The sequence below is a fragment of the Melopsittacus undulatus genome, chromosome 9 (assembly GCF_012275295.1).
Source record: "Melopsittacus undulatus isolate bMelUnd1 chromosome 9, bMelUnd1.mat.Z, whole genome shotgun sequence".
In the NCBI taxonomy this organism is placed as follows: Eukaryota; Metazoa; Chordata; class Aves; order Psittaciformes; family Psittaculidae; genus Melopsittacus; species Melopsittacus undulatus.
In genome coordinates this window covers 29,669,213-29,813,391 of record NC_047535.1, presented here as the reverse complement: position 1 = coordinate 29,813,391, position 144,179 = coordinate 29,669,213, and the positions used below count along the sequence as shown (strand labels likewise).

The following is a 144,179-nucleotide window of genomic DNA, read 5'->3' as shown; positions in this document are numbered from 1 at the left end:
TGCTGTCAGTCTGAAAGCACCATGAAGATGACTTCTTTGATGCTTCAAAAAATTCAAAGCTTCTAAAGAACACCCTGGAGTAGCATTAAAAAAGGGGATGAAAGTTTAGTCCAGTAAGAATGACACAATCCCCTGAACTCATGGGACCTTGTTATCTACATAGTTCGTATCACAATCTGCATGTCTGCAGGCCTCCAATAGTAATGTGTTGCACTGCACATTTTGCCTATAGTGTCAGCAAACCTGCTCCCAAAAAAAACCAAACATGTAATGGCATACTCTTATCTTTACTGTTATTAGCAATGTTTCTGAAATTCCCATCAAAGCCTGTGGGATATTCAAGACAGTTCTCTTCAGAGCAAAAATAAAGGGCAATAATTGGGTCCTGTGACCATCCCTAAGCAGATTTTGCATTACTTCTTGCATTCTTAACCAAAATAGTCACCTGCTTTACGCTGAATCACTTACCAAATTACCTAGTGTTTCTGAATTCCTTCTGAGAGCAGAGGCTGTAGATGGGGATGGATAACTGCTATGCAGAAGTCTAAGCTCACTAGCAAGAAATCTCGCAGTAGAATGATCCCTTTGATCCAATGCTCAAGATCAGTCCCTAATATTACTGATAAGCTTAGATACAGGTTTGAGAGGGACAAAACAAATACTGCAAGAGACAGAGAACCACATAGAAGAGGAGAGCCTTAGGGGTAAGAGTACAACCATCTTTGCTGTGAGCTATTTCCATGTAAAATTGCTGTGTTTTTCTGGGAAATTCTGACCCTTGAGACATTAATAGAAAAATGAATTCCTTCTCTCATTTCTATACACAACATTCTCCTCTTGATCCTTCATAAACCAAGATTTCTTCTTTATAGTAGCTTCCAAATGCAGTCCTCAGTGGTTTCTTTATTATTGGTTTGGTTTGTTTAATATTTGTCTACATTAGAAACAGTTTTAATGTATCCACAGACCTTTGCAAAGATATTGAGTATAATTCAGGTTTGATCATGGTGATTAGAGTTGGCTTTGGTATAGCTGCCTAATTTTCTGTGTCGAAGAACACAGGAGATGGCTGTAACTGAGTACATACATTGTAAATCTAGTCCTGACTCAGACAGAAGAAACTGATGTACAAAGCTGGGTCCCATTTCTTTTTTAGATCACATATAACAAAAGGTTGCATTATTGCTGCATCCCAATTACTCCTGCAGCTGTTCTAGGTACTACTGGCCTGTATGTCTAAGATACATGCAGGACATATTGAGTCACTGCAGCATCACTTTCCTCTGTAAAAGGAGGTATTGTTCAAATGCCAAAGTTAGGGGGCTGGTTTTCCAAAAACGCTTACTATTTTGATAACTTTGTTCCTACTGATACCCCAATGAGCTGTGTTGAAACACCAGCTTGCAGGTCTAGCAAACTGAGCAGGAGGTGACTTCTCAGGGAAGATCTTGCTTTTAAGGTAGCAAAATTCACAGATCCTTTGTAATGCAGTAGAGGTCCAGTCCTTGGACTCCTCCATCCCTGATCCTGCTCTCCTCCCTTTTTCATTGACTACAGATGGAGTGGAGGGCACTGAATCCGTAATTAAACATACTAGCATTAGCTGACCGTGTCTTTGGAGGCAATGGGGCATGTCATAGTCTTGTAAGATGTATATAGCATGCTGCCAAGAAAAATCCTCATCAAGGACAGTATCATATCCTGCTGTTTTTACAGCTGTCAATTTTTTTCTTCCTAAAATGGAAGCAAACCTTTGCAGACAAACTTATCCCTGGTGTAAGTACACTGAAGCCAAGTTCAGTATCAATAAATCAGTCCCTTTGTCAGGAAAGCAATTGCATGGTTGTTCTTATCTGCTATTATCTGTAAGTTTAATTGGAGTACAAAAAGTAAGTAAATTTTTAATGACAGCTGCATTCCTTATCCCAGCCTGTTGTATGACCTTCAGATATTGAAAACAAATGAATAATTGAAAACAAAGCTTCGATCATGCAACTTTGAGGTGGTTTTGAAGCTCGCCTAAGAGACCTCAAAAGACTCCTTGCTCCTACCAGAAAGCAAACGTTTCAATCAATTCTGATTTTAACCATTTCTCTTTAAAAGATAATTAAAATCTATTTCTGTACTTCTCTAATGTGGCAAAAAAAAATCTATATAGAAGCTAAATCCTGCTGGTTTTCATGTGACTTAGGTCAAATAGATTACTGCAGATTTACACTGCACTAAAAATGGGGGATTTCAGCTGATATTTTATGAGTACCAAGTACTCATAAAACCAGTCCAAATTTCATACAGAAACTTCATACAGAAATTTCTTGCAGAAATAGGAGAAATTTCTATTTCCAAAATAAGTTAAACAGGGTTAGGGACTCAGAACCAGCCCCTGGACTATTTTAGCCCGTACTCTCTGTATTTCTGTTCATTTCGCACTGTGACAGAGGACACTTCTAATATTTGTTTCAGATGGGTGCAATTTTACTAGCAATAGTCTCACGTAATTGTTTGTCCCCCTTTATGCCAGCAAGGGCAAATTCACTACTGAGTTAATAATTGTTCTTTTCAAGGGGGTCTGGGTTTTAACTGGGAAAAGAATGAAACTGATAGGGGTTATTTTCCTTTAAAGTTTAGTAGATTTTAAGTTGAATATTGCATGAAATAAACAACTGGTATTCCAGTTATTAGGATGCAGTGTTGTCTCCTTTTTACCTACCTGGAGCTCTTCATGAAAAACATGACTTTTGTATAATTAACTAACTCAAGCAGCATTCATCCAAACAGGAATATGCCACATGTAGGATCTGAGGGATCAACAGCTTTTGAAATGAGTAGGAACTGAGCACTATATCCCTAAGACAACTCTGCAAACCTCAGACTGAAACCAGATTCCTATGCCTCAACCCCAGTCTGAGTGAGGCATCTAGCCCAGATTTCTCCCCTTAACCTGGTTTTCATTTTGAATGTGCAGTTTACCTTTAAGGAATTAATCTTTTAAATATGAATTGCTTTTCTCAGATGCCTGGCTATGATAAAAGGCTCCAGACACAGCCAAGAATGAGATTACAATGAATATTGGTATTTGTCATGATCTGTCTGCCTCTTTGCCATTTCATTTTATATTTCAAACTTGAATAAATGGAGTCTGTACATATTAAGCACCTGTGGTTTGTACATTGATGGGCACACTGGGAGGAAAAAGGCCAAGCTTGATTACAGAAGTGCCCAGGTTGCACACCCAGCCCATAGCTATGGGAGTAGTTGTTTCCATCTGTTGAGTGGGAAATGACTCTCCCCTTTGTCAGATTTTGAGGAAACTTGGAATTCCTGATTTTGAGCTCAGCCAGCCAAAACGCATCCTCCCAGTTTTGAGATTACAGCCTGGTAAGGATAAAGCATTGCAAAAACATGCATTGCAATTAAAGCCTGGGTGATGGGCAGCCATAGCACCACTCTGTGAGGAGTGGGAATTGCAGCCTGGTCCATGCAGCAGCTCCTAGGGTAACTTCACTCAGTCCTTGCACTTTGGGGATGCTGCACGCATCCCTGCTCACAGCTAGAGCCCAAGTAGCAACCCAGTCTGTGAGTTACGGCTGATGAGGCTGAAACTGAGGACTCCTCCTCCCTCACCCCATCCCCAAGCTTCCATCCCCAAACTGCACAACCCATTGCTCACACAGCGGTTCCTGCTACACTCAGGAAAACCCAGGAAAGGGCAAGTCCAAGCAAATTCTTTTGCCTTCGGTGAGGGTTTCTCAGGCCTTGCTGATGAAGATAACATTTGGTTTTTGGAAAGCAGATGTGTAAAACCCTAGCAAATGCTTCTCCTCCCGGCCTGCCTGCTGGCCCTCATCTGAGCTTGGGCAGTCTTGTTTGTACACGTTTGGTCTGCTACGTGTTGGCTGTAATTTCTCTTGATTGAATAAAGCATTAATAAGATAATCAGAACAAATGCCACTCTTTGGCTGTCTCTTAAGCATGTCTGGAGCTACAGAAATTGTTTTATACAACTGCTGGAAAATGGGGATGGTGTAAAACTGTACACATGATGCCATACGGCTTACACGCACTTTCACGATCAGTCAGCATCAAATTAAAAGCAGGAATTATTATTGAAGTTGAAATGAAGTACAGATAGCAAATGGGAGTGCTTACAAGTTCTGGGTCACGCTTGAGCAAGGAAATGATGCTAAGAGCTATAATTGGTTCTTTTTCAAAGGAGCCTTTAATAAGAGCTCAAAATACTTTAAGCTCATGCCCAAAGACCAGCAGAAGCAGCAAGCTGAGGGGCTGTGTGTTGGGATTCGGCTTTCCCCACCAAAGTAATTTATCTGGTGCTGCCTCAGTTTCTTAGATCTGTAAAATGGGCTAATATTCACAGCAGCTTTGAGGCTGGATCAAAGAGAGACACTGGAAGGCACAGACAGACCTTGCATACTGCTGCAGAAAGTAAAGCATGATCCATCCAGCTTTGAGGACTGCAAGGAGCCTGTAGCACATTGAGCCTAACCCTGGCCATATACCTGCTTCTCACCAGACGATCCATACCAGAGTGAGGCCAAAGACGGATGCCACAGCAGCTTCTATATTGCATTCCTCCTCCTAACCAGTCTATTTCAGCAAAGGACGTTGTTCCTATCATAATCCCTGCCTTGCATTGTAATGGTGTGTTGATTGCATTAGATATTTTACAGGAAACCTCCTTTCCAGCAGATTAGCAGGTCTCTCTCCTCACCTTCCCACACGCCCCAGGGCACTGAAATCCTCTGTAGCCTACAAATCCCTTAGCAGGAGTTCAGGGATGGGAGGGATGCAGGGTAAGGGCTGGTGCTGTTGCTGATTCAATCCTCTTTTCCCGTTGCACCAGAGCCCATGATACACCAAGAGCTGCATCAACCCCAGATGCCCACTCTCACATTAGACAATGTATTTAGACATGGTAATTTTTTCTTGTGAAATCGAAATATCCACTGGTGTCTTTGGGCAGTGCCTTAGGAAACCAGGTCTCCTATGTAGAGCCAGCAAAGCAGACAAAGCCAGCTGGTAGACATATGGGGCTCAGTGGACACAAAGTGCAAGCTTTGAGGGTTTGGGTTTTTTTTTTCCAGTATTTCAAATTGGATTAAATAAATCAGGACAAAATAAGGATCAAAATTCTGTCAAGAAAATTACCTTTTTTATACAATTCTTTTAAAGGGTCAATTCTGTCCATAGGAGCAGGACCAGGCTCTTGTCTTAGCCCTCATTGCATGCAAAAGTAGGGAGAAATATATATTGGCATTTCAAGTTGATATGGAGCTTTGGGATTTTATCCTCTCACATTTAAAAACGGTAGCTTTGAGGAAGCTTTACTGGCTTTGCTGGTTTAACCTCATTAGTTTATGTGGCAATAAATGACAACCTCATGTAACCAAGCCCCTCATCAAGAGAGCGCTCAGACCCAATGCCAGCCTTCAGGTGGGGGAATGCAGCCAGTGAACAACCAAAACCTTCCTCACAAGACCAAGTACTTGGCTGACATGGTCCCTGAATAACTGGAGCTGCAGGGGAAAGCAAGCTGCAAATTGCCTTAGGCCACAGTGTTTGCTCGGGTGGTTCTACCACTGTGAGCTGAGGCAGCGAAAGAGCTTGCAATACTAATGACAGTTGGGAAAAACCTGGGACTCAACTGCTGCTCTCACCAGAATATTTGTCTTAAGTATGAAAATAGTCTTATTATTAAATGAGAAACAAGAACCAAGAGCTCCTACCCCCCTGAGCACCTTATATGTCCTTATATCACCGGTTCATACACCACACAGGCATACTCTCCAAAGCATCACAAGCTCCCCTGAAACCCTCCCACCCTCGTAGGTCTCCTTGCCTGCAGCAACCCCAGCAGACCTGATCCTTTGAGGATTACAAAGCTTCTCATTTTCTGCTTGTTTATGGCCATTTGCTCTGCTGCCAGAACTCGTACTGGGGGGGGGTTAACACTATTGTTTTCTAAAGAAACACGATGTTAACTCCAAGCACTGCGTCCCTTCACTTGAGCTGTGTTTTGACAGGAACGCCACAGACCCCTTTGCTCGTCAAGAAAATGCTTGTCTGACTTTTCAAGTCCTATTTCAACAAACCCTTCAATTGTTTCATCACACTGGGGGGAGGAAAAAGAAAGGCAAAGCAAACAAGGCACACTTCTGCTCCCCCTTTTAAAAGAGAAATCCATCCCCACCACCACCACTGCAGCGTTGATTCAGGCAAAGAGCCAGCTTGGGAGTTCAGTGAGTTATCACCTTCTAGCAGAGCTGGAGGAAACCTTTTCCCCCTTGTATGCTGTGGTCCTGCAAGGGCCAAACCTGACCAAATAGCTCCAGAGAGAGTCTCAGGGGAAGGAGCCCCCACACAGCGTGGGGACAAAGCCACCAAGGGACCATGGCTTCTCCTGGCTCCCCATCTCCATCCAAATGTGTCTTGGGACTGGGAGGGAGGGGAGGGAGGGTGTTTTTTAGGTGATAAAAGAATAGATAAAGAATAAACTTTAAACACTGCTAAAGGCCATAAGTCAGGAAAAACCCCCAACAAAGTGAGCTGGAGCATTATGAAACCCAGGCAGAATATGGGAGCGCTTCCTTCACTGTTTGCATTGCAACCAGCACCCAGAAAGTTCACACCTGTGCTGGGAACCCTGCCTAAGAAAAAGCCCAGCCAAGTATTTGAAACAAACACATTTTCAGCCTTTTCTAACCCCAAGGCGCTTTCACAGGGATTGTCAAGGAGTCAAAGCACGGAGAGGAGCACAAACAAAACAACTCTCAGCCAAGCCCGGTCCTCCCACCTCATACAAAGCCACCACAGCAGGGTGACCGCAGCCAGGATAGGGAGCCAGGTTAGGCTGGGGATGGGTTTCCTAAATAAAAGGCTCCTCCAGCACCCCAGTCCCACCTCCTGCCATGGGTGCTGTAGGGAGGAGCGTTATCGGTGCAGCATCTCCAGGAGGAAGGGAAGAGCATCTTGATTGCAACTGTCTCTGAAACTAAGTAGGACTTTGATAAAGACATTGCACAACCTTGCCATAAAATGTAAGAACGGGCTCGATGAAGAGCTGAGAGTTAAGCAAGCGTGCTGTGCTGGGGGGGAATCTGCTCGCCTTCTCAGGGAGGTTTGACAGTAGCTTAGTAACTCTGTGTCACCAAAATACTGCTGGGGTTTCCAACCTGGCAGAGCCTGCGTGCTGCATGGAGACCAACTGTATCAACAAACAAAGCAACCCCTGGGTGCCGCACTCTGTTTAGTTCAGTGTATCTTCCTGAAAGAAAGAGCAAGGTAATTCCTTGGTTATTTATGGAGCCATTTACAGCACAAGTCACCACAAACAGACATGCCCTTGCCATAGCCTGCAGAGTTTATGCAGCCCACCTTGCTCAGCGTGCACGGATGGCTTCTGCCAAGCAGTAGCTGAACACCGAAGCAGACACAGACAATTAGCAGTGTCCCTCATCAGCCAGATGGACTTGCTGTGTGGTCCTGCCCTTCAAAGCATGGAGACTTGAGCCCAGACCCAAGCAGTGCATAGGAAAAGCTCGTAGGTGGTTTGTTGAGAAGACAAACGTCCCCACCGGCCATCCCACAAGGAGCTGGACCTCACTGAAAGCTGCTCTGTACATCTTCTACTTCACTTGAGGGATGGGAGATGGCCCTCCCCACCATCGCTAATCCTGCCAGATGTGGGGTCACACATACAAGTTGCTTCAGCTAAATAGAAACATAGGATCATGGAATGCTTTGGGGTGGAAAGGACCTTAAGCTCATCCAGTTCCAACACCCTGCCATGGGCAGGGACAACTCGCACTAGACCATGTCACCCAAGACTCCATGCAACCTGGTCTTGAACAGTGCTAGGGATGGGGTATTTACCACATTTCTGGGCAACCCATTCCAGTGCCTCACCACCTTTAAAGAACTTCTTCCTTATATCTAGCCTGGATTTCCCATGTTTAAGTTTTTAAAGTTAACAAATGCTCCCTGAAGAGGCGCAAGGAGGTCCCTGTGCCAGGCAAGCTGGCAGCTCTGGCATATAAAGCCAAGGTTTAAAGCCATCCCTGTGATGCATTGATGGATGGCAGAGCTGTCAGTGCTGGATGTGGGCTCCCACACATCTGACACGGAGGCTTTAGATTCAGATCTGTCCTGCTGGGGCATCTCCAAGAGCATGGCCAACCCCTGTGGAGGCTGCTGGCCTCATTGCGGCAGTGCTGCCGAACAGAGGTCTTGGTGGGGATAAATCATTCAGTCAGGTCAGCCCCATTCCCACAGTGGGTGCTAAGGTGAGAAGATTATTGTCATTACTGATTCTGAGTTTCTTTTTAGCACAGAACACCAGGCTGACTGGGTAAAAATGCTTAAATTACAACCTTTGGGTTTAAGGATGGAGCACTGGAAGACCTCTGAATCCAGTCTCTTACCATCACAAAGGAGCTCATAAAATGTCCTTCAAAAGCCAAAAAAGGCTCTTTTTAGAAAACCAGAGGGGTTTAGATGCCATTATTCATCCTAGGCTTGTGAAAGAGGAAGGATTCCAAAGGCAGGGTTCAGCTCACCAGCATCCCCCTTCTCTTGCAGTCCCAATGCTGAGGACAGGCAGAAAGATTCAGGCAGGGTCATGGGGATCCCTGTTGCTGTGCAAACTCTTTCGGGAAATCTGGGAGTTTCACTGCAATGCTTTAGTCAGAGATAAGAGGAAAAGTAAACATTTCAAAAGCTGCAGAAGAAGGTGGGACAGGCAGATCCTGGGCTGGGGTAAGCCAACAAACAGCTCTTGCTCCTGGGTACGCCTTGTGTCAGCCAAAGAGAGCTGCGGCTGAATAGTGGAGAAGTAAACATCCTCACCTCCTGCTGTGTCAGGGGAGAGGCAGCAACACACCGCTGCACCTCCAGCTTCTAGTTATTCTGAGTGAGGATTCAAAGCCTTTGCTCCAATTAGCCAAACCTGCTAGCATCCAGACCCCATCTTCTCCTGTAAGCATCCAAAATCTGAATTCCTTACAGGAAAGGCACTTGGAGACAAGGCAGGGATGAAAGGCTCTTTACAAATGCTCCCTTGCAGGGCAGACTTGCTCCCACATTAGTCCTGCAGTTCTCTAAGGGAGAAGATGTGGTTTGATGCTGAGCTTCACCTCACCAACCTGGCCTGTCCTGCCTGGGTTTGTGAGTGGCTGACACAGTCCTCTCCACTGCTGGTGGCATCTAAAGCAACCCCAGCTGTGGGACAAATGATGCCAATGTAGGTCTGACCGCATCTGTACCCGTGACACCATCCCCAGGGCAGCTCCCTGCACCGGCATCTGCTCTTTTTCCCCTCTCTGCAAAGTGAAATGTGATTGCATGTTTGTGTTTGCTGCACCCTTGCCGCAGTCTCAGCAGCTCTGCTAGTGTCTGGGCTCCTGAGGGAATAAACAGAGAGGAGAGAAAGCCAAAACACCAGGGGAAACGAGAGAAGAGACGGAAAGCTGCCAAAGAAGTCTCCCTCCTGCTTGTTCAGACAAAGCTTGTCTCACAGCCAGAAGTGGCAGAAAAATGCTGCCCTATAAAAGCAGGCAGGGAGCAAGAAAAGCAAGAGATGGCCCTCAGTGCCGACTGGACACTGGGGTTTGCATGCCAGGGAAGTGGAGCTAAACCAGGTGTCGTGCCAGAACCAGCACACCAAGCTCCAGGAATGGGCACATCAGATCCTCTGTGGTGGTTTGCACCCTGTTGTGAATGAATGGTACTTTTTGGTGCCCAGCCTTCTCTGTCTTGTTAAAATGCCCCTCCTGACATTAAAGCAGAGAGGGAGCTTTAATAAACAGTCCTTTCTTAAAAGCTTCTGTCTCCATCTTTTCTGGATTAAGCCGCGCCGTCTGTCTCCAATCTAAATGTTAAACCGAATCGGCTACAACATGTCTGCAGGAGCCCCAAGTGGAGCCTGGGATAGTGTCTGGGGTTGGAAATACAGCGTTTGAAAATCCCACAAGGTTCGAAGCTCTCGAAGCAGAGCCCACCAGAGTTGCTGATAGACATCCCTCTCCTTCCTGTGGGCTTTTGGCTTGCTGCTGGGCTGGGAAACGGCACAGGGTTTGACCATAGTCCAGTGCTTTGGAGAAGACAGGGTGGCCGAGTGAAGGAGGCGTGCAGCTGCAAGTCAGGAGACCCAGCTCCATGACTCGGGATGTGTTGTGTCCTTTCTCCATTTATTGCTGACAGCATGATAAAGCCTTTTGCGACATCAATCATCTTAGAACAATAAAATCCATAAAACGGACCAAACATCTTGCTTCCAAACACATCAGCATTAGTGACTTCAGATCTGTATCGGCTGTAAGTGCGACTTTATTATGATAAAGTAGGCTCTATCAGGCCAATACTCTTAGCAAAGGCTATTTTAATGGGCTGGAGTTTATTTTCCTGGACTACCACACACAGTCACTGCTGAAGAAAACAGAGAGGGCTTAATAGGGCTCCAGAGCACACAGATAATTCTTTGCAACTCCAAAACTGATTTAATGTTTGTACACATGTAACGCTCCTGGATGTTTTCAGTTCTGAGAAATTGCTCAGAGGGTTGTGCTTGGGATGTCCAGCAAGTTTTATGTGGTAATTAAAACACAGAGACAACCCACCCCAACAGCACAGTGATGCTGCTTTGCAAAGACCAAACTAAGTATTACTTGGTCTTGGTGGATATTGCCCTATTTATACTTTGCATCCCAGCATCCAAGCCCATAACAAAATCAACTTCAGCTCTAAGAATTGGAACCCAATTTTCCTGTTATTAAACAATTACCTGAATATTTTCCATTGCATTTTTTCCCTCTTTTTCTTCTGCCTTTTTGTTTTTCTTTGCATGGGGAATGTAAAGCTCAATGTCTACAAATACTCAGACCAATAACATCCTAGTTTCAATACTTGTGTGCTGCTGCCAGTAAAACCTCATGGACTGAGTATCAGTGAAAAGTGGACACAGAGGGTGCAATAACCACTCAGGCAAATTGATATGAAGATCTCAGTGAATATTCATGACATTTGGGTGGCTTTCAGTCATCACCAGCATTTTGGACTTGTCCCATCAGTATTGCAGCCAGTTGTGGGGAAGGGGAAAAGCTTTGCTCTTCACACAGCTGTTATCAACCCTTCACTGATAAATTAGGAGCAGCGCTAATTTACTCCAAATGCTTTGCAACACTTCACACAGCCTGCAGACACCCTAAACACAACCCTCCATCCAAGAAGCACCCTCCAGCCACCCTTGGTATGCTTTACCCATCCAGTCTCAAAACTCAGGCCAAATGCCAGCCTCTCCAAGTCATTTCAGATCCACTGACTCCTCTACTAAAGACCAAATGGCAAGTGGGGCACTGCCTTTCTCTGCAAAACCAGATGGGATTTGGAGAACTCCTGGTACAGGGCAGGGAGCCTGAGCTCCGACAGGTCCTCTGGGTGCTGCTACAGACATGCCACTAATGATATTTTCTCTCATCAGCAAGAGTTTTAACAAAATCTTGGATATTTCTACTTTAATCACAGGAGCCTTGCTAGCTCTGAAAGAGAAAGCCTGTCGTGGGCAAAGAGCAGGTACATTTCTCTCTGTGAGCTTCAGTCACCTGAAATACCATCTCCAAAGAAACGTCTTCACCAATACAGATAGTATGTACCTTCTGCAGTGAACGTGACAATAAAATGTGTCTAAGCACACCATAAAAATGAAATAGCACATTTACTACATCACAGCTACCACACTGCCAGAGCATTCGGTTTGTTGGATCCACAAAGCTATAGCAGGAAAGGCTCTTAAAATCCAATCAGTTTGTGATACTGCAAGACACCAGGTCATGTCTCTAAAATGTGCCATTTCTTCATGAAAATTAGGTTTATAGGAGCTTAGTAAAGCACCTAGTGCTGCCAGAAAGTCTAGACACCAGCACCTCAATGTTCTCCTACATGGATGTGGGGACACTTTTAGGGGTTGGTCCCAAAGATGATGCTTGGTTATAATTATCACAGCTCCTGCTTGGAGCTTGCTGGGGCTCACACAGACCCACAAAAGCTTTATCATGTTATTTCACAGAAACAAAGTCTGGCAGCAACCACAGGGCAGAATTCCCTCTGCTTGAAGAAGAAGCAAAGAGAGGAAAAGCTTGAGAACACAGGTCATCAGCCTGCTTGAAGCTGGGCACACGGAAGAAGCTGGTGACCTCTCTCAGGTACGTGATGCCAGCAGTGCTCTTCTGCACCAGACATTCACAGTGTGGCATAAGGGCAGCAATGCCTCGTGAAGGATGTCAGTAGGAGCCCAAACTCCTGAACACAACTGGGAAGGACTGACACTTTTTCGGGTCATAATCTGAGGTTTTCACCCTGTCATCCATTGCTGATGATGATGATTTACTGATCCCTCCCACTTCATCCAGTGCTGTAGTTGATGTTACACTCAGTCCAAAACCCACTGGAGCCTTTTTTCCAGTCTCCTTTATGGGATGTGACTTGTGCTAATAAAGCTGAACGCAAATGGCTTCAGTCTGACCTGATGTAGTTGTTCTGGGATCAGTCTGACTTGGCCAAAGAAAAGACAAATGTTCACTCTGCACACAAAACAAGACAAAGCTGCAGAAAGTTGCTTGACAGCTTTTTGTCATACAGAGGCACTTTCAGAGTTGTCAGGACATGAAAGAAAGCACTATTAAATAATATTTGACTTGAGCATTATGTCACATGAAGTAAACATCATCTGCTGCCCTGATGGTTTGCTTTGGGTTGGAAAACAACTGCCACTGCTAAAGGCACCCAGGCAAACTTCTAAAATAGGCTCTTGCCCAAAAGCTGGGAGCAGAAGTTTTCCAGCTCCACATTGCAGCCAAGACCCTAGCTGCAGATGGAGAGATGGATGCAGAGCACTCCTGAGTCAGCTGGATGAGCAGACCTACATCTCACTTGTACCCCAACACACAGACCTCCGTAGGCAGCATTTGAGGCTTCCATAGCTCCAGCCATGGGACAAGCCCAACCAGATGCTCAGATGGAGACCATAGACCTACAGCCATGGAAAGTGTGGTGCTGAGCATGCAAAGCCACAGGGAAAGCTAGAGGAGGTGTGCAGAGATTTTGGCTGTGGCAAGGGTCAGTTTATTCAATGTTGTTAGTAATGAAACCAGCACAGAAGCCACTCCAAAAATTCATCCTGGGTACAAAATTTCTTTAAGGAGAAAAAAGATACAAGGAGGGAAGAGTCAAAACAGGAATTTTGCTTGGGAATGAAATACAACCTAATGCATCAAGAAGAAATCAGTCCCGGCCTGGGAAAAAATCCTGTAAAGAGCAGTCTGGGGTGTGCATGTACCAGAAAATGATTTTGTCTCCCACTGACAACATCCCTATCCAGGAGATACCAGAAGGTGCAGAGGGGCAGATACCACCCCCTTGGGCTGGCTCTTTCTCCTCTACAGCAGGAAGATGTGAGCATCAGGATGCAGGAATGGTCTCTACAGTTGCATGATTGAGCCCTTGAACAGAGTGGTTCCTAGGCAGTGCAGTGAGCAGCATGGGCACCCAAGGAACACCCAAAACATTGCATGTAACAATGGTGCCGTCAATTCAGGACATATGAAGAACACCTGGAAAAATCATTTTTCTTGTGAAAATTCCAGCAAAGTGCTGTAGAATGTTGTGTGAATTTTGTGTAGAACTGTGTGACTCCACTGCAGGAAGCCTTTGGACACACAGACTCACTCCTGCATGGAAAAGTCACAGTCCTGGGATATGCAGTTTTCTCCTCAAAGATCTCTGCACCCACGAAACTCTCATTGCTCAGGGAAGCTGTCAAAGAGGCTGAGCAGAGCCCAGAAACAATGGGGTTGGCTTGAGAAGTGCTGTGACTTTTACAGCACTAAATTTGATAGATTACCAAGATTTATTCTGTTTGTTTTTTTAAGGAAAATGTTTTATGGAACCCAAAAATATTTTGCTAATGAAAATAAAAAAGCCACTTACAGAAGGCTTTGTGAGCCACCACATAGACAAATGTTACTAAGCACAGTGCTTAAACTGGGATCAGAAACACAAACATTAAATACCAAGAGGCAACACAACCTTTTGATTGCCATGAATCAAAACGGTGCCAAGGGTGGCATCAGGGAACTCTTGCTTTATCCTTAGACTTTTTCTTTTGGCATCTGCTCCATGGTCCCAAATACAACCCAGGGATCCTAAACTGTGTGCAAACACCCAGCACATACATGACTCTGTTTTGTAGTCCGATTGCAAACATCTCCTGGAGATACCAGAGCTTTTGTCTTTGAATGAAGTATGAAGGCCTGGTAGTGGTTTACAAATAAATGCCTTAAAGATAAATGCATGAAGGTTTTGTAGGAAAAGATGTTCTTGTTCCCTACAAGCCGGGAAGAGAAGGACAAGCAAATGTGAGCTAATCAGGGCAAAGACAGAATAAAGGAGTTCATGGCCAAAAACCCTCTAAATTCATTGCCATAAAAGATAAAAATTGAATGAGAGCACAGCTCTGCCACAGCAGGAGAAAAACTGGATGAAAACACAGAGGTCTTTCCACCAAACAAACCTCTTCTACAGGAGGAAATAGGGGGAAAGTAAGAAATACAATTATCCATTAGCTGCTTGGCCAATTTTCTCTTGGTGTCCTGTATAATAAATGCAATTTAACACTTTGGGAATACAAAGGGAGAATTGTGTGTGGGACCTGACAAACATGTGATGTACATTACTAATGGAAATTCAAGTCTTCCCAGCCAGGCAAACAAGCCCCGGGAAGGGGCTGTGCTGTTACTAACAGGGAGAGGGGAGAGAAGGAAAACAGAAAGACAAGCAGAGGAAGTCATCAGTGAAGTCTGGGAAACAAACATAAAATAGCTCTTAAATTAAGTCTGGCCAAAATTCTTGGTGCCTTTACACTGGTCCAGAGGGGCCTGGGAAGCCTGAGCATCTTTTGTGGGTGTGCTCAAATGGGACAGGCTGGTATCAAACTGCATTCCAAGGGGCTCTCCCAGCTGGGTCAGCTTCTGCTTGTGCCCAGCCTGCCCTTACAGCAGACCGCACACACAAATGACTTCACATCTGTACTCCTGGATGGTTTTATGGGAGATGACATTTTTAAGGGAGATGAGGGGAAGTGAGCAGCAGAGATGGAGCAAATGGGACACTTACCAAGCCAAGGCCAGGACTGTGCATCATTGTAATCTCTGCTAATGCTCTCCTGGACAACAAGAGCATGGCTTTGTTGCAGCTGGGCTGCCCCAGTGGCCCCCAGTTCCACTGGCCAGTGGGAGACTCTGTACAGTCCAAAAGCAAGGAGAAAACCATACACCTGAAGATACCATTCCCCATTCATTCATTTGCACAGCCTTCCCTGCATGCTAAATGGGTTCCACAGGTTTATTTTACATAGTGCTTTTCAGTGGTTACAGTTGTCAGACACTGTCTATAACAAGACCCTGGGTTTTCAGCTGCTGCTGCCAAAATTCAACTATTGGGTCTTAAATTTTCCAAGTGAGCATCTGCTTCAGTCTAGATTTTGGGGGGAAAACATCACTTGAAATGTGTCTCCTGTTTAGTAGAATGAGCTCATGGAAAACATTGTTGTTTTGTCTACGTTGAAGGGAAAAAAGAATCCTCACTGTTTCATCATTAATATTTCCATACAATAGAGTGAAACACTAAAGCTTGCCAGATGAAAGAGGAGTTAGCAAGTTCAAAGCCATAAGATGGAAAGCATCGGTGTTGTAGAGGCGCAGCAGTGGCCAGATTGTTTTTCCCCATAAGACAGACCCACTCATGGGACAAATTCAGCACCCCACCAAGGGCCCAGAGTGTGTCCATTCACTAGACCCTTGCTGGATTAAGCAATTGCCCATGTCCACACGTGCATTTGTGAGACTTTCCCATTGATGTTTGGCCTCAGTATGGGCTTTTTTGCAGGGCAGATGCATTGTGGTGATGACTGGAGAGCACTGCAGAGGCATTTTCAGGCAGGCTAGTTTGAGATGAAGCTGTGATTACATCATTCATTAATTCATGGGAGAGACAAGTATCCCATAACTCAAAACCAAGAGAGATTTCTAGTGCTTTGACACTAGAGATTAAACAGAAATAAACACATGACTATCAGTAAAAGTGACTGCAAAATTCCAGAAAGGATAAGTGGCTAAAAACAGATAAAAATCAGCCTATAACAAAGATTTAACTGGAGGGAGAATACGGTATAGAGACCATGACAAATTGACAAGGTCTTCACTGCTTATGAATAAAGGATGCATTTAAAAGAGTAAAGAGCATTTTGAGAGAGGGGACATGTGGGCATGAGGATTGTTATGTATAGTCCATTAAGCTGCACGTGCTGCATTTCAGACTTGTCTCTCTTGAAAAAAGGCTCCGAGGTACCTCATACCAGCATGTGTTGTTAACCTAACAGATTAGTTAGTACTTTATTGTCCAAGACACTCTTTAAGAGATGATGATATTTCCACTACACCCAATAGCTGCCTCCGAGGCACACATGTATCAGTAATAAAATCCTACTGCTTTCTAAATGTTTTGGAAGAAAGTACACAAAAAAGGCCCATAAGCAAGGACAGAAGCAAGAGATACAATCTTCTGAATTTTTATAGCCTGTTTAGAAATGGTTACATACGGGCTCTGCCATGCACTTCACAAGGGATCAAATCCTACACAAAGCAGTGCCAAAACCTTCATTTGTTCCCTGGGACGCCAGTGTGCAAGCTGTATTCAAGGGACCGACACAACATCCCTTTAGCAGGGTCCCTGTGGCTATAGCACTGCCCTGGTAACAGTGGCCAGCAGGATCTGCCAGCTCCAGCCTGCCCCTGCAGGTTTTGGCTATTTAAGGTCAGGATTTTCAGGTGTATTTGCTAATGACCCCACTGTTGTCTGTTCATGGAGGCATTGCGGGGTACCATGCACTCAGAAATAGCATCTCCATAAGCTAAGTATCAAACCGAGGATTCTACACCACTTTGTTTGTAATGGAGCTAAGAAAATCAAGAGGTTTTGAGTCAATGAGTAACTAATGAAATAACTTAAAAATACCTATTAATCTTAAACTAAAAGGAATGTTTCAGAAAAATAATCACCTCTCCTCCCTACCCTTTGAAAGACTTTGAGTAAAGCCTTCAACACCTAACACACTTTTCCTTGATTCAAAATAAAAGTCTGCTTCACTTTTGGGTTACTCAGACTACTTTTCTGTATTTGAAATTTCCTTTTAAATCTAGCCTAAACCACACTTAAATCTGAAGGATGACAAAAGGAAGCGTGAGGATTTTAAGAAACCTTTAGTAGAAAAATTAAAGATCCAAGAAGTTCAATCTCAATTCACAAGAGCTCCAGACCTTCCAAAGCCTTATTGTAAAAATAAATGTGTCCTCCGCAATGATTCATCTGCCCCTTTGCAGTGTGTTATATGTAACATGATGACAACAAGACCCAGAGAAGATGCTCAGGCACATCACTTTGGGCACTGCTCAGGTCTGTCTCGCACCTCCTTGCTGAAGGACACTGGTGGTATGGAAGCACCTACAGCAGAGCCATGAGTGACTGCCAGCAGTGACATCCTGCAACATGCCCTAACCAAGACATCATTTACTTATAAGAAGAAGAAATGCTTAAGAAAACCTCCAGGATTATGTAAAGACATTATACGTGCAAAGGCCTTGGGAGATTCACTGAACAAATTGGGCACATTCGCATGGATGAACTTCTGGAAGGTTTAATATGAGTGTTACAGAAATGCCAAGAAGTATCTGTTTGACAGGAAGGAGCTCCATTGCTTGCAGTACTGCAGGCTCTTCTTGAAGCACTTGGAAGGAATCAGGGAGGACAGGGACGATTCCCCAGGCTGGTTCTAAAGGATATTTTTAAAATATGGGCAGCACATGGAAAAAAAAACCAACTTGGGAACAGCTTTCATAAAAAAGGTTTTGTTCTATGTGTTCGAGTGAAGATATTTATGGTGTCTGCTGTGTCATTCCAGATTTGTCATGGGCCATTAAATATCCACCTGGATATTGCATCATTTAACTACTGGAATGCGTAAGCATTTCTGCTGCTCATGAAAGGGCAACTATGAGCTGTATAGAGCATAAGTGCTCTGCTGTCCTTTAACAAATAAATCAGAAAGGGGAGCAGATAATACAACTGTGTTCAGTTGTGGCAGCCTGGCAGTTATGTGTATTTATTGTTTTTAACTGATCATGACCAGAATGTGAGCAGGGGCTCTAGATGTTATTTCTGGCCTTCCTTCGAGTTTGTTAATCTTCCCTGGGTGCCAGCAGCAGTTTGGGGATCCATCTGAGGGGGTCCCTTCTCACACAGTCAGAAGGCAACCCCTGCAGCCTCATGCACAAGCAGGGACAAATAAAAGCCCATCTGACTTCAGAAACATGGTCCAAGCTTTGTGCGTCTGGAGGTGGAAACCCATCTCCCAATCAAGGTGGCACCAACCTGTCAAGATCTGAAACATTCCACTTCTGTGCATGAAATGCCCACAGAAAAAAAAAAAAAAAAGCCTTTTCTGACAACCACAATGTCATAAACATGTGTCCAGCCTTAGGTAATGTTTTTCAGGCATGTTCCTTGTGTGGGCTGGTCCAGCTGGTTCACACTTGTGTTCAAGATCCATCCACCTCTTCTAAGTATGGCTGGTGATGCACATTGTTCTCCAAGGGGGAGTTTAGGAGACACGCAACTTTACTACAATCACCAGTGCAGTATTTAAAGTGGAAAATAAGACTCATCTTGGAATGGTTTGTGTTGGAAGGCACTTTAAATATCATCCAGTTCCAACCCCCTGCCATGGGCAGGGACACCTTCCACTAGAGCAGGTTGCTCAAAGCCCCATCCAACCTGGCCTTGTATGGTTACACAAGGCACTGAAATGGATATCTCCTCAAGAGAAAGCAGCTGATGACATATCTCATGATGACAGCCTTCTTTGGTGGTCCTGGTTTATCCAAGATTGAGAAAAACTTTTAATGCCTCATACTGAACTGTTAGAAACAAGGTTATGCTGTACCTGCACTGCAGCTGGATGTTGGCACACGATGCACAAATCCACAGGCAGGGACAGTGCTAGAAAGGGCTGATTCTGCCAAATCTAGGGGGTTTAGAATACACATATCCTCAGTGGGGATGGTGGAACAGAATCTGAGCCCTCTCCAAAATCAAGATGTAGTTGTAGTGTTATTAGAAAAACAAAGTGGTTTCAGTGGGAGGGGTTCATCCAGGAAGGGGGCAGCTGAAATGTGGGGTTCGGGGCTGTCTCTCCCAAGCACCCTGCTCAAGGGCCAGCAGCCCCACGGCCTTTGGCCACAATGCACGTCATCTTACAGAGTACCCAGGGGATGTGGATATGGGGAGCATGTTGGAAAGGTCAGCAAATCTGGCAGGTCTCTGCCCAGATGACATCAGTGTTGGAAGGACTGCCTCGGAATCAAAATCCTGCTGGGGAGAAAGCAAATGTCTGCAGTCCCACAACCGCAGGGGAAGGAGAAACTCATTCTGCAGGAGGGGTTTCACCCAGCATGCCCAGACCCCAGCACACACACTTTTAATGCCTCATGGTAGTCACTGGAGCGGCAGCAGCAGCTGCAGAGGTGCAGGATGGTCCCAATGAACACGTTCCTCCCTCCCAGAGCTGCAGGAGGTTTTCTTTTGTAAGTCCAAAGGATGAGACCCTAAATCTGCCATGTTTCCTCTAATAAGATCCCACAGCAGAGGCTCCCACTCTCCTCCTCTGATACCAGCAGCACAGAGCAGTGAGCAGGTGGAGGAAGGAAACTGAGCAGGATCAAGTTCCTCTTCAGAACAATCCTATCAGCAATTCCAAAGCTGCTTTCCCCTTCCAAAGCCCAGGAGAGGCAGGTGCTCAGTTCACTGTAAACCACAAGAGCAGTGTGAAATGACTTGGACTGTACTGGGCCATATGGATAGAAAATCTTCCTCCAGGACAAACATACATCAACTAAACCCATCCTCAAGATACACTCTAGCTTTAGGAGAAAGAAAGACCTATATAGTAAACTCTGCAGAAAGGTGACTGTTTTCTTTGGCATTTCCCATCCCTTTTTGCTTCAGCTGCAGACAGGAGGAAAGCAAAACACACATGTGGTCCCCAGGACAGCAGTGGGGAGAGGAAAGAGGGAGATTGCAGGCTGGGTTGGTATTAGGATGCTGTGGTGCTTTGGAGAGCTTCTCCAGTGCCACCCAGCACACTGTGATCAACCAGAGCAAGGAGCACCGGGGTCCTCCTTGAGAAATAGATACTGAACACACAGAAAAGGAAAGCCCTTATAAAATGCACAGTGAGTCTGTTGATGCAAAGCAAAGAACAGACAAACAAATAGTGACACCAAATAGAAGAGTGATGTATCCAAAAATCCCATCATAGCAAAACTATTGTCTCCATACTGCTTTGCCCACTTAGACTCTCTCACCAGTCTTTCTTCAACAACCCCTAAAGCCCACAAGGTGCTTGAAATTGCTTATTCCTTTAATCTATATGCAGCAAGACTCCACATGGCCAGTTGTTACAGAAAAAGCAGGAACATTGGAAGTGGAATCCATTGCAGAACAACCTGTCCCGTTAGCTAAACATCAGCAGACAGCAACAGGTAGAAGTCAGGCTGGTGTTTGCTATGCTTCTTTCTCAGACCAAGATCTGACTGGTAACAGCTGCCTACTTTATGGCTGTCTCTTTTTATTACTTTATTCCCTTCCATGCCCCCTAAAAAGAGGGGGGGAAAAAAAGAATGGCTAAAATTTACGGCTAGAAGAAACCGATTACTGTTGGCAAGTGAACTGAAGGGATCAATTGTTCCATACGGCAAAAGCCAAAGAACTCAGGGTTCTATTCACAAGAAAAGACTGATGTGCTAAAGGGCATGGAAATGCCACTTTTATTGTGTGCCGGAGAATTTTCACATTTGAATCCAAATTCCATAGGAAAGCGTGGTATGCAAGAGACCCAGCTACAAGGGCTGGCCAGACGGCATGTGTGAGCAGAGAGCATGTGCACGGGGAAAGCATAATACCCTGAGCACAAAGGTTCTGTGTTCATGTCCTCCCGGCACAATGTTGGGCTTTCACACAAGCAAGGAATTATGTGCAAAATGCCTGGAAGTCAGCACCAAATGTGCTCTGAAACAGGCAAAACCAGAATGCTGCTCTGTTGTTTCCTACCCAAGCACAGACTGTTGGGTCCATTGCTGGTGGTAGTGCAAGAAAACTTGGTCAAACTCATGGGAAACTCTGTTTTAAGTGTGGGAGAATAAAACCCTAATGTTTTTCTGCTTCAGGAGAAGATGCAGCAATTCCCAAGCTGAGCAGGGACTATGTGCCCACAGATGGGAGCGGGAAAGCAGGACAGGGTGAGCACAGGCACCAGTTATGGCATGTTGGGAGAAGTTATCGGAGGTAGGATGTGAAGAAACACGAGACCTTTGGCTCGAGGACAGACATGCAAACTGTTTATGTATTTGTACAGTGGGGCATGCTGACAGAGCAGTTAAGCACGATGGATCCAAAGAAGCCAATTCAAGCCATAGTTTTGGATGTGCGTCAAAGGCAATTCCCAATGGGAAGCAGAGGGTTGGAGGCACAGCTTTGCCTTCTCAGCCCCATATGCCATGGTCACTGGGGTACTGTCCCCAAAGGCTTCTGGTGCTGGGTGTCACACAGAAAGCAGGAACAGATGACTCCTGCTCAGCACCAAGGACATATATTAATGTCACCAAATGATTTGGTGTTTTCCAACAGACAGATGTACAACAGCAGAGAGCCAGATTGGAATTGTGCTTTGCAGTTTTCCAAGCAGGAAATGGGAGTTAGGCCCAAATTTAATATAACCTCCAATGACAGCTAGGTACTTCACTCCCCAAAAGGCCTTGGAAATCACAAACCTTGCTCAATTAGATGGAAAAGTAAAACAGTTTTCAGAACAGCCAACTACGAATTCTTCTATAGTAAATGCCAACACTGAAGTTACCAGGTTTTGTTTTGGGATGCTCCATCGCAGGCGTCTGAAACTCAGGACACACAAATGTGTATGCATTTAGGAGGCTTGTGGCTAAATTTGGGCAGAGGTTTCTGAACAGGAGGAGGAGGAAAAGGCTCTGGGAATGACTTCAGCCCTTAAGATCAGGCGTTAGCAGCACAGCTCCCATGTGCGGCGGGCACAGTGGGAGCACGAGGTATCGATGGCTCTCTGGCCAGCTGACGGCACAGATGTGCTGCAGCTCAGGCTGTGACTAATTGCAACAGGCTGCTCGCACGGTTACAAAAGGCAGATCTGTTGGCATTTTTACTTTCAACCACCTGGCCTTGACAACCGTTTTCTGCAAATAGCACATATGTCATGAAGCTGGGCTCGGGAGATGTGCAAGGGAAGAGTGTAAATCCTGAGGATGGAGGCAGGGGCTGGAAGTGGTCATGGCCAGGATGTCCCACCAAACAGCATGGATCAGCATAACCAGCAGTAGGCAATGGGCTGAAAGAAGGCAATGTTCTTCTTTCATTTAATAAAACAAATGATGCAGTTGGACGGTCTGTTGCTTGTGATGGACTCACTGTCTTCTCCAAGCATGAACCTGAGCAGGAAAACCCACAGTGCATTGACTTTAGCCTTGCACCAATTCCTGCCTGTTCTGGGTCCATCCTAATTAAATGTCAGAATGACACAGCTCAAGGGGGAAAATGTCCAGATGATGTAGGTCTGACCCTTTGAAGGAGAATATATTCAACAGTTTTCATAAGAGATTTCTATTTAAAACAGATCAATCTGTGCTAAACCCAACAAGGGAGGACACAGCTACAGAGATGCTTACAGCTTTCAGGATCAGAACTTGGATGGGTTCATACTCTCAAGCTGGATGCCTTGGGAGCTGCTGGGCTCCCTCCCTCAGACAAGGCTGCTCTTTCTCCATGAGATCTGTGACGGACCTAAACATGCAGCAATGACCTCCACAGTTCTCCTTTTGTCACCCCACAGTAACATCCACTGCCATTTAGGGAGGAAGAACTGGTGTGAATTACTGTCAGAAATGAACACAGTCCAATTCAAGCATCACAACTAAGCACAAAGATAACAAATGAGCTGCTAACGCAGTTTTCATCCCTTGACATCTTCACTGGCAGGCCAGTTTGGAGTAAGAGTTATTGGGCTCACTGGCAGGGTGACTGGGTAGATCCTGTGATTCATGAAATGTAAACTTCCAGTTGTTGATCTTGTGATACTCTCTGCCCTTGAAACTACTCCGGCTGTACACAGGGGTTTATTCTGGTTTCCTGGAGCCTGGCACAGTGAAGTGCGGGAGAACATAAGAGTATAAGGTCAAACCGATGGGGCCATGTCCTGACTAAGGTATAAGGCCTCTTTTTGCAGATGGGAATGGTGAGGGACTGCTGAAAAGCTAGTCTTTGATCAGATGAGAGAAAGGAGGAAGACACCCAGTGGTGCAGAAACTATCACAGTGAAATCACATTTTCTGCCTTTCAGAAGGATGAAGCTTAGTCTTCTCTCTGCATCTACAATTAATTTGCTTTGGGTCGGGGGAGAGGAATGGAGAAGTGGGACAGCCCTGGGAATCTGCAGACCCGTTCTTCTGTTAGAACGTGTCTGGCTCACAAAGCTAAGCTGTTGTTCCAGGTTGGTTTGGGACTATGCTAGACCCATTTCCAAACTTCAGAATAAAACAAAAAGTAAAGGATACAAATAACAATCCAAAAGCTGAAGTGCTGGGTCTCTTCCCCCAGAAAGTGTTTCATACTTTTACCACAGTGTTACCAAATTGGGTCTCCACTGACCTATTACATAAAGCTCATAGTCAAACCCAGACCATTACAAACTTTCTGCACACAGCCTCACCCCCCAAAAGGGTCAATCAGGAGTTTCCATAGTTGGTAAAACACACTTTCAATTGCCCATGCAGCACACAGATTCTTCACAGCTTGCTTTAAATTAGTTGTGGGACAGCAGAGAGGAATGAGAAGGATTTGAAAAGATGGAGATTTAAGCATAATTTATGTCTTCCAGAAAATGCAAGTCAAACCTTGCCTGTTCTGGCCCTTCAGCACTCCTGGTGGGAACAGGATATGTGTTTAGCATATCTCCAAGGTATTCTCATATGAACATGACAACCAGGTGCCTACTGTGAGGACAGCTATAACAAATCACCCACATTCTTTTCAAGCCAACGCTGCAATTGTTCTTCTTGCCAGATCATCTGGCTTCAGTGTGGGCTCCCTTCAATTTCTAACACTGAAAGTATTTCCAATAGTTGACAGATGTCTTTCCTCGCTTTACACTCCTTCCTTACCCTTCTGTGTTAGCCTTACAGGAAATACCGACCTAATTGGAAAGATTAGGAAAGGTCTCCTACAGCTATTGGAGAAAAAAGTGGGAGCAGACAGAAAGCAGCAAAGGGAGAGTAATTCCTTTCGCATTTTACTTTAGTATTAAGCTTCAACTATTAACACCCAGAGAAAAAAGGGCTCTAAAATTCTGTTTATCACTCAGCACAAAGTTCTCTCTCTCATAATAGTTTTAAACTAGTAGTTTAATTCCTTGCCCACATATAGAAGACATTTTCCAAGAAGCAAGCATTTGTAAACAGTTACTAGAAATACCATTTGATCATGCTGTGCAATACTGCAGTGTATGGTCTGGCTCACTGGTTTATACCACACACAGACTTTAGGGGTTTTGCCCATTAATTTCTCTCCTGTGGAAGATGCAATATTCATTCTCAGCAGCAAAAAAATCAGCAAAAGAAATACACAGATGAATTTTTGCAGCATGCAGATAATGAAAATTTCTATAGAAATAGTCTCTTATGAGCTCATTGGATTTGGAAGGAAGCAGGGTTTGATGCCAAGATTTATAAAGGATGAGAAGTCCTCCCAGAGTATCCAGGAGTCTGATCCAGGTTTTCAATTCCACCTCCTCTCCCCTATTTTGCAGACAAAATGAATATCCTCACACCGGTACACTCAGATCTGGAGTTTGATCTGCTCTGATTTACAGGCTATGTTTGAGTGTGAGCAGTTCCAAAGCATTTTCTTCCTGAAAGACCACAGAACACACCCTGTCCTAATTATTTTCCTAAATGCACTGGGGCCATCTAAGCTGTTTGGACAGCAGCAGCCTACAGTCGTAACGGAGATATCTAAGCACCACTGAACTAAATATATTACTCCTTCGGTAGTGCTGCTCTTGCAGTAAGACAAGCACCATCCTCCTCAAAAAGAGATTTGTAATCAGAGGGAGTGGTGGGGAAATGGACACCTCTATCCTGCAGAGACCAGCTGCATGAGGAAAGCATACCAAAGGGAAAAGCTCTGTGTGAGCAATGCTTAACATGCAGCACTTAGCTTATGGCCAGCGCGAGAGGACGCAGAGAACAGACATGGCTGGAGCACGGATGTATGAACAAATAATAGATCAAGACCCAGTTTTGTGCTTAGACCTAGATGAAGAAGCATGAACAATTAGCAAAGACATGGTAATTCAAGGTACAAGTCAATGACAGTAACTGCAGGGCTCTACAACAGGAAATGGTTTCATTAAGGTGCAGGTCTCTGAGCTGTTACCACCATTACGACTGGTGGGGATAATTTGGGCTAATTTTCAGGATCGGTATTATTTGTGTCATGCCAGCCAGCACTTATCTTGCAGGTCAAAACTCAGCACTCATTTAAAAGACATTTCAAAGCATTACCTGCTCAGGCATCTGGAAGTGCTTAAGCACGTGAACCTGTTTGCTATTTATGCTGCTTAACTGTTCCCATGTTAGAGTGTGGTGGAAAGTTGGGTGACAGCAAAGAAAACAATAAAGTACAAGACCAAGCATCTTTCTCAAGGCAATGGGATGTTAAAAGTCCACTGGCAGCTTTGGTCTTTGGTTTCTCCTTATCTTATGCCTTGAGTCCTGGGGAACAAATAACAGGGAAGGAAAATGAAGAGTAGCCATGACTGCAGATAAGGAGCTGCTCTGGTGACATCAGGATGAAGACTACTAAAGTCTGGAGAGCAGGAGCATTCCAGAAGGGAATCTGCAAGGAACAAGACCTTGACAAAAGATGCCTCTGCTGAGGACACTTGAACAAATGGGATCGAGTGAGGAAGGATCTTTTGCCAAGAGCCATAAAGGCTGAAGAAAGCCCATGAGAACTGCGATGAAGGGCTGCAAGAATGTTCCATGAGCATTATTGAACTGCCAAAAAGAAGTCACAGGCCCACAAGTCATAGCAAAACTACCCACAGCACATCCTGAGTAATTCTGACTTAAAGCTCAACTCAGCTTTGTGTTAACAGATCATACCTCCATGTGCCACATGTGGTGGCTGGCAGAAGGAAAGAGATAAATTACAGCAGAAGGCAGGCTGTGATGTGTAAAAGCTCCCAAACAGCCATGGTCCAGAGACAGGACTATTGCCTTATGCAATCAAAGCAATAGCAACCAAAGTTCAGTGCTGATAGAGGCAAAGCTGTACACGCTGGAAGGTGCTCACCTCACTGCATGGGGCAGGAAGGGACCGACAGCATTGAAGCAGTAGGGATGACCTCAGCTGAACACACGCGTGTGGTGAACAACACATGTCAGTGAAACCCCATTGCAGAGAGCAATACGGAGATAAGCAGGGATGTGCTGCTCTGCTACAGGACACTCCATCCCTGGAGGATGCAGGACAAGGAGTTTAGAGAAGCTGAACAAACACTGAGGCAAGAAAAAAGCTTCCTCTAAAAAGCCAGTACAAGATACCTTAAAAGGAGACAAAAAAGAAGACAAAGGAATCTGCTTTCTATTACTTGAAGAAAGCTGATGAGCAATTTCTCTTCTCCTTCTCCAGTTACTCAAGAACTACCAGAGCAAAACCAGTCCAGAGGACAGCAAAAGGCAGTTTCATGCAACCTCATCCTGAATTATCACTCAGGCCCCAGGCTGGGCACATGTACTATGTCTTGGAATTACTACATAGAGCAGATTTAGAGATGCTGTGCACAGATCTGCCTGCTGCAAAACTATAATGCCTTCCCCAGCAGCAGGATGAGTCCCCCATGGCAGAGGCGGCACATCTGGCACAGCAGACAGCAGATGTGGCAGTGCTCAGCACCATGGTCTAATGCTGCCTCAATGACACCCGTGCAGCACAGTGAGGACAGACACCTGCCAGCTCTCAAAGCCAACACATTCCTGAGCCAATGGCAGGCAAACAAACAAATACAGCAATGACTTGCCCCAACAGCAACATGGGGCAGGAGTCCTGGCTTGCCTCAAATATCAATAAGTGGTTCTTCGGAAGGGCATGGGGCTGATCTGCTCCAAGAACACCCACACAAATATTTGGGGGTATGTATTTCTCCTTAGCTTAGGAGTTATTGTAAAGCTTCACCCTATCACCATCCCTAGGCTTGCAGCCCATGGCAGTACTCCCATGGGATCTTCCCGCCGAGGTGCCTATCACAGAATGCCAGGTTGGAAAGGACCTCAAGGACCATCTGGTCCAGCCTTTAAATCTAAGCATGACCTAGACTAGATGTCCATCACCCCACATTAAATAATCTTCCAGCCTGTGAACAGATGCAAGACGCAGCCATGGCCCAGGAAATCTTGCACCAGTACAGCCTCTACATCATGACACCCAGCTAAAAACCCCTTCTATTTTCACCCTTTAATGCACATTTAAAAACAAGTCAAGTATCTAATGTGAAGGCCTCTGTTCTCTCGGTTTTCTCATCTCAAGCACTCCACGGGATACTTGGTCACTATTTTTCTTCACCAAGTCAGTTCTTTTCCTCTTGCTTTGCCAAGGTTTATCCTCAAATCTCAGTTTTCCTCTGAATCCCAACTTGTAATTACCATTGTTATCTAACTCATTTTCAAGAGAAAGGAATGCCCCTTGGTCTTTAAATCAGCTCAGATTTGTGACCTGAGTTTAAATACATTCAGCTGAAAGCCATTAGCAATTACTCGATTGCCTTTGCTGTAAAATAGCTTAAATTACTCAACTTTAGTCCATTATTTGAAGAAAAAATATCAATTAAACCTTCAGGCTTAGAGAACTTACATCTATACATTAGAGGCATTTAGCAGTATTTGGATTTTAAACTTTTTGCACCAGATTCAAGCAGGGGCCTTACTAAGAGCACAACTTTCCCACACCAGAGTGTGTTCCCATCTGAGATGATGCTGGGTGTGCAGCATGCTTGGCCCAATGCTAGATTCTAAGTGTGCCATGGACGTCAGGTGGTGCTGGGTCTAATAGCATGCCTGGAACCATGGATAAGCTGCAGAGAGCATAACCCCAGGTCCATGTGTCCTACCATGGATATGTGTACCTTCCAGCACACAAAACCCTTTCAGCTGAGTGATGCAGCAAAAGCTTTATTCAGTTCCACTGAACACTTTGCCCTGCTGCTGTTGGCAGCATGGTTTGTGCCAGTGAAAGAAGAAGGGTGAAAGAAAGAGTTCAAAATCATAAAGAAGGAATGAGTCAAACAAACGGTTTGGTGGCAGTGCTGACCAGAGCATCGTCTCTGTGTATGCCTGTCCTCCTGCTGCTTCTTGGCAGTGAACAGGGCTTCATTTTCTCCCCTTCTGCTCTGAATTTGACTCTCCTTCACGGCCTGGGATGTTGAAATGCTCAGGTCCTGGCCATTAAAATCATCAGTTGTACACAGAACACCCATCTGGCACCGGCCACAAGAAGGGGTGGCTCTAATTTTAATGCAATCTGTTTGATTTCAGGAATTCGCATTTTATTATCCTTCAGAAACTCTGAGCTGCATTTCCCAGGAACAGATATCGGAATTTGCCAAAAGAGGGAGCATTCCCTAAACACTCGGACACGGTGGAGGGTGTACGGTTCCTGCCACCTCCATCCAGCCCCAAAGCCTGTGGGGTTTTGCAACAGGGGAGCGGACAAAAGCTTACACCCAGACACCATCACAACTACATATTTCAGCCTGTTGCTATGCAGGGCACCAGGTGAACAAACCAAGCAAGGTCTGCCAGCCTAATTCAGTGGGAAGGGGGCACAGATTGAGCTGAGGACCCTCTGCCACCCTGACGGAGACATCCAGGCACTGGTTCACCGTTTAGGGCAGCTTAAGCTAGGTACAACTGTTTGTGGGGAGCAACCAGGAGCAACATGGGGTGCACATAAAGCAGGAGATGACTCCCTGCATGAGGTTTTGGGCCGATAGCACCTTCTTCCAAATAGTTGGTCAGAAACCACTTGCTTAGATAACAACTTTCCCCTGGATCCATCTTCAATGCAATCTGAAGGCAGAAATGGCCAGTAATGTGATACAGGGCTAGCGTTAAATCTCTTTTGAAATGGAAGAAGGAAAGAGCAGGTACGATGCTATTACTGATGCCACAACTGATGCCACTACAGGGAAACACTTGGTTCACAAGTGCCTACTTCAATCACTGGGCCAAATTCAGATGTGGATTCTAAGTGGCACAGATGGAGGGGCATTAAATGTTCAGAGAGAGGGAATGAAGTTTGCGGTGTGCAAACTTCCCCCTTGTACCCTCCTACCAACGCCATCTCGGTTATTTCCTTAACAGCCTTTTCTGGGGCTGACAGGCAGTGCTGCAGAGGAGGCCAGCAGGAACCTCTGCACCGCAGTGCTGCTTTGGCAGCTTTATGATGTTTTACATCACTTTTGCAAAGAGCACCACAGCTATAAAATTTGTAGTTTTCCTAAACCCCCAGAATCCATTTAATCAAAACAGCCCGGCGGCCGCACCAGGGCATTATGCAAGTGCATGGCTGCTTCTCCTTCAGCTGCACGAGGAGGAATTTGCTGACAAGTCAAGATTAAACTCTCAGTCCCTTCTGCTCGGTCATTATGTGCAGTTAAGAAGAAATTTCAAGTTAATTAATTCAATCTCAGGAGAGGGAAACACACGCAGGGTTTCTTTAACTTGGTGCAGCTATGGAAGGGAAAGGCTGAGTGTGTTTACTGCCGAGTGAAAAGCAGTTCATGTCCTTTGACACTCCCTTCTCATCTTCCACTGCACAGGGTGTTGTCATGGGGTAGCCTGGTGGGAAATCAGTTCACTTGAAATGAGTTTTGCAGCCCCCAAATGGACATGTACCACCAAACCCCTTGGTTTCTGAGCCACTTTCTGGCCTGCGTTTTGTCTTCTTCCCAGGAACTGCCTGTATTCACATTCCACAACTTGGCACAAGCGCCAGAAGCTGCACCTTGCCTCCTTCCAAGCCAGAAACTGGTAGGCAGGCAAGAGAGCCCTATAAAACACAATTAACCTTTTCATTAAACAACAGCTCCCCAAGTGAAAACCAGACCATATTGGAAGGAATGAGACTGCTTTATGTTAACGGTGTGTCTCAAACCTTAAAATAAAATATTTGTGCTTGCATAAATAGTTGGAAAGGTAGAAGTGTCATAACACTGGGTGTTTGTTATTGGAGCCGGAGCTTGCCTCCTGCCTGCAACAGAATGTCATAACAAAGCCCACATTGGGCTCACTGCGTTTACTCCTCACTGCAGTGTTTAAAAGACAAAGACAATCCTGAGCTATAAACAGCTTGTGTGATGGCTCACGTAAGGGTTCCTATCACAGGGGGCTTATTTTAGTATGATGTAGACCCAACGTGCCACAGACCTGAGATGATGCTTTGTTCAACCATGACATGGACACTGCAGGCCTGCAAAGCTTTGCAACATCTGAGATGATGCTGGGCCTGCAGCACACTTGGAAACATGGCCCAGCCTGGGACATGGGCCACAACCATCTCAGGTTCACAGCACAGTGGAGACCATGGCCCAACTTGGGACCTGAACCAACATCATCTCAGGCTGATAAACCTTGACCCAACTTAGTCATTCAAAACCTGGATAAGAAGCAAGGAGAGATTTAGTGCTATACAATCAAGGCAGGAAAACCCATTCTGCCACGGTGTGACTGGGCAGAAGACAGGTAAATTAAAAGACATCAACATTATATCCAAGAAGTAGATAGGTATCCTTTTTGTTTCAAAATGGCTTAGGTAACCTACAGCTTATGACCTGCTTTGCTAGCAGATAGGTACTGATCACTTGTCTTGTGTAAGCTGCATTCAAGTGGTCCTGAAGAGCAGCTGGCCTTTGGAATGAACCCCAGAGCAGGGGCAGCCTGTACATCTGTGCCTTATCATGCAGCAGAACCTGTCCTTGGCATTGTCCCTGACCAACAGACCTCTGCAGCTGTGAGCAGCCAAGAACAAACATTCAGCATAAAGCAGCATGATTCCCCAGAGCAGCTGTAGAAATACTTCACCTAAATTAACTAAGCATTACTGTAGCAGCAAGGTGCCTATTCACAAATGAAGAGCTGGAGGCTGCAGCCAGACCTGCTTGCCCCAGTCCCCCCAGAGCCACTGCAGAAGGCTTACAGGTGGTTGCGTGGGGACAGGACTGGATGATGGAGGCTGCACTTGTGCTCTCAGTGTCTCTCTGGGGTCATTCAAGAGGTGGATGATGATCACCAAGTCTCCAAGGGCTGGATCCTGTGGCACAAGCCATGCTGCTGCCCAGAGGCTGATGCTATGAGTGGAGCTGACACTGTTATGCAAGCATCTCCCCACAGAGAGTGAGGTCCTCCCTGAGCTGAAGCATCTCTGTCACCCACCAGAGACCCTCTTGGGTAGGCAAGAAGGTCACCCTTGTACCTGCCCCCAGGACTGTCACCTTTTCAGCCTTACCTTCCCACTCCTTTCCCAACTGCTGCCCTTGGCATTTACTTTCAGAAGCAGATGTCTACCTGGAGGCTTTTAAAGCCCCTTAAATTGCCCGATTTCCAGAATCCTGCCCACTCAGCAATTCACTTGAGTGCCTGGAAAGGCATCAGTCATGGGTAGTGAAGATCCTACAGCTGGAACCCTTTCCTTCAGGAAAGCCACTGCTGGTTTATTTGCCAGTGCAATCTGCAGCTGCACCACATAGACCCTTTGGCTTCCCCCTGACTTGTATGGGGCTGGGGAGCAGCTGTATGCTCATGTCTGGGTGGGGTGCAGGCAGCGAGCAGAGCCATCAGCAGAACAAGCCAAGGTTTCTGTTGCCCTCTCCCAGCCCACAGGAATTCAGGGTCACGCCGTTCCCACCGGGAGAGAACACCACATCTGTCCTCCCGTGGGGCTTCCCTGGGTCCAAGGACCGGACTTGCTGCAGCAGCACTTCAAAGGGCTTCACTCCTCACCACTGAGGAGCTGGGATCCAGCAATCCCAGGCTCCAGGGCTTTAGTAAGTGTCCCCAGGGGATGGAGGGAAACCCAGATGCATGGAACACTGGTGGGTGAAGGACTTTCCCACTCTCAGAGCTCATCTGGGAGCACCCGCACCAGCATCACCTGGTGCCTTGAGGCTTATGGGTGCAAGGCTCTGGCACAGCATGGGGGGAGGGGGCTCTGGAGCCCCAGGGCAAACACAGGCGCAGGTGGGGCCATGGGGTGCCAGCACAGCCGGCTCAGGCAGGCAGGGAGCCATGGCCCTATCACTGCAATCAAACCCTCAGCTCCAGCAGGCTGGCACCCTCCTATGGAAAAATGTGCTTGGAAGCTCTCCAGCCATTGCTGCTCCATGAGTAACTGATAACCCTGCTGCCAGCAGATACCCTGGGATCATCCTTCTTCCTCCCCACTAGAGAAGGATGTTTTAAACCCCATCGCTTCCCGGTCCAGCCTTTCAATGCCTTTCTATTTCTCAAAAAGAAATTCCTGCACAGCCAGAAGACTTTACCACTTTGTTCTCGGAATATCATAATATTTTCTTTTTTAATTAAATCGCATTCTCCATCTGCCTTGCATACATGGTCTGGGTAGTCTATTTTTGCCAAACATAAGGTCAACATCCATGCTACTAACTTTCTATAAAAGAGCAATAATACTAAAACACTGTTTTATCTAAACCTGATGTTCTGCTCACAGTTCTGACCGCACCCAGGCTAGGGCTATGTGACTTCACTGCCCTGGATCCCCATCAAGAGCCTTTTAACATGAGTACACTCATTTAGCGGCATACATTGTCCTGCTTTCTTCAAGAGCAAACTCAAACCTCCCAAGAATGACTTATAACATTTCCATAACAATTATGAACTCGAGGAGAGGGGTTGCTGTATTTGATTTGAGCTGCAAGGAAATGAGCAGGGATCTCCCAGGCTTCAGTTTTAAAGCTCCAGAACTGACTGAAATCAAGGGAATTCAAGAGAGAAAAATGTTAAAGCAAGAGTATTAATAAGGGAGACAGCCAGGAAAAGCAAATCCCAACCTGCAGCGTACAGACCGACAAAGTCTATACAGTTGTCCTGAAAGATGAACCACATAAATACAGATACAGCATGGCTTCTGGGATAGATGCACTCAAATGAAAAAGCTCACAGTACTTCTATAAGATTCTTGCCCAGAGTTCCCAACCTTTTCCCAGAGAGATTGTAACCTCCCAACTCTCCAGTTTACAGAACTGAAGCACAAAGATTAATAATTCATTCCTCCAGCTTCCATCTATATGCTGCAGCATGGGATGGACAGAAATGAGCTTTTGGCCAGTGCATTACACCAGTCCAGAAGCTCTGTATAATTCATAAGGGAAGGATTTTGGACAAGAGCTCGCCCATTCACATGCATTGGGAAGCACAGCGCTTTCCCTCCCCATCCTGAAGCTGAAGAAAAGGCTGCACTCAGCCATAAATCTGGACTAAGATCTGTAAGGCTAAATCAAGATAAGCACAAAGCAGAATCTCTGCAAGTATAAACTCATCTTCTTCAAAGCATTTCAGGCCCCAGCTGCAAATTGGTTTATTCCGAGAACAAATTGTTGCTCAACTACTTGGAAGCAGGCTTCCCAAAACTTCAGGCTAAGCATCTTTGATTGAAAAGAACATCATTATCAGTGATAAATAATATCACGTGAGAACACAGGAGGAGGCCTCAGCCTCCCCCAGGAGTGAGATAATTAACTGCAAGACATGTTCTATCACTTGCTATTCCATACCAGCCAATAAGTTGCCCAAGAGTCTTCCTCGTGGTATCGTACAGAGTGTCCTTCTTCCTCTGTGCAGCTCATAACAACCTTCCTCCACCAAGATAAACTCACATTAGAGAAGGACAAATAATTGTGCTCTGTTAACAGAGGGTTGGCTGGCCCAGGAATTCCGGGTGAGCTTCAAGGATGCAAAGGGAAAAAAATACATCCTGTCAGTATTAACTCCTACCCTTGCCAAGGAGAGCACAGTCACATCTCAAGTACATAGCTCCCTTTGGGAAAAGAGATGCTACACAAGGTCAGCTTGGGTCATCTGTGAATTGTGTGATTGGTGGCACTTTGGCTTCAGCATCAGAAACACTGAGGCCCCCCCTGAGCAACCACCACCTCCCACTTGCACAGGCACGACTCCACTTGGGCAAGAGGAGAGATGGAGACCATGTCTCATCTACTGTAGCACTCAGTGTTATCAACTGGGATTGTCTGAACATGTGTTTGGGAAGGCATGGTGCTGTGCAGTCAGATGGCATGATACTCCTGCAGGTTAATGTCTTATTTTTCCTTCAGACTTAGAGAACTGCAAAAAGAGTATTTTCCCTCCAACATTCTCAGTTTAAGGTGACAAACAAGGGTCGAACCTGTTCCTAAAAACACAGCCATCTCTTCTATTCTGCACAGGGAAGGGTTATGAGAAGGAGGGACACAGAACGAGGGAGGGACATGAGGGGTGAAGAAGAGTGAGGAGGAAAACAATGTGAGAAGGCAAGAACATAAATAGAAACACATGAGGTAAAACATCCCTCACTTCATCACTAGACAGCTCAGCAGGGTCACAGATGACATGAGGAACAAGACTAGCAACCTCAACAAAACACCATCCAGGTGGTGTTAAGACAAGAAACTTCCCTTGGAGGCCATCACATGCTTGGGTTGGTCAGAAGTGATGCTGCTGCTTTGGGGATTGCTCAGTCATACACGTCCCCTGCAGAGCAGAGCATGGAGCAGATGCCTGTGCCACCAGCAAGTCCAGGTACCCCAAGTGCTCGCAGCAGATCCATGTACCAGGGTTATGTGCACACAGTTTGACATCTGGGTCAATACTCCTGGGGAGCCAAGGACCATACTGCAGAGACTCAGCATCAGCAGATAAGCTATTTGCATGCAGGACTGCAGCTGAAGGAGCAGCCCCCAAAAAGCCTTTTTTTTGCATTTTGCTGCTTGAATTTATTAATTGAAGGAAACAAACTAGGCCACCTCCTGAAGTCAGGCTATGGGAGCTTTTCAGGGCAGCAGAACACCATCTCCCTGGAAATACTGTGGTTTTTATTAGGGAAATTAAAAGACACAACAGAGCTGCCTGGTCCAGGGTGTCCATGCGAGGCCAGGGGCCACATCTGGGGAAGAGCATCCACCTGCACTGGATTACTCTATTGCATGTTGACCTCATTTTGGCTCTAATGCTCAGTGTTTGAAGTTCCTCTGCAGAATCAGATTTAGCAAGGTCCATACCTGGGCTGAGAAATATATGTCCCAGGGGCAATTCCTCGGCTGTCCTGGCTTTCATTAACCAAGCTCCTCCACTGTCCTTTTTTCACACCCATTAAACAGCACCAAAGGGAGCTGGCAATACATTTTCCTTTGCCCTTCTCTTTTGTGCTTCTCCTTGATGAATGGCTAAAGCAGATGCACAGTTGTCTTTGAAGGCTCTGGTGGATGAGCATGTTGAATCAATGATGGATTGGACCAAATGAATCACAGTGTGGGAGAAAGCACAAGGCAATGGTTTCTTAGTGGCCTTCACATCTTTACACTTCAGAACTTGCTTTAAAAGCCCATTTTCTTCTTTTTATCTGGTTCCAGTTTCTGCAGTGCCTTTGCATATGTTGAGGGAGGTAGGGGGGGAAGGAGGAGAACCTTTACATATAAACAGAAGATTCCACTTCTCCGTCAGACAATAATGAAGCATTGTCATTTAGGGAGTTCAAATAGCTGGGAAACCACTTCAAGGCCATGCAAAACAACTGGGTAGCATCAGAAAGAACAGCAGTTGGCAAACTGAGCAGCAGAGTTTAAAACTCCAGTATAGCAAACTAGCAAAAAAACCCCACAGCTGGTTCAATGGCCCACTTCCCCTCATTGGGACGTAAGAATGCTTCAGAAAACAGCTTTAATGAAATGACATTTTTAGGATACAGCAGATTGCCAGAGATTACTGGATATGGAACTGCTGCTGTTCATTCCCAACGGAAACCCTGCACATTCAGACAAGCCTTGTGTGTCCTTACCCGCAGCGAACGGGAGGTCTCCAGTACCCACTCAGAGAATCAGTCATTTCCAGTCTGGCTGCTCTTGGGCCCTCCCTGTGACTGACGACACAATTGCGCTCATCAGATGGATGTTTTTCTCCCCACGGATACACCAGGATGAGTACAGGAAATCAAAAGCACTGATTCTGCAGTGCTGGGCACAGGAGGGAGGCAGAGTTTGTGGGAAAAGGGAATTGACCTTTTGGGGCTGACAGTGGACAAGAAGGAGAAGAACATGTACCTACCCACACATCTGCAGGCTCAGACATCTGAAAAACCTCCAGCAAAAATCATACCCCAGCTTGGGTACTGGGTTTTATGGTTAAGCAACAAGCCACACGCATTCACCTCCAGGTCTCCACCACTTCATGCTGCAATGTGTGCCCAGATGACACTACCACAAGGAGAACACTGGTGGACAGAGGTCTTCCCACACACAAGCCGCTGTGGCATCTGCTTCATGTTACAGCTCAGGATGATGGCATATGTGGAAATACAAGTGGAAGCTTGTTCAGACCACAGGATTTGCAAAGCCTGCTCGCCTAACCAGAGATAAACGTGAGCCAAGGACAGCTTGGTTTGACCTCTTTATGCTGGATACCCCACATGAAGTGCTGCGGGTCCTGCAGTAGCATGGAGAGGCTGTGGCAGCAGTGCCAGTGCGGAGAGAGCCATGGTTGACACAGATGGAAGAAGGACAAACTGGAAGCTGCTTCCAAGACCCTCCTTGGAGATGGAGACAAAGCAGAAAGCAGAGAAAACAGGGATGTAAAGGGCCTATTCCTCCAGTGCCTTCTTCGCAGTGCCACTACTCCTCACTCGGTTGTATTTGCGTAGAAGCTGCTCATCCACCTACAGTAGCAGCATCACTGTGCACTCTGCTCTCTGCCTCCTCACAAGTGGATCCAGTGAGGTACAAATCCCTCTGCTCCAGAGATAATGGACTTGGATGCATTAACTCCTCTGCAAGTTGCAGGCTTGCCCCAAGCAAACACCAACTGCCAGCACTGGGCAGGGACAGATCCAGCTGCAGCTTCCCACTGAATAGCCAAAATCTCCATAGCCCTGCACAGAGATCGAGAAAGCACCTCCTGCTCTCTAGACAGACAGTGATATTTATTAAGTGCTGTGAGGTTGGAAGTAGAATTGTAGCCACAGACAATGGAAGTAGGGACAAGCTGAAACACAATTTGCTTGAGACACTTCCAGTGTTGCACCAAGTTTACAACTAAAACAGTGGGAAGGGATGTACGAGCCTGTCTGTGGCCAGAGGACAGTACTGCAGACTCTGCTGCAAAGGCAAACGAGTGAAATAAAGGTACTTGGGACAAAGGGAAGTCTGTTAAAGTAAGGAAAGCCTAAATAAGCAGGCTTTTTCCCCAACTCCACTTTCAGCTTCATCCAGCCAGAGCTTAAAAGAAGAAGGAGCTGCTTATTTTTCAGCCAGTGGCTTCAGGGATGTGTTTATTGAGCATTGCACTTGCACAGCCAATCTGACAGGGACTCAGGCCCTGTGAAGCCAATGTCAGGTGCTCACAAGGGAAAAATCTCCCTTGCTGTGCAGATCCCTCGAGCACCCAAAGAGAAATTAAATCTCTCCAGCTGGAAACCCACAGGAACACACTTTCCCCCGTAGCCCAACAGACCAGTGTCAGGATGAGCCAGGGATGCTGCGAGCTGCACAGCCCTGTAAAACACAGTATCGCTGTCCCAAGGCATCATTTACAGCCACCCCATCACATTTGTAGCCAGTTCTCTGTGCTTTCAGATGCACACACTGTAACCCAGTGGGATTCAGGCTCTGCTCAGCAACACCCCACGCATCTGCTGGGCTGCAGGGCACTTTGAAGTGCAGCTCCTCCAACGAGAGCTCTGGTCGGTAGGAGAGCTCACATACATACTAGGAGGGGAACATGATTAATTGCCTCTCTCCCCCCTTCCCCTCCAAGGGGGGGCTCCTCAATGTTGTCTCACTGACAGTGATTTTTCAGGACCATATGGCACTTCCACATCCCATTAGTAACGCGCCTGCTGCACCCCGTCCGCTCCGTGATGAGTTTCATCTTTCACTGGGCTGGGGAACGTGAAATACCAAAGCTCCGGCCGAAAACTTGAAGGTCAGAAGTTGGGGATATAGGTTTCATGGAAAACTAAACTTCTTTCCTGCTATTGGCGGTGCTGGTGTCGCAGGGCACTGACCTCACCCAGAGAAGGGTCCCATCTCCAACAAGACCTCACATAGGTGCAGTGCTGAGATGCCCTATCAGAGACTCAGCTCTCCCTGGACAAAGGGCTGGTTTTAATCTGCCATTACAATATACTTTCATAGAAGCAACTGAAACCCTACTTTTGGCTCTTTACCCCCCACATTATGGAGCTTCCTGTGGGGTGCACAGGGGAGACTGGCAGCAGTTGCAGAGAATATGCCCCGATGCTCACAGCTTCAGGGAGCAGGAAACCTGCAGAGTTCATGACCAGACACGGTATGGTGATGTAGTGTCAAGGTGCATGAAGCTGCAAAGCTATGGCTGTATTAACAAGTAGATCTAGATTAAAATGGCCTCAAGTTGTTCAGATTGTTTCTTTATGTTTGGTTGTTTTTTTTGCTCCAAGCTGTTCATCATTTCATGTCTCCATGCCCCTCTAACAGTGCTCACGCCTACTTGGAGGGGATGCATTCATCTCATCATGGATGGTATAGGACGCACCTATGAAAGCAAATGCATAGCAAAAGCAATTCCCACTCCCTGCTGCTCCTCCAAGCACACCACAGGGACTTTTCCCACCTCATCTGCAGCAGAACAAAGCACCCTTTGCAGCCAGGCACCTGCAATAATGTGGGTACTCTGGTCCCAGGGCTGGTGCGTGACAAAGCCCAGCTCCCTAGGAGAGCAGGATGTGCTGCAGTGAGTGCCGCGACCGGTGCGAGAGCACACACTGGCTCTCAATCACAGCTCCACAGTGCACAGCCCCCCTTGGCAGGCAGCGTGGAAAATGCCAGCACTCACAGATACGGTCTCTAAGGAGGACAGTTTCCATAACCTAAAGCAAAGCAGGAGTGGCTGCCACAGCGGCTGGGGTCCAGCACCCACCTCCCGATCTGCTGGCAGCTCCTGGTGGCAGTGGGCTGCGACAGCCCCGTCCGAGCCTGGCAGGCGCTTGCCCTGCAAGTGTTTTGCTCCCTTATCCTATCTCTGGTGGCTGTTTTTACAGAAGGAAAAGTCCAGCCAACTAAAAAATAAATAAATACAAAAGCTAAACAGAGAGCAGCTTCCAAATGACATTATTTCACTCGGTCATCCAGTTCCCATCACAGACGGGAATTGTTTTCTTCCAAGAGAAGAAACAGTTGTTCACCTCAGCCCCATCCTCAGCCTCCCTGCGCAGGAGCTGGGCACTGCCATTGCCAGAGCCACCAGCAGTGCTTTGCCACCATCTCAGGGAGCCCCAAAGCACCTCAGAGCATCTCTGCAACCCCAGCAGGCCCTGCAAGGTCCTGAGCTGGGATCTGCACAGGGATTTCTGCCCCATGGTCACTGGGAGCAAGGACATGGGGTCCTTCTTCTGCCAAGCACCTGGCAAAGGGCATAGCTCCTCTGCTGTGGTGCTCCAGTCCCTCCATGGGGGAGGCTGGGAAAACCCTCCCTCAAAGACCTTTATTTGCTATGTAAGGGGAAAACAAGACAAAGAGATCAAGGGGAAACTAGACCTCTGCTGAGCCATGGAAGATCCCCGCTGCTGAATCCCAGTGCCCACAGGACACATACCTTCCCCAGCCCCGCGAACATACCAGCAAACCTTGCTGCTGTCTATCTAATGTATTCCATATGGAGCATGCACCTCCGAAACATTACTTAAAATGGGAATAAATCCTTCAGGAGACCTCCCTGTGACAGATACCACTTGATTGAATTGCCAAGCAAGGAACTTTTATTTTAAGGAAAACCCTACAATTAACCTATTGTCACTCTGCAGCAGGGGGGAAGCAATAAACTGTGTATGTCTGCTTTCCAGCCAAGTCCTAAAGGTTCATCCATAAGACCCTTCTTAGCAGATCTCCTCCGCAAGTTCTTTTGATACCTTATGGATTTGTTAAACATTTATAACATGAAAGTGAGAATAGTATATACACTGCCCTGGCATAAATCACAGGTCTGATCCTCTGTATACACTGGCAGTGGAAAGAGGGACCTGGAAGGAGTAACAGGGTTCTAGGCTGCAAGGTATGTAAGTGGGAGAGGTTTCTCTCATCCCTCCATTCAGTACTAAATGCACACTGAGGTATCATAAGGAGGTGGCTCTCCCCCAGCCCCTCCAGCTTCCCAAGTTTTACACCTAGGGAAAGAGGAATGAACAATGGCTGTTAGACATCGGGGAGGTGAGCACACAGGACATTTAAGAAGTGGAAAAACATCTGTTTAGTCCAGATAGAAACCAGATGGAACGGGGGGGGGGGGGGGGGGGGGGGAGGGGAGGGAGGTGCAGGATGGAGGAACAGTCAAGAGGAAAAGCAGGAACACACTCAGGAAGAAGGCTGCAGGAGAAAAGAGGCGCTTCCAGCAGGGAGAAGTACCACCACACTGAGACCTGTATGTCCTTGCGATGGCGATGGGCGAACAGCAGAGCACAGCTCTGGCTCATACGGGGGCTGGGAGACACTCAAGAAGCTCAGATGCTGCCTGGCCACCCAGGACACCATATGGCCACTAACACTGGGAACTGCTGAGCCAAAGTCCCACTGGTGAGAAGGAAGTGAGACATGGGCTCATTTCCAGCCATCAGAGAGCCACAGACCTCCCGGTGTCTCCAGCTCTGCCCTCCAAAACACCCTGGTGGTGCCTGGCCCAGAAGCATTTCCTCCAAGGAGCACGTAGGACACATTCTTCTGCAAGTGTGGTGCTTTTAAAAGGTCACTTGGCACTATTCTGCAGTCCCCTGTACCCTCCCATGCACCACAGCATTGTGCTGTTCTGCCACAGCATCACTGATGCTAGGGCTTTCAGAGACACCAGTGCCCGGTGCTTTTATGGCTGCAGTAGGGGCAGTAAATGAAAGCAATGCCTGGCAGACAGGGTGCAGCAAGCAAAACCTAAAAGGTTATGGCACAAGGCCATGGCTAGTCTTTGGGAGGTGCTTCTAGTGCCTTCAGGCAGAGAACAGCAAGTAACTTCAGCAAGAGGACTGGAAATCCCCCAAGCTGAGCCACCAGGATGCTGGGGAGAAACATCATTGCAACACCAGGGACACGTTATCCATGGATGTATTTGCAATGCAGACAGCCAGGTTGGAAAGATCACTATAACAGGACAGTGAGATGTACTGCAAAAGGCACCCTCAATCTAATAAGCTCTGTTTGCTCCTGGTTTTGTGTCTGACTTTGCTCCCAGGTTCCACGTTGGCTGGCAGAGCAGATGTAAGAAAAAGAGGTGATATTTCTTTTTAAGCTGTGAAAGGCCTCTCCAACAGTATCAAGTGGTAAAACTGATGAGCACTTTCCTCATTATTCAGTATTTTCCCACAGAAAAAAAGAAAAGATTGTCAAAGCAAACTTCTTTATTTGCAGAAAATGCTCAGCTCTGAGGCCATTTTGATCAATTTTTTCAATCCAGGTGAAGCATCCAATTTCAGGCAAGTGCCAAAAGTGAAGGTCCTTATGTTGATGTTCAAAATGAATGCATTCCCAAAGTAAGAAAGGGGTCTAAATACAGCCCTCCTTTACCCCCCCAAACAAAACCCAAGCATTTAAACATGGCCACTGTGCAATCTGAGAATTACACTGTTCAAAGGTCTCTAAAATATTCCCTGTTTGAGAAAACTATTTCCCACTCCATTTTAAAGGAATGCATTACAAATGGCCTCAAGCTACCTCTTTGCTTGATGAAATGCTTTGCATTAAAGGAGACGTCAAATGTCCAGAAGCAATTTGCTAAGAGGTGAGAGTAAATGAGCTCTCTTCTGGCCAGGTCCTACAGAGAATAAGGTAGTAGTACAAGACGGGCTCAGGGAGAAGGAAGGATCGATGACTGCAGCAGCCAAAATGGAGAGGGAAAGAAGGAAGAAGAATATAGGGGTACCCCAGAAGATGAGCAGACTGTGCTCATGGAAAGCCTAATTCCAGCCCACTGCAGCTGATCACTGCAGGCAAGGCACCTGGAAAGGTGGCACTTTAGATTGTGGTTTTGGACCATGAGATGGACAAATGAAACCAGAGTTCTCCGATTTGGCAATCTCCAACAGGAGCTCACCCTACCTAACCAAGAGCATGTCCCTGCTGTTAGTCCTCCATTGCAGACACAATGATGCTGTGCATTTATCTTCTTTACCAGAGACAGAGCACTGACATTCTCTTCTCTGCCCTGCTGCCTATTTGCAGGAAACCTATGTAAATCCAACTTTCCTGGAGCCCAGCACACGTACAAAGCCGTTCTCCTGCCAGCTTCCTCTCCGGCCGGTTCCCAATTTGTCTGCAAACCACAAGTTTAATTGGAGTTGGCAAGTGTTTTGACTTCAGAAACGCCTGTAACACCTGGAAGACAACGTTCAGTTTTAAGGGGGGAGGAAATGGGATGATATCCAAATGCTATTGTCACGCTCACAGCTGCCTGCGCAAGGAGGAATGGGTAGCTGCAGGGTCTGGTGCATGCAGGCGATATACAGGCATGCACGCAGCTCTGCCTTCCTCCAGCTTCATACTGAAGCAGGCTTTTGAGGTTAAAAACTAGTTAAAAACCCCTTTTTGCTGAAAAATAAAAAGACATGCCCTATAATGGCTGTGGAAAATGAATTCCAAGAACTAGGAAGAGATGTTGATGTGCCATTCCTAGCCAAAGCTAGATAACACGAAGCACATGAATGATCCAGCAGCTAAGGGTAGCAGATGGGAAAGACTGTTCTGCTGAAGGACGTGATGGGGGAACGATGACTCCCCTCCATGTATTCCATCAGCATCCTTCCAAGTTAGACAGTCATTTTGGATCGAATCCACAATGGTGCGAACCTGCACCATCCATTATCCCACAAGACACAAGTTCCAGCTGCCTGGACATCAGTTTTATGGTCCTTCCCATTATGGTCAGCAATACTTTAGGAGAAGAGGCGCACAAACCAGCCTGTCAGCTGGAGCTATGCCCTGGAAAGGTGTGCTGAGGGTCTGGGTTTTGGAGCTTTCGCTGGAAGACTTCAGTGCCCACAGCTTGTTTGACCTGTTGCAGGAGGAGGAGGAATGGAGCCAGCTCCTGTTGGAGCTGCCTGGGACGCTGGTGTGCCTGTGACGGTAGGGTTGGACATCCAGTTTACTGCTTTTTATGCAAGAAGAGTTTATGGTCTTTTAAAGACCAGCTTTGGAGGGAATATTTATTGCCAGTGCCTTTACCTTAGCTGAGGGTGGAGCAGATGTCTCCTCATTGTAGGTTCTTGCAGTCCCAATCAGCAATGCCCTGCTAGTTACTGTGACCCTTCTTGCAAGCAGGGTACAGCTGAAAACCCATTCCTCTCACACAGCTTTGGGGGGTAACAAATATTAACCCTTAGAAGAGATCTAAACCAGGATAAAACTGCTATGATGCAGAAGAATTCTGCAGTTACACCATTTTTATCACATTATGTAGACCTGAGAAGAACACATCCACTTCCCCCCATAAGTTTCACCTTTTATTTTTAGATACTACATTGTTGAAAGCCTCACTAGTTTGTTTCAGGTCAGTTTATCTTTATTTAATAAATACCTACACAAATAACACAGAAAATTACAAAATCTGATGCAAAAGAGGTGAATCTGCCATTTCTGGAAGTCCTTCACTCAAACCATTGATCGAGCCTTTAATAACAGGCACTAACATATGAGAAATGTTAACAGAGAGTGAATGTTAAAAAAGAAAGTAAATGGTTTGCAGGGTGTTCCAACTGCAGCCCCAGGGACTACTGTGATTTATGTAACAGATTTCCTTCCCTTTCAGGGAACCAGTAACTTTTGCATCCTTGCTGCAAAAGGGTACTGACATATTCCAGTGTAAAAGCAATGCACAGTATTAGAAACAAAGTAGTTATTATTTTTACCCCATGCATTTCACATTGCATCCCATCTTTTATATCTTGCTGTATACCTGTCTGTTTTTAGCTGTTCTGTATTTTATTGAGTGGCTTTCTCAAACCTGGGCAAATTCTTATGAGACAGATTTTTGGAGTAAATCCAATCTGGAAAATGTGAGTGCTAATTAAGATTGTGACACTGGCATGATTGCTACGTGAAGGGATAGACAGTTCTGTTCATTAGGAAAAAGACACCTCAAGAACTTACGCAAGCAAGAGCAAGTACAGCAAAAGCATGCACTGAGCTGTCTCTTATTAACAGCACAGATCAAATGAGCCAATGCAACTGCTTCTGCTTTGCCTAAATAAATGCCTGGATCAGTCATCAAAGTAAGATTGTTTTCCACAATACACTTCCTTGAGCAACCCAGATAGCCTTTGTGTTGGCCCCAGTAATGATGTAATGGGAAAAACTTACAGGCATTCTGTCAAAGCCATGCAGATTGCTCAAAATACTATTTCCCAAGGCTCCAGCTTCACAGGTGCAGGCTCAGCAGCCATCAGGACTCGCTGTGATTAATGACTTTTTCCAACGTGTTGCCTTACATTAATACAGCGAGCTAAACTTTATTAAATTATGGATGATGTATTAGAGGATTCTAATCACCTGCGGGCTGCCATATGCAAGGAAACTGTCAGAATCCATGCGATCTGGGTATCTCAGAGACAAGCCAGTTTAAGCTTTGCATTACCTATGTGCATTGTGGTACATATAGACCTCTATATTGTATTCTGCCTGCTTGCCTTCTGCATAAAGGCCAAAGGAAGACATTTAGAAGAATTACAGCTCCAGTCTCAAAACCATCAGCAAAAGAGGCAAGGAAAACCATCAGTCCTTATGGAAACCATCTGAAAATGCCATGTGCATTGGAACCAGCAACCCCTCCTGAACGCACCTAAGACCAGGCTCGGTACAGAAGCAAAGGAGACATCTCAAATCCCAAGGAAACACTTCACTTACAGACACCAGTTCAAACGATACAGTAGCTCAGATACAGTCACCCAGCCTTTACTAGCCAAACTGAAAATAAAAACCCCAAATAAAAGAGCACTTAACAAAATGTCATTCAACAAGAAAGACAATTCTTATTCACTTACCCCTCATATTGCAGTCTGGGACCACCACAGATATTTCAGGTGTCACAGGGCTGTATTGTGCACTCAGAAACAACACAGAGGCATTCCCTTCCGCCTGAAGCAAGGAGAAATCCTAGGGCTAGGAACTAGGAATCACCTGAACTGCAGCTCTGATGCTTCTAGCAAAATAGCCAGCAAAGTCACCACATGAAAAAAATAGCACCCATTAACTGCCATTTTACCCTCAAACATCCCTCACAGGACAAAAGCCTGGTTCCTGATTGGCAATTGATAAGTCACAGCTGATTTTCTCAGGTGCACATCCTGGGATGTTCCCCATCCAGGGAACCACCACATACAGAGACACAAAACACATAAATGTAGGGGAGAGCAGGTTTTATCTTTGTTGCAGATAGTCCTGTTCCTAAAAGAAGGGGTAGTACAGCCCATGTTCTAGTGTGTTATCAGATGATGTTGAAGAGAAGGAGTTCAACTTTCCTTTCTGCTCTCAGCAAGACTGTGCTTGGGGGATGTGGCTGCTTACTGTGTTTCTGCCAGTTGGATTCAATGACTACAAAGCCGTCTTCAAGAGAGTGGGGTAAGCAGAAAGCAGAAGTGCTTCTTCCCCATTCTCTCCTTATGGTTTCTGTTGAAGGTCATCTGTTCTCTAATCTGCCCTTAGTAAGAACCCTCTCTCAATGCCCTGGCAATAGGTGATACTGTCCTAGCTAGGTGAGGAGGCAGGGATGGCTGGTTGATACCTTCAAGGTGTCTGGTTATGGAGCTTCCAAAGTAGAATAGATAATGCAGTCCAGGATAGCTACAATAAAAAAGCTCTGGCTAAATGAGATGGAAAGGGACTAATATAGCCTTCTTTGAGAACAATATAGAAGCTAAAGAATAAAAGAAAGCCTGGCTGAATTTAGCTCCCATCTGGAGAAGCACAGTTGTGAGGCTAAAAGCTCTATGCAGTTTTCTCTAACCCACGAGGCAAATTACATCATACTGCAGTGCTTTTGCTTTTTTAAAGCTGGATGGCGGGGGGCATAAAGCATCTTGTGCCCCTTCAAACAGTGCTGCCTCCAGAGCACGAGTTGGTACTGGATTCAATCCTGTTACTCCTGCGTGAGCTCTTGAATTGCAGCGTGCCTTATTGCCAAGTTGATGGAAACCTCATCGCAAAGGCAAAAGGAATGTAATCCTCTTGGGACAGAACAGAAACAGTCATCCTACATCCCTGCAACTTCCCGTGGTTGCTCACATCTTGTGGGAGATGGAGAATGCATGTATGAAATGGGTGTTGCTGTAGGCACACAGAGCTTGTATAAATCCCAAACATCCACCAATGCATTTATGGACAAAGCTGTCCAACTTCTGCAGTGCTGGTGTGACAATGCTAGAAACTCTTTCATATGCCATGGCAAGCCCTAAGACAACTTTGAGACAGCTCCCATCTACTTGTTTCCCCACCCTGTTTCTAATTAGTTATGCCATTGGCATAAACCAGGATCTGTGTCTATTAAGTCTTCATCTGCTCCTCCTTATTTCCACATGAAGTCATAATCCTTCATGTCATCCCAACTGTGCTCTATGGAAGTGATTTAGGATGTCTCAAACCAGAGGGTAATAACCTCAGGTATTGAATAAATAGAATAACTGTGGGGGAAAATAAGCCTTGTGTCACACACTGCTGGTCAGAAGCACATGCGTTAGAGTGAGACAGAGAAGGGGAGGAGAGGCTGATGCATCCACAGAAGAATTTGAAGAACAATCATGAGATTTTACACATGGCAGATGTCTAAGATATTTTGAGAGATTCTTCTCGGGGCCTCTAAGCCACAGCAGGGCCCTGCCACATTTTTTGTTCTTCGTATAATGATGCTGTGCCATTTGTATTGCACTATTGATGCACTCCTGGGTGGTACCAGCAGGACAAGAAGTGTGGTTAATAGTTGGCTTCAAGGGCCAAACAGAAATATCAGTCTGCCGTTCAGTCCCTAGCCAAGAATGAGGCACTCAAGAGCGAGGGAACAGATTTCTTTCCTAAACAAGGGATCAAAGTATGATGAAGCAGCAGACAAATCTGAGTATCTTCCAGCCAGATGAAGCAACAAGAGTCAGTTTGGTCGTAATAACCCATGGTAATCACAGAGGCAGTAACTGGGTACCAATAAAAGCTGTCACAAAGTATCTTGCCCCATTTCCAGTATGGATAAAGATCAAGTACAACAGTTAGAACAAACTAGCTCTGACCTGCAAGACAGTGCTTGTTTGCCAGATCCTTCCAAAGTCTGGCTGCTGTGGTCATTCTGCAGTCATCTTCCTTTAATTGTTATAGGGGATTTAGACCTTTGCGAACAGCCATACTTGTGCAACTTTCAGCTAATCTTGCCTTGAAAATACTGCCAGGCAGAGACCACGCTTGCTCATGGTGCCCTTCATCAGCAGTATAAAGTCTTGACAGTAAGCTACTAAATAAATACCCAGCTTGGCTATTTTTTCAGAGGGCACCCTGTACTTGCTTCGCTTGGGTTTTTCCTTACTAACCATCCAAGCCCACAGAGGGGTATGGGTTGTTATTTTTGGTAGTTACCTTTGTTTGCTATGAAAGTAGCTGGAGGTCAACCATTCAACCATTGCCATCAGCAAGGAAATACAAGCTTTACTTTGGAAACACTTTTACTTTACATTACTTTTAACATTACTTTTACTTTAAACACTTTACTTTTACATTACTTTCATTACTCAAGCTGGTTGCTCATTTTCCCACTTACATTGTGGCAAGGGTTTGCCCTAAAATAGAATTTGTTACTTTCAGATGCACCTTAAACCTCTCCTCTTCCTAGAGGAGCCTTGTCCAGGGTGAAGAAATAGTCTCAATTTAAAGCATCCCTTTCTGAAAGGGAAGTTAAACTCTTCCTCCTGTATTCCTAAATCTCCTATTGTCCTCTGAGCAGGGGCAGGTGGTTCCACTTGCATGATTTCATCTAACACGTTCCTTTGGGGCTGCAAGAACTTTACGCTTCCATCTCAGCCTAGAGGTGAAAGCAAGGAAAGAAGTTGCACCACATAATTATAGTTATTATGCCAGTTAATAGAGCTCCTCATAGCATAAACACTATTAGTGCTAGTCACTGTCGGGAATAGCTGTGGCTCCAGCTCTGCTCTTGTTGTCGGAAGCTTGTCACAGATCTGATTCCAAGCCCAGATCTGAAGAGCAAACCCTAATACCTGCCAGCTCCTACATGGGGCCAAATATCTCCCTGGGCTTAGGGAAACTTCTGGATTTTGGATCTCCAGCATGGTTAGGGGAGTGTAATGTCATGCAGAAAACTGTGATCCAAGCAGACAGCATTCAGACTTCAGGTCTACCAGCTTTCTTCCTGCTCTTGGAGTTAGTCCATGGCCTTGTCTACAAAAACATGATTTTATGCAATTGAGTGTAAGCTCCAGGCTTGCACTCAATTACACAGGCACTACAGGTTTACCTTCAAACCCTTTCTCTTATCATGCATTTTGCCCATCCAAATGGCAGGTGATATTCTAGTGCTAACAGCCTGCTTGCTCTCCCCCTTCTCTGTTGACCATAAATCACTGTCATGCTTTTCTGATAGTCTGCTTTTAAAAGGATGACATAAATACACGTATGTTTATACCACAGTTTTAAAGCAAGTCTTTTGGGAGGGAAAAAGAAAAGGATCAGAGGTGGCAGTGTTGTGACAGAACATGGATTTAGTTAATTGGATCTAGCTATTTGCACCATCTTTTGCTAGCTGTCTGTGCCTGTGCCAGGCTGGAAAAGCAATTTAACTCCTTGCCTGTGAAAAAAGAAATGACAGCAGCTATTTGAGTGTACTTTCACATTAATGAAGTATGATCTGGGCTTGATCAAAGACTCTATTTTCCTGCAGGACAGGGTTCAAGCATCACTCTCTAATTTTAAGAGAGAAGGCTTATGTGTTGTTGCAAGGCAAACTCTGAAGAGTCTGAACCCAAGGTAAACTTTCAAGTCAGCACTGTGAGTGACCCTGTACTGAGGCTTGATGTGATCATCTCTTCCTTTAATTCTCGCTGTCATATGCTGCCTCCTGCAAAGCTGAATTGGCTTCACCCATTATCACAGTGAGAAGTGATGTTATCGTTAGTCGTTGCTGGTAGGCACTTTTGGATCATGTCATACATCTTGCAGGTTGTTCCAACAAAATGAGCTCCGTGGAGCAGGATTGGGATCCAAGACATACAAAGACCAGCTTTGGGTGGCAAGATGCCCTAAAATTGTCCTTGCAGATCTGGTGTAACCAGATCAACTAATAAACCTCTGGAATGCTGATGCTTTGGTTGATCTGGTCATACCAGAGAAACCATCTCTTGCAGCCTGGATGCTGGAAGCCAAACCATGCAGCTTGCCATGAGCATCTAATCCTAAAGACCACTATTAGCTATGTACAAATGTGGCTGTTGCGGTGTTGAATGATCAATGTGATCTTGTATACTGTCCCCACAACACACCCTCTGTAACCTTTTTCAGCATTTGTCATCATCATAATATGGATTGACACCTTAGTGCACCAGGATGACAGTATAAGGTATTGTGACCATGAGTATCAGAGATCTTGCATTTCTCAGTGCCATCAGTGTTGGGTCAAAAGCACTCATGAGTGTTATGAGAAGATAAATATTGTTACAAGGAGATTTGTGGCCCTTCAGATAGAAACAGCAAGCTGAAGTGAAGGAAGATTGTCAAATGCAAGGGTGGTCAACATAAGCTAAGGCACACCCTCATCCTTTTCTGTTGCACTGCCTCCAGCCTTCAGCCTGCCCCTGGAGAAGTTAAATGCATCCTTTACAACTATCATTTTCCATCCAGTGTGTCACATCTGCTGGGGTGCTCTGCAGCCTCACCAGGGCTCCTGTTCAATGCTGGGGCTTGCTCTGAAATCCAAGGACTCCATGGAAATTGACTGGAGATCCATCCAAAACCACCTAGGTTAGAAGTTATTTGGAACCTCTTGTTTGCAAATCAAATTACAGAGATATACTTTCTGCAGGAGTCAGAAAATAACCTGATTTTAAAGACGAAGGATGCCCTGCGCTCGGGGCTCGTGTGAGTGCTGGCTGCACCCCAGGTACGCAGGGTCACCTAAGGTGAGCCACTGGGGCTCCAGTTCCCCTGCTCTAAGACAGGGATAATACTTCTGTTCTCACCTCGGTCTGTCTTCTCTGTTTAGATTTCAAGCTCCTCAGGGCTGTGTCTTGCTACATGTATGTACAGTTCCTAGCTTAATAGTTGCCATCCAAACTGAAGCCTCCAGGCACTCCTGTGTGTTATATCATTACTAATTTCACAAGAGGTTCCAATCAAATCCCTTTACTGGGCAAAAAGGAAAAATCCTAGAAAAGAATAAAGCAGGCTATTAAAAACTGAGGAGAATCTTTGCTGAAGTGGAAATAATGGTACTTTGTCCCAAAATGCATGAAATGCGTATTGCAATTAAATTCTCTATTGGCAAATTGCTCTACAATTAAAAAACACAGGAGCTTGAGTGAGGCAATTAGAATAATAGTAGAGTGTTAATTATAGCTTGATGGATTCTGCATGCTGTCAGCAATTACCTTCCAAGTGTGCCTCCTGAACCAACTCCAAATCCACAAAAAGACACCGGCAAAATTAGAAGTATCTTCCTTGTTGGCATGCTTTTGCCACTCTAAAATTTGTTTTCATAAATACTTTTGTAAGCTACTTAATTAGATTTAATGAGGTTTGAGGAAGAAACATCCTCCATGCTGTACACAGACTTCTCCCTAGCAAAAGGATTGACTCAGATAGGAGGGGGAAATTCTTATTTCCTAGCAACTGCCCTCGTTCAATTGTTTCCAGTGCACAGCCCAGTTTCTAGGAAAGCTGCTTCTGGATTTCTGTTTTATGCAGGTTATCTAAGGCTTTCAGGTCTCTCTCCATGGGAAACCCCATGGCCAGCTTCTCACCCTTGTCACAGGGTAGGATCATTGGACACAGGCACTGTAATGCCAATTGCATGGTGCCAAGGTGAGTGTCCTCTACTGAATGGGTGAGATGAAATCAGTGAGGTTTGAGGTCACAGGGCACAAGAATAATTAAAATATGTTTAATTATTAAAATTAATTAAAAAGCTTGGTTGTCAAATTTGGAAACCCTGGAAAAGAACCAAAAGTATTTTATTTGCCCTACTGAGCAAGAGAAATCTGCTCCATTAAAGTGCTGTGTGTTTCTGACAGGGAATAACTAAAGACATAGTTTTGATTTTTTTAACATCACACCCAGGTTCTGATACAGCTGATGTGATCTGTTCTGCAGATGACACCAACCCAGGTTTGCTGCCTTTCAGGAGGCAGCATGTTTGTGCAGCTTGGGTACCACCAAACAAACCTGAGTGTGACTCCCTTTGTGCATGCTATTTTATATGAAGATACGCATTTCTTGGATGGTGAGCGGCATGATCGTTGTGGTGCAATGCCCCATCCTGTTACCAAAAGGGAATACTGCTCTGGCCCTGCACCAGGGAGAGAACTGCAGCAGAAGGACAGAAACCTAACCAAAGGTAGTTGAAACAGGATCAGGCTGTGGTATGTGTTTCTGTCCCTAAAATATCACACCCCTTCTTTGCATATAATTCCCGGTGTAAAGTTAGGCTGATGTTTTAGGGGTTAAACCCTGCTCTCGTCCCACTGAGCCCACCAAGAGCTTCCTCCCTAAATGCTATATGGACCACATCCAAACTTGACCAAAGCCAGTTGGATGCTGTCCACTAAGCTCTAAATTCAGACTTTAGTGTGTATCAATGCTCTAACATTAATTTTGCCCGTAATGATCTTGCTGCAGCTATCTAATGAGTCATGCTTCGACCCGTGCTGGACTGCTTGCTCCCTTGCGTCTGCTGTTGTGCTGGGCTTTCAAAAATAGGGGTAGGTTTGGGGAGCAAACCTCACCACTTTAGTCTGAAACACGCGTGGATAATTAATCCACTCCTGCGACGGGTGTGTGGGGGGACATGTTTGGGTTCTGGAGAAGGGCACATCGGGGTTTAGTCTCGTCTTGCAGCAGGTTATCTACATCTGCAGGAGGGAGATGTTTAAACCGCTTTCTCCGCGCAGAGCTGGGTTGGGTTGAAGAGGACGCGGCCCCTTTAAGAGGGGTAGCTGGGGGGGGCGAAAGGGGAGGAGGTGTTCGCCCCCGTTCACACCTGGAGTGGGAAAGAGGGGCGGGACTAGTGCCTGTGATTGACAGCCCGGGGGGCCCTTCTGACCAATGGCAGCGGGCGCGGGCCCGCCGGAGTCCGCCTGCCAACCAATGGGCGAGCGCGCAGGGGGCGGCGCGGCTACATGTTGCGGTGTCGCCAACGTGGGTCCGCGGCGAGCGGCGCTCGGGCCGGGCGGGGAGCGGCGGAGCGGGCAGCGCTAGGGCAGCGGAGCGGCGGCAGCGGCCCTCAGCCCCGCGGGAGAGCACCGAGGACACGGAGCTCCAGCGGCCGCGGGGCCGGGGCTGTGCGGCGTGAAGGAGGAGGAGGAGGCGCTTCGGGGACGCGGACCCGACCCGCCCGGCGCAGCCCGCCCGCCCGCTCGCCGGCGGGTGGATGCCGGTGCCGTGAGCGCCCCACGCCGCCGGCGGCCGAGGCGATGATGCGGGCGGCGGAACGGCGCTGAGCGGTCGCGGGGCCCCTCGGCGTTACCGCTGCGCTCCGCGCCGGGGCCGCTGCTGCCGCTTTCTCTCGCCTCGGACCTTCTCCGGTGCCGGATACAAAATGGCGGTGCCGTCACGGGCGGGCGGCGGGGCGGCGGCGGCGCTGCTGCTGCTGCTGCTGGGCTCGCTGCTGGGCTCGGCCGCCGCTGACTGCCCCGCAGGCTGCGCCTGCGGCGGGGAGCTGCTGAGCTGCGGGGGGCTGGCGCTGGCCGCCGTGCCCCGGGACCTGCCCGTCTGGCCGCGGCACGTGTGAGTACCGGCGGGGACCGGGGAGGTGAATCGGGTCTTTGGGCAGCACCGGGCAGCTTGGGAAACAAACAGGGAAAGCTGAGCGGAACAGCCGCAAAGTTAAGATTTGGTGTTCGGGAGCTGCGAAAGTTGTGTCGTGATCCCGGTGTCCCACCGCGGAGGGGATGGAGGCAGCGCGGCCGGCGGGGCTGTGCTCGGGGCTCTCGGGCCGGCTCTGCTCTCCGGGCCCTCTGTTGGGTGTCTCGGAGGAGGGATAGCTGGAGTTCGGGTTGATCTCTCCATCAAAGGGGGTAACGGCTGGTCACTACTCGGCCACCCGGCTTGGCACCCGAACGCGGACTGCAGCGCTCGGCTCTCCCTGCTCTGGAGCTCCCAGTTGGTGAGGTGTGAGAGTGGGGAGGCAGCGGCCGTGAGCAGAAACAGCTGTAGGCTTGGGTGTCTCAAGAAAAACCCGGCGCTATTTTCCAGTCAGAGCTGTGATTCCCTTGGCACTTGTCTATGGAAGTTATTAACCTGCGGTGTATCGTATGTCGGGATGGCAGTTGAGCTTATAGTCCAGCACCTGGTGGTTAGTACGGTGCTTTTATTCCCTAGAAGCGTGGTTTAAAGTGTCCAGGTACCTGCCCGAGTACAGGACAGAGCGGTTGCCGTTTCCCTTAACGCGCATCGGGTACGCTCCGGTTGTGTGACCACTGCTCTGACCTTCTGGGATCCATAGCGCAGCATCGGGCACTTGAAGCACAGGAGACTGGGGGGGGGGAGGGAAATATGCTCAGCTTTGACAGCTCAATTCGTTCGACAGTGACAGTGCAAGAGGGCTGTGAGTGTGTCTGTGTGCTCATAAACGTGTAAAAGTAAGCATCTAGCTCATAGCTAACCTCGGGGAAATAGGCATCCAGAAAAGGAGATGGGAAAATGACTTCTTGGTGCTTCTGTTGCTGGGCCCTTCTGCTGTCTGAACAGATTTATAGATTATTGAATCCATAAAACTCCCGGTTGTAATAGATACTCCTCAGCCCTGCCAGAGAGAGCACGGTCACTGAAGTGTTGCTGGAGATAATCCAGCTCCTTATTAAGAAGAATTATTAGAGGTCTGTCAGGTTCTCCCAGTACTGTTCACTTTTGGCTGCAGGAATGCCTTGTTGTACATGAAATTATCAGGTGTCTACTGAGAGGAACGTGTGGCTGGTGTGAAACCCCTGACTCATCCCCTTCACCTGTTGCTGTGTGCTCTAAAGGAGCCATCCCTCAGCCTTTGGGCACATTTTGGAGCAAGTTTTTAGTCTTCTCAGCATAATTCCAGCATTCCCATGGACCTCTTCAAACAGGACAACATATCTCTGTTCATGCAGAGAAATGCGTTAACAGCCCAGCCTGAAGGAATTACTTCTTGTGGGTTTTTTGGGAGTGCTAATACCCAGGAGTGTCTCTTTCATATGGAACAGATTTCTGAGTGTCACGAGTTCAGTTTAAATTTTATTGGTGAAGTAATAGCACATATAAATCTGCTGCTATGAACCTGTAGGATGTTGATCTTGAGCCACTTGGACAGAATATGGTTGGTAACCTTGAATTCTAAGCTAACAAAATATTAGTTAAAGTGGCAATTTGTGATGACTTTCATAGCTGATAATGTAAAAATAGGGTGTTTTTCTTTCTCCATAACTGTTAAGAAAAAGCAGGCATTTAAGTTATTGCAGATGCTTTTGCTTTTAAAGTAATATTGCTTCTAATTGCTAAAAATCACTTGAATTGCTTATTTCAGTTTAGAGGCACAAAGCTGAAGCATGTTTTTCATGCTTGGTAGGATCGTAAATGCTAAACTTTGGTGCAGAGAATTGCTAACCTAAAGGAGTTGTTTAATGTCCTCTATAAAAGCCCCATGTGCTGGAGTAAAGTTATCTCCGTGCAACATGCCCTTTTAAAGAAACAAAAGGGAAACATGAAGGTTCGTGGTGGCCCTGGGCTGATGGAGGAGCACAGGTTGTGGGTGCAGGTCCCATGGCCATAAAGCAGGATGAGATGGGTGATGTCTGGGCTGCGTGTCCCTGATCCCATCACTTCTGGGCAGGCTGTGTTTCCCCCTGGGGTGATAAGCTTGGGCATGTTCGATCACAAATAGGAGACAAGATAAATCCTGTTTTCAGTGGCTGTGCTTTAACTTCATTAAAGTGCTATTGAAAAACCCCTCCTTAGCACTTTATCTCTTACTCCTAATGAAGAGCCACAACGCTGAAGCAGTGCTTGGGGTCAGTTTTCAGTGTGTTGGAGATAAAGCTTTTGTTTGTAGGGTTGGAAATGTGGCTGGGTGCGTTGGGGGGGGCTGTGGAACAGACTTAATAGCTCCGTGTATTTTGTCAACAGGACTGTGAGTGCTGAGGAAAAGCATTGGGATCTTTGGAAACTATTGTTATTTCTCTATTGGCAGCAGAGCATGCAGTTGTAATTCTTGTCCCTAGCTTGCAGAAGACATAACTAATGCACAGAAGGGCTGGAGGGCTGTGGTTGCTCACAGTTAATGCAGTGTGGCACAGATGTTAGGCAGCTCAATACTGTGTGCCAGTTGAAGTGTGTGGGACTTGCTGGCTGAGCATGTGTAAGTAGGGCACGTTGCAACACTCCAGCATGCCCCATACTGTCCTCCTGCTGTGAAAAGTCCCTGGTCCATCTGGGAATGCCGGGAGAACCCAGCTCTGCAGGGTAGTTGCTGTGCAGGACTCCTTTGGAATATCTCACTTTGAAGCTGCTGGAGATGCTTTGTGTTTGTCTGAAATTTGTTTTTACATTAGCGCGTAATACATGGTGTAAACCTTAGAGCTGAGCTTAAGTACAAAACACTTTGTGCCTGGAAAAGCCAGATGCAGGGATCCAGCAGTGTTGGTGACTTGGGACATCCCCTGCACCCTGTCTCTCCATGCCTCTTAATTTTTGAGGAGTGATAGAAGAGACGTTTCTTCCAGGCGTTGTGTATGTGAGAGGGTTTTTTCTTCCTTTTTTAGTGATGGAGCAATAGTATTTTATGTACAGACTTTAATGATGAGAAGGCTTTGGGGCTGTGGAAGTGCAGTTGGATAGCTGATTCATTGCTGGTTTGTCCTGGAGGAGTAGAAGTTGTTCATTTTAAACATGTGTTGTGTGTTTCTGACCCAAATGACTGGAGGGAATTTTCAGGGATACTGGGCATCTGTTGCATGGACCCTTCTGCCTGTGGATCAGTGTGTGCCTGGCATGGCTGGGAACAAGGCAGAGTCCTCCAGTGCCTGGGGTAGAGTAGGGCTGAGCGCTGCTTTTTGTTTCCTGAGGAGCCTCTGGGGTTCGGTTATATGGATAAGCTGTCCCGAGGCACCAGTTGTGTGAATATTGGCCATTATATGGTGCTGCTGTTGTATGGAGTGGGCAAATCGGATGCTTCTGAGAATCCTGTGGGTGCCTGTCAGTGGTTTTAGAGCCTGGAAGTACATTTGAACTAGGACTCAGGAACAGATTCGTGCTGTGCTCAAGTGTACACAAAGATTTTGTCAAAGGCAGTGAAACTGCTCAAATTTGCCTGTTAACTTAAATTTCTTGCTAAACTCAGCTTTTAATGTGCCAGGTCTCTGATCTGTTCCCACGTAACTGTAGCTTCTTTAGTTGCTTGGTAGAATAGGGCTCTGCCGAGCTTGCTGTACCACTGCCTGCGTGCCTGGTGCTCTATGGAGATGGACATAGTTGCTCTCTGTCTGTGGAGTAACCGCTGTGCCTCTGCAGATGCTGGAAGAGCAGGCTGCGGGGGGACGGTCCTGCTGACAGCGCTGGGAGGGGGGAATGCTGCTGGCAGTTCCTCCCCTGCATGTCTTGCTTCCAGCCCTGCTGAAATAATGGAACAAAGATTAAGTAATCGTCACCCTGGGCTCATGCAGCTGCAGAGCCCTCACCGTGTGCTGCCTGCCTGGGGGGCTTGGGAGAGCGGGATGGGGATGGCTGCAGGTGGCTGGTCCCCCTCCCTCCTCCTGGGGAAAGGGAATGGAAAGCAGTGGCTCCCTCCTGGGTGGTGGTCCAGGGAAGGTTTCCTGCCCAGTGTGGAGCTTGTGAAAGCAATCCTGCTCAGCTTGTGGTACACTTGTGTGCGGTGCTTCCTGGAGCATCGTCCTCAGAAGTGGCTGCTGTGGAAGATCTCCATCTGCTATGTGCCTGGCTCTGGTGGGGTAACAGCAAAGCAGTGCCTCTCCAGGCCTGCTGTTTAAGCACAGATAAATGCGTGTGCTTGCACCCTTCCTGTGTGAGCATTACCTGTGGATTTGCTGATTACCCTCAGCATGCAGTGATATTTATTAGTGCTTAAACTGGAGGACAGCAGTTAACAGCAAGCCCTTTGCAGCTGCTGTCTGAGTTGCTCATCTTAATTCCTGACTGAGCCAGAGCTGGGGCAGAAATTATTTCAATCAGACTAGCATTGGAAATATGTGTGAGATTCATAATGAAGCCTGAGTGGGGTAAAATGTCCCTACCAAGAAGCTCTTCTGGCTCTTGCAGGAGCTCCTGGCTTCAAATGGAAGGTTCTAGGACCCCCTCAGCCCCAGTATATTCTTCTCTCCTTTTGAGAAACTTCATGGCATTTAATCACTTCGAGGCTTTTCCTCTCTGCAGTGACTGCAATTTGAAACGCAGGGGTCCCATACAAAAGAAGCAAGTGCTCAATGGGCTGTGTTAATATTCAGTGCCATTTACAATGGGTGCAGTTTGAAAAGGGGAGAATGGATGGTCTGGGAGCTGGGGGAGGAGGAGCAGGAGAGGGAAAATTCCCAGGGCAGGGGAGCTAGCATCTCAGTAGGCAGCCCTGGAGTCGAACACACCATCAATTGTTCTATAGGAAAATCAACCGTTTCTATGTTAAATACAGTTTAGTATTTCTTATCTTTGCCAGTGCAAGCTGTTTTGCAGTTCTGTGGCTGCAAGGCTTGGGGTGGCTGAGCCTTGCAGGAGTTCCTACTTGGAGTTTAAGGAGTGAATGTGAGGTTGATTGCTGGCATTGAGAGGCTAGAGGTGGTAAACCGATGTGTTTGGGAGCTCAGGTGCTTCAATAAAGCACTTGAGGTACTTAAATGCTTTTTTGTGCATGGGTGAGATTTCACTTCCCTGCTTAGAGTTAAACTGGTGCTGGAGTCTTGTCTCTGGTGGGGATTTAGGTAGATGCAGCAGCACTTTGGGATGGGGTTTAGTTGGTGTGAGCCCCTCCTGGTGCAGGGAATTCCAAGAGGGATTCTCCCTTGTATACATCTATAACAGTGTGCTGGAGGGGTTCAGGGTGGCTTCATGTTGAGGTGCTCCCCAGGTGATGGAGAAACTCCATCCTGACTCCATGTGTCCCTCTGGGCTCACGAATATACATGTATATACAGCTCCCACTGGCTCTAAAGAGCAGCTGGGAATTGCTGAGGACCTGACCATGCCTAAGCAATGCCTGCCTTTGGGTTCTGTTTGCTTTGATCCCCTGAAGAGGGATTAAAGTTGTGTCTTGACGTTTGAGTAGCTGTGAAACGGGATGATGGCTTTCGTTCCTCAGTGGCCAGCTCTGATAAGAACTTGTGTATTGTCCCTGGCGGTATTGTCAGCTGCACCCAGGATCTCTGTTAGGGCTACAGGGCTTTTAATTGATCACATTGGCTGCCCCTGGAGACACCTTGGATTGAGTTAGCTCAGCTCATCGGCTTTTAACATAATCATTTTGTGCTGCTAACCTAATCACCCAGTGTGACTCCCTTGTTTTGCAATGCGGAACTGGATGGGGTCATGTGGATGAATGGAGCAGAGATAATTTAGGCTAATGCTGCTGGGAAGAGCCATCTGCAGAGAATCCAGGCTCCAGGTTCATCAGTTCTGCAGGACGAGGGCTGGGCAGGAATTAGCACCTCCTTCAGGGTGAGGGTTGTGGATTAACATAAGGATGGCTTCGAGTAACAGTGAATAAACACAGCCCCTTGGGCTGGGTTGTGGTTTGGTGCAAGCCTGGGCACCCACTGGTGCTCTCCTGAGGTCCTTTGCTTGTTGTCAGTGGCATGTGAAGGAAGGAGCAGAGTGTGAGGCTGCAGGAAGAAACAGAGCAAATAAACCCTCTTTGCTATTTCCTGGTGTGTCCAGCTATTAAAAGATGTGCTACAAAGCTGGGTTTTCTTCCTACCATGCACAGGGGCCCAAGTCAAGGACCAGGATGCCGTTGTGCTAATGCACAACACGAAATGCCCATTACTATTACAGCTGAGTCATCCATTAATAGTTAACCAAGTCCTGGAGTCCTTCAACCCCGGCCTCTTCCAGCTTCAGAGCAGGACCACAACACATGTAATACAGGCTATGCTCTCTCATTATATTTTCAGCGCGTTGTCTCTCAAGCCACAACTGTATAATTTTGGAGAAGCCTAGGAGCTGGCCCTGCTATTTTGGGAGCACCTCACATCACATCGAGAGCTGATGATATGTCTCATCCAGTTCCAGGAGCGTGGCTCACTTCTACGTGGTTGTATTTTTGGTTTGAGTAGGAATTGAAGGATGTGTCTCAAACTGGAGCCATCTGCCTAGTTTTTAATGTGAACTGTGCTGGGTGTGCCGGCAGGATGGTTATATGCACTTGTTGTTCTGTGTTTTACAGTGGCTTTGCATGGATTTCAGCAGAAATGTCAGAACGCCTTCTATTGAAAGCACCTGATTTTAGATGAATCCTTTTGGGTTAGAAAGCATCCCTTGAGTTCAGTGCTAATTTGGCTGTGAAATCTTGACCTAAGATGCTTTTGTCCTAGAGCGCCTCCTCCAGCTGGCGGGTATTTTGCTCCCTGCAGAAAGACCGGACAAGCCCTCGGGTGCAAGAAGGAAATGCGAGATGCAAAATGCAGAGTTGGGGCTGTGCTGTTTCCTGCTTCCCCACACACAGGGACATAGATTCATCCTCTCCACCAGTGTGCCTCTCCCTGGTTGGCCAAAGGCTGTGCTTTTGGGGTGGGCACGTTCCAGGATGAGACCTCATTGTCTTTCAGTGCTGTGAATACTTATGTTCCCTGGAGAATCTACCAGCACCAGCTACTAATGAACCTCCAGCTACTGCCCTGTGAGTTCAAAACACATTTTGCCTAGCTGGCATAGACTGGGCTGTTTTATAACTGCACTTAAAGTCTGTTTTAGCCTGCTGTGTGCCAATATAAACACAGGTTTTCTATGTTATCTATCATCTAAAACATACTTGTAAGAACTGCTGGCTGGCCAGCGGGCTGGTGCTTGCGTTGTGCAAGTGCTGTTTGATCACTGGTCCGAATGGGTACCAGGGTTGAAGGTGCTGAACTGGATGTGCCCAGGGCTTAGTGGGAGATAATCTGATGGAGATAGGAGGTTTACTGGCCACTGTCTTCTTGTCATGTTAAGGATGCAATGCTGGAGGTGCCCAGTTAGTGGGACATGTGGGTGATATCCTTATAGAAGTGGGGTGGTGGGAGACCTCATGGATGGGGGGAGCTGTTGGTCTGTGTGTTCTATCACGGGTAATAAAATGGCTATTGTAGGAAACAGCCTGGCTGGAGGCCCTGTGAAAAATCACCCCCTAAATGTGTTCCAGTTGTCCAAACATTGGTGCCTCTCCTTCCTCTGCTGCATGCGGGGGGAGGCTGGAGCTAGCTCTGCACCACCACTGCCTGGGGAGCAGCCCTCAGCAAGCCCTTTGCTTGCTTTCTGCTGTATCTTGTTCAGCTGCAGTCCATCCGTTCTTGAGAGCTGTGAAAAGGCACCAGAAGCCTTCCTTTAGCACAGACCTAAATAAATATCCTCCAGCAGCATGGGCTGTTGCTGCAGGAGCCCAGCCTGTGAGCAAATAACCTGAATTTGGCTCTTTACCCACCACCAGGAGGTTGGTTTGAGTTGGAGCAGGAAGGTGCATGGAGCTATGGGATTTCCTCCTTTGCAGCCCTGGGGGGATCTGGGGAGGGGGAGCATGGTAGGTATTGTGCATGGCCCATGTCAGTAGTGTCCTCCCTGTCATTTGCACAGGGTGAGGAGGTATCTCTTGATCATCTGGATGGTACCTGGACATTCCCCTTCTCTCATGCCCACTTCCTTCATCTGTCAATGGCATGGACAGTGCAGACAGGGACAGGACAAGAGGGAATGTTGCACTGCTCTCACAAAGTGGTCTGCCCTTGCTGGTGAGCCTGGGGAGCATCCCATGCTGTCTATCCCTCTAACTTGCTATAAATCTCTTGTGTCCTGAGCCAGAGGGGCAGAGTCACGTCCACAGTTGTATTTCATTTGCTTTGGCAGAACGGGGCAATTTCTTCTGTTTCAGGAGATTTAAACAAACCATATGATGCTTTATTTTGAAAGGTGTCATAATACTTTCCACTTTTCCTTTGCTAAGCATAGTTTTGTGCTGTTCCTGTCTGCTAGTCTATAAACAACTCTGTTCCTCCTTTCTTCCTCCCTTAAACAAGTCTAAGTCAGAATTCCTGGCTTTCAAACACCTGGAGTAGGGCACACATCCTGCATTAAATCAGTAAATAAGATATAGTGTGTATTTTTAGACATTCCTGATTTGGAAGCATTTGTGAGAGTTGCACTGTCTTTATTGTTTCACATGGTTGTAAACCTCTTATATATCCTCTTTCCTGCTTTCCAACCTTGTTACTGGGATGATGACTGCCCAAAAACTGTTGAGATCGATGGAATTAAGGGCTTTGGATGATGGCTCATAAGAGCAGATGGATGAGCTCTTCCTTTTACAGTAGGATATGTTTCAGCTCCTTCAGTTCTAGGAAACGCATCTGTTTATCTCCATGGGGCTCAGTCCAGCTCCCCAGTGAGGTTGCTTGGGTTTTGACTTCTTGGTGAGCTGAGCCCCTTCCAGGAGCTTTGTTTTCATCCTTATCAGTAGAGACATGTCCTGGCGTTTGAGTTACTCTCCTTGGACAGAAAGCTGTACAGATCTGACAGAGTGTGTTTGGCCTTTACATTCTACTTGAAACAGTGGTTGGCTTTGCTCTTCCCTGGTTTAATAGTCTCTGAGGCAGGTACTGCTTTTTACCCAGGTTTCCTAAGATAGGAGGCTGTGTTGATGGTGCATGTGTCTGTTTTCTCCCCCAGAGCTTCCGATGCTGTTGGCCAGCTTTAGTTTGAGGAGTGAACTCCAATTTGAAATGCCTACCACATTCATAGGCAGCAGGCTGGGGAGGGTGGCCGTATGCCCACCAGGGGAAGGGAAGCAGTGTGAGCTGATCCCATGTGAGACGTCAAAGAATCTCCATGGGGAGAGCAGTGCTACTAAACCATCTTTGCAGGAAGAGTGGATAATGGAGACCCAGTTGTGAAACACGGCTCTGCCAAGCACTGTGCAGGACCAGGAGGTTGATGAAGGAGTAGTTTAGAGTGTTACTGGGATGGTGCTGTCACTGGTTAATATCCATAGGCAGGAGTGGAGGGTTTGGTCCTGGGTTACCCTGTGTGTCATTCCTGTGAGCAGGAGGTGCTGTGGAGGCAGCACCCAAATCCTGGCCTCTCTGGGGACTGGCATGGTCCTTTATGTATGAAATGGTGTCACCCATGGATTAGGGGAGTGACTCAGCCAAAGCATCAAACTGGGAATTGGTTTTGGTGGCTCTCTGCTCCTCTCTTGGAGCAGTTTCCAGGAAGAAGGTGCCTTTGTGACCTGATGGCCATTGAGCTGGTGGGAAGCAGTGGCCCTGTGTGCCTGCATCGCCCTGACAGCACTGAAGCAGGGCATGGATGGCTGCCAGGAGCTCATGGTGTCTAGTCTTCATAGCACTGTGGGGAGAAGGCAGAACCATGCAGCTGGGCAGCATCCTTGGGAGGTGCCAGATCACAGCCTGAGCTGTTTACTACAGTGCTTCTCTCATGGCTCCTAGCACTTGTGTCTCAAGTACTACCACTTTGTGGTCTGCTTAACAAGAGCCTGGCGAGCTGTCCTTTCAGCTGGCAGGGACATGGATGTGCTGCATCCCTCGGTGTCTCCCAGGCTCTCCTTTTGTTCAAATTGCAGAAGGTTTATTCCAACACCCCCTTGCCCACCCCATCCTCAGGTCTGGGTCCCTTCCAGCAGCCCCGGTGCTGGCTGGGCTCCCGTTACTGCTGTTTACTTTGTTGGCTTCACTCTCCAGCTGCGGATGCTGGAGCCAGCTCCAAGGCGAGGTTTTCAGGCACCCCGTGAGCAAGTCGTAATGCCAGCGTGGGGCTCGCTGTGTGTGATTAAGCCATTTAGGCTTGCCAGACTCTTTCTTTAAAGTCAAAACAACAAAACAACACAAATCCACCTCTTTTAGGGGAGGAGGAGGTGGCAGCTGGGCACTTTTGGGGCTGCGTGCTAGTTAATGTTGCTTTGTTTGTGAGAGGCATGGCTAAAAGAGGAGGAATTCAGTGCAGACTTATGGGCCTGCGCGTTTGGAAATAGAATGGGGAAGTTTCCCTGTCCAACAATTTCCAATTGCTTCCTCTATGGCTTCCTGAGTAATTCTGACCTCCCGTTATAAAAAGCTCTGCCTTGCTGTTGCAGAATGCATTATCCCTCAAAGCTCTCCTTGACCCACTGTCTCCTTGGGCTGCTTCATCCCCTTCCTTTTGGTTCCCTGTGCCCTTTGCAGCTGGTGGCAGGAAACATTCCAACCCCTGGGAAAGCAGTTTCCTTACTGTGATAGACAATAACAGCAGCAGCACTCATGGGATTGGGGTGGGATTGGGAGTGGATTGAAAACACGCTTTGAAATGTTTCTGGGAGTTTATGGTCTGTCACAGTTGAAATGCCTTTTGATGGTTTTCTGCTTTTAGGTTTGAAATGCAGAATCCCTCCTGGCTTGTTGGGATGGCTTTGGAGCCACCTGGCTGTGCCTGTCCTTGCGGAGCAGAGCTGCTCTTTCTCCTGGCACTCCAGAGGTGTGGGATAAGGAGTTGCAGGATGCCTGCTTAGGTTTAGGTCTACATGGTCAAATGCAGAGGACAAGCCAGGAAGGAGCTCTCCGACACCTCTCCCTGTGTTCACCTCTTCAGTGTTCTCTGTGACACCTCCACTGAGTGCTTTCAAGCCCATGTGAACCAGCCATATTCTCTTTGGGAGTGTTTGTCATATTCGATGGTGTTTTAGGGGCAGCATGTGTCTGTTTGACCCATGCCCAGCCTGCTGCAGTGGTTGCTTTTCACCCTCATTCTGCATTGGGCAGTGCTGTGATTGCAGCAAGACTGTCTTGCAGTCAGGAGTCAAAAGCATCCCTCCAGCCTTCATCTCATGGTGTCTGTTGGGCCTCAATGGGGAGCAGGGCAGAAATAAATGACAAGCTGGCATGGCCAGTGTTGTCACAGCAGGAGCTGAGCCTTACTTTGCAAGGTACTGGCAGATTGCTGGCTTGGGGAGGGTTCCACGGCTTGAAAATGGTCCTTTAAGTACAACAGCGAAGATCATCTCACCTAAGGTAAGTATTAGGCTTTATGGTAAGCTAGGGGTCTAGTTTTCTCAGTTTTGTGGAATGCAATGTCTGTTTCCAGAGGACAACTTAAGTATTGTCCTGGGAGCTGTGCAAGCAGAAGACCAAGAGCATGCTTGCCCTTTGGTGCTTGTGGACCTGGAGGCATTGGGAAGTGGGTGGATCCTGTCTGGGGAGAAGTGACTTGGAGCCCAGAGCTTTTATTCACAGCATGATCATCTCTGTGAAGGCCAAGAAAACTTGATCTGAAAGTCTGTTTTATTTATTCATTCCTAACTCCAGCCCTGCTTTGAGGGGAGCACATGGAGGCCATCAGCCTCGCTAGGCATGCAGGCTGTCCTGGCACGGCCACGTTCCCGTGCTGGAAGAGCGTGTTGGGGCGATGCTTGAAATGCAGCAGAAAACCCACACTTCCGTCAGGGTTTTTGACTCTTGCATTCTTCATCTTGGGCAGGCTTTAAAGCTCTGTGCAGTATTCAAGGGAAGGTTTTGGTTTCCCTTTGCCCACATGTCAGCATTCCTGAACAAAGCAGCCTCAAGATTTGTGGAGCAGATTCTTGAAATTCTGGGAATGTTTTGAGCCAGAAGATGCTTCCAGAAACTGCCTGGCCTAACAAAAAGAGTTGGTAGGACTTGGGCACAGCTTGGGGGGGAAGGGGGAAGCAGGCAAATGAATGAGGCATTTTTATCCCTCTTTAAATGAGCATCATTCCGATCGAAACCACCATCCCCGGTTTGGGAACTGGTGAGCTCTGCCACCTTGTTGCTGCTGAACCGCAGCTGTGCTCGTGTGGGCAAACCAGATAGAGAAGATACGCACTTTAAAACTGAGGTTTGTTGCACTGACTTCCCTGGTGATCCTAGCGATGTCATTTAAGGTTAGAGCTGAAAAGGGGCTTAGACACCTAAAGCTGGACCTAAGCAAAAGTGAAGCAGGGGTGTATGGCAGCTTGTTTTACCTGCTCAAGCATCCTGGGAACGCTCTCCTGGGCATATCCAGAGGCGGTTAAGTCTTGTGGTCACCATCACTCCATAGTTTACACCCCACAGCACCCATGTGTTGCTGTTCTGGTTTGTTGTAAGTGTTCCAAATGTATAATTATGATGAGTTTTTGTGAAGAGCTCAGTGGGAGCTGCTGCCTTTGCCCAGAAATATGGCAGTGAATATGCTGTCTTTTCCCTGGAGCTGGGTAGCCAGCAGTGGCACTCTGAATGGGTAATGTGAGGGCAAGGGATGCTTGCTGGCTTCCTGTTCTGGTTAACTGTTGCTGGGTTAGGGTTTAGGCATTGGGTGTCTCTTCCCATGAGCATTTTATTATAGGCATGAGTGACCGGGAAGGGGATGTGGAGTGTCACACCACCCCCAGCAGTCATGGGGAGGTGTTGAGAGGCAGGAGGGCTCTTGAGTCTGGGACCATTGACCAATGTATCTCATAACCTTGTTTCTGAAGATGAAAGTGCAGGTCCATGGCTAGTTTGACCCCAATATGGGGTTTGTGTTGGGTGTTCTGTTTTCGCTAGCACACTTCTGGTGTGCTGGGGGTTTGTGGTATTAACATCTTCTGCTCAGAGAAGAGGTTTCACTCAGACCACAGCTGCGGATTGATTCCCTTTTTTACCCTCCCCCTTTTCCCTGTTGAAGTCAAGAACCACTTCAAAGGCTCAGATGTGTTGGTGCCAGATGCCACGCAGTTATTGTTAGAGGAATCTGAAATATAATTGAAACCAAACCTTTGTTCAGCCAGGCGTATCTGGCCGCTGGCTTTCACTCATGGCAGAGATGGGTGCTCAGCCTCTTCTGCTAGATTCAGTGTCTACACACTTGTCACGGCAGATGAAATGTCTGTGCATTCTCTTGCATCTGGTAAATGTTTGCAAAACCCGGAAAGTGTGTATTAAAGATTCTCTTTTTCCTACCTAGGAACCCATTCTGAGGCTCCAAAGTTACCAGCATACTTGTGGGATTCCTTATGGTAATAAAACACATCAAATTGTTCTTGGCAAGCTGATCCCCATAGAGATGCTCTAAGTCCAGGTTCCTCTGCTTTGCAAGCACAGGGTTGTCTTGCTTCCTTTTAAGACATGTCTTTTCTGTGGGATATAGGATATTGTTTGATGTAAAAGCATAAATAAGGTAGATGTCAGCATTCATTTTAGCTTTATTTGGTGTGACACCAAAGGTTGATATAGGAGGTTTGTAATCCAGCTCAGTTGGTTCTTTTGGTGAAGTCTATGAGGCTGTAGGCTTCTGAAAGAGCCCAGCAGACTTTAGGCACTTAGAATCATAGAATGGTTTAGGTTGGAAGGGGACTTCAAAGGTCATCTCATCCACCCCTCCTGCAATGAGCATGGACATCCTCAGCTAGATCAACACCTGCTTGATGCTGAGTACAAGCTGTTTGCAAATGTAATCTCATGGGGTGTGAAGACATGGTACATTGTTGCAGGATGCACAGTGTATTTCTGGTTCCTGTTTCTTGTAGTTATTGCCTACATATAATTTAAAAGAGTGCACCAGGTCTGTCTTGCATCAGAATTTGAACTGCTGCTGTGCACATTAACCTACGGTGCTGTCCTGGGACTCAGATGCCACCCTATTCTCTCTGCTATGCATATAAGATCATCTGGGCATCACTTTGTCCCTCCTTGCTGCAGGTACCTGAGTTGGGCCCTGTTAGTGCTGTGGCTGTGGTCAGAGAGATGCTGAAACCACTGCTACAGCTGAGAGCAGGGAGCTGGCTTCCCTATGGAGGTTACTTCTGTAGCCTAACTTGGAGAAGCAGGTCCCTCTGAGATGTCACAGGTCCTTCAGCTGCATGAGGGTTGCTGAATTTGGTGTTTTCCTTTTAGTCTGTCTCCCCTACCAAAAGCACCAGCCTCTTTGCATATGGCTGCCTGTCTGGTGTTTATTCTCTCTGTTACCCTGTGGTTAGTGCTCGCACATGATATGTCTTTGGTTGCAGTACAGGCTGAGCGGGTTGTCTGCCACTGGATCCAAAAAATGTAAACTATTTATAAATGAAAAATACTCTCCGGTTCTCCAGTGCTGCGTTGTCCCCTCTCCCTCCAGCATGTGCGCGTTTGGCTGATCTCCTGTAATCCCACAGATGTCAATCCAGATCTTTAACAGTTTATGGGACTGGGGGCCTCCTGGAGAAATTCTGATGTGACCTTGTTGCTCGTAGAGGGGAGAACACAAAGGGATGTAGTGATTAAAGTAATGGATAAAATGTTACTTGGCTGTGTTGCGTTCTGCACTGATACAGACCCAAATTCGGATAAACCTTCCTTCACAGTGCAGGGATTCTTCAGTTTGGTTTTCCACTTGGGCTCATCTCCATCATAAGCAATCCTTGAAAAACTGAGACAGAGCTTATTACTGTGGCTTAAAATGACCTGAAACAACTAGAGTGGGTTCTTTTAGTACTCCTTACAATTAAACTGTTTGCTCTGTGTTTTGAGCATGTACTTACTTTTATATTGAACTAGCTGCTGATGTTTAGTCTCCCAGGGAAGAAAAATAAGACAGGATTTCATAATGTATTAAGTGAGGCTGGGATAAGTTTTCCTGTGCCAGTTTGGAAAGCAGGGCAGGAGATTTTGATCTGTGGTAGCATGGTTTTCCATGCAACTGTGGTGACGGTAAATGAGGCAGAGCTGTGCTGCTTCCTGCTCAGTTCTGGAAGATGAGAGGGTAGGTGAATAAGCCCCAAAAGGTGTTTTTTTTTTTGGGGGGGGAGACTTCACAGCATCCCGTGAGCCATCGTGCAAATGGAAATAGTGGAGACATTCTCATTCGCAGTGCATTTGGACAGTCTTTGCTGTGTAGCTATTAGTATGTAACTGTGCAAAGACTTAGTAGTATAACTGGTGCACAAAGGAGTAAGGCATAATGAGAGTAAATTCACTATAACTTCCAAGTTTATCTCTGGGCACTCTTTCCATTGATAGCGATAATTCCTTGTTTTGTAAAACCCAGTTGGTAGGAATGTAGGGTTTGGGTCTGCTTTTGAGTATTTGAGAGCACCTAAACACATTTGCACTTCTGTGCCCCACAGGACAGCAGTGGCTGGAAAAGGCTGTTACAGCCTAGCTGGGAGTGTGGAACCAAGCCTTTAATGTACTGATTGCATATTAATGAACAGCCAAGCAGGCAGGACAGTGCCAAAAAGCAGTGAGTGAGAAAGCCAACAATATCTGCGTGAACTTTGCACTCTAGAAAGTGTGAAGTGATGTTGGTGAAAGGAGTTTATTGCACAAGTGGAGCACTGTGGTGTCCTCTTTGCCCAAATTTCTGTGTTAATAAACCAAAAAAGAATAATTGGCCAGTGGAGCTCAGTGCGTTCTCATTAACCTGTTCTGCACCCTGATCCTCAAGTGTGTTTGCTCCCAAGTGCTGTGGCTGGCATATGAAGCTCTAATGCCTCTTGGAGCACATGGAGTTACTGTCCACATCTGGTTTGTATTGCCTTCAGTGGGTTTTATTGCAAGCTGTAGTGCTCTGTCTGTACCCTTCTCCTTGCCTGGTTCTGTCTGGCAGCATTGGGCAAGTAAAACCCAGCCTGGAAAAAGCTACAAAATGGGCTGTGTATGAATTAATGGCTACTGATAATGGTGTGTTTTTAGTGGTATTTGGCAGAAATTGGATATCTTGGCTCTTACCTCTTCATTATCCAGGCTTCTTAATCCCAAACTTGTTACCAAGTCTCTGGGATGTGTTTAAAGGCTCCCTGGCTGCTTGGAAGGGGAGGCTGGTTCTGAGTAGCCCAAGACTTGCAGTGGGTGAATGCCAGTGGTGGCATGTCCCCATGGGGCACTTGGGCACAGACCAGCAATCACGGTGGTGTCAATCGCCTCGATTATGTCTTTATGCTCCACAGCTCCCTCCAGGAATGTGCAGTATTCAGTGTGGGGGCTTGTGTCCATGTTGCAGCCTAGGAGTTTTCCATCAGGAACATTGGGAGTATTGAAGATGATCTCGCAAATGTTCTTTTTAATTGGCCTCAGCCCAATTTTTGCTTGTCTCTGATGCAGAAAGTGGGTTTTGAAAAAAATGTTGTTGTTTCTCCCTCTCTCCCCCCATTTAAACATCTCAGGAATGTCAAATCTTGTCAGCCTTAGCTTTGCTGGGGAAAAAAAACTCCCTTGAGGAGCTTGGGGATGTGTGTTTTATGTGATCTCCAAGCCCTGAGGGAAGGTATGGGAGGGAGGGAAAGAGCAGGTCCTTAACAAAAGCTTCCTTTATCCCAAATTTTAATGAGGTATTGCTATTAAATAGCAGCAACCACACAAATTCAGCCACCCTGACTTGGTTCTCCAATGTTCAGCCCCTTGGTTTATCTCATGCTCTCACTTTGCTGGTTCCTGCTATTCCAGTGTTTTCTAAGGCAGATCACCCCCAAACTTGTGACATAAACCTGTTTGGTAATATGGGCAGACTGAAAAGACTTTTCATCACGTTTTCCTGCTGTAGTTACACATAATCACCAGTAATCAGTGTGGAAACAGGCAAATGAAGTCTGATTTCCTGAGGATTTCTGTCTCCAGGGCTGACTGAGGTTTTAATTGACTTGTGCAGAGTGTTCCTGTTGTCTCTGCACTGTGTTTTAGTGTCACCTTCCTTGCCCACCTCAGCTGTCCCTGATGTATTTTGGGAGCACGTGGGCTGCCTGTGTACCAAAGCAATGGGTGTAAGCCATCCCAGCCAAGGGCAGATGCTGTGTGTTGGACCCTGGCCACTCACCTGCCCCTGGGAAGGGGAGCTTGCTCACCCTTCCCACTCCTTGAGCTCATCCCAGTTTTAGCCTGTTGGGATGACGTGTGTCTGGAGCCTTGTCTTCCTTGGGAGCAAGGCTACAAACACGTGTTTCCCCCTTTCCTCATTTTTTCATGGTAGAATTCCTTTTCGTGGAAGGCTGCAGTGGATCTTGCATCCCCATCTTTCCTCTTGCTTCTCCTGGTGCTGTGGGTTTGGTGTACCCTGTCATGACCACCAGCCATGCCTTAGATGCTCTTGGAGATGATGAGGAGTGTGCTGAGCTCTCTAAGCCCACAGTTACACCTCAGCCCCATGTCTGCTGCCCAACTGGACTTTGGAGCTGAGCTCCAGACTTGGGGAGGAAAACCCTGAAGAAGGAGGAGTAGGAAATGTTTGTTTAATCCGTGACGTGTAGCGTACGGTTCGGAGATAGCAGATTGTGAAACAGCATGGCTGGGTGTTCGCCTGGCCTGCAGCCTGCAGATAACACTGCAAAGCAGGCAGTGATGTGGGGCTGCAGTGGTGAGGGGGGAGCAGTGAGTTTTATTTGTTTGTGCAGTTTGGTTTTAATCTAAATAACCTTTTAGAATCACCCCTCCCTCTGAAGAGTGATTCCTTATTTATAGAGGCCTCCCCTTATTATTTAGCCTGAAATACAGCCTGTGCTCCGGCTTTTACGATGGGGATTAGTATTCTTAATGGGCCCAGGGGGTGGGCAGGCAGTGAGAGCCCCCCTGCCTCGGAATTTCCTTTGCTGTCATGGGGTTTTAGCTTCTCTCTGTGCATACCTGGGGCCTGCTGCCCTTGGGGCTCTGCTGCCATAAACCAGGCAGCAATGTGTTCCCAGCTGGAGCAGGGCCGGTAATTGCTTTGGGCAGGTTTATGGTGGGGAGGTGCGAAGTGCTTGCTGTCTGTCTGCCCCCCATGGAAGCAGGTCTGCGGATGGGCTGGGAAGAGAATGGCCGGTGTGGGAGAAGGGATGTCTCTTTGTCATGGGGAAAAGGGAGAGAGGTAGTTAGGGAGAAAGCAGTGCTGTTACCAGTCCTTAGAAGGATACATATCAAGAGGTGTGTGGCTCTGGTACCTTTGCACACACTGAGAGTGCTCAGAGAAGCACACTTGGAGTCAGAGTGCATCTCTGGAGCATTAGGCTCTGCATTTCTGTTAAGGAGGAAACCATAAAGGGCCAAAGCAGCTGCTTGCAGACTTGTCGTAAGTATCACAGGGATTTCACAGCAAAGTGCAGAGACTGTTGAAGCTGTTGGGCATACCAGAGACTTTATGGCATAGTTGGATTTGATCAACACTTAATCACTCTCAGGCTGTTTGGCTCATCCTCTCCCTCGTCCTGCAGGAGGCAGGGGGTGCAGGACTCAGCCTCCTGCCCATGCTGCCAACTGCATGTGTCTGTGGGGCTGAGGGCATCTGTAAATGCCCCAGGTGAAATTGAGCAGGTATTTAATGTGTTCTTGCTATAAGAGAGCAGTCGAGCTGCACCAGGTTGCTGATGCCCCTTCTAGGACAGTGGTAAGATGCTTCCTGCCCTCCTCCACAGAGCAGCCTGGCAGAGCTGTTCTTGAGTGGCTTGTTTAACAGACAAGAGTGCCTTGGGCAAGGCTTTATCTGATGATGCCCCATTTGTTGCTGTTGCCCACATGCAGGCAGCCATCTCCTTACCTGCTGTGCCACTGGCCTGTCGCAGTGCCATGGGGTGAATGTAGAACCGCAGATGAATGGCAAAGGAGTGGTTTTACAGAGGACGATGCACTTCGCTTTAATTGCCAGTAAGAGTAGTTTGAGTGTGTACGTTCCTAACACCTCTTGCTAATGCTGTTTGTCATCCTCATGCAAACAGCTTCCCTGTTCCTTGCTGTCTGGGCTCACAGCAAGACCTCATCTCCTTGGGTTTAGAGCAGTCCTGTCTCTGTAGGCACACACATGCACGAATAGTTCTTCACCCCAGTCCTTCCCAGCCCAGAGTTGCACTTCTTTTGCATTACCTTGTGGGCCAGTGTCCAAATATTGAATACATGTTTTCGATTGTTTGTGCTGAAAAACAGCTTGCTTTTTCCCTAGCATAAACTTCACGTATAGGTAGGGGTTTCCAATTAATTCCATGAAGTTACTGGTAAACAGGAATGGAACATTTGCAGCAGCAGCAACACTTTAGAAAAGTTTGCTTACAAGCAGTTTATTGATCTAGCAAATAAGTGGATAACACAAGCCTGGAGGTGTATGATAGTTAATGTGTAACCATTAAATAGACTTATTTGCGCACTTTTTATGTGCTTGCATGGCAATTAAAGCTTATAAACCTGTGGAGAGTGTTTTTTACGTGGAGTAAAATGAGAACCTTTATCCCAGAGAAGGTGTTTGTGGAAAAGGTACAGTTTATGCAGTTGGATTCACGTGACTTGACGTAAGCTTGGGGCCTATTCCCAAGGCTCACTGCAGTATTGCTGGGTATTGGCTGCCCTCCCAGCAGCCCATTTGGTATACTGAAATCAGTGTCATTGCATGATGGTGTTTTATTGTGAGCCTCCTGAACACAGGGTTATGTCCTTGCTCTGGATGGATCCTTTGGCTCTCACCCCTCTGTGTGTGGGAGTTTTGTGCCTTGCAATGGTGGTTGTAGTGTCAAATTTGCTGTGAAAATCCCCCCATAAAGTGCTTTCCCACTGGTTAACCTGATGAAGCAGTGTCTTGGAGCTCTTGAAGCTTGTCCTTGTTTCAGCAGTTACATAGAAACCCAAGCTTTGTGGGAATGTGGGAAAACCTGGATTTCTTTACCTTTTCCTTTCCCATACAGTATATTTTATTAAAAGCAAAGACTGAGATGTTGGAGATTCACTAGATACATACATATATATATACATATATATATTTTCTAAGCCACCTCCTTCGTGACTAAAAGAAGTGAAGGCTGAAAACCAGACTTGTTTCAGGCCTTTGCAACATCACCTTCTCCACACCAGAGCATGTAGACGGTGAGGAAGAAAGGATGGAGGGTAGCCTGGTTCAGCATGTGTAATTGTGATTGCAGAGCTCCAGGCAAATATTGACACCAGATTTCTTGGCAGACGTGTTGTTCCTGAGATGCCTTTGGAGTAAGTGATCCTTCAGTGGTGCCTGAAGCAGCTCCTCCTGCAGTGGTGGAGGTGGTGAATAAAGGGGAAGAAGCTCAGTGAGTGCAGCTGAGAAATGTGATGCTAGAGGAGGTTTCACCCAGAAATACTGTGGTATCACATTGAAGTGCTGGAGCATCCATCCATTTGTTAGAGATGGGACACCTTGGTCTGAATTCTAGGGATGCATGTGCCTACTCTTTGTGCCACAGGACAGCCCTTGCCTTTTCACATCCTTATATCCCTGAATAAACCCCAGCTGCCAGCCAGAGGAAGGGAAAACTGTAAAATGCTGTTTTCCATCGGCAGCTGGCTGCCTGGGCTGTGTGCCGTGGTGAGTGTGCTTTGCTGAGCATGTGTGAGATAACCTGCTTTCTCTGCTGCAGCTCTAGAGAATACACCGGAGGGTTGTTAATATCAGCCAGATACCTCTGTAGTATGGCTTTGTAGCACAGTCTGGACAGAAGGTTAAATCAAGCAGTGGTTTCTGCAGTGTTATTTCCTATACAACACTCTGGAGAAAGCTCAGTATCACTTAGTTAACTTTTGCAGAGCCATTTCCTGTAGGCTCTGTTAGAGAAAAGCTGGATTATGTGTTTCCAGTTGCAGTGCAGTTATTTTCCCCTATAAAATGCACTACAATTTATTTTTACACGGTTTTCATTGGTTTGCAGAAAGCTTTGGGGGGGAATTTGTGTGCTTGGAAGATTGAGAACGTTTTTATTTCATACCTCGCTTACTGTGACAAATTGAGGAAAATGTGTTGTTTAATGTGGCTGTAGTCGAGGCAGGCTTGGAATAGAGAGGACAATAGCGTGTGCTCTCACACTGCTATGGGTTGGTGGCTTCTCTAACACAGGGTCCTGCTTCTGTCAGTGCCTGGGGTTAGGAAGGACTGAGAAGGCTGCAGCCAACAGCCAAGTTGTGATCTGCCCGGAGGAGAGAAAATATCTCCTCTTTGTGGCTTCACACGTGTGGTAGGGATATGCATGGGTGTTCTTTTTCTGTGTTTTTTCAAGCATGTGATGTGCTCTTACCCTCTGGTCTCCTTGGTCTTGTCCTCTTTAATCTCTCCCATGATCTCACTTGTGCGGTGTCTTGGGTTCTCCATCGTGGTTCAGCTCAAGACTTCATCTTTGGTGCATGAAGTGCTGCACTTCTTTTTCCATTGCTATCTGCTCTTAGAATCATAGAATGGTTTGGGTTAGAAAGGACTTTAAGAACATCTGGTTTCAAACCCTGTCCATGGGCAAGGATGCCTCACACTAGACCATGTCCCCCGAAACTGTTCAGTCTGGCCTTGAACACTGCTATTGTTGCTTTCCATGAGCCCTAAGAGTTCTCTTTTTCCTGATTGCTGTGTAATGGTGACATTTCTCCTTATTCTCTTTGTAGAAGTTAATTTATCTACTCCCCAAAGGCCACAGTTAGAATTCTCCAAGCCATGAGTTTGTCTGTAGCCCTCCCCATGCAGTAACAAACCTTGGGAGCAGCTTGTGTACTTCTGTTTTTGAGATAAACACCTTTTGGAGTGCAAGGTGTTGGGTGCTGCTGCAGAGCCAAGGTGATTTTTTTTCCCCATGGGAGACTCAGTGTGTGTGGTGAGCTCCTTGGCACAGAGCCTGAGCTTGTGAGGACCAGTCGGAAGAGTGAATGGGGAGTTTCTGTTCCTGGCCTGACTGTAGTGTTAGCTTTTCTATGATCAGTACAGCTGGGTGGCCACCCACATGGAGTTTAGTTATGGGACTTCCTTTAAGAGGCCATCAGGTGATTTTAAGGAGGCATCTACATTGGGTTATGTCTGAAATGGGCTTGAAGCAAGAGGGAAGGATCTGTCTGCCTTTTCACATTCCTCTGCAGAATTTGTTGTTCATGCAGCCGTTGTTCGGGTGAAGGGGGTCCCTGTGCTTGAAGCTGGTGCTAGAACATCCACTGGCATATACACAGCTTGTGGGTAGAAACTAAGACAGTTACAACAAAAGATTTGATCTCAAATGCAGAGCAGAGCAGTACTCCAGTGATAGTTAAAAGAAGATGGAATGGGCTTATACAGATACCTCTGAATCCAGCAGTTTTACAAGAGACTGGGTTTTTAATTGCTTCTTATAGCAGAAGAACAGAGGAATGCTCCCCTTCTCATCCCTGTACAATTTAGAAAGGATAAAAATCTATAGAAGTTTGTTCCTTGATTCAGCTTTAATAATATCCACTCTCCTTTGAATTAGCTGTGCTTTTAGCTGGGAAATTGCACAAATCTGAGGGAGTTCACTGAATAATAAATCAAGGCATCCATCCAGTGAAGTACATCTCTTTGAAGTAGATGGAAAAAATACCTTCCTGATCTGAAGGTGAAACGTTTGCTCAGCTTTAGTGCCTGAGTGATGCTAATGCAGGGTTTGAGCTCAGCTCAATTGCCCCAGCAAGGAGTGTAGGGAGCAGGAGCAAGCCTGGCCTCATTGATTCTCTGATTCACCTTTGCTTTGCCCTTTAGAGACCTTGTCCTGCGTTCATCAGTAGCAGTCATTTTTCTCCTTCTTCGCAGCTGGTGCAGTGCTGTGTATTTTTGACTTTCAGACCGGGAACAGCACTGGTAACACTGATGGTTTTAGTTGCTGCTCAGTATTACTTACTCTGACCAAGGACTTTGTGAGTTTCATGCTCTGCCAGGGAGGAGGGGAAGCCGGGAGGAAGCAGAGACAGGACACAGGGTATCGGTTGGCAGGTGGTGAGCAGTTGTATTCTCTCCCCTTGTTATTTCTCTTATCATTATTATTATTGGTGGCACCAGCAGTGGTTTGTGTTATACCTTAGTTACTGGACTGTTCTTATCTCAACCCATGGGAGTTACATTCTTTTGCTTCTCCTCCCCATCCCTCTGGGAGCAGAGGGGTGGAAGGGGGGGAGTGAACGGACAGCTGTGTGGTTTCTGAGTAAGAGGCTGGGCTTAAACCACAACGGACCTGAAGAGTAAAAAGCTGCAGCCACTGGAAACGGGCCCTGTTGTAATCCTTGGAAGTCCTGAGGTACCTGACAGAGGAAGAACAAGCTCGCTTGAAGGATTTCCTAAATGATATTGGCTATAACTGTTCCTTTCTCTTTGTGTCTCTCTACAGTTTGAGTTGCACTAATAAAGAACTCTGGCTTTGTAAGTGGAAGGAGTTGAAAAATAGCACCAATAAAAACTGTAAAGCACTCAAACATGTTTAATAATAGTGCTTCTGTAAAATATGCAGCATTATATGCTGGGGCAGAGTGCAATAAGGATTTTTACTAGCACTCTTCACAACTCAGTCATAAGCTATACAGCTATCCCAAACTCTCCTCAGAAAGCCTGTCTACCTGTATACATCACGATAGGTGTACTGCCTTGCGCAGGTATAGATGTGTGTGTGCTTGTGTTTGTAGCTGCACATGCATCTGTAAATTCATAGTGAAAGTCATGAACATGTGCAAGTTATTTGAGCAAGAATATATGCTTATTTGTGACATCCTGCTGTATGTAAGGAATGTGAAGACTGGCATGTAATGGAAAGCAGCAAGAGATCTAACCATCCCCTTGACTTCTTTGTGGCATTCTTTTGGCAGAGACATAAGCACCAGCTTCATCTCCTTTGAAATCCTTGCTGGTATCCCGTGGCTGTCCCAGCAGTAAACAGCAGTACTATAGGAGTTATGCCAAGAAAGTGTGAATGCTTGTTCTGATAGATGGCCCTGCTCATAACACTGAGGCAGGAATATAGCTTTCTATATAGCACATTGTAAAATGAAGAGTGTTTTCTGGAGGACTGTTATATTCTAGGTCATGTTTATTGTAATTGCAGTGATCGTTTACATGTAGAATCGATGTGAGGAGGGTGGCTACAGTGTCAAGCAGTATCTAACCTGATGGCTTTCTCCTGCCAGCAGGAAGTACACTGTGGACAACTTTTGTTAACTCCCATATCACACGGTTGCCTCTGTGATCTGCTACTTCAGCCTTTGCTAGCCAAAGGTGGTAATACAGTTATCGGGTACTATAGTTTGTGATAACACGAGGGCAGAGGAAGCCATCTCTGCTGTTCTTGCACCATGTGCACAGAAATAAGCTCATTGAGGAAAATTGTTTGTTTAGGACCTAAAATATGGAGTAAATTAACTTGAAAATAGGTTCTGGCTTTTCATTGACAAGTGAAAGATAGATGTATTTGCCTTGTTTTGCAGCAAAAGCATTCTATATAGCTTGGCTTTTATTTCTGTTGATCTAGGTGGAAATGTCTTTTAAATGTAGCTTTTCCATCTTTGAAGGTCAATTAAAACAGGTTGGAGGTCAGATAAAAGGGGCAGAACATTTGCTTCTTGGTGTATCTATTTCTGTAATGTTATCAATGCATGTGGTTTTATTTCTAGCAGTTTGTTCCAGGGCTTCCTCTAAGACTGAACAAATTGAATCAGTTGGATGCAGTACAGCTTCCAATTTGGGGTTAGAAATCCATTAAATTGCTGGGTGCTTTATTGGCAATGCAAAAGTGCTGGGAATGAAAGTGCATTATGATTGGACATTGATTACTTGAAAGGAGAGAGTGTGGATGCCTGTGTAAACCACACACCTCCTGCGAAGGATAGCCAGCTTAGGGGTTTTTTTAAGATTAAAATGTGTATGTTTTTCCTTTAAAATGCTGTTCTTTGTAATAAAGAGCTATTTTTAACCTGCAAATGGAGAGCTGTCTGCCCCATGTTTTTTCACACCTCTGGGGGATTAGAGCTGGCACAGCATCACGCAGTGCTGCCAGCATGAACTGCTCTGTTAGCTGGTGCTTTTAGGTTGTATGTGTCATTCCTTTCCATGCGCAAGGTCTTTGGGTTTAGTCAACCTCTCAGCTTTGGACTACAGCATTGAAAACTGAAGGGAATGTCCTTGCTTGAGTGGGGTTTTTTTTTTATGGTGAGCATAGCAAGAAGTCCAGTATAATTCCACTTGGATTGCTGCTAGGATCAGAAACGGATTTATTTCCACTGTGGAAAGCTGCTGAGTTCTCTGGGGATTATGTGAGAGTAGTTATTGCCACCAGTTGGGAAGAAGGGAGCCAGAGACAGGAGAGATGACCAGTGCCTGGGGTAGCTGCTTTGGTGCTCTAGTCAGTTAGAATCATGCAATAGTTTGGGTTTGAAGAGATCTTAAAGCTCATCTAGTTCCAACCCCACTGCCATGGGCAGGGACACCTTCTTTGCAGCACATCGAATGGGACAGAGCTTCAAGTCAACATAGCTGCTGAGATTTCTCATAGATGATGATGCAGCAGATATACTGGGTGAGCAGCAGCCACTGGTGATACTGGTGTAGTGCGGCCAGCCTGGGCTGACAGGGAATGGGAGATGCTTCTTTGCTTTTCCAGTGTTCTGCTGTATGAGGGTGGGAGATGCTGCAGCCCCTCTCTGGTGTTAAAAGCAGCATCAAGTGCAGGAGAGGTGAGAGCAAGCTGGCAATCCTCATGCCTGAGCTGCAAGCCAAACCTGCATGCTGTTTTCCCAGTACCTTTTCCCCCGTCTCTTTGCCTGACTAGTTTTAACCAGCGCACAAAATTCCTTTGTGCCGCTTCCAAGTGAGTGTGTTTTTTGGGGGGGGAGATCTGTTCTTCCCAATTAACTATTAATGGGAAGAATCAGTAGAGAATGAAGCACTGAGCAGATACCAAGGGAGCAGGCTGCCTGCCCTTCTCCCTGCCATTAATGATTGACCAAGCTCTGCTCCGGCATGGACATGTGGTGCTGTGCCCTGTGCTGCCATTGGAGCTTTCCCATCCCTGTGTGTATGTGAACATGGTGGTACTGTCAGAGCTGGGCCTGGTGATGTATTTACTCAGTGTTTCTGATGAACTGTGGTGTTGAAGCAGTGGAAAAACGCCTTCTTGGCTAGTGAAGCACTCTGAGCTTACCAGAAGTGCTTGCAGACATGATTGAAACCACTTGCATCCCCAAAGAGAGCAAAGCACATCACAGTTGAGTGTTTTAGGAGAAAGCATATCTTAAAATACGGGTTTTTGGATGCTATTGAATGGTTGTTGACCTCGGATGTTTCCTTGTGGGAGCTTCTGAACAGTGTTTGGGGAGCCTGGGTTATCTCCCTTTTCCTTCAGCACTCGACTTGTAATCCACAGCTGGATTTTGCAAAGTCATGTGGTGGCAGGGTTGGGTTGCCAGCAGTTAAACACACAGCCCTGGGTCTTTCCAAGCATCCGAACAAGCCAAAGGTTTACTGTGGTCTCTCTGCTGCGAGTACTTGCGAAAAGTTGCACAACTCTGAGATGAAAGTTGCACAAACTCTGAGATGCAGAAGCAGCAGGTTTTGAAACACTGAATAGAACTTAGAGGTGATTTATCAGTGTAGCTCTTGTTATCAGTTGATGGAGGCTTAGCAGTAGTTCTAAGGATGGTGAAATACATAGTTGTTAATCCTCAGTAAGTTGGTTTAGTATGTTAAATGTAATAGATATTATGTAATATAATATTATAAGGAAGAAATTCTTTACTGTTAGGGTGGTGAGGTACTAGAATGGGTTGCCCAGGGAACCTGTGAATGCTCCATCCCTGGCAGTGCTCAAGGCCAGGCTGGATGAAGCCTTGCCGTGGTATGCTTTAGTGTGAGGTATCCCTGCCCATGGCAGGGGGAGTTGGAACTGGATGATCTTAAAAGTCCTTTCCAACCCTAACTATTCTATGATTCTATGAATACACTAGCGGGGAACCCTAGTTGAAAATGTTAGTAAAGGAGTCATGGCCTTTATTGATTTACTGGAGAAACACAGTGGTGATGGAAGCAGTAGCAATTTATTTCATAGGCTTTTTGCTTGAATTAGGCCTCCAGCCCTTGTTTCAGTGCTCTGAGACATAGTATGCTTTGCCTTGTGGAGGCAGAATTGACTATCAGATTAGAAGGTGGGTTTGTTCATGCAGTGGAGCAAAAAATGTGCAGGGGTTTGGTTTTAGGGTATGGCTTTCTAATGTCAGTAGGCAGCACTTTGATTAAATAAACACAGAACAAACCCTGTGGGTATCTGGGAGGATGAAGGGAAGAGTTTTATTTGTGGGTTAAAAACCAGTCTTCCACATCTTGCTTTTCCTTCCAGCTCCTCACCTGTTGCAGGTGGCAAGCTAGTGTTGCTCTATGTTAATTCAGTCGTTATTTGATGCCCATGCCCTCTTTGAAACGTGTTTGTGCTTTGAGGCGATCCTTGCAGCTGATGGCTCAGTGTGTTTCGGAGAGGATCAGCCTCCTTCAGGCAGTGCAGCTTAACGGAAGCAACAAATAAAGTGAAAAATTGCTGCAATTCCATCCGTCTGCTTTAAGCCTTGCAGCATCCCTGTTCCCTGCGTACAATGCCGCCTTTTAGGAGCAGAGGAACATGCAATCCTGATGGGAGGGTTTGTGGTCTTGGTAACTGTGAGCTAAGTGCTGCTAGTATCTTCGGAAGCGGAGAAAGCCTTGTTGAATACCTTGTCATTCGTGCTTGCTTTGTCCAGGCATCCTCAGTTGGTTTGGGTCCCTGCGGGCTGCAGGAAGGGCTGAGGCCATTGGATGGCTTTCAAGTTACTTCACTTATTGAAATCTCACTTTTATTCTTTTTGGAGCGTGGAGCAGTTGAAATGCAGAGAGAACAACTGTTGGGTGGACCAGGATCAACCTTTGGTAAAATGAATATCCTCACACCTTTCCTGATGCTGCAGAGGCATAGCAAGACGTCTGTAAGCACCTGAGTTACCAAAGTGCTTTGCATATATGTTGTGTATTTGCAGCTGTGTGTGATTATGTAGATTAAGCTGAAGCTAATCTTTCTTTAAGAAAAAATTAAAACACTTGAGGTGTTTGGAGGAGATGGTTTTCCAAGCAAAATAAGAAAAAGGCAGCAGAGAACTGCACTTTAGTTTTGCTAAGGTTATTAAAATAGCAGGAAATGGGATCCTAGCTTTTGTCAAAACACATTTGTGTAAACTGAACAGGACCTAAAATAATCTGACAATGCCCTTTTTGAAAGAGACAAGTAAGCCTCTGGAAGCTCCTTGTTTGTAGGAGATGTAGGAGCCACCAGCATTAGTGTAGCATTACCCAATGCTGCTACAACACACTTCTGTGCCCTTCCTCAGCCAGAGTGTGGTCACTCTCTTGTACTGCCTGTTTGAGCCAGGGAGCCAACAGTGATGGAGATACCTACGTTTGCAGCCCTGTGTGAACAGACCAGCTCTGGTAGTACTTTTACCCTTATGTGCCAGATGCAATCTTTGTGCTAGTGAGCAGAAACAATTGTGAGGGCAGAATGGCAGAGGAGGAGGAAGGGCCAGGGCTGAGAATACATCCCTGAGAGTTACTTGAAGCTAATTCCCTAACTCTTTGAACCATATCTATCACACGTTTAAGTTGTACTCCAGCACAATGCTTCTCAGTGATGAGGTTTTAATTAATGTTCTTTTCATTAATGACTGCATGCATCTGCTGGAGTCAGAGTGGTATTGATTCTTTGGTGATCATGCTACAGGAATTTCCTTTAGACAGTATTGTTGGTCGTGACTGAGAGTGATTCATGGTGCAGGTTTCTTGGTGTCTGGATGACCTCTCAAAGTTTGTCTTCACTGTCAAATTAGCTCATATTATGGCTTGAGGGTTGCCCTTAGGTTGACTCCTTTCTGCACATAAAGCCCCTTATATGAGCAGGCTATTAACCCAGGCTAATATGATGCTGCTGCTGCTAATTTGAGCTAGGGCATAAGTAAAGCCTGAGTGAGCACATTCGCTTAGCTGCTAACAGGACTGCTCAATGATGGGGCAGTTTTACCCACGTGGGTGCTCCTTGTCTTTCCAGTGCCCTGCAGGGTCCCCTTCTTCTCTCCAAAGCACACAGAGCAGCAAGGAGCATTCACCTTTGCTGCCCTGTGTTTTGTGGTTCTTGCCTCCTTTTGTCAGGCAGCTCTTGCTGGTGCTTCATGTGAGAGACTTCTGTGCCCCAGCAGTGTCCCTTCTCTTGTAAGCTGGGTAGAGCATAGCCCATCAGGGTGCACTCTAAAATCATGAGGGGTTTGGCTTATTACAGCCATGGGCACCCCAGAAGTTGAGCATTCCAGAGGCTGCACAGCCCAGTCCGTCCAAGTATTGCTCAGCAGTGTGTGAGCTGATGCTCAAGGCTGGCTTAAACACAGGATGTAGTATGGGTGCAGAGCCCTTCAGCAAGGATGGATTGCTGTTCTTTGTCATTACTGACCATAGGCCTGTGATGCGGAGTTTGGGAGCAGTGGAACAGAGGTGAGGGTGATGAGGTACCTGAGGGGTATAAGAATCTGTGATTTTGGTATCAGTTTAGCAGGCTAGATTCAAAGGAAACACAGGAATGGTTGTGTTGGGTTGGGTGGGTGATTTCCTTAAGTCCAAGCTTCGGTTTCTGGCAATGCCTGAGCCACTTCAAATGAAAAGAAATCCTTCAGAAGGTAAATAAGGACTGTGTGTCCATCATGTGAAAGGTCCTCTTGACTCTCATCACTGTGGTGGAATACGCGACTCCATTTGGTGGCCATTTGTTTTGGTGGAAGCTGGAAAATTCCCCTTTAAGGGAAGGTGTTGCTGTGCAGTGCAGATGTAGCTGGCACTAGCTGCAGGAGCTGTTTGGCTACTCTTTCTTGCCTTATGGAAGTAAATTTTGGACTTTTGCTGTGCACAAGGATGACAGAATAGATTAAAGCTGCTTCTTTCCATCCTTACATCCCTACAACCACCTGAATCCTTGCAGTCCCTTTGATCTCTCTGTACTTCAGTGTTAAGCCTCGCATGTCACTGCATACAAGGACTCTGCCATCTCTCTGGGAGCTCATGAGCTTGTTCAAAAGAGAAATTGGGTGTGCTTGCTTTCCTGCACAGCTGTATACTTTTAGCACGGACAGCGTGTTCCCCCTTGTTTTCCTGGCCCCCATCCCCAAGCTAATTCAGCTTCAGCCATGCTTTTCATACCCAGTCAAGTGTGCATGGGGCCTCCATTCCTGTGCAGTAAAGCCATCCACAAACATGTGGGAAGAGGATGGTGTCTATTCAGTAAGCTGCAGACTAGGCAGCTATCTTTCGACAGATTAGCCAAAGGAATTTCTATTGCCGGGCTCAATTGTTCTGGGCCCTCGGCTCCCTTTTGTGCAGGAGCAATGAAAAGTTGTGTTATGACAATGGTTGACAAAGTGTTTAATGAAAGCCACAGTTGGCAGTGGCAGAACTTTGAGCCATCCTCCTTTTCTCTAGTGCCTGTCATCAAAAGGTGGAGAAACGCTTTTGACATAATCTTCTGCACTGACAGATAAATGGTTTTGATGTAAGGGCTGGAAACCTTCACCTCACTAAACAGAATTCAGCCATCATCGTGGTGAGCACAGACCAGGAGCTGCCTGTGTCTCCATTCTTTTGCCTGGCAAGCCAGCCAAACACCTCTCTTTCAAGAGAGGTGACTCTTCTCCATGCTGATCAAGTTCCCAAACAGAGCCTTAACTTCTACATGAGTTCCTGCGCTACCCTGCTTCTTGCCCAAGGAGGCAGGACTGGCATCTCATGGTTCAAAGAGCTTATTGATCCCTCTTTGCTGGCAAGCAGAACCCTTTGTGACAGCGTGATTACTTTCAGGACGTGGTTTCAAGGCAGGCTGTGTACCTGGTTATTTAACAAGGCATTCTTTTTAGTCTCTGCACTGTTCAGTGATCCACAGTGCCATTTTCACAATGTGCACTGAAGGTAAAGCCTGCTTTCTTATTCAGTCTGGAATGGATGAATAGAACAGGGCCCTTCCCATATTGATTTAAAAAGTCCTCAGTTCCTGATCACAGACATCTTACTGACTGGAGGGGGAAAACCCCTCCATTGTTGGATTAGCCAATATAAGGAAGACTTGAAGTATGCAATGGATAAATAACGTGCAGAGTACATCTCATACCATGAAGTCAAAATAAAGTTTGAGAAGATCCACAAACTTCAGAGCAGTGTCTCTATTCAACAAGGAAAAAGCAATCTGAACATTTGAGCCCACTCAAGTTGATGGCTCTATCTTCTCTGCTGTTTGTAGAAGCTTTTGACCTTTGTAAGATGCATCCCTGGACTTGCAGCACAGGCTCTTATCCAGGATTTCTGTTGGCTGTCTGAATTCTGTTTTCTTTCCACAGTTGCCTTGGAGGGATCAAAATACCCTCCCATGAGTAATTCAGTGGAAACATGTACCCATGGAGGGAAGCAGGCAGGACACTGCAGTCTGCTTTCTGTGAGGGTATGTCCACACTTGGGTTTGGCTGACTCCATATGGAGATGCAGATGCCAGGAAATAGGCAGACCACATAAAGACAAAGTCTCTTGGGACTGGCATAAAGCATTGTAGATGATGCTTTATAAACTGCCATGTTGAAGAGATGCCCAGCACTTGACATAGCTCAGGTGGTTTGGAGGACTTCTGGTTTAGGAAAGGACAGGTTTTGCTTTGGGTTTGAGGGCTCGTTGAAGACATTTTAGAGTACTGATGGCAGAAAGATGTGCTCAGTGATCCATTGCACTACTGCACGCCATCAGAGCAAGAGGCTTCTTGAGAAGTGATGTGTTCAGTGCAGTGGGAGAGCAGGAATGTGACAGTTTTCAGCAATGAGACAGCTGTGCCTCTAAGCTTGGCATCTCCAACCAGTCTGCATTGCTAGTCTGCTCAGCTTGATGAGGCTGAGCTGATGGAGATGTTACAGCTCCTGCAGTGCTTTGTACACTGCTGTACATTTGGGACCCATGCTTGGTGGTGGGGGAGTATCTCATATGTACCCATGACCTTAAGTTTTGAGTTCTCTTGATTTGCATTACTGGAGCCCAACCAAGACTGAGGCCTCATTTCATGGCATCAGGCAATCCAAGACAATACCTACTTCAATTTTATTTACAGTCTAAATAGACAAGACAGACAAAGGGTGGCTGTGGAAACAAAAGCTCTGGAGAGGTGATGTGACATGACCCGGTCACCCAGCAGGAGATTAACAGAGACAGGAATAGACAGAGGTTTCCTGACTCCCAGTCCCAATGATCTATGTATTGGAGCATGTTGGTTCGTTCTCCTGTTTGAATTCTGTGACTAGCATGCCAAATACTGTCTGGTGAGGGAATCCATGTTCTGGGAAACACACTCTTTGATTACTAATGCTTCAGGCTAGAAATTCTTGAGCATTTTAATGTCAGTTGAAATACATCTAGTCTCAGAAATGGAGTAAACTGTTTATTTTGGTGTATAAGTTTGACTTCATCTCCTGCTTATTTTGCACTGACTCTGCCTTTCTACCTTTCATTTCCCCATCTGATTTTAAGTGTATTGTGTGTTTGTGGCAGTTGGAGTCGGTAGCATGGGAAGAACAGGAGAGTTTGGCATACAAGGTGGAGTTCACCTGTGCCTTTTGATGAGCCAGCTGCTTGTGCAGTGACTTTGATGTTCCAACTTCTTGAATGGCAGCAACAATAATCAGAAAGTCACTCCTGATGGTGTTAAACTGTGGCCATGAAATCCTTTAATTCACCAAGACATTTGTTCTTTCACTTGTGAACTTTTGAGGTTCATATCACCTTAAGCACTGGTTAAGCCAGGGATCTGATCCCTTTCATGAAGGTAAGGATGATCAGTTTGTGCCTGTGATTTTCAGTGCTTGATTCATAAAATAGCCTCTTAGCTTATTGCAGAGGAATGTTTTGAGGATAAATATGTTACCTTAAGAAATGCAGAGATTTGGAGCAATAGAAGGCATAAAAATACATGAGAACAGGTGGTTTCATGCATGGTCATATCTGGCTGTATTTCCCCCTTACGGTTTGTCACTAGTACTTCTGTGTCAGCTTTATCTTTATTGTCTTGAGCCTGTAGGACATTACCTGTTGTACCGACAAAAAGAGAAAACACGTCAGGCAGGGGCAAGCTCCAACCTGATCTCACTGTGTGGTTTAAAAAAGAAATAGTAATGTAATCTGTGGGCAAATTGCACTTTAATTCATAATTGTGCTATGAGTATGGACTTGGCTTTCAGACGCACTCTGAGTTTAAACTGCAGTTTGACTTTTACTTAGATAAATGCCTTTGAGTTCATAGTGAAATGGATATCTGCTGTAGGCTGGTATTGATTTAAAGGTCTCTTGAGTCTTTTAAAAGACAGTAGGGGCTTACAGGACAGTATATTTTAAAGCTGGATGCTTGGTTAGGTTTTACAGTCCTGTGTAGCTTCAGGTCTAGGTTCATCTTAGAGCCAGCCTGTGTTGTTGATTTGTGGAGCCTTCTTTCACAGCAGGTATTGGCATCAAATCGGACATGTCAGGCAAGACGTGAGGAGCTGCCTTCAGAGCTGGCTGCTCTGAGATGATGGGGAATGGCGTGTGCGTGAGAGCTATTAAATGGTTCCCATGTGCAGGGAACGCTTTGAGGACTTCCCATAAGTGCATTATAGGAGGACAGGTGATCAATAACTGCTTTTTAGCTTGGAAGAGGTGTTTATCGTTTCCTGCTCATCAAGCAAAGTTGGTAAGCTTTGTGGTCTTCCAAGTCTTGGTATTTGTAAGGTTGTTGTGGGGATGGATTTCTCTTTGCAGTACCATGAAGTGCAGTGGGTTAGCACATGCAATTCAAACAGGAGGTCTTTGTCTATGCTCTTTGACCACTGCCCTTTTCTTTATCGGCCTTGTGTCCTCTTTGCCATGGGCAAAAGTTCAGGAGGCGACTTAGGTCCTGTTTACCTGTGTGGCCTCCAGACCTGCATGGGTTCTGTGGACACAGCTTTAGAACAGCACAGAACACACAGCACAGGGAAGATTGGCTGGTTTTCTAGTCAGACTGGCTCAGTGGTTTGAATGAGCAGCTGAGTGTTTGAGGGCTTATCTGAAATCAAGCTGTGAATCTTTTGGGTTGTGTTCATAGGTGCAGTAAGAGGGTGTAACCTCCCTGCAGAGGAGACAGGAGGGTTGAATGTTACCGAGGATTTTACCTGGAGCAGGGTGTGGAGCAGGGTGAAATGAAAGTAGGTCCCCCTCACAATTTCCTTACAACTTGCTGTGGTTGTTCCTCTGCTACTGCCCATCAGTTTACCTCCTCCCTCTTTAGATTACACACTCAGAGGAACGTGCAACTCTGCATACATCATGTTAATTAGGCCTTTTGTTAATTTCCACATCATTAGTCACTTGGTTTTAATTGAGCTGTTCTCTCCTGGTAAGCCCATAGCTGCAGGTTTGACCTGTCGTGTGTGGTGTGCTGATAGTGTGAATCTTGGAGGGGACACTGTGGCTGTGCTGTATGATGCTACAGCAGAGCATGCCAAAGGTCTTACCTGTGGTTTTTGGAGTCCAGCTCTGGGGCCCTCCACACAAGAAGGATGTGGACCTGTTAGAATGAGTTCAGGGGAGGGCCATGAAGATGGTCAGAAGGCTGAATCACATTTCCCTTGGAGACAGACTGAGAGAGTTGGGTTTAGTTCAGCCTGAAGAAAAGAAGGCCCTGGGAAGATCTTAGGGCAGCTCCCAGTGCCTGAAGGGGCTGCAAGAAACCTGGAGAGGGCCTTTGGACCAGGGCCTATAGGGACAAGACAAGGAGGAATGGCTTTAACCTGACAGAGGGGAGATTGAGATGGGCAGAAGTTCTTCCCTGTGAGGGTGCTGAGGCCCTGGCACAGGGTGCCCAGAGAAGCCGTGGCTGCACTATCCCTGTCAGTGTTCAAGGCCAGGTTGCACAGAGCTAGGAGCAAGCTGGTCTAGGGGAAGGTGTCCCTGCCTGGGGTAGGGGAGCTGGAACTGGGTGATCTTGAAGGTCCCTTCCAACCCAACCCATTCTATGAGCTGGTTCTTTATTTGAATTATTTTGTGCTTGCTGTCGCTAGCAATCCTTGTAGTGGGTCTCTTCCAGAGGCACGTTGAGCTCTGTCTGTGTTTCCAAACAGGGGTGTCCCACAAGACAGTTCTGCTCTCCCACCAGGCTGTTTCCAGATAATACAACCTATTTGCCATCCATCAGTGAAGTGCTATAATATGATCTGGATTTATGTTGTCAGTTGGTTCATGTTGTTGAGGACCAAAGTGTGCACTGCTACATGAGTAGCTTTAATCACTGATTAAAAAAACATGTGATCTAAAATATCTGGATAGAAAATGTAGACTATATTTTATGTTTATACCTATAGTAAGTGTGCATACCTACGTGTATTTATTTTGTACGTGACACAGCGGTCTGTGAAAATACTCTGTGTGAATACAGCTATAAAATATTTAGCAGAAGGTTTGCTGATTGCTTCAGTTCAGACTCTAATTTGTCAGGAAATACCCTATTCATCTGTGATTAGTCTTGTGGTTGTGAATAACCAATAGAAGAATAATAAATGTAATTGTGCAATATAAAGACAAATTAAAACCACACTAATGCAAGAGAGGAAAAAGCCTAGGGAGAGCTAGATAACATTCTGAGCATGGAACTTAACTCATTCATGTATTGAACAGGAAGGTGCTGCCCTGCCATGTTCAAGTGCTCGTGTTTAAAACAAATCGAACCGCACCCTCCCAGTGCAATCCAGAGTAATGAAGTGTGTGTTTTTGTGAGCACGGTAACTGCGCTATGCTGATCCCACTGTCTCTTCTTTTAACAGAAACCTGAGCTACAACAAGTTGACGGAGATTGATCCTTCTGCCTTTGCAGAGCTGTCGAACCTGGAGGAAGTGTAAGTGTTCTTTCAGATCATTTAAACCTGTGCTTTGCCAGGGCGCTTTGTGTGCCAGGAGGAAATGGTATGTAAGAGAGTGCCTTCCTTTAGTTAACTTGAACGAGCAGATCGGACTTGGTGCAGTGTTTCGTTTACTCCACATTGTACCTGTGCTGGGGGTTTCTAAACTAAACAGTTAGGAGAACACACCATCCCAGTTGAAACAGCACGGCTGTTACTGGAAGTCATCGGAGTTTACCTCCGTCAGTCTTGTGCAATGCTCAGCTAACACACCTGAACATACACACAAAGCTTCTTGCTGAAAGGTTAACCCTGAAGCAAGGCAGAACAGCCTGGATTGTGATACCTGATGCCAACCTAACCCAAATCTCCCAGGAAACAAAGGTGTAGTGTAGTGGATAACAAAGCACTTAACTGTGTCTCCTCCTCTCTGACATTTGTGCTCCTTTTTGGAACCAGAACAAGTTCTGTTTGAAGCCTGCTAGGTGAGGCTAAAACAACAGAGCTGTCTTCTCCTTTGGTGGGGGAAGAGAAGGAGCCGGTGATGGTCCCTGTGGCTGTGCCAGACCCTCCTTGCTGATAGAGAAACCTTGTTTAGGGAATCACAGGATTTCCTGGCCCTTGATCTTTGCTCAGCACTTACACTTGCAGAGGAGCTGTGCTTGTCAGTGGTTCCTGGAGCTCTGATTTTGGGGTTTGAAAACCGAAAGTGACTGAAATTGCAAGTGGTGGGTTGAGGTAATGAGCTCATATTTGAATGGTGAATCGCTGGCATACTTGAGGTTTGGGCTCTGTTTGAAGAGCTACTGATGCCTCATGGGAAGCTGAAAAAACATTTCCTTTCTGAAACAATACCGTGCTCTGTGTATATCATGCATTTTCTCTTGTCCACTGTTTGTTTTCATTAAAGTGTTGGCTCTGAGGCTTGTGGAAGGGCCAGATCCTGCTGTTCTTAAATAGGCAAAAGGGTTTGCTATGGCAGGAGTTCTGCCTGACTGATGTCTACAGGATTGGAATGTGCAGACCACGTAGCATCTTGCCCCTGGCTTCCCTGTTTACACTAATAGTAAGGACTTGCTAGGGATCATGATCAAGTGAGGAGTGCTTACAGTGTTCTGAAATCAGTTTGTCATGAGAGCAGTCAGGGAGGGGAGAGAAAGTGATGCAGGTCAGTGAAACCCTGCCTACAGGATCTGTTTTCTCAGCTTTAAACTGTGGAAAGCCTTAAATTGCTCTGTGCTTAAAGAAGAGAATTGCAGCCTTGATCCCATGAGCCTTTAGAATTATCCTAACATGATTGTGGCTTAGCAATAGCTTTTATTTGTGGAAATGCCTGAAGGCATGTGACTTCAGGGAGCGTGGGGCTGGGAAATGTGGGGGGGTTCTGATTCCTTAGGCAGGGAGCTCCCTATGCAAAGTGCTGCACGTGTGTAAAGCAGGACAAGCCCTGCATGGAGCATCCACTAAAAGAAGGGTTTGGGGTAGGTAAGTGATGCAGCCTGCAAAGTAATAGTGCAGAGAAGAGCTGCTTGCTGTGTCAGGGTTAGGTAAAAGGGAGAGAGCAGAGGAGTGAGTAGGAGGGAAAAGGGAGCAGTCAGAAATGGGAGACTGGGAGGGAGGCAGAGGTCTGGAGCAGAGCCTGGAAGGCAGGCTCTGGAAAGTGTGAGGGAGAAGCTCTATTAAAAGCCCTATCTACCAATCTTGGTTGCTTTTGAATAATAGCTAAACCACAGACCACTGAAATAAACTGCATTTCACAAAGAGAACCACATCTGTGCTACCCGAGCATCTCCTCTCTGAGAGTGGGGTTTTTTATTAAGCACTTTACAAACAGTCATGAAACAAGTATCGTGCTGTAGCATGTCCTGAGAGCAAGATAGTGTTTTGCTGTGCACACTGTGCTGGGCAAACCAAGTCACCCTCAGGGGAAGACATTGCCCCAAATAATAGATGCATTGATAAGACCTGAAACCTCCCATGGTGCTACCAACATGGTGCCTGTAGTTCCTGAGCCTTACAGATAAGGCTCGAAGTTCTCTGTTTCTCTGCATGTGAATAGTAAGTGTGATACATTTTGAAAACCTTTAGTTTTCCCTTGATTTTAAGAAAATGCCTGCAGACCGAAAGATTTAAACTCCATCACTTATCTTGGGTGCTCTGGTTTTGCTTTACTGAGATTGTAATAAAGTTACAGCTGTATTTACCCTAAATTTTTCCCTTTCCCTGGGTGGGGTGAAGGCTTGAGAAGCCTTTTCCCCTTGAATATTTAAGTCTTTGGGGTGAAATTTAGTGGTTCAAAGTTATATGAAACCCACATGCTCTGAAATAAGTAGCTTTATGCTGATAGAGGCTCAGGTGGTAGGGCTGGGGTGGGACATTACTTCAGGTCACTAGTGCTCCTCCTTTAATAACAACCCCCGGGGTCTGTCCATTCCCATCCCTTCGTTGAAAGGGTGGGATGGAGGGTGCTGCTTGGAGGTAGATGCTGTGGTCCTTTCTGGAGCTTCCTCAGGTCATATGGATCACGGGACCCATGAAAGTGATGGCTGCACAGCTCTCAGGTTTTCCAAGCTCATTTGTAACAGAGAAGTAGTAACTGTGCTGCAATTCCTCCCCAAACAACTCACCTTTTATTTGCTAAAGTGCCTTTCACTGGAGGCTCTGGAGAGCTGTGCTATTTTTGAGCAGGCTCCATTTCAGCTTGACACCAGCCTGGCAACTGGACCGTAAATATTTTATATGGGTGGCCCCCCTCCTCGTCTGCCTCCGCATCCAAAGGCAGCGGGTTTGTGTCGTCAAAGGGGAGGGATGGGGAGGAGGAAGGAGGCTGAAAGCTTAAATTTGTTGAGCCTGGCTCTTCTGTTTTGGCTGGTTTTTGCCTTCCCCTCTTTTTTGTTCCTTTATATGGGAGAAGGACAAGATGGGAGGGAAATCAAGGCAAACACTGAGTTAGCTGTCGTCTCTGTATTGACACCTGGTGCATGTGAATGATGAGAGAAAATGAGGTGGGAAAAGCACTTCTGACCTGACAGGAGGCTGATAGATGAAAATTACACTTATGTCAGAGGAGGGGTTGACCAGTTAGATGCTGGTTGGCACTGGAGCTGCTTAAGCAGAGCTGACCTAGGCTAGGGCAGGGTAAGCCTACCTGTCCTCTTCCCATGCTGTTTCAAAAGATGCTCACTTGGATGTTAATGAAAACACGCATAGATAGAAACAATATGCTCTTTCCAGCTAGCTTTGTGTCTTCGAAAGCTCTATATCCTTGCTGTAATATGAGCAACAATGAGCTTTTAGTTGCAAAGTGGAGCTCCATGCTGCATTGCAATGCATCTGGCTTTATTTTTCCCTGTTACGTTTTAAGGTACGGGTATAGTGTCAGAGTCAGAGCTGAGCCCAAGGAGAGCTTTTATATGAGAAGTGCCTGGTACTCCTCATGAAATCAAATCCCTTACCTGCTCTCGGAGGAGTCAGAAGGAAGTTCTGGGATGGATGTACTGCTGCCCTCTCTCACCTTCCAAAAATCATTTTCAAGGAAAGAAATAAAAGAATCACCATAATCTAGGATTGCCTGACTCATGCTGTGTCTTAACTGCACTGTGGTCCCCTGCCTGCTGTGGGGATGCTCTGCTTCTTGCACCCAGTGGTGGTCAGAGCAGAAGGGAATGGTTTAAAGGCAGTGTCGGGAGACCCAGCAGGGCTCTGCCTCAAGCAGTTGCTGATCAGAGGTGGTTGGGGTCCTGTGGAGCTGCCGTGTGCTGCCCGGCTCAGCTTTAATCACTTCGGCATGTGGCAGTGGGGAGCAAGATGGCTGAGAAATTAGGTAATTCTCAAGCAGGCAGACAAGCGACTGTTACAGTAATTAATTGACTAATTCACCATACAAACAAGGGCTCTTTAAACCAAGGAAGAGCTGGTCACATGGTGAGGATCTGTTTTCAGTCAGAAAAACACTTCAAACATTAGGCCATTGAAGGGACATTCTTATACCACAGTTTCCAGCAACAGGGCTGTGTCTGCAATTGCCATTAGCCCTGGGGGGCTGCATGGTGCTCCCTGGCTGGAGCAGGTCACCTGCATTTGGTGGCTTTGCTGTGCCCACGGTGGGTTTTATGTGTGTGTTTGCGGCTTTGTGTGACTGCCCTTGTGGGATTTGCATGATGTGGGGAGAAGGACTGAGACCACCATTCTGCATGGCCATGGCACCTTGGCCTGGCATGGAGGGGCAAGTAAAGGCTGCTTTGTGGAGAGGGAGTTAAGCTCCTTGTCCTGAGGATGGGAGTGGGTGCAGTCTCCTGTCTCAGGCTTGGCTCCATGATGACTGGAAACTCAAGTTGGAGTGGCATAAGGACCTTCCTTGGTGGCTTTGCTTAGGGAAATGGGTGGAAGGGGGGATAAAAAGCCTTGGTTTTGTGAAGAAGGTTCTGTGGGACCAGTTATGGTGCTTTTCCTTCACTAAATGGTTGGGTTTGGAGGATAAGGTGGGACCGCTGGGGAGATCGAGACAAACCCCTTAATGCCAAAACATCAGCATTCCTGGGGAGTCACGGGGGCTGGATAAAGAAGTGCTGAAGCCATCCCCTGCTCCTCCATGCGTGGTTTTAGGCTGCCTGATTCAACAACTAATCTGTGTTTGTTGCAGGCGACTGGACAACAATGAGCTGACCACCATTCCCTCCCTGGGACCTGCTGCTTCCAGTGTCCGATCCCTCCACCTGTAAGTCACTGCTGCTCTTCTGGCTTTGGGTGGTTTATGGGGTAGGTTTAGGTGCCACTGATGGAGGGTTTTGTGTGTGTCACACTTGCTTCTGTTGACTCTTCACATTTCATTATCAGGTTTGTGGGCACCTCAATGAAGGAACATGCAGAGTGGTGTTCCTTGTGTGAGGCTGTGCTCAGTTGCTGCTGTGCTTATTTATGGTCAACAGTAACATGTCATATCAGAAAATTCCCCAGGTTACTGCATATTGAGTAAAATCACATTTTTTCTCATCTGCCTTTGAGTTTCAATCATTATGTCATACTCGTGCTGTGTTAAAAGGGTATATAGTTTTACCTTTATTGTGGATTTTTTTTTTCATGTGGTCCTGTTCTAATCTCTTCTCTTAAAACCATTCCCATCTTAATCCATCAGGGAACTCATTCCAGACCCATTTTTATGGTCTCTTTCAACTTTTTTCCCCTCCTTTTGAAAGGGTGATTGGTGACTGTAAGGGTATATCTGCAGAAGCTTTGAAGTCCCTAACTCTTTAGTAGTTTAGGTGCCCACAAAGTGTTAGACACCTGAGAGCCCTTGTGTATCTGCTCTGAGGTTCTTAAGGATGCTGCAGAAGAGAATAAAGACATTATAGTTTCAAACTACTTATACCTTAAGAATTTGGATTTCTAGAATTACTTTTGCATGTGTCTGCTTGTAATGCACACCAAGAAGGAATTTTGCTGAGCTATACATGATACCTCCCAGATTCCTGGGAAGGAGAAGTGGTTATAGCTAATACGAACTCCAGCAAAGTGCATGAGCAGTTCAAGTGATGGCTTCCAGTGTTCATGGCCTTGCAGTGTGGCATATTTGCTATGGGTTTGCCTCTCCTTGTGGAAGATGCCCATGTCCGTACTACCAGGTGATTGGCCTCTCATGCTCAAAAGGCTGTGATTTGCTCTGAGGCACTGAAAGTACATTCCTGTTCCTTAAATGAAGGACAGAATTGGGTGAAATGAACTGGCACTGTTCCTGCTCTTCCATTAGGCAATGTTAAAATATGCAAAGCAGACAAACTCCCTCACTGACTTAAAATTCAGGTTAAGGATCTTAGCTTCAAATTGGTGTCCATATCTCACTCCTGGGGTGAAGTGGGTTGAACTTCGGTTTGAGATATGGCTCCTTTCATCTGGTTCTTGGGTATACAGTGTTCCTGCAGAGCTCATGAAGAGCCTAAGTGCTCCTCTGCTATCACGAGCACTGGATCTAGCAAGTGTTGTCTCTATTAAATGCATAACTAACCACTTCACCTCCTGGGTGGAGGGGGGTGGCTTGTGTCTCAGCACTTACCAGACCTGTCAAATAAGTCATGTGCAGTTGGTGTGAAACCATCCTGTTTGATTCCTGCCTCCTGATGCTGCCTCTTGCTGCTTGTGTGACCACATGTGAAGCCTGGATGCGTGATCTGGGGGCTGCTGGCTGCAGAGCAGGGTGGTAGCTCCCTCCGAGCAGGGTCCCCTTGTTTAAGGCACAATCCCCTGACATGAGAAGCCATCTGCCTGCCACTTGAACTGAGCTCACCAGCCTATGGTGTAACCCAATGTGTGATGCACTGGGACTCAAAAAGAACTCCAGAACTCTGATTTATGGGTGGGATAGCTTGCGCACAGTTTACCATCCAGGATATAGTTTTAGGCCCCCCAAATTGACTTTTCTTTCTCACGAAGTCTATAAATGATCTGAGTTTCACAAGCCCCTGTTGTTATTTTTGCTATTAATTTAGCTATTGGCAAAGGCCCAAATTGCCGGCGCTTTGGGGTTTTTATTCCTGAAATGAAGTAAGCAGTTTGGAAAGGAGGAACACTGACTGGTAGAAGGCAGTAGATTTACAGCTCCTCTGAAATTTCAGAGTGATGCAGAAGGAAGAGGAAGGTACAAAGCCAAATGATAAAAGGACGGTGTTCTAAAGAGACCTGCTTAGGATCACTTTGCAGAAATCTGTAGTGCTCTCCTCAGCTGCTACACATAAATAACTCTGATAGTGGGATTTGTAATGCTGCTGTCATACCTCTGCAAGAAGGAGCTCTTTGTTTAGCTTGTTTCAGAGAATGCCACTTCCCCCCTTGCATTTCTTTTTAATTTTTATCAGAGGTAAAAATAATCTGAAAGCTGTTTTAAAGAACCTGCTTTAATCGATGCTGCTAACTTGCATTGCAATGATTTGCTGAGGAAATGAAGCTTTCTCCATCCTTGGGAGTCTTTAAATCAATCTTGTGGCTTCTTAAAAGATGGTCCTTCGGTTCAACTCTGGGTTAATGGGCTTGATACGCAAATTGTTGGGTAAAGTTCTTTGGCCTCATGTGATGTAAAGAATCAGATAATATGGTCATACTGGTTTCTTCTGGCCTTCGAATCTGTGAAGTAATAATTGGGGAGGCTGCCAAACCAAACCCAGGGCGAAGACTCATAATGAAGACTGTGTACTGAGGAACTGGTTTATATTTAAGTGTATAGTGTTACAGTGTATTCTTACTGCTAAAGAAAAATAAATACGTTTCCTCTTTTTTTTTCTCAGTGTTTAGAAATGTGTGAAGTGTGTTTACCTCAGAAACCTCTGAAGTAGGTCTTGTATATTGCATGTGGTTGAGTATTTCCAAAGGGCTGCAAATGCATTATAAAACCAAGGGTTGTATCTTTGTCACTCAAAACAACCCCTTTGAATGAGTTACTTCATATCCTACTCTTCCTAAAGTAGGGAAGAGACTTTTTTTTCCAAGAAGGTTTCTTTTAATGAGCTTGATGGCTGTTCTGGAGTTTCCCATACCTGTCTCCATCACCCCAGTCTTGACTCCCACTTATGTGTGGACCATGGGCCAGTTATGTTTATATGTAAGCATGTGGGAATCTGTTGGAGAAACAGTTCTCAAGGTTCTTTACAAATCTTTGGGTGTTTCAGGCTGCAGATGGATGCAGACATATGTATCAAACATGCTATGCCCCATTATACTGCCGTGAAGTTTGGTTCAGCTTAATTATTCCTTGAAGAGCCAGTTTGTTTCCCTTGCACATTGAAAATACTGCCAAAGTTGTTCATCTCGACAAGAGCAAACATAAGGGACTTGATAAGGCTTTTAATAGAACAGAAGGGGAAAATAATCTTACGTACGGGTTACCAAATAAAGACAGACATTAAATGCAAACATCTGTTAGTGTGAACAAAAGCCAGGAAATTCAGCTGGGAGGGGGAGAGACCGAGTCTGGATTCATTCCGAAATTACATCGGAGTAGCTGAGAGGAGAATCTTGCCTGAAATTCCCACAGCATTTGTAATTTAGCTACAGTTCCTAGACTTGGACACTTGGGAGTTGATGGCAGGATGTTTTCACTGACATGCTCTTGGCTGAGGATTTCCCTTCCCAGTGTTCCCTTCTCCTCTAACTCAAGTGCATTAACTCTGTAGGTTCTTGAGGAGGCTGTTACTTGATGTGATGGGGAAGGGGAAGGTGGAAGAAACCATTTATTTCCAGCAGACCAGAGTCTGTATCCCGACTCCTCAATAGCTTGTGTGGAGAGTCTCAGTCTTGCTAGCAAGCCAGGTAAAGAGGAGGACCTGAGCTGCTGTCAGTTTTGTGTGGGCACAAGCTCAGCCCTTAAGCTGGGGCTTGTCTGCCACTGCTTGATCTACCTGCATGTGTGTCAATGCATCTTCAGGGGCATTTCAGATGTCTGCATGGGATAACAATGATGGATCTTTGTCCTCTGCCCTGACTCCAACCTGACCAACCTGATGCAGTCAGCATCCACCAATGCAGGCATGCCAGCACAGGCTGTTCCACAGCTGTAGAGCTCAGTGGAAAGCTTGCTAACCAGACCTCCGAAGCAAGCATGGTAAACAGAGCACACTGTACTGCATCCTTAGCTGGCTGGGAATTAAGGAAGTTAACAGTTTAAACACTTACAAATAACATTAGTTTCTTTCACTCTTAAGTCTTTTAAGCCCCTGACCATTTAGGAACAAAGGGGATAGTGACCCACGGCAGTAGGCTGTGTGTTAGCAACGGTCAAAGCTGCTTGAGATGCTTTGGCCCCATGATCTTGCTCTCAATAAGCACAGATAACAAGGAAGTCAGAATAGGGATTTTTGGAGCAAAAGAGTGTGAAATAGGATTAGCTGATTCACAGAGGATGCAGTGACACTGCAGCGTATTTACTGGGGAGAGTGAAATCAATAGGACTACTCTGCTGCCAAACTGAGCATAAAAGTCTCTTGAAGAAAATCAATCTTCTTTACAGGCTCATTAATGTGAAGATCAATTCACATTAAACTGTAATTAAACAGAGAGGGCTAATGGGAGAAGGGTAAGTGATCTACTGTGCCACAGGCAAAATATATCATGTAAAATTTGAAAACTAAATACATGGAGAATTGGAAAGCTGGGAGTGGCAGGGAATGTGCTAAATCTGCTTGAACGGAGTGATGAGCTCGAATGTGGATTGGGGCAGCATGGTCCTTGTTAGAGGAAAGCTCAGAACTGCTTCATCTGTACTGTTTATGGAGCACAGCTCAAGCCTGGGCTGGTTTCTACACGAGGTCTGAGCTCACTTCATGTTCCTGACGAGGCCAGAGTATGAACCTCTGTGTAGGCGGTGTTGATAGTTGGGAAGTTTGGGTTTAAATGAAGAATTGAGATTGGAGCTGATACAACAGTGTAGAGGTAGCCTTGGAGGCCATTTGTGGCCTGGGATCCTGCTGTGCTAATGCTGTACAAACAAAACAACTGCCTTGATCCCCAAGAGGCTTAGTCTGCAAGTCATCTTTGCTGGAGTTAAGAAAGGATGATCTAACAATTAGAAGTAAGGAGAATACTCTGTTAATTCCATCTGGGTCACAGCAAGTGGTTTTGTACTCATAAGCACAAAATCCAGATGACTCAGATGCAGCCGTGTGCGGGGTCCTGTTGAAGTCAGCAGGCTCTTCTTGTGTTCAGGACATGCCTTGGGCAGCTCAGAAAGCTTCTCTACCTCCCATGCTTCCTCGTTACTTGCACAAGGAAAACTTTCTCTGGTGTATATGCAGGTGTAGATCCATCAGTGGGAGCACATGCACCCCCATCCCTGCTTGCATCAGTTCTTAGGCAGTGTAATATCTACAGGGACCATTTGTCTACTGTTTACTCGAGCAATTCCCCTCATGCTGGATTGAGAGTTGCTTTCTGAGGGGATTTGGTCCATGCTACAGGCTGCACTACTCAGCTTCTATCTTTGATTGTGAACATACTGGTATGGAAAAGTGACTAGAAAGAATGCTGGCAGTGAGGCTGTTCAGTATGCACGCAGTGTACAAGCATAAGATATTCTGAAACCCACCTCCTGTTTGTTTTGCTCAGAGTTCATAGTAAGGCTCTGGTGAGTAAAGTCTTGCTAGTTTTGGAGGCAAAAGACTGCAAGAGCCTTTCCCAGTGGAGGAAGTTGTCATTAATCATGTGCTCCCAAGCAGCAGAAGAGATGCTGTTTTGAGTTCTCTGTTGGAATTCTTCTAATCATTTGCATGTCCTCTTCAAGCTTTCAGATACAACGTGAGTGCATGGAAATGGCAAAAGATCTGAGGCTATTCCAGGGAAATGAGTAATCCTTTCTTCTAGAAAAGCAACAGCAGTAAAGCACATAGCTATCGAACTCAAGAGCATCAAAAAACAATCTGGGCATGTACAGAGAGCAGTGAGGAAATCAGCCAGAGGAAAAAGATAGTGAAAGTTGGTGGCAGCTCATGGAATACCAGTTACCCCTTGAGGCTACTTTATTATGTATTTACTAGCGAGGATAAGTTTTGTGAAGCCATGGCAGCTGCTTCTGCAAGTAGAGAATTACTTTGAGCAGGGCTAGGTCTGCTCTGGATCTGTATGCTGCTTAGCAGGCCATGCTAGGTTTGTATTTGTTCTGGACGAAGGAGAGGACACAAGGGGTCCTGTGGATGGAGCACACGATCAGGAGTTGCAGTACTGGAACAGTGTCTTTTTTGTGTCCTCCAGGTGTTCATTACACCCCAAGACCAAATAAACTCCTGTTTGGATAGGCTTGCTTCATCAGAAGAGCAGGTATTGCTCCAGGACAGATGGAACTCATGAATGTAAAGCATTTTCTGGTGTGTTTTCCAAGGGCAGGTGCTTTCATGTACAATGTGCAAGTTGGTTTCCAAGTTCTGTCCTTCTTGCAGATCAAGCCTAGATTAGTTGTTAGGGTTATTTGCAAGCATGATCTTTTGTTTAAGGTCAATACGGAAAATAGCCTCATATTTGAGCCTTAGAATAGCCCAAACTTGCTACTATTAATATCTGTGGTAGGTTGACTGTCTCATTTCATGGCATATGGCAAATAAAGCACATGTCTACAAAAGCAATTCCTTTGTTAGTCTTCACAGGCAGAGCAGATTTCAAACAGAAATAGCTTGCTGAGTTGAAAGTTTTTTTAGCATATAGGAGTTTCCTGCCTGAAAACTGCTAGTAATGGCAATTTAGTTTTCTCAGAGGTGAGTAAAAGCAGAGTTACAGCTGCAGTAAAGCAAGTTAAATCATCTCTGAGTAGAATTCTCTATGTGTTTTTCTCTCTGAAAGCTTGGATTCAGTTTTGTAACAAAATAGCACAAAATCAAGAAGCTATCAATATGAGTTACTGTGTCTGTGCTTTCCTTACTGCTGAACTGCTCAGTCCTCATTATTGGTCCTCAGGTTATCCTGTTAGTTAGACCTGTGGTGCTTGCTTAGAGCATCAAATAGATGTCCAGTGAGGAGTAAGAACGGGGTAGGGGCACAATTACGGTTTCTATTTAAAAGTGTGGTGCCATAAAGCACTTATGAAAATATATCTATTTTGTTTGCCCTCAAGTGTCCTGGAAGGTTTGAGAACAGGCAGTGTCTTTTAGTGCCTCTACATATAACAAGACTATAACTGTTTCAGCAGAGGTGTTAAAAAATGAATCCTGCCCATGTGGTTCGAAGCCCAGTGAGTAAAACATCAGTTTTGCCATTTACCTTCTGCTCTGTACAATGCTTAGCACTTCCATCATTGCTTCCACTGGCACCATCAGGAATAGTGTACAATCCAGAGTAAAGAAACACCACTGTAAACAAGTGTTCACAAAAATGTGATCCTGCCATGTCTAGGTTATGACCCTACTCTTCTAGAAACAGGGAGGTGTGTGTGTGGGGGAAACTGTGATTTCTGGTTAGGGTAGATGCTAGAGAGATCAATCATACCTTTAGATGAAGTGATCACTTAAGAGGCTACCCTCCCTTCCAAGTGTGTGCATAACTCTTGCTTGTTAACAGCAATTCCACGTGAATATTGATTGGGAATAAGTGGTTGGGTGAGTACATGTTCTGCCTGTCAAACCATTTAATGTTCAATTGCACATCAGGGAAAATAGGAACAGCAGCTGGAAAGTGGAACAGGAGTGCAGGGGCGTGTGAGTGAAAAGGCAACTGGTTTAGTGGTCAGAGCTGGGCAGAGGAAAGTAAGTTTCGGAGAGGGGAAGAATTGGTGGCAAAGAATCTCTAAATGGCTCATTGGTTTAAGACTTAAACTATCTTCTCCTGTCCAGTCCATATACTGCAGATAACAGGCTGCATGGGAGCAGTTGCTGAACCACAGGGGTAATGAGTGTAAACGGCCAGGGAAAGGCGTTGAACTTTGTTTTCCTTCAGGTGCCCTGGAAAAGGAAAACCTTTTGGTGTTCTTATTGAAGACTGGTTTTATTTTCCCCTCCGGAGTATGTTTTTGAGACAGTTGTCCTCTTTTTCAAAATAACAGGAACTGAAGCAGTAAATGGTCTTCTTAAAGATGCTTGAAGAACTTATTTGCTAAGTGGTGCTAAATGCTTGCCACTGAGTTCGTAAGATCTGCTCTGAGGAGGTTTGAACAGGTAGCGTTTTACACCAGCCTGGCACAGCACAGTAGGAATTTACTTCAGGGCTCCAATTCTCTTTTCCCTGGGTCTTCTGACGCCTTGTTCTGCAGTTTCCTGAGGCCACCCTTCCTACTTGACACGTTTTATTAATAACAGGATGCCCAGACTTGTGAAGAGCAGCTATTTTCCCTGCAAACTTGACCACTGCTTTTCCACGTTGGAGCTATTCCTTCTTGCAGGCTCAACAGCTTCAGCTGAGCAGTGAAGTCTGCCCAGAGGCTATCCCTGTTCTGGTGACCTTGCTGACAAGACAGATAAGCCTTTTCAACAAAGCACAAGTGTGTGTCGTGTTGGACAGACTAACCAGCAGCCTATCTACATCTCTAAAGTGTTAACAGGAGTTTGACTGGCCGGTCAAAAATGTGTTTCTCAGAGTGCTGCCTTCAAGAGGCAAGTCTCTTAGCAGCTTCTGCTGCAAGTTCCATGGGATTTTGAGACTTTGGTGGTCTGGAGAGTAGATGTACTCAGGCATGTTGTCCTTTATTTACCTGCCTTGCCATTACAGTCACAGAGCTCTTGTGTAAATCCACCTGTCTTCATTGTGCTCCTGACAAAGGTGAGAAAAACCTGTGTCAGATCATGGCTTTCAGACACAGTGTATCCTATCATGGAGTCTGCTTACAATTACAGCTTGGGTTAATGTTGCAGCAACACCGGCAGAGTCATTACATTTGGTTTGCGCTTAAATCTCTGCTTGTGTATTTTCTCCTACTCACTCCTGTGGAGAGACAAAAGCAAAACAAAGCCACCCACAAAACACATGCACTCACTAGGCTGTGGTGGATCTTCTTTACTTTGATCATTTATTACACAAAGAGAAACTAAAATCAGCATCAGGATTTAAGGATAAAAGTGCCTACATGCTCTGTGATCCAGGGCTCTATTGCCTTTCAAATGAAGGTGTTTATTAGAAGCACAAAATTTGCCTGCAATGAAAATGAAAAGAGGCTGCTGTTGTCTGTGCTGGGGAATGGGACAGGATAGTTGCCCCAGCCACTGCTCTGGGCCCCTTAAAATGAGCTGGATCTGGTTCTTAATGCCTGTTCTTCCTCATCAGAAACCTGACTCATCTTTGAGGTCAGTGATAAGGATGTTGGGGCACAAGGCAGCAGTCCTGACATGGAGTGACTCCTTGTGCTGAGTGCTATGCAATTGTGGGGCTGGGGAGAGCAGGAACTCAGCAGCAAACTGGTGGGGATGAATCAGGACTCTTGGTTTCAAAGCCTGGCTTATGCATTTAATTTGTGATAAAAGATTGAGTTTGGCTGGCATGTATCATCAGCAGAAGAAAGCCCTTGAGGTAAAAGTGCAAGATGAAAAGCCAATGGCAGAGCAAGAGAGTAACAGACCGAAGATGTAGAAACGCTGACCTGACTGTCATCTGCCAGCAGCTGAATGACCCTTTTCAAATACTGATGCAGCTTGGCCTTTGAAGAGGCTCTGCTGAGCCCCACGACCCCATTCAGACAGCTGGCACAGAGCCATGTGGTTTCCTGCATTCTTGTATGAAAACTGCCATTTACCTTATATGACTCTCTTCCATCTGTTCCCATGGGACAGTTCTCTTCCTTCTTGGCAGAGCTCAGCACTCAGCAGGGCATCCCTTCTTCTTTGCAGCCTTTCTCAGTGCTTGCTCCAGACTGAGGTCAGGGAATGTGTGAAGATGGAGGGTGGCAAGAGCAGTGGTTTGGACTGAGAAGTAGAAGAGAAGGGGGGTGAAAGACTAACATGACTCAGAGTATCTATAAACTGGCTGTTTCAAAACCAGCACTGATTTATACTCCATGATTTAGAGGTCCTCTGCCTCCCTTGTACCAGAGAACTGGCCAAACTGCATTACACATTAGGCAGCCCTTGCTAGAGGTGCCTGCCCCAAGCCTAGCAGGTGCTTCATCCCATTGAGGGATGCACACAGTGACCCTGAAGGTAATTGCTGAGATGTTTTGTGGTAGAGCTCCACACGTGGCAATGAGGTTCTGCTCTGGTATTGAGTTCATAAAAGTTCAGGGAAGCTCCTTAAAGAGGGCATGTGACAGACAATGAAAGATGCTTTGCACAAGCTTTCTAATGCCCTTTGTGAATATGTCATTTAAAAAGCCTCTGTGGGGTACAGTCTTAAAACATCCTGTGTAACCAGAACAGAGCAGAAACTCTGGTCCTCTTGGAACCACCCTGTTGCTGATGGGGGGAGCTGTGCCCATAACAGAGACTGTCTTGTCTTCAGAAATCTTAATTTGCTTTGATGTCATAACAGGTTGTGTAATTTTCTGACGAGATAAGACAGCCTCTGTTTTAAAGATGACTAACTGCTCCTCCTGCCTGTCCTGCGTGTTTCGCTCTGTTAATGGAATTGAATGCTGAAGGCTTAGGAAGTTCTGTATTGCAAAAAAATATCCAAAATCATATGGTGGCAAGTCAGAAAAGTCTGGTGAGAGTAAATGCAGATAAAAGTGAAGGAGAGAGCTTTTAAAAACTGCATCACATACCTTGGTGGGTCTAACACACAGCATAAGGTCATCTAACAAGTCAGGAAGTTTCCTGCTAGTGCAGAAATACCCTAAGAGAATATGTATCTCGCTGGATGTGGCATTTCTGGTTACATCAGAAGAAAGGCTTTCCTTCATGCACTTCAGACTGAACTCAACAAAAGACCTTAGTTCATCAAATCCAAGCTCTTGCTTAGGTCCAACTGCTAAGAAAGTCCCCTTCTAAGAAGTATGCGTGATCTTTGCCTAACTCTTATCCATGTGGCTGCCTTATGAAAGAGCTTTGAGAGTGTGCCTGGCAGGAGAACATCTGCCTGTGATTAGGTACCCAGGGCACAAAGATGCTCTGAGGCCACACTTCGACTGCACCAGGGTCAATGGTTGCAGTCCATTGGTGTGAGAAGCAGATGAGTTTAATCCCGTGGGTGGCCATAGAGCAGCCTTTAATAGATAGGGAAAACATAGCCCTTGAGTCACACTGGTCTCACATGAATAGTCCTGTTGACTTCAGTAGAACTATTTGTATGAATAATAGTTTGCTTGTGGGAATAAGGAGTTCATAACATAGCCCTCTGCAGTGTCATGGACTTGACTTGCAGGTGGCTGCTGCTCCCATGTCCATAGGGATGAATTAGCAATTCTTATCTCCCACATTGCTTTCTGACTCGAGACATCAGTGACCTGGAACAGGAGATGTAGTTACTTCACTATGACAGGTTGCTTTCAAAAAGGAAGAAAGAAGACTGTTGGTTTTGAAGCTCCTGTCTGTCCCAGCCTGCATATGTAGCTGTGGGTAGTTTGCTTCATGCTTGTCCATCCTAAACCAACAACAGAGGGCGAGAACATGACCTGATGAAAGCCCCCTGAAACAGATCTGTTTTGAAGCCGATGTACAGCAAATGGAGAAATGTCTGTAGACTTTCTACCATAGTGTGTGATAGTTAGACTAGTTCCATCAGCTTCTTCTTGCTTAATGCTAGATATGATGGCTTTAAGTGAAACAGTGTAAAATGGTCATGGATTTTGTTCTCTGCATCTTAGAAAGACCTTTTTCTGAAGGAATGCTAGGGAGAGGGAAGTTCCTGACATACAGCCTAAAGCAGAGCATGTAAACCGTTAAGAAGATGTGAGGATGCCTGTAAAAATCATGCAGTGTTGGGGTTTCTTGGTGGTATGTGGGTGGTTTTTGTTGGGTTTTTTTTTGTGGCTGACTTTAAACTGCAGTGCCTGTCACTGCTCTGCTCTTGTGCATGCAGCCTGCACCTGAACAAACAGAGCTTTATCTGTGGCAGCCTGGGAATCCACCAGGACTCCTTGGGGAAAAAGAGTGATTCAGAGCATCTGAGAGAAGTGTGGGCTGCTTCCATGCATCCTTGCTTCCTGCCCAAGTGATAACCCCTGCAGCCTTACTCTGCAAGGCAGTGGGGCTGCTCCCATAAGCAAATACCTGTTGTGTTGGACAAAAAATGTACATTCTTGTAATGGCATGAAATCTTGAGCCTCACGGATTATCCTGGCGAGGCTGACATGACAATGCCAAGTGTCAGGCAGCTTAGTGAGGCTTTCCCAGAGCAGTTGGGAAGTGTGACAGCTTATGGACTCTGGGCACTTCAGTCCTTTGGGGAAGGTCTCATGCAGAGTAGCAGAGGATTGTGTGCCATGGATTTCCAGGATGTCATCTGCGTGTTCACTTCACTTGCTGCTGCAGCCATCTGCTTCACTATTCCAAGGCAAATCTTTCACAAGTTGTAGTACAGAAGAGGAACTTTTCTGGAATAAAAGTCTTTTTTTTTTTCTACAAGTAAAATATGAAAATAACGTAAGAAGTTCTGTATTGATAAACTGTACAATCTTTGAGTCAAAGCTGATGTCCAGGTCCTAATGTCATTCTCATCTTGGCTTTTTTCTTACATTAATAAGAGTGACTTGGGACAGATCTTCAGTTATTGACTGTAATAAGGTGACCAGAACACACAAACATTTCTGTTGTTGCTATTGTAAAAACAAACACGTCTTCCACATTGTCAGCTCCTCTTCATCCTTGTCAGGAAAATTGCTCAGGTGTTGTGTTCTAGTCAAGAATAGAACAGTCTTTTATCATTTGTGTGTGTGTGTGTAGGGAGTGATGGGCTAAAATCAGCTAGTAGATCATTTAAGGTGAGAGTTCAGGAACCTGTGCCTTGAATCTTCTTCAGCATCTCTAGGAAGATCAGTATTAGATCCCATCTTTTCTGTACTGAGAAGGTGAAGGAGGAGGGCAGGTAATTCCAGGCATGGCTTAGTCACAGTGTATGTGATCCGTCTCCTATTACAGTGCCTTTGATCTCCTTCCCTTTACATAGCCTGCATCTGACACCAAACCTTACCTCTCCTTCAGCAGCAAGCCCCATAACTCTTCCTGGCTCCAGCATTTAGTTTCTCTGATACTTTCCCCGTATGGAAATATTAACCAAAGCCTGAACTTTTTAATCTCTCTGTTTCTAGTCTTGTGATCTCCCTTGTATGCTAATGGTGAAAATGTGCTGGCATATGGATAGAACCCTACCCGAGGTGCGGAACCTCTCTTTTGAAGCTTGATTTTATTCCTGATGCCTCTAACAGGTGTTGGTTTAATAGGTTTGCTGCATTACGGCTTGCCTCTTTCTTTCTTGTGTGAGCCCAGCCAGATCTGTAAGCTGACACGACATGAAGGCCAGGCATGTGACTTCTCCCTGCCTTTACCCTCACTTCACACCAAACACTTGCGCTGCAGACTCCTGGCAGCCAAGGCAGCTTTAATTCAGGCTTTGCCTAAACCAGGAGGTTTTGTGCTGATGGTGTTTGAATCAGCCCAGCCAAAGCCCCCTCGCACGTTCCCATCTGAGGGTCTGCTTGCTTTGATTTTCCACTGTCAGCTTTCTGAGGGCCAGGTGCTGAAGGGAAGCGAATGCGGCTTGAACGACAAAAGGAGGGGAGCATGTTTGTGCCGCTCTCTGCAGAGATTTCACACGAGGAGTTTGAAGCTACGATCTGCGTTACACTGATGAGTGCTCTCCAAAGGACAGGGTTGCTGCAAAGAGGAAGGTGAATTCTTCTCCTATTAGGTCTAGTGGAAAATGTTTCACAGCCTGTTTATCAAACAAATATTCATAAAGACTCTTCAAGTGGGGAAACCCACAGGGATTAAAGTGTAACTTTACCTCTAAAATACAAGGCGAGATTCCTGGAAATGCTGCAAGCTTTTGACTTTGTGCCACCTGTTGTTTTCCTGCCATCCTGTTCAGCTCCCTCCCGACTCAGAGCAAACCCAAACACGCTTTGACTTCACTGGAACATTCTGCTTGTTTTTCTGTCTCATGGCAGAGCCAGAGCTTCCTGATGTGGTCCTCGTGGAGCTGGTTGAGGTTAATCCCAATCTCCTGTAATCCTGAGGGTTCAGGAGTGGTGCTGAGAGACTGTGCTACCTGGGGGTGTTGAACCCTGGTGCAGGAGAGTTAAGCAGTGGTGGCTGGAGGGCAGGGAGCTTCCTTCAGCTCTTCTCTCTCCTCCTGTAGTTAGTGCCGACATGAAGGTGAAGCAGTTCTTCAACAAGTGCCACACACATGCACCTCAGACTGTGGCACTAATCCATTGCCGACTGAGCTACCTTGGTTTGTCCCTAAGATGTTACAGTATGAAGTGGCTCTGGGAACGAAGTTGGGTATGCACTGTAGAGTTCAACTGTCATAGCCAGATCCTTCCATATTCATGAGCAAACCCAAATGGATTGCAATGGGCTTCTTGGTTGCTGTGATTTCTTTGTCACTTGAACTGTTTTCACTTCAAATTCCTAGTCCTCATTGAAGGCAGTCCTGCATCTTCCGAATCCTGCATTCCCATATACAGCTGGTAAACTAGAGGTAGAGAGGGGTTAAGAAACTTGCCCAAGGCATATGAGTCAGTGCCAGAGCTGGGAATAGAAACCAAGAGACTTGGCTCCAGCTCCAATCTCTAATTGCACAATCTTGCATCGAAGCCCTGTCATCATATACTATTGAGGTAACACTGGTTGAAGTGAGATGAGGGAAGCTGTTTCCAGGCTGTGATACCTAAGGAGAGGGGAGAGGAAGAGACACCTGGAGCCAAATTGGTTGTGGAAGCACCAATAATTGGTGCTTTAAAGCCTGGTTTCAGCAATTGGTCCTAAAATCTGATCTGCCACCTTTGAAGCCAACAAAGTGTAAACTAAGGAGCTGGTTGGGAAAAATCCAGCCCTTTTCCAGTCACTGTTAAAGGGGAGAGGCAAAGGCAGAACGTCACTGGTCTTTTCTGTAAAACACCCTTGCAATGAGACTCTGGGCACAAAGGCAGGCGAGCTGGAAGGTTCCAAGTAATAACAGGAAGGGTTAAATCCCATTTCAGCTGTTACTGCAAAGAATGAAAAATACAATGTAATCAAGCTAGTAAAAGGTTTGGATGATGTTGTGTTCATATCACAGGCTGTGTATAGGAAAAGTCAGCCAGGCTGGTTTTGTTTGAAGTGCAGTGCTTGAGAGGGTGCAGTGCTTTGCAGCAAACTGTCTGACATTCCCCAGCTGGGACTGACTGGGGATGGTGTTTGGAGCTGAGAGTTCCATTTGGAGTCGGCCCATGTTTGAAGGAGACAGAGAAAGGAGAGAAAGGAGCCTGTTTCTTTCCTGTGTGAAATAACGCATCCATCTAATCTGCCAGCTGCAGCACATGGAAATCGAGGCAAATGGACAGAAATCACCTGGAAACTGTGGATATAGCTCAAACAAGTGTTCTTTCCTGTCCTTTCCTTCCTTTCTTCTGGGACAGCAGGGAGATCTGGCTGATTGGATATACATTGACCAACTAAAGCACAGAAATATTAATACTCTAAAAAATAACATTGGCTTCTGAAGAGTGCTTCATGTCCAAATGCACTCTATGCTCTCAGTCCCCTTGCACAGGCTTTGTCAAGTAGTCTATAGATTCTCCACATTCACGTGTAGAAACATTCATTTCCTTTCAATTTACAGCCAGATTCATCTCAGCCCTCACAGCCTAGATGAGATCAGAGTTTAACTCACAGCCCCTGCTTCAGAAAACATGCTTGGGGTTTGTTTTCACTTATGTCTGTGGAGGTGTTTCCCTGAATCAGGGTCACACATACACAGGTTTAATTCTTTTGGGAAGGCAAGAGATTAAAACTTTTGAACTTGCTGATGCTACCAATCAAGTTCATTGCAAAAGAAACTAGTCCTTGGGGAAAGGAAATTCCCCTCGCCCATGTGTTGAGTTTATGGAGGTCACGAAATTCTGGGTGAATTTCCCTGTATTTTACTATTACTTGTAAGGGTGAAATTAAAGTATGGGTTATATTCTAGTAAGAGTAAAGTAAGAGTTCAGTTCACTGGTCCTCAGTCCTATTATGTGCATGGATGTGAAAATTCAGTTTTCATTCCTAGCTGTAAATGAATATTGGTCATTTGGATAGTAGTCATATTGTTGCCTTTTATGCAGTTAGTAGTTGTAGAGACCTGTTCGCCTGTAACCCCTGGAATAATGAGTTTGGGGACATAAGTTATGACTTCCCTTTAATTTGGTACCTTTTGCATCATATTAGCAGCATATTGCTATAGTGGTGTAAAATTTGCCCTTTTACGAGCCTTTTATGAAGTAACATTGAAACTGTTTAATCAAAGCAGTGTTTCTGTGAATGCTTTGCCTGTATAAGTGAGGATGATGTGCTGGCTGTTTAAATGGTGAGTCTCCAGAAAGCAAATTGTTCTGGGGATGCAGTTTTTACCCTTTTCCTGTTACAGATGCCAGCAAATGTGGTGGTGAAACAATCTGGTTTTAATTACAGGGAGGGTAAAGGAGCAGATCACAGTGTGGGGAGCAGGTCCCTTGCCATGTGCTGTTGGTATTTTGAGGGGAGGGGTTTTCTTCACAATAGACTTGTCTGAACCTCTGGGAGAGCTTGAAGTGGGAGTGAGACTGCAGAAGACAGCAGCTTCAGTGCCTGGAAGGCTGTGGTCAGCTCATCCATCAGTTTCAGAGTGCTTTGTCATGAGAGCTGGGATGTCCCGCTTTGCATCCAAGAGTGCTTTCACTGGCTGCTGTCTTCTCTTCTGTCTTCTCAGTAGGTAGCCAGCCGGATTAAGGCACAGTTCTTGTCTGAGCTCTCTCTACTATCTGTTATTATTCAGCAAGTTCTCAAGTGTCTGGTGAGCATCCCTGTTTGGAGTGCCTCACTCACAGCCTTGCCAGTAATATCAGTGACTGGTCTAGGTTCACACCAGGCATGTGCTCTACTCCCTATGACTAATGCACAATGTATTTTTCTAATTGATTACTGTTCTCTCAACTGATTCAGGCCAGAAAAGAGTCAGATGAAAGGACTCAGGGTTTTCTTACTTAGACCTTGTTGAGTACAGATAAGGTCTAGAGGTACTTGACTGTTTGATGGCTGTGGAAACCCTGAGGGCAGCTTGTGGTACCTTCTCTAAAGAAAACCATTAGGTTGAATCCTTCAGGCTGGGGCTGGTAAGGCAGCAAACACAGGCGATTATTAGAGGGTCTGAGCCTGGTGCTTGGGCACAGCATTGGCACTGTGGAGTTCTCCTATGGTAACAAAGCTATCAAAAGATGAGGAGTCATTTGCAAGCTCTCTTACAGTGTTTCTGTGCATTACAACCCCTTGTAACATGGTCTAAAGCTGTGAGCTTTCAGAAGGATCCATAGGAAGTAAGGAAACAATATTTTGTAACTTCCTGAGATCATATTTACTCACCTGTTTCCCACTTGGAAAATGCCATTCTCTGTGTATAACATTGGCAGGTTGCTTAAACCACTGATGGGTACTCCTTGCCTGCGGGTTTATAATCCAGCCCTGCATATAACACATCTGTTCTGGAAGTGCAGTTTTGTGGCATTCTGATATTAAAACCTATGGAGTCAATAGTTCTGTAGAAGAAAAGGGTCTTCTGCTATAACAGAAGTGTCTGGAGGCTTGCAAATATCTATGAGCTATTCCCTCTAGTCTCTCGAGCCATAGGAGTAGCATGGGGATTAAGGAAGATCCCTCTTATGTGGGTTTCTCCTGGGACAGCTATTGAAGAAGAACCATAACTCTTAGTGTTGGAACTCAGATGCTGGCCTCTGGGCCTGCTGCAACCTTGTGTATTCTTGTGTTCCTCCTAGAGAACTAACTTGTCTCCTTTTCTCCTCCGATCTGTTTCAGGCATCACAACAGGATCCGCAGCATTGAAGCAAGTCAGCTGAAGCCCTACGTTTCCCTGGAAACGTTGGACCTGAGTTTCAATGACATCACAGAAATCCGAAACGGCTGCTTCCCACAGGGACTTCACATAAAGGAGCTGTGAGTTTTTCTTGTTGGGAACGGCTTTTGTTGAGTTACCTTAGCAGACGAAAGGGCCTCAAACCTTTAAAAAGAGAGGGAATGAACATACAAAGTACAGGGTTGTTCCTCTGGTTTCTAAGTGCAAAGGACAACTAGAAGGCAGCACTTTGTCCCTACTGTCAGGTTGTTTTTTGAGCTCTGTCTTTTTAGTTTCTGGTGGATCTGTAAAAATACAGATTATTATTCATTATGTTGCATGGCAACATAGAAAAGGTATCCTGCATCCTTCAGGTGTGGTTGTCTTCACACCTACAAGCCAGAAGAACTATTTGCAGCAGGCCTATTATGTCTCTGTCCCAATGGGAAGTGTATATGCTGTTTCTCAGATCAGATGTTCTGGAGCATCTGAGGGGAGGAGGAAAGGGGGAATGACTATTTCATCATCAAATTGACTACTGAATGTTAAAGCAGAAATCTCTCATTGGTTGTTTGAGGAAAACTGGGGTTAAGCAGAGTAACACCTTCCTTATTCAAGGAAACATAAAATAATCTGGTTTAGGTACCTTTGAAGAGGTGCAGACAGATAATCTGCTTGCATTAAAGTTTGCACCTAAGTTTCTGCCCCTGATTGTAAGAGGATACAGAGAATGGTGTTGTGACTGTTTTCCTGTTGTCCTTAAAGGCAGCTTCCGTGGCTAAGGCTAAGTAAGAAAGAGCCCTGGGACAGATGCTGAGGGGAAAATGCGGGATGAATAGAGCCATCCTGCACTGGAATGTTCTCCAGTTTCTGGCTTCCACTCCTGATTACCTTGCTGAAATAAGAGGGTGTCAAGGAGCTCTTGGGAAGTGCACAGCACTTCTCTGTCACATGGGAAGGGCACTGTGCTCTTTGTGCAGCCAGAAATCCAAGTGATCTGAAGCTGCCTCTATGATTTCACCAGCCTGTCTGGAGACCAACTAAATGCTGATAAAAGGAGTTTTCTGACTGAACCGTTCATTTTTCTGCTGTGATTTATTGCAGGTACCTGGGGAGCAACAGAATCAGCACCCTGGAGCCTGGTGCATTTGATAGTCTGTCACGGTCCCTGCTAACACTTCGTCTGAGTAAAAACAGGATCACTCAGCTTCCTGTCAAGGCGTTCAGGCTACCCAGGCTAATACAACTGTGAGTAGAAATGCCCACTGTAATTAAGCTCAGACACACTTTATGGAGAGAAAATATCCCTGAGGATATACACAGCAAATGTCACCCTTCCTCACCTGCTATCTATAAAACTTCGAATACACTATGCAGTAGTCCTCTGCCAGCACCTAGTGCAACACATTAGGAGAGGGTCCTTTTTGTCTTGCAAATACTGTCTTTTCAGGCTGTTCTTCCGATCAGTTATGAAGGGAGGGATGCTGCAGCAGACATCAGCATCTTGTGCACTTAACAGTGTAAGACAAACCCTTGAAAGCTGCTGGTGTCTGTGGCACAAGAGAGGTTTGGAAGATGTTTGTATTGAGAGTGACGGAGCTCAGCTACTGTGTTAGTTTAAGACCACACATATCTTTATGTGGTGGTAAAAATTCAGTGATGGAGGGTTGTTAAACTGATATATTTGGGCAGAGAAAATAGCACTCTAGATGAGTTAACACACGCATTGTTGTTGTCCTGCCTGTGGTCCATATGGCAGGAGCTGCATGGGGATGCATAGACATCTGCAGCTATAAATATGCTTTATGTGTAAAATAGCTCTAATGGGTTTAGCTTTTCCCTTCTGCTGCTGGTGGAGAAATGGGCCCAGCCTGAGGCATGTTTTAGTTTATCCTTCAAATTTGATAGGGAAAAGGTCAACCTCTCTCTGTTAACAAAGTCCACAAAAGCTGCTGGAACTCACACCTCTAAATGGCAACCTCTTGATTGAGAGACAAATCCTTAAGTCAAGGCGTGCCTAAGGAATGAGTGTGCATTTATGCTTGCATATATGTAGGATTTATAGCTAGTTTGGGACTGTACAGTGTGACACAATAGCATGTGCATCTTAAAAGTCTGTTGCCTCTCAGAAGTTACTGTCCATTGACTGAGAGCTTGTAACCCACTGCGTCATGTGCAACATGAGAGTCAACTCAATCTGTTTAGGATCATAGTTTTCACTGAAAGTTGGAGTAATTGGCATTCCTAAAGACAGCCTCACAGCTTGTTGTTTAACCCTAAAACATGAATGAAATGCAAGCTATACAGACTTGGTGTGTTGTAGAATTCATGTTTCCTGGCATAGTTTGCTATAGCCTAGGAAGTGCAGTAAGGCAAGAGTCTTAAGGCCTGTGAGATATTAATCACTTAACTTGACTTTAATTACACTCGAGTGCAAGTTCAACATTGTTTTTTTAGGCAGTTACGAAGCAAGCTTAAAGTTTCTATGGCTTCCTCATCTTTTCCAATACAAGTTCTGATGTTGTAACCTCCACTGTTTTCTTCCACATAAACACTGAATAGGGAACCACCCTTAGGTTAGTCTTGGATGTGCAGAAAGATACCTGGTTTAAAAGCTCTGTCTTCGGCTTTTAGTGCATTGTGTTAAGTTTTTCACTGAATTTAGGGAACTGGTCTGTCTGGTTCTAGCAGTCCATAGGATTCTTTGATACAGTTGGTAAAGGTATTGTGAAGATGTTCACACCGCTGTTCAGACAGAAGGTATTCCCAAAATTTAGGACCCCGTCCTCACACAGGGAGGAAAGAAATGAAATACAATGAACCAAATTGGAGGTCTTTGTGTATACAAAATACTAAGACTTGCCTTGTTACTGGAAACAACTTGTTTCACTCTTTATTAGTTTCTTATAATAGGAAAAACGTGAAATCTTTCAGGGGAACTGAAAGCTTTCCTTTCAAACTTAGCCATAACATTTCCTCTTGGGCTCACAGTTCTTAGGGCACCTGCTTGTTTCAGAGCACGTTTTTACTGGGCAATTACAGGTCCCATGTGTTGTAAGGGAAATAATGCTGATGTTTAACTGTGTGGTTCTAATGGTGCCTCTGCCTGAGAGAAGATGAAGCGAATTTATCCTTTTCATTGATGAAAAGGATAAATGGCTTAAAAGAAACACAGAGAGAGGAGGGATGAAGAGGGATTTCTGCACGGTGTGATTTCTCTATAGTGCAAGCCTGTCCCAGGGCGAGTTTGTTTAAGGGATCACACCCAGCTGACTTGCCTGCCTAGCTCTGGAATTGAAAGTTTCCTGTGTGCTTCTGCTGTCTCCTGGGAACTGCTGACAGAGGAGCTGTTGGCATTGCTGTCCCCATTGTATGCTGTGCAGATGCTTTTGTGAGAAAGAGCTGGGGTTTAATAAACTTGTATGGCCCTGGTGATTTTAGGGAGCTGAACCGGAATCGCATCCGCCTGATCGAAGGCCTGACGTTCCAGGGACTGGACAGCTTGGAAGTCCTGAAACTCCAGCGCAACAACATAAGCAAGTTGACTGATGGGGCTTTCTGGGGTCTAGCCAAGATGCAAGTTCTGTAAGTTGGAGAAATGGGCTTTTTTTCCCTTAAAAAGCCTAGACTTCTCTTATCATGTCCGTCTCTTATCAGAGAACACTTGTGCTTCTTTCTGTGTCCTGCATGCACAGAGCTCTGAAAGCAGTTTTTGCTTCATTAACCCCCATTTTACTAAAGCTTATTGCTTTACCAGGTTCAACAAGAGTCCTGTTTTTCAAGCTGTGGCAGTATTTCTTTGCTTTGAACATTCAGTAGGATCTCAACTGGTCTTTAAATAAAAGTTCATGTGGCTTCTGCAAATTTGGAGTGGTACGTGGAAACTGTGTTGCAGACCTGATTATTCTGCCTCTTGGGATACCCACAAATCAAGCTGGCCTATCTCAGTGATGTGTTCTTTCCATATGAGAGAACAAATTGAACAGTCATTGCAGAGAAACGCTTGAAACTTCCAACATGAGTGACTTTCAAGTGTGTTTGTGTGGTCACAAGTGATCAAGGCAGCATGTTTCTGGATCCTGCTGTCACACAACTGAGACTCTACAAATACAAACATAAATGCGATGCTTTAAGGACAGTTTACTTGCAGTGGCACATACCTCTGCAGCCGCAGCTCATTCTGGGCTTTTTCTTTGTGTTTTCCTTGAATTTCTGTTCTTGCACAAGAGTTGCTCACACATGCACATATCCACATGGATTTGTAGAAATGTGCGTGGAAATAGCGAAAATTCTAGTCCTTGTTGGAAATTCTTCAGTATTTGACCACTGCTTACGTGTCAATTCCTTGTGGTTTTTGTCTCCACAGCCACCTGGAGTATAACAGCCTGACAGAAGTAAACAGTGGCTCTCTCTATGGCCTTTCATCTCTGCACCAGCTTCACCTCAGTAACAACTCCATATCCCGCATCAACCCTGATGGATGGAGCTTCTGTCAGAAGCTGCATGAGCTGTAAGATGGTTTCTGTTGTGGTTGGTTGGGCAGCGTGTGATGCTAATGTGACATTGGTAGGAAAGGGGAAACAAGATTTTTCCCATTCATATGGCTTACAGCTCTCACAGTGTCGACCAGTAGAAATGCAGGAACTGCGGCCTGTTAAGTGATGCCCTTACTATTCATGGTGCTGTGACCTTCAGAGGACTTGATTAAAATAGGTTTGCACCAGCAACAAAGACTAGAACCCACTAAAAGTATACAGTGCCAAAAGGCCTGGAGAGCTTGTGAGCTGCAGTTTGCCAACGCTTTCAAACAAGACATGCACAGCCTGCTGTATAATGATGGCACAGCCTGAAGGAAGCTTTGCTTTATCCTCTGTATTTACAAAGAGCAATCATGGTTTTAACCAGCAGAGATTTGGCCCTTTAAGGCAGTTCTCCTTGTTTCTCCTGTTTACACTTTACCCTTCCTGTAAGGCTCAGTTGTTGAAAAGTAAATGCATTGACTTTGCTCTCCTGAGATTTCCAGCTGTGAATACAGTCTCTCTGATAAATGAAAGAAAGCCTCGCTGCTGAGGACAGCACAGCAAGGGTGTCTTTTGGGTCTATGGCACTGCTTAATGCCTTTTTGAAGAGGCACACATGGATGCTTGCAGTATTTACAGAAGTAGCTGTCATCCCCTTGGTGGGCCTGTGGAAAGATACACTTTTTTCTTGGGAGAACTTGACACATGTGGTTAGCTGAACTGTAATTCATTCTGCTTGGTGCTCGGAAATCTCTTGTTAAACATTGTTAGGGGTTGTCCTATCTACCAAAAAGCAATACAGTAAAACGGCTTCCTGCTTTCAGAGGCCTCAGTCCGGACTCAGGCTTGAAGGCCAGTATCTGCCTACCGAGCTGGGGGTCCCTGGTCTTTTGGGGTGTGGATTCAGAGATAGGTGGACATAGCACATGGCATTCCTCTAAGTTTAGAAGCTGTAGAATTCATTTGCTAGCCAGGCAGGTGATTTTTGGGGGCACGGGAAAGTATTTCTTTTCCCCTTTAGTTAAATACATATGTGCTTGTTTAATTGCCTAATTTTCCAAATTGCTGTGAAACTGCCTGTGCCTAAAGGGCTCCTTTACTTGGCACAGTGCTGTAGACAAGGGAGAACTGTTGCTTCACATGCAGATCCTCAAGTGATGTTTTACTAGGTTAGGGCAGTGTCAATAGAGAAATCCTAAAGGCAGCAGATCAGAATCAGCACCATGCTATGCCTGTGGTCTGCTTGAATCTAAAACATCATAAAGGAAGAACCTTCCTTCATAAGGCATATCCCACAGATGCCTACTGTGTTAGTAGCATAGCTACAGAAGCTTTCTTGGGCACCTGCTATCTGGTGCCTGTGTTGAAGCTTTATTTCAGCCTAGGTTCAGATGGGATGGGTAAGCCCCATCTGCATCTTGCAGAGCTTATGTCAGAGTTGTTTAGGGAGAGCCATGCTTGTCTGTCTTTACTACCTGACACTGTCTTTGCAAACCCTCAAGGTTTAGGTTAGAGGTTGACTATCTTGCTGACATTCTGTATTTGTCAGTTATGGATTGGGATCATTTACCAACAAGCAGTGCTAACAGTGAGCTGTCCTGGCTTAGAGGCCGTCCTCTGCGGTAACTGCAGAAACCACCTGGCCTGGTGCAGGATGCAGTAGATGTGGAAAATGCCTGGTGGTGTGAGGTGGTAGGAGCCACAGGGGCATGCTCAGCCTGACAAACAGGATTGTGCTGGAGTCTGAGGCCAGAGACGACATAGGCTGATTCGGAAGGCGATTAGATGGGTGTTAGCACAGATCCCTGCAAAATAGTGCAAGCTCTTGCAGGTGTTGCCTTTAGGGTAAAGCTGCTGCAGGGAGCCATCAGATACTCCTAACTGAAACTCCCACAGCCAGGGAGCACTTGTAGGAGAGGTCTGCTCTGAAATTGAAGGGTGAGGAAAGGAAAGACTAGATCCATCTAGGCTGCCTCTGTTCACTTCTTTGAATGTGCACATGTTGTTCCTTATTAAAAGATCTTTGCTCACCTCCACTATTGCTAAAGCTCTACTGAGTTTCAGTTACCAGAAAACACTCTTTGGTTGTACAGGTAATGAACTTCATAGTTCAAAGAGAGTTGGCCAAACCCCTGCTTATCTGTGCTAAGGAAGGAGGTGATCATCTGAAGGAAGAATTGTCTCTCCTTTGGATGCTGGGAGAAAATGTGACCCCAAGGCTCTGATCTGATGTAAAAGCTAACAAGGAAAGAGAGCTTTTGCCTTGCTATGGGCAGGATAAAAGGCTGATTGTATTCACCAGTCAGGTGCTAGGACATCAACATCATGGAAAAATCCACAGTGGGAGCATAGGATTTCATCAGAGGTAAATGATGTCTTGGCTGCTGGGTCTTTCTTTTCACTTTATATTTACAGTTTGGTCAACGGGGATGAAATGTGTTAGATGTGCCTGGTCCAGAACTGCCTGGCAGCAGCAGCTCCAGCTGCACAACAGGTTTCTATTTTAGAAAAGGTGAACTCCTTTATATCTCAGTTTTGGCATGCTTGCTCTGTGTGCTGCCATCCTGCTTCCTCACCAGGCCAAAAGGGCTGGGGAGGCAAATGTTCCCACTTGTTTGTTCCTGTGATTTCTTACTGGTACAGAGATGACAAGGTAGGGGAAGCAGCATTCTCTTCTCAACCCAGATAATCCAAACTGCTGAGAAGGGAAATATACAAACTGGCCTGTCCTGTGGCAGGAAGCACAACCTTTCCATGTTGAAAGGAGCCACTGTCAGGTGTATTAGGTCCTGAAACCTTCCATGTGGTTGCAGTCATTGAGAGAGCCCTCTAAATACTGCTGCTGTCCATCCATCCTTCTTGAGGTGCTGTCAGAATGAACAGAGGGGAACATGCATTCACCAGTTGTGGCAGGAGCTCTTCTGTGTATAATCAAAAGGAACTATTTTTACTTCAGCCAGGTTTAGGTTTCCTTTTGAACACTTTTTTATTTAAGCAGAATTGTTTAATTCCAGGTGAGCATGTAATTTTGACCGGATGCCAGTTCCTCATAGCTAACACTGCAGCTTCTTTAGGAATGAAAGTATTTGTCCCATAGCTTCTGCAAGTTCATTAATGAGTGATGATTCTAAAGCTTCTCCTCTGCTCACTTACCCAACTAAAAGACAGCTCATTTCCCAGGTAGATGACTCTCAGTGCTCCGATTGTCTGTTTTGACTTAGGTTCTGGCTTTGTACTGACTTTCACACCAGCCGTAGACCCATTTTTAAGCAGCCTCATTAACATGTATTACTAGAAGAGGAATTTGGAGGTTTGGAATTCAGCTGAGGCTTTTTTTCTTGTTGCCTGTACAATGAGGGATTTCAGTGCTTGTTCAAAGCTGCATAGCTCTGCTTTTTGAAGGTTAGCAGCCCAAACCCTCACATCTTCTGAAGTGACTTGTCCTCTCAGGTGACTGAGGTAAAAAATCCAATGCAGCTGCCCTTGTAAAGAGAGAAGCTTGAGAAAATGTGCGTAGCAGCAGGTAGTTGAATGCCACTTTTTGTACCTTCAGTGTGAAGGCAACTTAAAGGCAAGGCTATTGCTGGTCACACTCATCTGCCAGCAGCCCTGCAGGGCTTACCCAGCTGCAGTGACATCCAGAGATCAGGAGGAATATACTCGCAGCAGGGAGCTGTGGGTGAATCCTTTAGGTTGAGGATCACTGACCAGTGACTGCCTGCTGGTGCCCCATCTGATGAGCTGTGCTGGCCTTCACTGTCACCAGTGCTGCAGCTGTACTGCTTGCATAGGAGATGGTTGCATAGTGTGTGAGGTGTCTGCAGTGGGTTTTAGCTTCCCAGTGTCTGTCCTCTGTGTCAAATCTCAAGAAGCCTCATCTGCACTCTGGCTACAAGAGAAAACCAGCTTTCTTCCCACCAGTTGCCAAACTGCAACAGGAGTAAGCACTTAAATATCTCCAAAACCCGGAGATAATCCAGACAAGGGGAAGGGATGGAAAGCAGGAACAAAACCAACCCTCCAATATAAGTCACTTGTAAGTGAAGATGATTTCAAGCAGGCCCTACACTCCTTGACAAAGGGGAGTGTGAGGGAAGGCGGCTGGTTTACAAGGGGTGCCTCTTTCCTGCGTATGAAAGGAAGCATTCAATTGCCTTGTGATGAAAAGCTTTTGGTTCTTGACTGGGATGGAGCAGGCTGTGGAGACACGCACAACCAGATGCCCGAGACTTGCTGTGCACGAGGGCAGAAGGATAAGACACCTGAATGCAGAAGTCCTGGGCCTTGTACTTCAGAGTGCATCTGTTTGATGTCACTCTGCATCTCGCAGGGCATGGGGAGGCTTTTTCCTCTCAGCCTCAGAGGGAGTCCAAATGGGAGTGAGGATTGAGCACAACCAGGACTGATGCCTGAGTGTTACCTATACGTTTGGGGTCTGAGAAGAGGTGATGCTCCCAGACCCAAACCTAGCCATAAATAGCGGCTTGTCCCTGCTATACCTGGCAGCATGTGTATGAGGTTACTGCTCTCATTTGCTGCTGGAGGGGCCTCTATTGCCTGTGTAGAAGACTTCCCGAAGATGGGTACAAAATGCCTCCTCTTCCCATATGGTTATCCAAGCTGCCCCATGGATATCTTGTGGGAATATTTGCAGACTGTGGCCATATTTCCTGATCAAGCTGTTATGTATCCACCCAGTACACATTGCCTGCTGTAAGGTGGCTGTGGGAGGCAGGCATTGCTTGGTGCAGAGGAGTTTGGCAAATACTGGTTGGATTGACAAGGGCTGTTGTTGTTTTTTTCCCCTCAGAATACTCTCCTACAACAACCTAACCAGGCTGGATGAGGGAAGCTTGGCAGACCTTGGGGGACTGCACGTGCTACGCCTGAGCCACAATTCCATCAATCACATTGCTGAAGGTGCTTTCAAGGGACTCAAAAACCTGCGTGTCCTGTAAGTTGCTCTGTCAGCTAACACATACCTTCCCTCCACAGTTTATGTTCTGCCAAACCGTTCTGCTTTGCAGTTGCTTTGTGTGCCTGTGAGATGGAATCTAGCCCACCTGAGCAAAACCCCCTGAGGTTTCGGATCTTCAGCTGGCAGTGGTATTTCTCTTGCTATTTAATTGAACTTCATCTAATTCATAGAAATGGACTATTTCTATGGTCCATTTTTATGGTTGGGTCATTCTGTGCTCAGGAAGAGTAGGGAATGATTCCTACCACTGACAGAGCAGTCTTTTCAACCAAGGGAGCAAGAAGCTGTTGCAAGTACCATGAGAGTAATCTTTCTGTCTTCCTTTCTCTTTGGTGCAGAATTGGGCTCACTTGGGTCATGAAATGTTCTGTGAATCAGATTTTCATGGTAACCCCTGAACAACAAAAAAGTAGTTGCCATGGTATCAAAAGAAAAGTTTCATGTGCCCTAATACTGAATTGCCAGATGATCCATCCAGCGGTGGCTATGGCCATTGACTAGAGACTTTTAAAGTCACTGACACAAAGTAATACCTGGAAAGGAGCTTGCTAGCCTGGATACCAGCTTCTAAGATACTAGAGCTAGTAGAGATCATTAGATCAGTCTGATCTCCTCTGGGATGGCAGCTGTAGAACTGTATTATTACACACTGTTAAACCCCACAGTAGATTGAAGAACATCTGGGCTTGCCTTAGAAACATCAGAAAAAGGGGAGTCCAATTCTAATAATTGTCCATTCCTGCAGCTGTGTTGCCTCATTCTCCCTTATTTGCAGCTGCTGAGCTGATAGCTGCTGTCCTCCAGGGGCTGTGAGCTCAGCACCTTCAATTGGCACACCAGAGAGTTCTCACAGTCTGTGTTACAACACCATCCGCACTCCCAGGCTGCTTGAGTTCAGCCTGATTCAATTCTTTCTCCAAAAGAGAAAAGAAACCCCAATACTTCTATTCCTTTTCAGAAGTCCATTGTGGCCTGAGTGATTAAAAGGAAATGGGAACAGAGAGGTCTCCCCTCTTTGCAGTACATTTTGCATCTTACTCTTTCCTTTATTGAAGTTCACAGTGAAGGAAATGACTGGAAAGTGAGTTTGGGTTTTGTTTGCTTTTTATTCCCCCCCTTTTCCTAAACTGAAGCCAAAGCCTTTCAGGCACTGGGCATTCAGAAAGGGACCTCTCTGAGGCAGCTGTCAAGACCGGAACTAAAGGTTTCCAAAGAAAAATGGAGGGGAAGGGGAGCTGGTAGTTCTCTTTGCTCTGCAGTGAATGTGGAGCCTCTTTCATGTCTAGGGCAGAGAGGGGAGGTGGAGAGGAGGGGAGTGTGTGAGCGAGCTCTAATTTAATAAAGAGAAAGGCCTATTGGGTCCTGCACCTGGTGAAAAAGACCCGAGCATGCTTTAATTATGGGCTATTGTTGGGGAGCCTTTGGTGGGTGTGAAACTGCTGAAATGTGGAGCTATTCAAATAGAGGTCAGGCCCGGAGACCTCGCAGCACAATGATTAACAAGGCTTCGAGCATTCGAGCTCAGCCAGCCAGAAAGAATAGGAAATTGGCAACAGGGGCTGGGAGAGGAGTTTGAATACAAAGAGAACCAAGCCAAAATACCCCACGCTTTTTTTCTCTTCTCTCTATTTTCACTCATTTGTTAAAAAGGTTTTTATTCCTCCTTTCGAACACTAAACCTTTGAGTTGCCTCTGGATGAACAAGCAATCCCATTTTCTTTTCCTTTCTCAAGAAAAGACAATGTGTGGCAGTCAATTAATAAAAGTGTGTGTCAGGGAGTTTCTACAGCCTGTTCCCACTTGTCTGTTTCTGCCATGGGAAAGGGTTTGTTGGCCCAAAGACCAGTAGCCCGTGGTGGAACTGAAGAGGAGAAAAGTCTGAGAAGGGGTTTGCCCCTGTAAAACAAACAGAGCAGCAGTCATTGGCTTGACAACCACAGGGGAACTGCAGAAACTTAGCTCCAGAAGGATGCATTTGCTCCTGCCCCACTCAGATGGTGCTGAAAATGTCAGCACATCAAAGAGTCTCCTGGACTTGTCTCTTAGGTCACCATAGCATTATGTGCACCCATACGCCATGGGGATGTTGAGTTTTATCCATTCCGTTGGCGTAGATCACCCTGACATCCACAATGAGACCAGGGTTCCCCAGGGACATGAGAGTCAGGTCTCACGCTGAAGCCAGCTGAGATGCAGGAATTGTGGCTTTTGGCCATCTCCTTTCACATCTTTAGTTCTCACACCAAAGCTGGGAAACGAGCAGAGTCTGCAGTAGCTTAGGTACTGAGAGCAGGAATCTGAGCCCCATCTCTGCCAGTGCTGAAACTGGGGGAGTTCTTTTCTGTTCTCTTGTGGGTTACTGTGTATTGGTGCTGCATGATGCCCATGTCTGGCCTGGTCCAAAACGAAGGGGATTTGTTTCTTCTTTTTTGATATTCTTATTTTAAACTGGGAACGTTCTGATAATGATCTTCAAAAGGTGCAAAAGGAGTAGCGAGGGTTCATGGGGGTTATCTGGGTGGTGAAGTTTACTTTTATTGTGGGGTTTTTGCTGGGTTTTCAATCCGAGTGATGTAACAAAACCAACAAAGCCTATTTATTTTTTCTTCCTTTCTTTGTACTTCACACTAGAAATGATGAATTTCTGTCTGTGTTGCTGGGTGTTCATTGCTTGCTGGAATTAAAGCTGGGAGGGAAGGATTTTTAAGCAGACTGTTCAAACAGCTTTTGTGGATCTCTCTGTTTGTTCTGGGTGCTTATTTTTCTTCAGACCTCTTTGACTCGTGTAATTGATGGTCAATTTGAAAGCCAAAAGAAGCTCATTCTGAAAAAGGAATTCTTACTCTTTCTTTTTTGTTTAAAGTGGTTATACAGAGAGTTAGATTCCTGGGGGGGTGATGGTGCTTTCCCTGGTGAGCTTTCAAGTTCATTGCCAGAAAAAAAATGCAGCTTCATATAGAAAATACACCAAATCATCTTCCTCTATAGACCAGCACATTGGAATAGCCAAAATTATCTCAATTCATGATATTAATGTTTAAATACAGCTGTTTCTTTCAGTTTAGTTTTAGGGACTTCGTATATTCTTTCCTCCTTCTGTTTGAATGCACAGAATTAGAAAGGGACTGAACCCTACTTGTTAAAAAGCAGCTATGTGCCACTGCTGCTGTCTCAGAAACAGGGTTTTAGCTAGGAAAAAGCCAAAACTCTCTTTGGAATGCACCATCTCAGCATGGGTCAGTGCAGGACAAGTGGTTAGTGCTGCTTTGCTTGCAGGACTCTGCTTTTTCTGGTAATGGACAGGAGGAAAAGGGAAGCTCTTTGTTGGAGCGTTCTCAATCTTTCTTCCATTTGTTTTAACTGGTGAGCCTAGGACTGAGACATTGATGATGAGCTCTCTCTTGTCCTCTCCCCAGGGAACTGGACCACAACGACATCTCGGGCACAATAGAAGATACCAACGGAGCCTTTACAGGCCTAGAAAACCTGAGCAAGCTGTGAGTATCCCTGGGTTTGAAGTTGTGCAAAGCAGTTGTGTTGTGTGTGGGCCTCTCCCCTCCAAAGCAGCCTGCATTTCTTTGGAACAAGATAAAACCCATCAGAAAATCTGAGCTGTAGTAATTTTGCAGGCTCGCTGCAAGAGTGCAGATGTGGTTATCAGGCACTTGTGTTTCTAACCAGATACGAAGCCATTATAAAGCAGTGAAGAGCCAGTGCCATGTCCTGTAGTTCAGAGACACAGGAGAGAGAATCTTAAGTTGTTTTCATCTGTCACATTCAGCACAACTGTTCCTTCTAAAGCTAAACAGCAACAGAAAAGACCCCTCGCAGTCTTCAGCGAAGCACTGATTGATGCAGCAAGTAACAATAAACAGAAGAGAAAAATCACCCCACTTCCTGTTACAACACAGGATTGAAACAGCATTCGTTTCTGTGGGATACTCTGAGAGTGATCTTTTGGGCTTGCTTCCATGTGCAGCGACAATAAAAGGCACCATGGGGCACAGGCTCTTATAGAGATAAAAAGAAACCTAAGGCAAGCATGCGCCTTGCAAATGTTTATAGCTCGCTTGGCTTTTGCAAGTATTTTCACATTGCTCTGTACTTGTTCGTGTTCCATCTGAAATCAGCTCTATAAATCAGCCCTGTCAGAGAAGTCTCTGATGGCTTGTGACAAATCAAGAGTCTCTAATCATTACCTCTTGCTTTTGTTTAAGTTCTCAGCACCCCCCTATCACACTGTCTCTGATGCTGAGATGGCACAGCCAGAGGTGCAGTAAAAGTACCTCGATGGATAGCAGATGGCTAGAATGAATCCTGGCAGGCGGTATATTGTCATGCTCTCATTAGAGACTCCTGGGGGAGTGGGAAGAGCCAGGACAGGATTCGTGGGGAATTTGGAGTCACAGACATAGCTGGCATTTGATCATCGTTGAGTGGAGTGCCTGGATCCAAGGAGAAGGGAGCTAAGTTGTAGCTGCAAGGGAGGCAGAAGGCAGAGGACTTTGGGCATGGAGAGTCAGGCAAGGAAGTAAAGAATTGTGGGAGAGCAAGAGCCGGTAGGAGTTGCTGTGCACGTGGAGTTGGGAAGTCTTCCCTGAGTTGCTGTAAAAAAGGCAGAGGAGCAGATGTGTTGGGAAGGAGAATCCTTGGCTGCTGTTGCTGAAGTTTCTGGTTTGAAGAAGGCAGTGAAGCCATGTGAGCAGCTAGGAGGGTAGTGGGAGCACAGGCTCCAGAGGTATTTGCAGGCTGTAAGATTGTGAGTCTGTAGTGCTGCTTTGGCAAGGAAAGAAGGTAGAGGAAAGGAGCAGATAGAGCTCTCCTGGTGGGACATGCACTGTAGGGCATCCCTTCAATGTGGCCACTGACATGGGAGCAAAAGTGGCGGTCCCAAGTCACTGACATGTGTTAGAAATGCTGGTGCAGAAAATAGGGGAGAGGTGAAAAAGCCAGAGGAGAGAGCACTGGGGGAAAGAGTTCAGCAAAAGGATTGACTCAGCCACCAGGAGCAATGAGCACTGATGAACTGTTGCGGGGGTCAGGCAGGGGCCAGGAGGTACTGCAAGGAACGGGAGGAGGAAGGAAAGGAGCAGGGGCAGCCATGGGGTTGTGCAGGTTGTGTGCTTGGAGCTCTGGGCAGAAGCTTGGAGCTCCCCTGTGAAATAGCTGTGGCCTGATGTGATGTTTGTCATCCGGAACAAGGGACGGCTCCAGAGAGGGCAGGTTTTGTCTGCTTCTAGCAAAGGATGCACTAAGGGCTTGCTCAAGTCTAAAGAAGTTGGGTTTGCATCTTTATTCATGTTTCCTCTGTCCTTCATTGCACATACTTGTTTGGTCAGTCCTGAATCTGGCTGGGCACAGGGAAGGACATGGTTTGTGGGGGGGATTGCAGCAGATTTCATAGCTTGGAAGAGTGTGTGGATCAGGTTGGTCTTGAGCAGACAGGAATGAATCATAGAATAGTTAGGGCTGGAAAGGATCATTTAGCTGGTTTGATTATCTAACAGAGCAAACCTGCTGTGGACCAGACAGGGTGCTGGGATTGTTCATTGTCAGCCAGAGTGTAAGGCTAGAAAACCCCTTAGAATATAAGATTACTTCATTATATTTCTTGAGGTGTTTTGGGGACACTTGATTTTTGGGAACACTTGAGAGTGGTCACTTTTAAAGGGATCTCCTCAGGTCTTTTTTAGCTCATCTGCATGTAAATCGCAAACTCTTAAGGCTGAAGTAAGTATCCTTGCTGGTAAATATCAGCCTTTACAGCAAACATTTCACTGTGTGATTTAGGGCCCCTGTTTAAACTGTCAACCACCTTTAGCATTAGCATTAGCATAGAGAAAATAAATGGGCACTTCAGAGGAGACCTTCCAATGAATTAATAATCACCTCAGCTCTGTGGAGATTGCCTTAAAAGCCGTTCCCCTTTGATGTGGCACAGATTAGCCTCTGAAAGGATTTAGTGCAGAGAGGGCTGTTGGCTGAAATGAAGGTGTTAAACTGAGAGGTGTGGAGGCCGGTCACTGCAGCCTTCCCTGCATTATATATGAAGCTCCCCGGGATGGAGAGCACAGCTAAATTAAAATGTTGCTTCAAGAAAGAGGGAGTCGAGAGGCACCGAAGCAGAAAAAGCAGCAGTGGAATCGCCAGGGAAGGACAGGTTCCCTAATGCTTCAAGCTGTTAAATGTAACCGGTTTGTTGATGGCTCACTCAGTGCCTGAGCTCTTCCTGCAGGTGCAAAACTGGCTGGAGGAGAAAATGCTGCTTTCTAATGAACTGCTGCGTGCCTAGCGTGTAATTACACTTATGCAATCACCGGGAGAGCAGGCTTGTGCCCAGCTCTGCCCAGAGCAGAGGAGCGTTCCTGGGCTGCAGCAGGCTAATTGTGGAGCTGCATACCACTGCCTTTGCATTCCAGCCTGCCACAGCCCTTTGAAGGGGGCCGCTGAGTTCAAACCATTCCAGAGTGGGAGAAGTGGTTAGTTGAAATTTGAAAGGTGTCACGTTTTTAATGAGTTTGCTGAGGCATGGCTTTGTTAACAGTGTTTTATGTATTTCTCATGCATGGAGCCATCAAACTGTGTGCACCGTGTATACAAGTGGTGTATACATTGTGTAGTCACATCCACAGACATCCTGCTTATCTCTGCATGGATAAATGGACAGATATAATCAGTATCTCTGATTTTCAAACTTGGGAATCCACCATAAACAAGAAATAGAAATCCCCAGTTACCAAACCCAAGCTCAGCATGATACCCTCATTTAGGAATATGGCTCCAGAAATTAGTGTGTATGGATGCAGGCACTACCCAGCATTTGCATCTAGTAAATTATTTACTATATTAATCATTTTAATGGATATTTCATAGCCTTCATTGATACAACATCCTTTTTAGCAAATGATGGTACACACATGATTGCTCACATCCTTTTGGTGCTTAGGGTATTTCATCCAAACCAAAAAGCCACACACTCTGATGCAGTAAATAGGATTCTGCCTATAGGAAAGAGCTTCAAGTGTGTCTCACTATAGAGGCTGGGACATGACTTTGGCTGAAGCCAAAGCTTTTGGTTGTGTTTTGCTCTAGATGTACAAGATTAGTGTTTCTGGGGCTACAGACCTTTTGTGTGGAGCTGGGAGTTTTCTGTCTACTCAAGCATTAGAGTGGTGGCTCATCTGATGATACCATCATCAGTGTGATTGGTTTTGTGAGGACCTACTCAGGGTCATAGTGATGCTCAGTCGCAGGCACCCAAATTCCCTCCAGAGGCAACAGACTGCAAGGACAGACTGTGAAACAGTCTCAGTCCTCACTGTCCTGTGGTGTGATCAGCCCTAGTTTTCCTTTCTACCCATTGTGGCATCCACTGCTTTATTCACACAGAATTTGGGCTTTCTGGGTGCCAGTGTTGAAACACCAAATTACCCTGACATTTGAAGGGTGCTTTGTGGAAAGCCCCAACAAGCTCCTGCTAATGTCCTTGCTCATGTAACAGCTGCACGTGCTTCATCTTGTATCCCAGCCAGTAGCAAGTGGAGGGACCATCATAGTTTTAGAGCCTTTTAGGGCTGCAGGTATAGGTTGCACTCTATATCAAAGGAAAAGTTTTGAATGAAAGCTCAAATCAAATGCAGCACCAGGTTTTAACCTGAGGTGTTAGCAGTGACTTGAACTGGACACCACGTGGATGATAAAAGGTGCACCTGAAAGCTAAACCTTAGAGAAAAAGCATGTCCTGGTTAATGGCATTGGTTGGTGTTCTATTAAAGCAGGTGAGGATGCTGTCCTTTTCACATGGGCCCTGCCCTCGGCCGATCACCACTGGTCAATATTTATAGAGAGCTGTTACTCTGCAGATAGCAGCTGGCCTGTGATGGTTCCAGCTGGCTCTTGCCTGCTGTTAAGTGCCCCTCATGCTGCTGCGCAGCACTGTGCTGATTCAGAGGAATGCTCCCTGGTCACAGATGTAAGCAAGCACGCTCCTCAGCTCTGTACAGTAACTTTTCACTTCTTCCTTTTGCCCCACTTGGCTATTATTTATTGTATTATTGTATATATCGTTGTATATATTGTAGTATCAGGTCAGATATAACAAAGAAGTTCTTTACTGTTAGGGTGGTGAGGCACTGGAATGGGTTGCCCAGGGAGGCTGTGAATGCTCCATCACTGGCTGTGTTCAAGGCCAGGTTGCACAGAGCCTTGGGCGACATGGTCTAGTGTGAGGTGTCCCTGCCCATGACAGGGGGTTGGATCTTGATGATTGTGAGGTCCTTTCCAACCCTAACCATTCTGTGATTCTATTACTCTGGTATTGTATTTGTAATAAGCCAAGGAAGGAAGTCAGCAGTCACTTCAGTGAGCTGCTGTGTAAACATGCAGCCAAGAGCCAGCCCTCAGCCCTGGTGTGTGATGTCCGTTCAGGCCAAGCAGCAGTGCATAAATTACCACTCTTTTACTATTTGGGAAGAAGTCAGAAATGAAAAGTGTTGCAGGGAGAGACCAAAATCTTGTTAAACTGTCATTGCACTTAATCCTGTCTGCAGCCAGCCTCCGAAGAATAGAGGGGACCTTCTGTTACTCAGCAAGCTGGTTTCCACGCACTGGAGCAAACCTGCCTTTTTACATGATACGGCACATTCCCTTTTGTGCTGTCATCACTATTAAATTCAAATACAGATAAAAGGGTTTAATTTCAGGAGCGGGAAAGCGAGTGTACTTCAGCCCTCTTAATCCCCACACAGTTCAGATTTCCCAGGACTTACACTGAGCGCGTATATCAGATAAAGCCCCACTAATTGTGTCCCTTCTTTTTTTCTGCCCCCCCTTCCCCATTTTCTTTCTGTTTATCTGGCACTGGATGTTTGGAAACTGCAGAACTCTGTTTGGAAACAAGATCAAGTCCGTGGCCAAGAAAGCGTTCTCAGGGTTGGAGGCCCTGGAGCACCTGTGAGTAACCCACCATGCCATAGAGCTTGGGAAAGGGGGGGTCTGCCAAAAGGAGCTGCTTGAGAGATCTGCTAGCAATTTAATAGTGTCTTTGTAAACTGAGAAGCCAGTCCATTTGTGGGGGCCACCTGCTTCCTTCTCATTATAAGTCCGCCTCAACTTTGGCCTTTTTTTATGCCAGGAACAAAGTTACAGAACATATGGCAAATCTGCGTGCTCTTAATTTTGTGATTTGTTCCTGGATAAATATCCCCCTGACTTGCGCATTGTAGGCTGTTAGCAGTGAAAATACTCAGCTGCAGATGTAGCCCTCTTCTCCTCCCTTGCCCCAACTTCCTCCTGACCACCCTAGGCTCTCTGGCAGTGACACATCTTGCACATGACTGCTTACGGTGCAGGCACCAAACGTCCCCATTCAGCACAACTGCGTTAAAGTGATTTGCAAGAAGTACATTTTGGCTACTGGGATGTCATTTCTTTCCTGTGTCCCAAGGCTGATGACTCCAGCAGTAATTCAGGGATAATCTCCTTTCTGAATGAAGCCAAGTTAAAGTGTATGTGATATTGCTCTAGATGTTTTATTGGCTGTTGATGGTATGAAATGTGATGACCATTAAGAGCATACTGAAGGGTTAGAGCTGCCTGGCTTGGGGGATACATTCCCAGATAAAGGTTCCCTTACTTTAATACTCTGCTGATATTTCCTCTGCAAGCAATGCTTGTCTGTCCTGCACTTGAGCCCTAAATCTGACACTGTCCTTTTTCAGAAGACAAGTGAGTTTTTCAGTCAGCAGTGCTTGTGAGAAGCCCTTAAGAACACCTTCTTTTGGAAACATTGCTGTGGTTTTCAGACACAGCAGAAATGTCACTTTCAAATAACTTCTCAGATGCCGTTTAGTGCAAGTATTTGCTTTCTTTATGTTTGCGGAAGGTCTAGCCTGGGATACGACATTCCTGACTATCTTTGGTTATCGAGGGGCCTGAGGAATTTCTGAGCTATGGATGGTGGAGGTAGCTGAGGCTGAGGAAGTGTAGTGAGAAGATGGGGTATGGAATGACTTAGTGATTCATTCCCATCATTTTTGTTGGTTGTCTATTGTTCAGCAGTACTCAATATTGAAGTGTTTTGTGGAAAACCATTTCTATGAGCTGCATGTGAATACGGCCTTAAGAGAGCTGCTGAATTACTTGGTGCTGGAGTCATTGCTTAAATCTGGAGAGCCTTTGCTATAGGCAATAGCACCCTTTTTGTTCACATTGCCTTTGGTTGTGTTGTGCAGGAACCTCGGGGATAATGCCATCCGCTCCATTCAAGCAGATGCCTTTGCCAAGATGAAGAGCCTGCGGCAGCTGTAAGTAACTGCACTGCGCACACCATTAAGGTGCAGAGATCCTTCTTGCCCTGAACGTGAGAGGTAGCACGTTGTTTCCAATGGGGAGTTAGCTGCTTTGCAGGGTATTTTTACACATGAGTAGATAGATGTCATGGGAACATCTTGCATTTAATAGTGAGTGAAATTAGGTCATTGAACAGGTTCTTCCAGCATGTTTGCATCTGTGCAATTATTCATCTCCCCTCAGGAAGTCCAGCCCTGGTCCTGTTGGCCATCTCTCCTTCTCACACTGTCACTGATTTAATTCCCAGTGGCCCCTCTGCTCCTTTGCTGTACCTGTGTTTAGGGTTCACAGACAGCACTGACACTTCAGTGATAAGCACCATTTGAACTGGATGCACTTGTCATCCAGCCTTCTGGTGGAAAAATACAGATGTGTTATCAGAGCTGCTGCTTGTGCTCCAGGCCAGGGCTCTGCACTGTTATCAGACACTGTTTCCTGTCTTGCCTGGTTTCCTATTCTCTTCTTCTCCATAAATATTTAATCCACTGTCAGTGCATTGCTACACTCTGGAGTAGTGCAGTGGCTGTGGAACAAGAAATCACTGATTTGGTATTTGGACAGGTTCAGATTCTTCTTCCTGATGTTGGAAATGGGAATTGGATGGTCGCTGTTAGCAGTGACATTTAATACCAGTGACTTGGGAATGAATAAGACAAACATTGCATGTCCAGTGTTTGTTTAACCACCTTATCTTTTGCAGTGGCTCTTGAAACAATATTGAGGTGAAAGATTAATCTTATTAGAGAAGAGCTTGTGGGACCTCACATACTCTGAAGGAACCTTTATACCATGGGGAAGGTGTCAAGATAGGGGCATATACATGCAGAATGCATTGTACTGATGTCTTAAATACTAGGGGTCTCTCTGACCTTTCCCAGCTATGAGCGGTGTTTATCCCATCATGTGTATTAGGGACTGTACACCTTTGTAGAAGAGAAAGTGAACAACTTTGGAGAATCAGATCCCTGTGTTCCCTCATTCCTTCCCTCTCCAGTCCATTTCTTTCCGTTTGGCTTTCCTGGCTGGTTTCATACTACAGGATTTCCTGAGGTTATCAGGTAGACAAATCAGAGACTTGCATCTTCTTAACAACACAGTGCTGGGATCCTGCTGTGTTCAGATTAACAGTATTGACTGTTCAGTAACTAAGTCCTGAATTCAGTCCTCACCAAATATGCTCAAACCACAGAGGTGGAGAAGGAGCATGAGTGGTAATTAGATATCAGAAATGAGAGCAGGACTGTTGACTTGTGCCTCTGCTGCGTGTCTCCTTTGCAGATGACCTGCCTTAGTTTCTCTCACTTCAGCCAGGGCTGGCATTGCTCATCTCTTCCTGGGGATCACTCTGGAAATTGGTTAATAAATATAAGGCACTAGGGAGTGTGACCGGAGAGCAGGAATGGGATGCTCCATGCGGAGATGAAATGCTGTTTAAATGTGGTGTGCATTTAACATCATTAATGCCTAGAGGACAGCCCTCCAGTCCTTTTCTTCCTTCCACCCATGCTGGGAGGGGAGGGAGGAATGTGTCTAACACGAAAGGGCTGTGAGTTCTCTCTGTGCAGGACTCACAGCAGGCTTGTGTTGGTTCTGTTCCCCTGCAGGCACATAAACAGCGACAGCTTCCTCTGTGATTGCCAGCTGAAATGGTTGCCCCAGTGGTTAGTGGAGAAGGAGCTGCAATCCTTTGTGGTGGCCACCTGCGCCCATCCTGAGTCACTGAAAAGCAAGAGCATTTTTGCCATCCTGCCAGAAAGTTTTGTGTGTGGTAAGTGCTGCCTCTGTGTTCTGAGGTTGTACCAAGGGTAGGACTCACTTGGGAAGCATTTTCTTTGCCTACTGGTGTGTTGTTCCGAGAGGGATTCAGTTTTGGTTTGTTATTCCCTGGAATCAAAGCAAGCCCAAGCCTGCACTTTAGAAATTTGTCACTGGCTACAATTTATTTCCCACCAAAACCACACAGCCCATTGCTTGCATCAGGGTATTCCTTACAGCACTCCCGGAGTATTCAGTCAAAAGGGACTAATGCTTGTTTCAGTTCCAGACGGGGCTGCACAGAGATTTCCCTTGGTGTGATGCTTCTGAGACTGCAGCTGTAACTTTTGCACTCTGCTGTGCTCTGAGCTGCTTCTGTGGCTTTGTGTTCCGCACTCAAGTTTTCTCCCTGTTGGAAATAACTAAGGGTTAGAAAAAGTGGAGGAGAATCTCTCCATCATAGCTCTTTTTTGGACCAGTAAAGCATTAACATGAACCTAACAGCTGACATTATAATCTTCTTTTCTCCTATGGTTGGTTTTAATTCTAACCAGCACCTACTGCTGTTCTCCCACCCAAACACTGCAGTTGGCTCTGCACCTGAGCTGTGGTTGCAAAGCAGTTTTACTTAATACCCAGCACACACAAACCTCTCTCATAAAGAAATGTAAGTGATCAGAGGAGGCCACAGTGCTGCTGCTCATGCATCCAGCTTTTGGGGAATAGGAAGGCCAGGTTTGGTGAGCCGTACCCTGTGCTGTGGAGCCAACCAGTGTGGATTGTGGGTGGAGCTGCACATGGCTGTTTGATGAAGGAAAACTGAGCCTTTGAAAACACTGTTTAACCAAGTGGAATGCATGACTGGCATTGAACATGGAGCAGAAGCTTTGTTCCAGGTGTTGTCCCATATCCCTCTTGATCCCAGAGTGGCAGGGCTCTGCTTAGGTGGCCTCTGCCTGAGCGAGTCTGGGAGGCTTGTGGTGTTCATCTGGAAGAAGAGATTGTGAAGGCTCCATCGCCACAGCAACATCACAAAGTGAAGACAGCTTTGCTTCTCCAGTGCCTGCCAAGTCCTCCAGGCACTAGTACTCCTGCTTCCAGAGGCCTGGCTGCTTAATTAAGCTTTAGTCAAATATTAAATTACACCATTTGTAGAAATCTAATAAATGAATCTGCTTGGAACCTTGCTAAAACCAACAGTCTTCAGGGCAGAGACAGAGTGCAAAGCTTTCCACCCCAGATGGGTGACAGGCAAATATAGCTGCTTCTGCTTTGACAGTGTGTGCTGGTTGGAATCACAGAGTCGTTTGGGTTGGAAGACACCTTTAAGATCGAGTCCAACCACTAACCCAGCACTGCCAAGTCCACCACTAAACCGTGTCCCTAAGTGCCGCATCTGCCCGTCTTTTAAGTACCCCTGGGGATGGTGACTGCACCATCAATGCTTGACAATGCTCTTTTCTTTCAGATGACTTCCCCAAGCCACAGATCATCATCCAGCCTGAGACAACAGTGGCTGTCCTTGGGAAGGACATCCGATTCACTTGCTCAGCCGCCAGCAGTAGCAGCTCCCCCATGATGTTTGCATGGAAGAAAGACAACGAGATGCTGTACAACGCTGAGATCGAGAACTTTGCCCATGTGAGAGCAAAGGATGGCGAGGTGATGGAGTACACCACCATCCTGCACCTCCGCCATGTCACCTTTGCCCATGAGGGGCGTTACCAGTGTATCATCACCAACCACTTTGGCTCTACCTACTCCAACAAAGCCCGACTCACTGTTAATGGTGAGTAGGAAGCTGCTTTCTCCCTGCTTTCCTCAGCCTGAGCTGGTACGATTCTCTCACACCCACTTTTGAACTCACGAGGGTCCCTTTCTAATGGTGAGGAGCTCTCAACCCCTTCACACAGCTGCTTGCACCTCAGTGGATGCTGAGAAATGCCATGTGAGGAGCAGATGCGAGGCTTGTGATTGCTGCCATCCAGCCAAGCACTTCAGCACATTCTTAGTGGCTTTAGCTGCCTCTCTTTGGCTGTTCTGGTAGAGTCTTTGCCTAATGAAATGGCAAAATGAAAATACAAAAGGGTACAAAGGACGGGGACTGTAGTGATTGAAAGTTCTTTGTAGGAGAGATGATGGGGTTTCTTTCAGGTTAGTGGCAGAAGAAAATTAGCTTTGATCTCAGCTTTAATGAGCCTGAGGGGGGTGATGGTGGTGGTCTTGGGTACCGCAGACAGGTATGTGCTGTAGTCCCCAGCGGTTTAGATCTATGCTGTAAAATCAGCTCTTGCCTATTGGTAATTATCATGGCCAAGAAGGAAAACTGTTGCGCAGAAGCTGGTGTTTTCCCCATGGAATTGCTCATCCCTTTGTCCCGTGTCTCTCCATCAGTGCTGCCCTCATTTATCAAAACTCCCCACGACATCACGAGCCGCACGGGGACCACGGCCCGGCTGGAGTGCGCAGCCGAAGGACACCCCACGCCGCAGATTGCCTGGCAGAAGGACGGGGGCACGGACTTCCCTGCGGCCCGCGAGCGCCGCATGCACGTCATGCCTGACGACGACGTCTTCTTCATCACGGATGTGAAGATAGAAGACATGGGTGTCTACAGCTGCACGGCACAGAACTCTGCGGGCTCTGTGCTTGCCAACGCCACCCTCACTGTACTGGGTCAGTTAGTGCAACTGGTGTGGAAGTGGGAACTGGGAGGGATTGATGTTCATCCTCTTCAGCAGTTGTAGATATAGCAAAAGGATAAAGAGGCAATGTTCTGCATTGAATCATGGAATGGTTTGGGTTGGAAAGGACCTTAAGATCATCCAGTTCCAACCCCTTGGCATGGGCAGGGATGCCTAACACTAGACCGTGTTGCCCAAGGTTCTGTCCAGCCTGGCCTTGAACACTATCAAGGATGGGTAACCTGTTCCAGTGCCTCACCAGCTTCACAGTAAAGAACTTCTTCCTTATATCCAACCTGAACTTCCCCTGTTTAAGTTTGCCCTTGTTTTGTTTTATGTTGTCATAATACCTAACCCCAACTGGTGATGGGAAGGCCTTGGTGGTGATTGTTAGATATGCTGTGGTTTACAGCTGCCATGGTCCTGGGCACATGGCTGCACATGTGTTGTTTTGTATTTGTCTGCAGGAACATTAGTTAAGTTTAGTACTGCTAAAAGAAACCTGTTGTTACACTGTGCCCATGAATTAATGTCTGTGTTATTCTCCTGCAGAGACACCATCTTTGATTCATCCACTGGAAGATCATGTGGTGTCTGTAGGTGAGACTGTGGCTCTTCAGTGCAAGGCCACAGGGAGCCCACCTCCCCGCATTACCTGGCTGAAAGGTGACCAGCCCTTGGTTGTGACAGAAAGGCATCACTTCACCTCTGGCAACCAGCTGCTGATTGTGAGGAATGTTGTCTTGGAAGATGCTGGGAAGTATACCTGTGAGATGTCCAACACACTGGGGACCGAGCGTGCTCACAGCCATGTGAGCATCCTACAGTCTCTGGGCTGCAGGAAGGACCGCACCACTGTGGGGATCATCACCATTGCCGTGGTGTGCAGCATCGTGCTGACATCTCTGGTCTGGGTCTGCATCATCTACCAAACCAGGAAGAAGAGTGAAGAATACAGTGTCACCAACACAGGTAGGTACCTCTAGTTTCCTGTTACAGCTTCCTCTGACCTTTTGTGCTGTCTGGCTTACCACTGAGGCTGGATCAGGTAGCTGTGCAATCACACTAGGAAAGCAGTTGGCTTATCTTGGTGGTTCTGTTGGCTCAGGAAGCTGGAACCAGCTTCCACTTGTTGTCGAAACATGTTCAGAGCTGCTTTTCTGCCCTTGGCTTGCTCTTCAGAAAGATCTGTTCCACTTGGCAATGGTTTCAGCCATTGCTTTGCTACATTGATTTTTCCATGACCATAAATGATAACTCCTGAGACAGTCTGGATTATGTCCATGAAGCTGGGAACCTGCCTGTCTTCTTGGGAATCTGTATTTTCAAAGACTTTGTATTCAAAACTTGAAGAAGACTTTGAAGCTGGAATCCCTTTTTCCATGCTGCCTGGCGGGAGCTGTTGTAGCCCTGCTGATGAGAGGTATCCCTCTCATTTTATTGCTTCCTTCTGATAATTCAGAGAGGATGATTTGGTGCTGACATAGGTGTTGCAGTGAGAATAAACTCTCCTGCCCTCAATGGGAGGCAGCCTCTGAACAGAAGTATGGAAGAACTGTAATTCCTGAAAATCTAGAGCTTCATGCCTGGCATCATTGAGTTTCACTTGGGAAACTGAAATTGCCTAATGTAAAATGGAGAAAGCAGGGATAGCCAAGGGGCTCAGCCTTACTTGCCTGCTTAGGTGAATCAAAGTGTTCTCCACAAGTCTTTTACCCATGACTTTGGGAAACAGAGGGCTTGAGTTGCACAGGCTACTCTGAATTTCAAGGTGAAAAGGAAGGATTTACTTGTTCTGAAGAGACAGTTCCACCTCCACCTACCTTGTACTGGCCATGCCAAATGCAAACACTCAGAATGGCTTTATGAGCACTATGAAGCTTTGAAAAACCAGGAGTGGGGCTTCTGAGGGGAATGGAGTTTTTTAGGCAGTTTGGTTCCATTGCATCTACAGAGAATGCCAGTTACAGACCTGGTCCCAAATCCCTCTTTAAAATGTGATTTTGTATGCCTTTGAAATCAGAAGCCTTTATCTCTTAGTGGGAACTGATATTTCTGTGTTCCCATTGCTCTAGATGAGACTATTGTGCCTCCTGACGTGCCAAGCTACTTGTCTTCACAAGGGACTCTTTCTGACCGGCAGGAAGCGGTCATCAGAGTTGATAACCAGCAGCCCAATGGGCACATCGACAGCAACGGTGAGAACCGCTTCCATTGTCCCTTCTGTAACATCTGAACTTGATGGGAGGAGGTAGAAATCACAGTACAAAGTACTTCTGTGCTTGTTAGGGGTTATCTGAGATCTGCAGAGTGTAATTCTCCAGCTACTGCATTTATGCAGAACGAGGATGCATCTTGCACTGCACAAAGCTGTGCTCTCCTGGTAATAACAGTGTCCCTACAAGCAGACAGCTTCAGAAACTGCTCGCTCAGGCCCTAAGGACTTACTTTTTTGCTAATCTTGGATTAGCTTTTTGGCACCAGAGTTACTCCTAGTTAAGCTCTGCTAGAAAATACATTAGCATTGCCTGGCCCTGCCTTCAGGCTTAGAAATCAAATGTTGGGGTTTTACAGCAGTTAAAGGCAGCGCGTTGGGAAGGAGCAGCTCAGTGTTCTGAGCAAAGATTCTCCTCAGCTTGTACAGCATTAGTTCTGTTAAACATTAGCTTAAAATTATCTATTATCTCTAGTGCTGTTTCCCCCCCCTTTCACAGCTTTTACAGCAGAAATAAGACTTGAGATATTTAACTGAGCAGATGGTTGTAATCTTTAGCCAGATGGTTCGTTTGTTACAGGTATGTGTCAGACTGATGCTGGAAGGTGTCCAGATGTTGAAGCTCCTGCTATAGGTTGCAGACAGCCAAAGCTGTGTATCGGCTATAATAAAGACACTTGGAAAACAGAAGACATGGCTGATGGAATGCTTGTTCCAGATAAGACAGGTACAAACCCCATGAATCTGGAAAGGTATTTGGTGTTTGTACAGATCGGAAAGCCCTCCAAGTCAGACAGCATTAAGACAAGAGATTGTTCTCTTCAGAGAAAAAGGCTCAGAATGATTCTCAGGTGTGAGCACAGTAAATTTACTTTCTCCTGCTCTCTTTGATCCCATATGGAGCTTGGGTAGCTTGAATTGGAGGAACTGTCAGAAAGAGGCAGGCTGAAGCTCACAGTTGCCGTTCCTTGCAGCTGGCTGATCGGTATTTTGAGTTGAGCTATTCCTAAAATGCGAGAGCACTTTCAAGCCGAAGGTGTTAAAATGTTCCATGCTTTCTAAAGGGTCTGTCAGCTCCAGAGCCCAGCTTTGGCTTTTCATTCGCAAAACTGAAAGGTTATTTTGGGCACTACACCTGCCTCTGCTCTTTGCCAGTTTCTTGGGTGTTACACTTGCACTGTTCTATTTGTGGCTGTGTTTTCTGTTCTCATGCTGTATTGTAATAACCACAGGGAAACAGCCAGTGAAGCACATTTTCTCTCCAGGAGAAACTGTAAAGTTTAATAATGGAAAGTTGTGGAGTGCACTGAGGAAATTAACTTTCAACAGTTAGAAACTCCATCCTGCTTTGAGGTCTGTTCATCTGCTAATGCCACTGACAGCAGTAACACATCTTAGGGTAACTGTGTGAGTTAACAGTGAGCCCTGTAAAGCAGCAGCACAAAACTAAGAAAGGTAACTCTGAGTTTTAAAGCAGGTACAGGGAAGTTCCGCTTTCTGTTTCTACCCTGACTAGAAAGTCTGGAAAAGGAGATAAATACATAAAGGAAATAAAAACATAAAAACAAAGGTTTATTTTAAAGAAAGTCACAATTTTTTGGGGGGAGTAAAATAAAACCCATCCAACTAAATCTAGTAATTGGAACTACCTTTAGTTATAGCTGGAATTCTGATAGATGCAGGTACTTCTAGCCCTGTATAAACCCAAGAAAGGTCTGTATTAGGGAGAGAGATTCCCCCACTGCCTAAACAGAGCTGCCTTTCCTTCCTGTCTGCAAGCTGTGCCTCAGAGCTGTCAGCTTCCAGCTACTTAATGTGTTTGTTGCTGCTCTTCCTCCCAGGCTATGGGCTGCCCGTTGTGTGCACGGACTGCAGTGGCAGCACGGACAGCACCAATGTCCACATTTACCCCAAGGAGGCCGAGTACTACTCTGAGAGCCTTAAGACTCTGGAGAGCACCTGCCCAAACGCACTGAGCAGCAAGGAGCGCAATAGGAAGCGGGGTGCAGGCACCAGCCTTCTTCATCCTCAGCCGTGCAATGGGATTGCCAGTGGCAAGAGGATGGACACAGACGGGACCCTGTACCCCAGCAACCATGACAGAATAAGACCTGTGAGCACCACCAGCCCACTGCTTGCAGACAAACAGGGTATGTGATCCTTTGGTGATGTCTCTTCCCCCCCCTCCCGCAATGTAATTCCATCTGGGTTTTAGCAGAGCCCTGTTTTCTCCCATCAGCATTTTTGTTGGCTCGAGGGCATAAATCATAGAATAGTTTGGGTTGGAAAGGACCTTAAGAACATCCAGTTCCAACCCCCCTGCCCTGGGCAGGGATGTCTCACCCTATACCATATACCCAAGGCTCTGTCCAGCCTGGCCTTGAACACCACCAGGGATGGAGCATTTACCACTTCTTTGGGAACGACAGTGGCAGGGCTGGTTTGTGGGATGTGCTGGACGCCAAGCACCAGCTAACCACACTGCTTCCCTGGCTTGTGTCACAGGCTCTTCACAAGCAGCAGCAAAGCCTTCAGAGCTCAACAACCTTAACTTGGTGAGGGCTTCACCAGCAGGAGGGTCACTAAAGCAACTAAACGTGCTTCCGGAGATCCCCCCAACACTACTGGATTTGCGGAGCGAAGCAGGAGTGAACCAGGCCCTCCTGTCCAACGGCAACGCACCCGAGCCCTGCGACTCCCATCCTGAGCTGAAGCCACCCCATAGAGCGCTGGACTGAGAGGACACAGATTAACACACACACACTAGTTTATTATTTTTCCCTTTTTTAATATTTCTTTTGCACAGAGTATAGAGGCTACTTACTTCTACCTCAAATCTTGAACTGATGACCTGTCAGAGGCAAACAAACACCTGAGGTATGAGAAACAAGCTTGTATGGGGAACAAACTCCTGTTCGAGCGTCATCTGTCTGTACATAGTTTAAAACTTCCCTGAGAAGTATGAAGTGTTCAAAAGTTGACTTGCATATGAAGCACATAAATGCAAGGGATTATTGTGTAAAGAGAAAAGTATTTGATACAGTTGTACATAAGAGTTTTCATATATAAATATATATATATAAAAATATATATATATATCTTTTACAGAGGCTATTTTAATCTTTAGTGCATGGAAAACTGAGTGAAAATTTACCATTTTGGCAATATTGTTTTCAGTATCAGGTTGCTGTTAAAACTTTGTGAGAGAAAATAATTCTGGTGCCTTAAATGCATAAGCAGAACTGTTCCAAAGGGATTGCCCTCTTTTCAATGGAAGTTCCTTGAAATCGTGTTATCAGTTGGGTTAACTTAGCACAAGTTTCCTTCCCCTCTGAAATTTATTGCACTTACATTTAGAATGGAGATTTTCAACTGTTTCAAATGAAGTTTCTAGGGAAAAAAATGTGTGGTGAGGAATTACATAGCAACCTGATGTAGTCCTGGTGGTGGAAGAACTTAAATTCCATTTTTGTTTTCCAAACAGCATAGAAATTAAGTGTTTGAACTGTGACGTTTGGGCAGACCACACAAGAGGCACTAAATAATCCACCAACAGCACAGAGCCCCAAAACAACCGGGCAAAGGCATTGGTGATTGGAGGGCATCAGTACAAAAGCAGTAACTCACAGAGTAAATGTGGGGTGCTCACAGCCACTGCACTGCTCAAAGCACCTCACAGCAGAGGCGTTATCTGCCCCTAATACACTGGGCACCTCCAGCCCTAACACAGCCGCTTCCCTTCCCAGCTGGACACAGCTTTGCCTCTGGAAGGTGCATGGAATGATGGAGCTTGGCCCTGTTTGGGAGGAAGAGCCTGTGCCAGTAAATGCATTTTCACACCCCAAAGAAATCCATCTGTTCTGGAGGGGGTTTGAAACCATAGAGCTGTTTTGACAACAAAGCTAAACTCACACTCCTGAGCTGACAGCTGTACCCTTAATTCATCTGATACTTCTCTTTCCTGCAACACAATATTACATTTTCTCATTGAACACCATTAACCCAACCTGCAGCCAGACCCTATATGAAAATATCCGCTACAAATGAATTAGGCTGCCTTGTGTAGCAGCCCTGGGCTGCTCAGAAATACACTCATTTAGAAGGGGAACTGTATAGTTATGGTTGAAAGGGCTCTGTTAAATGGCAATGTCCCAAGTATTTTTATGTGGTCTTTTAAGTATGTCCATGAATAGGGGGAAAAAGAACTACCCGCATTGGTCACACAGATCATCTTTGTCACTTCTGACTTCACGATGACGCTTTGTTCTTATAGAAAGGCTGCTCTCTGTTGGTACCTGTGGATGGAGGACTCCCAGTTGTTTGTAATTTCAGTTCTGCTAACATAAGGTTGCTAACTCTGGTGATGACTACTTTGGGGAAGGTTTACTGGGGGGTTGTTACTATATTTTTCCCTTAGGAGCAACTCAAACACCAGTTCCACAGAAGCCAAGTTGGGGAAATCCACCTCTGCTAGTTCAGTGAAGCTCAAACCAAGCATCATAGGTAAGGGCAGACACATTTCATTTGCTGTTCCCTTCCATCACTTTGGGCTCTGCCTGTGGTGGTGGTTTCGGTGTGGACCAGCTGAACCTGACCTTGAGGAAGGCATAACTCAGCCAGGTACCTGTCTGTATCCCTTCCTGACTATTGACAGGTTTGCACTTTGGGGCAGGTGGCTGATGATGGTGAGTGCCAAGTTGCTTGAAAGCGAAGGAAATGGATGTTTGGGAATTACAAACCCAGCATCATTTCCCCTTTACCAGAGGGCAGACTGTACTGCGGAGCCCACTTGCAAGGTGCAAACATTGGGAATGATAGGGAAAGATAGGAATGATTTGCTGAGCTTGTTTTGCTGGTGGATATGTCATCACCATTGCGGATACCAAGCATATTTGCCACATTAACATTGGAAAGTAATGTTTCTGAATCAAGTTAACTGCCTAATTTTCTGACTTCCACTAAATATGTGAATTTGCTGCTTCTAAGAGGCAATGTGAAAGAGGAAGTATTACTTTTGTGTACAAAGTTATTTATTTATTAGAAACATTTGGTACAATGTTGTACATTGACAAACATGTAAGATATTGAAGTGTCTAACAAATGGCATTGAAGTGTCTTTAATAAAGGTTCATTTATAATATTACAGCTGTTTGGTTGAGAGTGAGCGTTTGGGAGTTTGGGTTGAAAAATTCAATAAAAATCTAATCTGTTGCTATACTCTTTTCTGTCTTTCTCTGACAAAACACCTGAAATCAGACCCAAGACTCTACTGTGAGATACTGTGGATCAGTGCAAGATGCTGGCAGCCTGAACTGGTGGATGGGATGGAATTTGGGGGCTGGATTGAAAGATACAATAAAGACTTCATAAGAAATACAGATCTAATATATCAGCTTGCTTAAGTATCTGGCACGGCCTCTTATCTTGGCACTGAGACCAGAGCAGATGGGCTGTGTGCATTAAAGATGGAAGAGAAACAGGGCTGGGATAGCACTGCTGTGGCTGCAGTTGTGAACACCTCTGGTTTGCCCTAAGTCAAACCTAAACCCCACCCTGCATGGAAATTCCAGAGGGCGCTTTAGAGATAAGCTGGAATTCTTCTTTTATGTTGTTTACATAGGGTTTTTAAAATTAAAAACCAGTATTTCCTGCTCCAAATTGTAATTTGGGGTATAAAGCAGATTTCCTTATGAGGGTGCTGAGCTCTGGCACAGGGTGCCCAGAGGAGCTGTGGCTGCCCCATCCCTGGCAGTGTTCAAGGGGCCACTGGGTGGAGTGTGAGGTGT

The 144,179-nt window shown here is 46.0% G+C and overlaps 1 protein-coding gene across 1 annotated transcript; it reads left to right on the top strand.

Moving 5' to 3' along the window:
• Nucleotides 1–53,188: 53,188 nt before the first annotated feature.
• On the top strand, nt 53,189–143,610 carry LRIG1 (leucine rich repeats and immunoglobulin like domains 1; the record flags this gene model as incomplete). Its single annotated transcript, XM_034066196.1, is given in 20 exon segments — nt 53,189–53,245; nt 53,247–53,476; nt 89,425–89,496; nt 94,142–94,216; nt 111,855–111,992; nt 112,996–113,139; nt 115,333–115,476; nt 116,258–116,401; nt 121,222–121,365; nt 124,806–124,886; nt 130,270–130,341; nt 131,622–131,693; nt 133,344–133,507; nt 134,963–135,283; nt 135,889–136,170; nt 136,731–137,150; nt 138,254–138,376; nt 138,956–139,120; nt 140,235–140,543; nt 140,899–143,610. Coding segments are annotated over 20 exon segments (3,390 nt in total), but the record flags the coding sequence as incomplete, so codon positions are not given.
• Between the last annotated feature and the right edge of the window lie 569 nt (nt 143,611–144,179).